The sequence below is a fragment of the Cibotium barometz genome, chromosome 43 (genome assembly GCF_041138505.1).
Source record: "Cibotium barometz isolate CiBa-2024 chromosome 43, ASM4113850v1, whole genome shotgun sequence".
Taxonomy (NCBI): Eukaryota; Viridiplantae; Streptophyta; class Polypodiopsida; order Cyatheales; family Cibotiaceae; genus Cibotium; species Cibotium barometz.
Window position 1 is genome coordinate 6,515,873 of NC_141088.1, and position 144,179 is coordinate 6,660,051.

Below are 144,179 nucleotides of genomic sequence, written 5' to 3' on the forward strand. Positions count from 1 at the left end.
AAGGTATGTATGGGTGGTATCATGGTAGTATGGGACGCTAGTGATCCCTCACATATATTATCTTGTGGGATAATTTGGGCTCAAGATTGTTGCTTTGCTTACATCACTTAGCATGTTGTCCTCAACATTCAAAGACAATCTCATTTTATAAATTCACTAGAAGTTATATTGTGGGCATTCTTCTAGATAAATTTCTCTTATCTATAGCCTGCATGTTGTGATGAGGGTAATCTCATCGGCATTTTCACTTGTTGAAATCTCTTTCTTTAGAGTTCAAACAATCTTATCTTGTTGTATTCGGATAAGGAAATTTGGATTCTTCCTTTGTTGGCATTTCTTTCTCTAGTTCCGTACTTTAGGTGATTTATATAGTCAACTTGATTGTTTACGGATGGACATATGTGACTCATCGAGACGTTGATAACTCTCTATGTTGATATGGGTAACTCGAGACGTCGATTATTCCATATGTAGATATGGGTATGTCGGGGCATCGATGAATCCCTGGTTTTTGCTGTTATAATGCCATGTTTTCCTACTTTATTCCGAATGGTTTACAACGAGGAAGTTACTTTGAATGTGAATTGCTCTGATCATCCGCAAAGTCTGATGGGCAAATAGAGCAAATGAATCTAATTGTAGAGTATATGCTTCATGCATATGTCTCTAGAAAATCATCATATTGTGAAAAATATCTTCCAATGATGGAATTTGCCTATAACAGTTTTAAATATATGGCTATTTGTTTTAGTCCGTGCATACTTATGTATGGGTATCAACCCAGGGCACCTATTGATGTCGGTCTTAAGGACATCGAGCTTGATGCATCGAGGGATTTCTTGCATGATATGTAGGAAATGCTGACCGAAGCTCGAGATTCTAGCAAGAGGAGTGCTCAAGATAGGGTACGGTTTTATGCTGATAGTAGGGGATGCTCATCTTGGTCTTTTGAACCAGGAGCGTTGGTTTATTTTAATGTTCTTAAAGATTTTCAGACTTTGTCAATGGGAAAATGCTCGAATTTATCTCCTAGATATTGTGGTCCATTTTTGAGTTATACATCAGATTGGCACGATTGCGTTTGAACTTAAAACTACCTCCACATGTTAGAGTTCATCTAGTCTTTCATATCAATAGATTGAAAGGGAAACTGGGAGGTGAGGATAACACAGTTACTCCTCAAGAACTTGTTGAAGTTGAAGATTTATCCTATGTTCTACATGAATCTGATAAGGTTCTTGAATTCAGGGAAAGAAAACTTTCTAGTTGACTAATCCCTAAGAATAAAATTAGGTGGAAAGATAGGGAAATTGAGGATTCAACTTGGGAGTCGATTGAGATTGTTTAGCGCAGCAGTTCTCCTTCTTTTCATTTTGCAAGAGTGCAATGTTTTGAGAGAGAGGAAGTATGTTATTTGTACATTATGTGTGCTATGTTATATGCACATTATGTGTGCATATACTAGGAGGCTAACCCACATTAGGCTTGTGAGCATGGGAGCATGGGAACAAGCTCTATTGGAGCATGGGTTAGGACTAACCTAAGGATTAAGGTTAGGGTCAGGCATCCAAGGGTCACACATGGGGAATGGAAAGTCAAGAGTCACTTGAGGGCCCTCCTATATAATAGGGGCATGGGGCACACTCAAGGGAGGCTTGGGGGGCTTGGAGGCTTATGCTATGGTCTCTTGTGTAGAGGTCCATATCTACTCATCTACCATTTCACACTATAGCTACATGCTATTGGATTGGAGTTATACCTCTTGTGATGGTATGGGACATCAAGGTAGAGGTATGATGTATTTCATTTATAATTCATGTGTGCATCCCTTGGGCTCGGTAGTTGGGTGGTTGAGTTTATGCCTGATTTATGTATGTTTATGCATAACAATTATCTAGAGAGATCTTAGGGTTTTAACACTAACCTAGGCTCACAGAACTAGGCAACATCCATAATCACATATCCAACCTTGTGGCATGGAAATCCAATTCCCAATGGCATAGGGGGGAAATCAAAACCAGGCTGCTACTATATCTTCCCATCGACTACACAAGCAAGAGCAGAGTTAGCTAAGTAGGGGAGAAGATGTATCTGCAAATTAACTATGAAACTAGCAAACATATCCCTTGAAACAAGAAAAAACATTCTCTTCTTTTTAATAATTCATTGAGCAATAAGAAAGCGTCAGTGACAATCTTCTTAGCTACAATATTTGTCAATACGAAAAAAGTGCCATAAAGTATTTCGAAGTAAGATTACCCATTCACACTTTTTTATACAAGCCTTACTTAAGGGCATATATACAAGGACGAAAGTGGCAATTCTCCATATTAGATCCTTAATCTTTTAGGCTACTTAACTTAAAAGAGAGGTGCGATGTTTCTACAACGCTAGATGTAATTGTTACAAGTTTATCTAATAGGAATGTAACCTCGCTAAGCCTAAGAATCTTAATCTTAAGACCCAAAAGGAAGAAGTTGCTTATATTTAATAGAATTAAAAGTAAGGCCAACGTGGTTGTCATTTGCATGATGATTCATTATGGAAGGGGCAAAGTCCCTTGCGTGGATGTGTGCTCCCTCATTTTCACCTCGAATGATGCACGGTTCTTCAATTCGATTGCATTTTAGTGCCATAATGATGCCCTAAGAATAGAGAGAGAGAGAGAGAGAGAGAGAGAGAGAGAGAGAGAGAGAGAGAAAGGATGTGAAATGCTAAAGATCACTAGGAGAGAGACAGAAAGAGGATCCTAACGGATCAGATGGATTTGGAAACGGACACCATTTAGGCTTCCAAAAGCGTGTTTGAAATCCTAAAGAGACAAGGCTTAAGCTCACCTTCAACTCTATTCACACGCGTTGGGGGGCTTTGGAGAGGGTGTCCTTGGGTATGTCTAGCCTTGGCTGGGAGAGGCTAAGAGGGTGACTTTAAGTCTATTCACATAGGGGGGAGAAGAGTGTAGGACATGTCTTTAGAGCTAGGGCCTAGCCTCTTTGTGAGTTCTTAACTCCCAGAGGGGGAGAGGAGGGGGTTTATATAGGTGCAGGGAGGGTGTGCTTGTGCAGAAAGGGAGTGCTAGTAGGGGGCAAGTGTGTCCAAGTGGCGGTGCCATCACAGGGCTAGCTACATGGGATGGTAGGTATGTTGAGAAGAGAGCATCACCTATCCAGGAGGGGTCTTGAAGGGGTGTACATAGGGGGAGAGGTGGCAGGGGGAGCAGGTACGTGCACCACCTATCTAGGAAGGGTGTATAGGAGGGGTGGAGGTGGAAAGGGGTACGCGTAGGGAGGTGTGTCCTGGGGGGAGGATGACACACATTCCGGGTGGGTTGGTGGGGGCGATGCGCATGGAGCCAGGGGTACGCGTAGGGAGGTGTGTCCTGGGGGGAGGATGACACACATTCCGGGTGGGTTGGCGGGGGCGATGCGCGTGGAGCCAAGGTGTCGGTGGGTGGTGCTCGTGGATACATGCATGCATAATTTGGAGAGAAATAATCTCTCGGTTGTTTGGGGAAGGTGTTCATAGGCGTTGTATGTCACCTGGGTGTGGGGGTCATGTGGGGCACACCGCGTGCGTGCCCATGGACATTTGTCATCCCATCAGAAATTTTGGGACTACCTTAGGATCCGGTGGGTGCTTTCCGTTCGTTGTTTGAACGTTCAAAATGCTACTAATTTTGGTATGAAGAAGTCAAATTTTGAAACTTTGTGGGTTGATTTATGCCACTTTGGTTACTCATTTCAATGCCAAAAAGAGCCTTATCTGGGATATGGTCATGCTTAAGATTTCAAATTTGAATTTAGTTTTCTCATTTCTTGATTAAAAAGTGCTTGATTTGCAATCACCTCAAAATAACTTCTCAAGGGCAAAAAATAATAACTAAATGTATCCATAATAAACTACCTAAACTATATTTGCAATGGATATGCCATATTGTGCTTAATGTGCTATATTTACAATGGGTATGTTACATAAGTTTTATGGTTTTTTAAAGCTTTTAAGGCTGTATAAGATAAACCTTGTAGGCTGTTGAATAAAAAGGCTAATCTTTTGAGGTAAAGCATTGAAACTTTTATTAAAAAGCTTGTAAGCTTTTAAAGCTTTATATTAGCAAAGGTATAAAGGTTTGTAGAAAAGCGTGCTAGCCGGCTAGGTGTAACAAAGAGGCGATTGGCGAGATGATAGATATATATATATATATAAATTGTAGGCGACAACATGCAAAGTGAGACGAAATCGCAAAAAATATTAGAAAAATCTTTGTGGATACTTCACCAACACCTTCAACCCCGACAACTTCACCTAAAGTTCAACAAGACTAGAGACCTAAGCAACACCAAGCAAGCCACTCGACCATCTCGTGCATACAACACATACATAAGAACTTGTGTGTTTATTCAACCCCAATGGCAACGAATGAGAAACTGTACCTACCACCTCAATAACAATTGAGCCACAAATTCAAGAATCAATTTCCACCTCTACAACATAGACTTATAAGCACCTCAAGGACAAACTAACAATGCTCTTTTCACCCCTCTCAATGAGAAGCTTGAGTGTAGAAGCTACGCAGAAGACATAAGAAGCTAAAAAGAGTAGACACAAGAACATGTTGCTGGCAAGGTGATAACCAAATTTTTTTTTAAAAAAGAAAATAAAAGAAAAACACAAGGGAGTCACACATATGACCTACCTAAACAGGGTAGAATATCACGAGAGACTCCCAACAATCTTCAATAGCCAATACGTTTTGGTTAAGCTTATGGCTTAATATTCTTTTGGATAAGTTAATGTAGAAGCTGCTCCATGAGTACATATCCATACTCATGCACTAGAGGACATTTCCACCAAAGCCTCACCATCAACAACTTTCCAGTTACTTCTCTAGAGATGGGGGGGCATGGCGAGCAAAAGCCTTGTCAATGGTACAACCCATTGCCTGGAATTTTTCTTCAAATTGCAAACCTCTCAAATACAAGTCTTCACAACACATTGACCTCTAATCCTTAGTGAAGATATCTATACTAGCCTCGCAACTCATCAGCATAATTCTTTCATGCCTCACCAAGTAGTGGCTACTTCAACAAAGCAACAATTTAACAAGAGTCTATTTGACTCAGTTCATATACTTAATGTATATCTACTTCATAGTAGAGAACTTAAATATACATAATAGAATAAAAAGCACATGGGAAGAAGCATTTAAGAACAGGTCCTACTCAAGAACATTTGACAAGAATCCTACCATAAACAAGGACAACATCATTGAAGGCCAAATTCTTCAAGGTAATGTCGCTTCACTGAATCAGATGACTGATGATTTTGTTTACATTCCTCCAGATCCTTCCTTCTCTTCTCCCCCATTATTAACATCTTTTAGATTCCACACTAACAATAATATCATGTAACTCTACTTATGATTGCCAAAAACAAACTGAGCAAAAAATATACCCACAAAAAAATGCTCACAAAAATATAAAAATGCAATCAACGCATCACCTCGAATTTTCCTTCAAATTGCAAACCTCTCCAAATACAAGTCTTCACAACACATTGACCTCTAATCCTTAGTGAAGATGTCTATACTAGCCTCGCAACTCGTCTCGTAATTCTTTCATGCCTCACCAAGTAGTGGCTACTTTAACAAAGCAGCAATTCAATAAGAGTCTATTTGACTCAATTCATATACTTCATGTATATCTGCTTCAAAGAGAACTTAAATATACATAATAGCATAAAAAGCACATGGGAAGAAGCATTTAGGAAGAGGTCCTACTCAAGAACATTTGACAAGAATCTTGCCATAAACAAGGACATCATTGAAGGCCAAAATCTTCAAGGGTTGAATGTCGCTTCACTGAATTAGATGAGGAACTGAGAATCATAATCTCGTTCTGATGATTTTGTCTACGTTCCTCCAAATCCTTCCGTCTCTTTTCCCCCATTATTAACATCTTTTAGATTCCACACTAACAACAATATCATGTAACTCTACTTATGATTGCCAAAAACAAAGTGAGCAAAAAATAAACCCGCAAAAAATGCTCACAAAAATATAAAAATGCAATCAACCTATTGCCTGGAATTTTCCTTCAAATTGCAAACCTCTCCAAATACAAGTCTTCACAACACATTGACCTCTAATCCTTAGTGAAGATGTCTATACTAGCCTCGCAACTTGTCGTAATTCTTTCATGCCTCACCAAGTAGTGGCTACTTCAACAAAGTAGCAGTTCAATAAGAGTCTATTTGACTCAGTTCATATACTTCATGTATATCTGCTTCAAAGAGAACTTAAATATACATAATAGCATAAAAATCACATGGGAAGAAGCATTTAGGAATAGGTCCTACTCAAGAACATTTGACAAGAATCCTGCCCCCATAAACAAGGACATCATTGAAGGCCAAATTCTTCAAGGATTGAATGTCGCTTCATTGAATCAGATGAGGAACTGAGAATCATAATCTTGTTCTGTTGATTTTGTCTACGTTCCTCCAGATCCTTCCTTCTCTTATCCCCCATTATTTACATCTTTTAGATTCCACACTAACAACAATATCATGTAACTCTACTTATGATTGCCAAAAACAAACTGAGCAAAAAATGTACCCACAAAAAAATGCTTACAAAAATATAAAAATGCAATCACTCACAAAAGACCCCACCTCCCCCACCCGTTAGGAATTCCAACTAATCTCTAACTTTTTTAGTTACTAATTAGCCCTTTCTTATTCCTTTTGGACATACCATTGAACATCACTCAACATCAAAACCATTGAATGTTACTAGCCTTTCTTATTCCTTCTGGAGGAACAAAGACCATTGAACATCACTCAACATTAAAACCCATCAACACAACTTGTCAATTCTCCCCATACAAAGGTCTTCAACATGATCACAAGGACGTGATCGGCATTAGGAAGGGGAGATTGTTAACAAGAGCTACCTATATCTAAGAGTCAAGGTGGACACACCAAAAGGTCATACATTCAAGATATGAAGCAATGGTGTCCAAATCTACAACTTGGACGACGGGTGCCGGTATTGGCTCGACGAAATATTTATGGTGATTCCCACTTCAAGAGCATGTGGTAGCAAGTTAGGATAAAGTCCCAAGTGATGTACTTCATGGATATAATATGAGAGAAGTCATTGTAAATAGAATTAGGCCTCTTATGATCCTAAAGTGCCCGGTCGGCCACAATTTAAGTGAGTGTGAAAACGTATGGCCATGTATATAAGTGAATATCTCTCATAATACAAAAGACTCTCCCATTGTGGAATAGAGTCTTGCTCTTTCTAATTCTCTTGCTATTATCTCTCTAATCCATGCTAGTGACTGTGTGTGAATAAAGTGAGGTGAGAGGAGGGACGATACATGTAGTGGAACACGGCGGTGTGACAACGCTCGCGGGAGGTAAGGTAGAATTCGTGCAGTATGGTATTCTCAACTTTGTATCATTGACCATCATGATGACCCTATCACTAGCAAAGCAAAGTGGTGCTTGGGTAGCAATAGTCTATTTATGCCCCAAGATCACATCTACTTCCAAAACTTACAAGTAAGAGGATTAGTTTCAATATACATTGTTTGTTCAAAGTACCCCAAACATAGCATTTTCAAGTCTCCTGTGAATGGGATTCTTTCAGGATGAGCCATGAGTGTTGGTTGACCTAACAAATCCCATAACTCGAGTGTCATGAGATTTTTTCTCTCGTCATGTGGATAAAGATGTGCTTGGATTGTGGTGATTTTATTAGAAAGTTCCAACTCCTCCTCTAATGTCTCTTCCTCCCATAAGAGCAATTTCACAATGCCTGCACGAGTGTTCAAGGTGACTATTTGCATGGATTTGTCAATTGAATAAAACGAGTTATGTGACCAAGTTTGACCAAGGATGAGATCATACTCAAGGGGATCTGGGGTAACAAGGAATCTAAATTCCACATTTCCACCGATTGTTTGAGTAACATAGTTAAAGCAACCTTGAACTTTAATGTTTTGTCCATTGTCACCTCTTGAAAGACCGTTGTCTTTAGGGATGATTTTAGGTTTCCCTAATGACACCCAAGTGTCTATTATCATAATGTTCTAACTAGCTCGAGAGCTAATCAATGCGTATTTGTGCTTAACATCATTGCCCACCCATAATGGGAAATCTAACCATGCCATGATAGAAGCCTCAAGTGGAAACATGGATATTCAGTTTTTGTTTTAGCTTCAATTCGCGTTTTAGTTTCATATTCCCATTCACTTTCATCCTCTTCTTGGTTCTTAGCTTTTTCGAGAGTGCCCAATGTGTACAATGATACACTCGGTCTTTTGACAACTTTAAGTGATGTCTGTTTGGAAACTTGTGAATCCTTACAATCATGTTCCATGTAGCTCTTTATGTCTCGGTAATAACTCATGGTTAGCCTTTAAAGGTACGAGGGCTGAAGCTATGCTAGCTTCACCACACAAGAGAAGAGCACCCCTCCAAATGAGGATTTGAGAGATTTCTTAAATTTTGTAAGGGAATTATTGAATTCCTCATGTGCTTTTGTAACCACAACGTTCGTGCAATCTGCCTTTAATAACTCTTCTTGGCTTGATGGGTTCATTTTTGTACCGAGTACGTCTTCCTCTTGAAAGGGGAAGCGATACTCCTCTGGTTTTTGTATTTTGGTGGTTGCTTTTTTAGGTTTGACATTATGAGGTTCAATCAAAATTGGTGATCCTGTATGACAGTCAACAATGCTAGGCATGCTTTCCTGAGCTTGCTTTTTGCATTCTGTAAATGTCAAGTGATCGTGATTTTCAATTGGGGGGTGGTCGAGCGGGTTCTAGTTTCTTGATTGGTCTATGAGGTACACTGAGTGACAAGTTAGAACTTTTTTCATCCTCACTAAGTGACATACTCACATCCCGATTCATATGACATCACATCTCATTCATTCACATCCCGATTCACATCAGATCACATCTATCACATTCATTTACATCACATCCATTTACATCCATCACATCATTTACATCACATCCATTTATATCCCATCACATCACATCCATTTATATCCCATCACATCCATTTATATCCCATCACATCACATCCATTTACATCACATCCATTTATATCCCATCACATCACATTCATTCATTTCCATCACATTCATTCTCATCACCATCCCATTACATAGATTCTATCCACATTATATCACATCACTTCTATCCACATCATATCTCATTCATACACATCTCATCTCATTCATCCACATCCATCCAATCACATACATCATATCTCATTCATACACATCTCATCTCATTCATCCACATCCATCCAATCACATACATTCTATCCACATTATATCACATCACTTCTATCCACATTCATTCTCATCACCATCCCATCACATACATTCTCATCACCATCCCATCACATACATTCTATCCACATTATATCACATCACTTCTATCCACATCATATCTCATTCATACACATCTCATCTCATTCATCCACATCCATCCAATCGTTCACATGTATGACTACCCACATCTCATCTCATTCATCCACATCCATCCAATCGTTCACATGTATGACTACCCACATCTATCCATACATTCATATCTATCACTTCACATCCACATATATTACATCTCTTTACATCACATCACATTCTTTCACATACACATCCACATCCATTCTTTCACATACATCCACATCCATTCTTTCACATACTCATCCACATCCATTCTTTCATACACACCCACATCCATTCTTTCACATACTCATCCACATCCATTCTTCACATACACATTCACATCCATTTTCACATATACATTCACATCCATTCTTTAGATACACATTCACATCCATTTTCACATACACATTCATATCCATTTTCACATACACATTCACATCCATTCTTCACATACACATTCACATCCATTCTTCTCATACTACACATTCACATCCATTTTCACATACACATCCATATCCATTCTTCATGTACACATTCACATCCCATATCAGCCAGATGAGATGCTCGAATGCAAAGGCTAACATATCCTGACTCTGGGAGTCCACGAATGCCAGACAGATTTGGGGTATCTATCTAAAAATCCAATTCAATTTATGAATTTATTTCAAACATAATCTGAGCAAGTGAAAACATTTTTTTCATGAATTTACTTTAGAATTTAGGCAGTTTCTACTGCTGTTTTGTAAATTTACAACAACGCTCTGATACCAACTGTGAGATCCCTCTGCCCCCTCCGCGCACCGGATTCCCGATTGCTAGCAACAGCGGAAGCAGCTCCCTCTTGGCCTTGCCCTCGAATCAAATGTCCAGGCACAAGACTAAGCTGGTGGTCATTCTTAAAACCAAAATCAAAAAATTTTCCATGCCCGAAAAACGGGGACGATTCCACCATTTTTATTTTCTTAACGAATTTTTCTAACGAGGTTAAGATACTGAACTAACCTTCATCTGATTAAACCAGATAGAAGGGAAACTATTATAGACTTAACTTGAAGGAATAAACGCTTTTTTCCTAATTGAATCAGGCATAGCCGTTGATCTATTCATTAGAGAAGTCTTCAAGTTTTTATTTAACCATTCGAGTTCTAAGCATATTCCTATTAATAATCAATTTTATTATTAAAATACTACTGATTCCAACCTATCCGACCCATGGGTTAGCCATCGCCCAACCACTGGAATTGGTATAACCAGACAAGTACTCACCCACCCATAATTGAATGCCTTTCTTAACTTTTACTTTAGAGAATACAGATACGCGCACACTCCTCTTTAAACTTTAACTTATAAAACAATCCATTGACAAACAATTATTGGTTATAGATATCATAACTCAAAATTTCCATCCAGTTCCTTGTTTCTCAAAAACAGGTATCACTCTGGACTCTCCATCGAGACTAGCTGGTCAACAACAAGATCCAGTATAACAGATTACAATAATTTTTCGTCATCATACATATATATATATATATATAAAATTTTTCGTCATATATATCTTCCACGACATACGCATGGGTGTCCTAAGCACCGCGAGCCCGTGCATCGCCTGGTTAGAACCCTCCAGGATCCTCTCCTTAGGTGTCTTGGCACTTCACTCAGGGACCGCTTTGTCGGTCCTCACCCATCATACCGAAAGCACACCATTTTTCACCATACCAAGGCTGGTCAAGTCCTCGGCAAGTTTTTGCCACGTGAACCGTACTTTGAACACTCCCCGCCACCAACTGTTTTGCAAACCGAACTTCCCTTACAAAAACACATATACCAAATGCTCCCTCCAGCATTCTAGCGTAAGACAGTCCTTTAAGAAAACAGGGTTTCTATGCAAGTTTTTAGTTTTGATTTTCTTTTGAATATAATGAGTATATCTTAAATCTGTATCATCCCAAGACTTTGTGATCGTAGGTCTGAATTCCAAACAGAATTCCTCGAATTATGTAACCTTGATCCTCAGATCAAAATCAAAGGGTCTCAACTTAGTTTCAGATTCGGTGGGTGATTTGAGTGTATTTTCCTGAACTGGTCACATTGTCTTTCCTTGAAACTGACGAAGAGGTTGGTCTTGGTCAAAGTCTTATTCTGGATTCGAGTCTGGTAAGGTCCTTCCTGAATTACCTTTCTCAGAAGGGGGTGAGATTTCAATTACTATTATTCTGAATTTCATTCATTGAATATTTGCTTAACTGATTTCTAAACTAATTACAAATTCCTATGAAGAATAAATTAATCATTTATCTAAAATTTTGAACTTCGATAGTTTTCTTTTTCGAGTTTTCTCATTACTATCCAAGTGAATATGAAACGATAGAATTTTTCTCTCACAGAGTAATTGCTTATTCATTTATCAATTATTCATGGAAATTAAACATAGAATTAAAGAGAACTCTAATTTTGATATAAAAATCATTTATGCATAAAATCCAATATTGGTGAAAGTAACACTTTTATAATAAAAAAAGTTCTTTTATGCATCATTTTAAGCATAAAAATCAATATTGGTGAAAGTAACACTTTTATATAAAAAAATCCTTTTATGCATAAAAATCAATATTGGTGAAAGTCACACTTTTATAATAAAAAAATTCTTTTATGCATTACTTTATGCACAAAAACCAATATTGGTGAAAGTAACACTTTTATAATAAAAAAATGTCTTTTATGCATCATTTTATGCATAAAAATCAATATTGGTGAAAGTAACACTTTTATAATAAAAAAAATTCTTTTATGCATCACTTTATGCATAAAAATCTATATTGGTGAAAGTAACACTTTTATAATAATAATATTTCCAAATATGCATATTTCTATGCATAGAATTTAAATCTAATGAAAATCACACTTTTATAATAAAAAATATCCAATATGCATCTTTCTATGCATAGAATTTAAATCTAATGAAAATCACACTTTTATAATTAAAAAAAATTATCCAATATGCATTTTTCTATGCATAGAAATTAATTCTAATGAAAATAACGCTTTTACAATAAAAAGATTTCCAATATGCATCTTTCTATGCATAGAAATTAATTCTAATGAAATTAAGGCTTTTACAATAAAAATATTTTCAATATGCAACTTTCTATGCATAGAAATCAATTCTAATGAAAATAACACTTTTATAATAAAACTCTTTCCAATATGCATCTTTCTATGCATAGAAACTAATTCCAATGAAAATAATGCTTTTACGATAAAATCTTTCCAATATGCATCTTTATATGCATAGAAACTAATTCTAATGAAAATAACGCTTTTACAATAAAAATATTTCCAATATGTATCTTTCTATGCATAGAAATTAATTCTAGTGAAAATAACGCTTTTACAATAAAAATATCTCCAATATGCATCTTTCGATGCATAGAAATTAATTCTAATAAAAATAATGCTTTTACAATAAAAATATCTCCAATATGCATCTTTCTTTGCATAGAAATTAATTCTAATAAAAATAATGCTTTTACAATAAAAATATCTCCAATATGCATCTTTCTATGCATAGAATGAAAATAACACTTTTAGAATACACAAACGAAGGGGATTACTCTTTTTGAATAATATAAAGATAAAACTTATTTCTACAAAATCTAAGAAAATTTTGCCATAACTTCCTTTGTATGGCTGACCATTTTTTAATTTTTGCATTTTAATTCTACTTAGAATTTAACTCAAGATGAAACTAGCACTCTAATCTAATCAATTCTCATTTTTTTAAGAGAGAACAATATGAAAAGTTTAACTCTATTTAATTGATTACACATCTTGGATAAAGAAGGGTTGAATTCAATGAAGAGAAGGTGGAAGCCTTTCTATCAAGGCATAACATCCAATTTTAATTTAAAAGAAGCAAAAAATCATAAAACCATATAATAGAATTAGAAAAAAGTAGAATTTCTAAATTATATGGAGTTTTGTGAGCTATCCTTTGGCTTGATGGATTGAGGGTTCTACTCTTGCTTGGATCAAGAGTGGCCACCAATTCTTTGTAGAGGAAATAGTCAAAAACAAGTGAATTATCAAAGAATTCAATGTTTTTGGCTCTAGGGAGGAGTAGAGTAAGAGTGCATAAAACACTATTAAGCTTCTACAAAGGGGGAGGCTTCTATTCATAGGAAAAAGTGAGCCTCTAACCAAGCAAACTAATTCTAGATTTTTTCAGATCAATTTGGTCAAATTTTGACCATTTTTGGGTCAGTTTAGCTTACTTTTTGGAACTAGACTTGAATTAGGAGAGAGGAGAGATGAAATATCTCATTATTTGAGAATTTAAAACTCCACCACACATGTGAAATAGGCACCTCCTTCATGAGGGGAATCCCCACTCCGAGGTGTCAAAATTTTATTTTTTTAGTATTTCCTTTGGTCCTTAGTCCGCTCTTCATCTTATGTGAGTATTTACTCATTTTTGGGGGGGATTTTCTTTATTTCTTCAATTTATCTCCTCCCTACATTTGGATGAATCTGATTGGCCCCTCAGAACCTTAATCTAAAATTTTTAAAAAATCTGGACCCTTAGGAATAAGGCCTTTTTTGAATAGACTATAATTTATTTGTAATGCACCTTTTGATATTCTTTTTGAACTTCTATTTCAGGGGAGTTTATTTTAATAAGAAGAGATATTTTTCCATCTAAAAATATCTAAAAACTGAATAATCTCTCTCTAGAATATTTTCTCTCTCTAAGCTAAAATAGGTAGAAACAAGATCTTTTATTATTCTGAAGAGGGGATTGATTACAGGGGAAGATATTGGACATCTTGAGGGGCTGGGGAGGAATCTTAAAGTTACACCAAGAAGAGTGTATCTGCAAACCTGTTGGAGGATGAAGTTGAAGAACCTGATAATGTTGTGGATTCTCATGAGGCCAATTTTGCTAACATTGATTGGGCCCTCTAATTGCTCATATGGATCCTAACTCATATGAAAATCATGTATGCCAATTGAATCCAATAATTTTGTAAACCAACATACGAGAATTGGAGTGAGATCCTAGGAGTCTACCACCAATGCACAACTAGAGTGATTTTCAGGTTGGGGTCATAGGTGTTGTCATTGCTGAGAGTGGGCAAGACATGAAGCTTCCCATGGACTACTACCAGGGTTGCAGGTCATCTATTTGAGGGAGGGATTGCTGGATAAAATTGATGAAATACATTGGGATGAGGGATAATATATGAAGCATAACCTTAGGGGAAATATGTGCAAAGGTCAAAGTTATAATCACCAAGCAGTAAACTATCAAAAGGATTCATCCAAGTAAGTGGAAGCAACTCATGAGGAATTTGGTAGGTGAGAGATTATGGGTGAGAGAATATAGCCGGTTGATAGCTTGCTTTACAAGCTAGAATCAAGGAGAGAATGTGGGAGCATCTCATGTTACATAAATAGATGTACTCAAAGTCTATATAACGAGTCTCACATTCATGAATAAACAACGTTGGAATTTTATATCATTATGCTGGTTATTTGCTGATTACTTTGCTTATTGTTAATCACTTAATTATGTTGCATACTTAGGCTTAATCCACCATGATGACGCTTGTCTTTAATACACCATGAACTTCAACACAAACCATATAGGAACTACCTCCTTTTTTTCTTCTTCAGACTAGCCCAATAATAAGACTAAATGAAAGATCTTGTTGGCAAACTAAAGAACCGGTAGCTTGTTTTGGCATAAACCTTGGTATTCATGATTCATCCTCAAGTTACTCCAAATAGTTACACATAAGAAACCATATCTTGGGGTCCATGATAAACTCTTTGCAGATATAGTGTGCCAACCCAAAGGTGGAGTGTGCTTGGGCCCAATGGTTCCCACTTAGGGTGAAAATTGGCCAATAATACCTTATCCATGTTCATCTTTCTCACCGCAACAAATTACCTGTGTGAGACCCATGCCCCCTCTACGCACTGGGAATCCAGGGAGCTAGCAGGCAAAAGTATCAACCTCTTGCGCAGGGTAGGATTTCCCACTCGAGGCCTCGCCCACGAATGTCTGGACAAGAGACTAATCCGGCGGTTCCTCCAAAACCGAGACTGGAAAAACTTCCTTTGCCTAGAAAACCCAGGCAATTCCCCCACGAAAAATCTTCTAATAACAAAAATTTTATCTACGGGTCAAGGCCTTAACTATCCTTTCTATTCTGACCAAACCCATAGGTCACATGGCCAGATCAAGGAAGGGACTTGCACTTGGTTCATAGAAATCATCACTTTTTTCCCCTTAAGAAGCAAGGCACAGTCATTGAGTCTTTCCCATAGAACAAGAATCTTCCTGGGTCTTACTCTAACCAACCGGCCCATGGGTTAGCCAATCGCCCAACCACTAAATTGGTGGGATCCCTTTTTATAAAAATTTGGTTGTGTTTTGTCCCGGGTATGAGGGAAAAGAGTTGCCAGGCCCCCTAGCTGACACTCAAGCAAAATACAAAATAGACACACACCCAAATTGCCTTTTTCATAGATTCAAATGAAACCATAATGTTTCCATCACAATCCTTAAAATTCTAGTCCAATGTTCTAATCAAAATGTCATCTGGACTCTCCGTTGAAGACCAGCTAGTCAACCAACGAGGTCTGATTTTGAGTTCCAGTTCACATAGATAATTCCTTGCCAATCCATCCATATCTTTTGCCGACATACGCATGGGTGTCCTAGCAGCCTCCTGCGAGACGAGCACTCCTACGAGCACGTGCATCGCCTGGTCAGAACCCTCCAGGATCCTCCTTAGGTGTCCTAGCACTTCACTCAGGGATCGCTTCATCGACCCTCACCCATTGTACTGGAAGCGCACCATTTTAACCATACCGAGGTTGGTCAAGACCTTGGCATGCTTTTCTGGTGGGAGATGTTCTTCGATGACTCCCCACCAAACTGTTACAATGTAACTCTCCTTAAATTAAACCATAAGCCAAATGCTTCCTCCAGCATTCTAGCATAAGATAATCCTTTTCAAAAATAGAGTTTCTATGCAAGTAAGAATTTCCAGTTGAGTTTGATTCCACAAGAACCTTTTTCTTAGAATCCAGACTTTCTTAATAAAAATCATAATATTAGTATCTCGATAACCCACCATCAATTACAATGAATTTTTACCTTATTTCTCAATGATTTCGGGTCTAAGGAAAGCTTCTCTAAATCAGTCGTAATCCATTCTTCGTACTGAAGAAATGGGAATGATCATAAGATTTTGCTTAATTTTTGATTCGAGAGTGTAAGATTCCTCCTCAAGCTGAATATTGATTAAGCCTCTACTTCAATCCCTTGTAATCATTCTAAGAAAATATTATTTTTCCTTGCTTTGCCTAGTGAGATTAAAATTTCTAGAGAGTGGTAAATCAATATTGGGATATTTTGGATAAATAAATTCTACAGATATCAAAAAATGGTTTCCCTAAAATAGAAAATCAAAAAAAAATTCCAAGGTGCAATGGGAATTAATAAAAATTGATTTAGAAGATGCCTAAGGGTCAAGATTTTTTATTTTTTTTAATTATGGTCCAATTAAGGTGCAATTGGAATTAATAAAAATTGATTCAGAAGATGCCTAAGGGTCAAGATTTTTAAATTTTTTTTAATTATGGTCCAATTAAGGTTCCTATGGACCAATAAGATTAATCCAAGTGTTGGGACGACAAGATAAATCTAAAGAATATAAGAAAATACCCAAAAATGAGTAAATGTCCACATAAGATGAAGAGTTGACTAAGTACTAGGTTTATTAGTTAAAAATTATGAAGTATTAATAAAAAATGAGATATTTTGGAGTAATCAATCATTTTTGACACATGGGTAAGGAAAAGGGGGCCCTTCAAGGAGGCACCTATTTCACATGTGTGGATGAGTTTTAAACTCAAAAATAATAGGATATTTTTATCTCTCCTCTCTCCTAAATCAAACCAAATCAAAAAGGGAGCCAAACTGGTCCAAAACTTGTCCAAATTCAGCCAAACTGAAGTTGGAAAATTCTAGAACTTAGTTGGACTCAGTTAGTGGCATCCCTTACCTATAAATAGACCCTCATTCCTTTGTATTCTCATCTGTGAACTAAACTATGCCGGTATTACTCTAAGTTAAGCTTATTTTCTATTATCCTCTAAAAACCCTCTACAAATTGAAGAGATTGGAGCTTCTCTCTCTCTCTCTTCAATCTTCCTTGGAGAATCCAACAACATACCAAACCAATTGAATGGTTGGGTGCCTCTACTGTGATCAAAGAATCAAGTAATTTAGGAGGTAAAGTGTGGAGATTATTGTCTTCTTTTTCTTAAATCTCCAAATGTTTCTCTTCTCAACCCCTCTCAAGCTTGAGAAGCATTAATTTGAATGGCTTTTGAATACTATTGAAGTTCTTTAATGTATTGTAATGAAGAAATACATAAATTTTCATTTATGCTTAATTTATAATGGTTTTTAAGCATTTCTCTCTCTCCCCCAAAGAATGGTCATTCCTATGACCTATTCTCAAATTCAAATGAAGCTTCTCATGAAGCATTTCTCTAATCTAAAAGTAATTCCTATGCTTGTCTAATTGGAGGCCAAAATAATAGCTTTTTAATACTTTTATGCTATTTAATTTATGGTAAAATTAAGAATCAATCCATAATTGGATAATGATCCCAATTAGTGGTTATTCAAATCATATGAATAATACTAAACTTTATTCTTTCAAATTTATTAAGAATTATTAGTAATAGCAGACAACAGCAGAGCGAAGCTATGGTAAAATTTTTGAAAAATAAACACATAAATCATTTTCATTTATATTATGAAAAGAGTACTTCCTACCATATTCTAGGATTAATCATCCTAGATTAATTGAATGATTCTCCTTATAATCATGGAAAATTGATTTTTATGTTTATGCATAAAAAGTTAATTACAAAAAAGATGAATTTCTAGTAATCCATTTTTATGTTAAAAGAGTAATCCCCATGACAATGGAAATCCATGTACTCCAATGAAGTAAGATAAAAGTTATGATGCTAAAATAATGCATATTTTATTTAAAAATTAAAGAAGGATTTTAGTTCAATTTATCTTTTTACATAGATAAACTTTAAATGATGAAAGAGGAATTCCCACTATATTGGAATCCAAATATTTAAATGAGGAAAGTGTAATTCCTACTGTAAAGGAATTAATGAAGATTTTTATTTAAAATTAAATTTATCTTTTTGCATAGATAAATTTTAAATGATGAAAGAGGAATTTCCACTATATTGGAATCCAAATATTTAAATGAGGAAAGTGTAATTCCTAGTGTAAAGGAATTAATGTAGATTTTTATTTAAATTTTAAGAGAAAATTCAGTTAAATTTATCTTTTTGTATAGATAAGATTAAATGATGAAAGAGGAATTCCCACCATATTGGAATTCAAATGTTTAAATGAGAAAAGTGGCATTTTTAGCTTTATGGAATTAATGGATATTTTTTATGTAATTTTAAAGAAGAATTTTAAGTAGATTTAATTTATGGTGGTAAAAGAGGAATTCCCATGATAATTAGATTGCACTCATTGAAATGAGAAAAAGAAGGATTTCCAGTTTAATTAAAAAAAAAGGTATTGATATTTTAGTTAAAAGAAGAATTGTCATGATATTTAAGAAAAGATGGATTTGAATTAAATTTTTGTGTCGAAAGATGAATTTCCACCATAATTCTACCTAATGAATTAAGGCTGAGAAATTATGTGGCATAAAGAATATCTTTGGATATTTTAATTGGTAAAATCACTAAATTGATATTTACCCAAAATCTAGATGTTTAGTTGAAGGGAATCCTTGTAGAACTAAACCAAATGAATTTGGTTAGACTACGTGAGGGACGGGTAGTAAACCTAATTGTCCTTCTCTCGATCTGAATCAAACAAATACTTCGTGAGACTAATTCCAGTTAACTGAATCCAAAGAACAGACTACCAAAACTAATCTAGTTTTTCCTTGAACAAACTCACCAAGAATCTAGTTTTTCCTTGAACAAACTCACCAAGAATCTAGTTGGACAAATGGACAAAATGATGGGTAGATTACCGTCATGAGAGATCAAGGATCCTCATTATGAAACTGGGAATTATGGAAAAAGGGTTGTCAGAACCGATCTCAAATTGGAATTTTACTTGCATTGGAACCTCTGTTTTTTCATTCAAAGGACTGTTTTACGCGAGAATGTTGGAGGAAGCATTTGGCTTATGTTTTTCTAAGAGGAGGTTCATTGGAACAGTTGGCGGGGAGTTGTCAAGGGACGTTGCTCGCCGCAAAGCCTGCCAAGGTCTTGACCAACCTCGATACGGTTAAAATGGTGCGCTTTCGATATGATGGGCGAGGACCGACAAAGCGGTCCTTGAGTGAAGTACTAGGACACCTAAGGAGGATCCTAGAGGGTTCTTACTAGGCGATGCACGGGCTCGCGGTTGCTAGGACACCCATGCGTATGTCAACGAAGATTTCAGATGGACAAAAAGGAAAGATTTTTGAGAACCAAATTTTGATACTGGATCTCGTTGGTTGGCTAGCTGGTCTTCAACAGAGAGTTCAAAGGATACATTTTTATAATACAATGGACTCAGAATTTTGGAAAATGATGATAAAAAATATTATGATTTCTATTCAAGGGTTGTTTTTAAAGCTAGTCAAATATGTTAAATGGCAATTTCATATTAGGTGTGTACGTGGTATGCCTACCTTGATTTTTGCATGAATCGCCGGCTAGGGGCCTAGGAACTCTTTTCCTCAGTACCCAGAAAAAAACCCAACCAAATCTTTATAAAGGAATCCCACCAATTCAGTGGTCGGGTGGTTGGCTTAGGTGGATCTCAGAGGATTCCTGAGAAACAAAAACTAGATACGATTAGTTACGCTATTTAGTTTTAAATCCTGAGAAGACCTTGTTCTGTGGGAGGGGATTATCGGCTGTGCCTCGTAAATGAGGAAAAAAGCGGTGATTCCACATGGACCAAGTACAAGTCTCTTCTTGATCTGACCATGTGACTTCAGGTTTGGTCAGATCAGTTTATCTAGTTAAGACTTGATTCGTTAGAGTAATTTCCTCGTTATTAGGAGATTTTTCCCAATTGGCAGAATCGCCCGTGCCTTCCGGGCAAGGGGAGTCTTCCGAGCCCCGGCCGGTCTCGGAGGGGCCACCCGGGCTAGCCTCTCGTCCTCGGACATCCGCGGGTGAGGCCCCGAGTGTGTGGACCCCGTCCCGTGCGGGAGGCCGATGCCACTTTTGCCGCCGCCCCGATAGGAGCCCCAGAGTGGGCGGGGGGACCTCACACACAACTGGTATCAGAGCCTTTTTTGTCGAAAGCTAATAAGGATAAACAAATTCTTATCAGAAATTGATAACAAAAACTGAGAAAAGGTATTTTTCATAATCTATTTTCATTCCGTAAGCTTCTTTAATGAAGAATTTTTAATCAAATTCGCCATCTCATATCTTCCACTGCAACTCGAACAAGCTGAGTTAGACTTGCACGCCATTTCAAGGATTTGTATTTTCCTGACCCAGCGGAGAGACGATAGTATAAGTGGTTTGCAGGGCAGTATGCCCACGCCTCTTGCGATCGGTGGCAACGCTGAGGCAAAACCTCTCATTGGCCATGATTCTGATAAAGCTGAAAGTGGTACACGATGTCATTCTGTATCATTCAACGCCTCAGAATTTCAGACTCTCATGCTAAATCTACAGACTCCTTAGTCACTTTATTCCTAAAAGGAGAAGATAATAGCTCCCTTGGCAGTAAGTGAACGTTCGTATCAGGGCATGGCTACGGCCTAGTACCGCCGTCTTTTGCATCTCCCCAGGAGATTTTGAATTATGGAGCAGAGCTGCTCTATGTTCATATTGAAACTTTTATATAAATAAAGAAATGTTTTCTGGAGAAAAATTCCCTGCTGTATAAGTGATTGTTTATGGACGAACTGATAAAGAAAAATCTGTTTTCGAACATATGTCATAGATCTCCAATAAGATCATTTGTCTTGTTTAAGAAATTGTTTTCCAAACCTCTTAAGTCTTAGGATCTCGTGGACGATATCAAAAATAGAAATATAATAATATATCATTTTTGGCAAAATCATGAGATGAGGAAACCGTGGCCGTCAGTCAAACCATCTCTTAAGTCTTAGGATCTCGTGGACGATATCAAAAATAGAAATATAATAATATATCATTTTTGGCAGAATCATGAGATGAGGAAACCGTGGCTATCAGTCAAACCATCTCTCTAAAGATGATGAGCTTGACCCTGACGTTCGCAAGGCTCTTCATAGAACTCAAGTGCTCTTTCTCTTTCAAAAGAAGAAATATGGAACATTAAGACTCTGTACTGGATTGAATCAATTAACAATTAAGAATAAGTATCCTATTCCTAGGATTGATGAACTTCTGGATTGGTCGGTTAAGTGGGACCCAAATGTTCACAAAGATAGATCTCAAATCCGGTTACTACTAGATCAAAATCAAGGAGCAAGACATCCCAAAGAGATAGCATTCAATCCTCGCTATGGGCATTATGAGTTCATAGTCATGCTATTTGGATTGACTAATGCCCCAGCGACATTCAATCATCTTATGCAAGATATTCTCAGAGAATACTTGGATGATTTTGTTCTTGTCTTCTTTGACGATATCTTAGTATACTCAAAGAATGCTGCAGACCATGAAGATCATGTGCGCAAAGTCTTGGAAATCCTAAGGAAACACCAACTCTTTGCACAAAGAAGAGCAAGTGTTCCTTCTCTATTGACTAGGTTGAATACTTGGGATTCATAGTGTCAAAGGATGGGATTTCTCCTGACCCCGCAAAGATCCAAGCAGTAGTTGAATGGCCAGAACGCAAGTCAGTAAAAGAAGTCAGAGGATTCCTAGGGTTAACCAAATGGTACAGGATCTTTATACCTAGGTATGCTCATATAGCGCCCCCTTTGACTAACCTTCTAAAGAAAAGTACACTTTTTCAGTGGACTGCAATGTGTCAAAGTGCCTTTGACAAACTAAAGACAGCCTTAGTAACCAACCCTATTCTTAAATTACCAGATTTTACCAAACCCTTTGAGGTAGTTTACTGATGCCAATGGATTTGCCTTAGGCGGTTCTCTAATGCAGGAAGGTCATGCAGTGGCCTATGAATCCCGACAACTCTAAACACATGAGAGAAATTATGCCATCCATGACTTGGAGTTACTCTCAGAGTAGTGTATGCTCTGAAGTTGTGTGGAGACATTATCTTTTGGGACAAAGGTTCACCTTGATGGACAGATCATCAAAGTTTGAAGTGGATCTTCACCCAAAGGGATCTCAACATGCGTCCAAGGAGATGGATGCAGACCCTGCAGGAATTTGATTTTGAAATAAAGTATCCGCTGGGGAAAGAAAATGTGGTTGCAGATGCACTCAGCAGAAAAACCTCCTTGCTTGCAATTATAGTGGTGTCAAATCCATTGATCAATGAAGCAAAGGAGAAAATCATGCAGGACAAATTCTTTGCCCCTAATACTACCCTTTTGTTGTGCAAGAAAGCAAGACTCCTCAAGAAATGAGTCGAGTTTTTGGGTACATGATGAAGGATGCATGCATTATAATAATCGGCTACGTATCCCCAATGATGTGGGAATAAAGGGAAGAATTATGAGAGAAGCCCATGATAGCCTAATATCTGGATATCCAAGGTTTATAAAAACCTATATGTCTGTGAAGAAAAGCTTCTTCAAGCCAAGACTCAAAAAGGATGTACTTGATCATGTGCGAAAATGTTTGATGTGCCAAAGAGTCAAGGCAGATAGAGTCAAGATGCCAGGGAAACTGGAGCCTCTAGACATTCCACAAATGAAGTGGGAATGCATCAGTATGGACTTTGTCACTGGATTACCTTCAGTGCAATCAGGTTACAACTCCATTTTTGTGGTGGTTGATAGGCTGACCAAAGTTACCCATCTAATTCTAGTGAAAGAAACATACTCTACAGTGGATGTTGCCAGAGTTTTCCTTAAGATCTTCAGATTGCATGGTTTACCCAGGAGGATAGTGAGTGACCGAGATCCCAAATTCACATTGAAATTCTGGACTGCATTCTTTGAAGTAGTAGTTAGGAACTTTCTTGGATCTCAGCACAGCCTATCACCCTGCAAACCGATGGCCAGACGGAAAGGGTGAATCAAGTAATTGAAGATATCCTTCGTTCATGCTGTAGTAGGGAACCCAAGAAGTGGTTAAGTCATCTGCATTTGGTCAAATTCGCTTACAATGCTTCTTATCATTAGAGCATTGGGATGATTCCTTTCAAAGCTTTGTATGGACAAGATTGCCTCACACCGTTGACCTGGTCTGACCCATTAATCAGAGCCGAAATGTCCAGACAAATGCTTGACGACATGGACCAGCAAATGCAATCAATCCGTAAAGATATAAAAAGGCAGCCCAAGACAGGCAAAAATAGTATGCAGATAAAAAGAGATCTGAGAGAGAGTTCACAGAATCAGATATGGTCTTCATTCGAGTACGACCAAAAAGAAGTTCCTTATCCTTAGGAAAGTACAAGAAGCTCTCTCCCAGATAATGTGGGCCGTATGCTATCATAAAGAAAGTGGGCAATCTAGCCTACAAACTTCTTCTGCCTCCCCATCTCAAGTCCTCGCAGGTCACCTAGCACTTCACTCATAGGCCGCTTCCTTGGTCCCTCATCCACCGTACCGGAAGCTCACCATTTAAATTGAACCGAGGCTGGTCAAGACCTCGACCGACCTTGCTACGCGAGACGTCCTCTGTTGACTCTCCATCAACTGTTGCAACTTTAATAGATAGGTCTCCACGACCTCATTCACAAGATGGTCAAAATGCTTCCCCAACATTCTTGACATAAAATAGTCATTTAAAAACAGGTCAATACAGTTTCTATAAACAAACTCTCGTTTTTCCACATTATTCCACATTACTTAATCCACATCCAATTCATATGTATTCCCATTCTCATCCAATCACATCATTTTCCATCCAATCACATCATTTTTCATCTCATCACATCTTTCCTCATTTATCCTCATCAGATCATCCACTTGCATCTACCGATATCCACATCTCATCACATCTTTCCTCATTTATCCTCATCAGATCATCCACTTGCATCTACCGATATCCACATCTCATCACATCACATTCATTTAAATCACATATCATCCATTCACATCCATCCTAATTTACATCACATCTCATTCACTTTCACATGACATCACATCTCATTTATTCACATCACATCTCATTCATTCACATCCCGATTCACATCACATCACATTTAAGCACGTCTATCACATTCATTTACATCACATCCATTTACATCCATCACATTACATTCATTCTCATCACCATCCCATCACATACATTCTATCCACATTATATCACATCACTTCTATCCATATCATATCTCATTCATACACATCTCATCTCATTCCTCCACATCCATCCAATCGTTCACATGTACGACTACCCACATCTATCCATACATTCATATCTATCACTTCACATCCACATATATTCATGTCACATCACATTCTTTCACATACACAGCTACATCCATTCTTTCACATACATCCACATTCATTCTTTCACATACTCATCCCACATCCATTCTTTCACATACATCCACATCCATTCTTTCACATACTCATCCACATCCATTCTTCACATACACATTCACATCCATATTCACATAAATATTCACATTCATTCTTCAGATACACATTCACATCCATTTTCACATATACATTCATATCCATTTTCACATACACATTCACATCCATTCTTCACATACACATTCACATCCATTCTTCTCATACACATTCACATCCATTTTCACATACACATCCATATCCATTCTTCACATACACATTCACATCCATTCACATCCCATATCATTCATTTACATCCCGATTCCCATGACATCACATCTCATTCATTCACATTCCGTTTTCACATCACATTACATCTCATCCATTCATTCACATCTATCTGATTCACATGTCATCACATCTCATTCATTCACATCCCATTTCACATCACATTACATCTCATCCATTCATTCACATCTATCTGATTCAAATCCCATCTCATCCATTCATTCACATCTATCTGATTCAAATCCCATCTCATCACATCCATTCACATCTATCTGATTCAAATCCCATCTCATCACATCCATTCACATCTATCTGATTCAAATCCCATCTCATCACATCTATTCACATCACATATCATCACATCTATTCACATCACATCTATGCAAGTTTTCAGTTTGATTTTCCTTTGAATACAAGGAGTATTTCTTGAATCAATATTCCCAAAACTTCTTGATCAGAATTTTGAATTTCATACAAGAATTCCTCGAATTCTATAACCTTGATCCACAGATCAATTCGAAGGGTCTTGAACTTAGTTTCAGATTTGGAGGGAGTTTTGAGAGTATTTTTCTACACTGGTCACACCTTCTTTCCTTGAAAGTGACGAAAGAGTTTGGTCTTGCTCATAGTCTGATTCAAGGTTCGAGTCGGATAAGATTTTTCTTGAACTATCTTTCTCGAAAAGGTTTGATAATTCAGTTACTATTTTAGTGAATTTTCTTTGAATATTCACTTAACTAATTTCAAAATTAGTTACGAATTTCAATGAGGAATAAATTAATAATTTATCTGAATATTTTGATCTCGATAGATTTTCTAAATTTTCTTTTTACAATCCATGTGAATATAAAACGATAGAAATTTCTCTCTTAGAGTATTTAATTATTCATTTATCAAATACTCATAGAATTTAAACATAGATTTTTAAGAGAATTCTAATCTTGATATAAAAATTCTTTATGCATCTATTTATGCATAAAAATCAACTTCAATGGGAATAACACTTTTATAAAAAAAAATCCTTTTATGCATAAAATCAAATTTGATAGGAATAACACTTTTAAAATAAAAAGAATTTCTTTATGCATCTATATATGCATAAAAATCAAATTTTATAAGAATAACGCTTTTATAATTAGAAAAATTCCTTTATGCATCTTTCTATGCATAGAAATCAAATTTAATAAGAATAACGCTTTTGTAATTAAAAAAAATTTCTTTATGCATCTTTCTATGCATAGATATCAAATTTAATAAGAATAATGCTTTTGCAATAAAAAAAATTCTTTACGCATCTTTCTATGCATAAAAATCAAATTTAATAAGAATAACACTTTTGCGATAAAAAAATTTCCTTTGCGCATCTTTCTATGCATAAAAATCAAATTTAATAAGAATAACACTTTTGCAATAAAAAAATTCCTTTATGCATCTTTCTATGCATAAAAATCAAATTTAATAAGAATAACACTTTTGCAATTAAAAAAATTCCTTTACGCATATTTCTATGCATAAAAATCAAATTTAGTAAGAATAACACTTTTGCAATTAAAAAAATTCCTTTATGCATCTTTCTATGCATAAAAATCAAATTTAATAAGAATAACACTTTTGCGATAAAAAAATTCCTTTGCGCATCTTTCTATGCATAAAAATCAAATTTAATAAGAATAACACTTTTGCAATAAAAAAATTCCTTTATGCATCTTTCTATGCATAAAAATCAAATTTAATAAGAATAACACTTTTGCAATTAAAAAATTCCTTTACACATATTTCTATGCATAAAAATCAAATTTAGTAAGAATAACACTTTTGCAATAAAAAAATTCCTTTATGCATCTTTCTATGCATAAAATTCAAATTTAATAAGAATAACACTTTGTAATAAAATGTTTTTCTTTATGCATCTTTCTATGCATAAAAAATCAAATTTAATAATTAAAATCAGTGATATCCATGCATATTCATACGTGAATATGTACATGGAGTAATTAGAATATTTCTTTTAGATGCAAAAATGGTGGGAATTACTCTTTTGGAATAACATAAAAACAAACTTTCTTTTTCATAAAATTCTAGAAAATTTTGCCATAACCTCCTTTGTATGGCTGACCATTTCTCATTTTTATCATTATTTATTTAACTTAAATTAACCCAAATTAGATTTATAGAACTATAGTCTACATAATTTTCTAAATTCAAGAGAGTAAACAATAAGAAGAGTTTAATTAATCCCTTAGTTAATCTTTCTCGGATTGAGAAAGGTTGGAATGTAAAGAGGAGAAGGGGGTGGCCTTTTTATCAAAGGCATAGCATTTGAATTTAATTCCACATTTGCAAAACATAAAAAATTAAGAAAACCATAGATTTTTCATTAAACAAGTAAGAAAATTAGCTTACATGGAGCTTGTAAGCTCTCCTTTGGCGGGATTGCGGGTTCTACTCTTGTTTGACGTAAGAGTGGCCACCAATTCACTTTGGAGAGGATTAGGCCAAAAACAATTGAATTATTAAAAAATTTAATGTAGATGGCTCAAGACAGGAGTAGAGTAATAGTGCATAAACACCATTAAGCTTTTACAAAGGGGGAGGCTTCTATTTATAGGAAAAAGTGAGTCTCTAACCAAGCAAACTGATTCTAGGAATTTTCAGATTTTTAATTCTTTTCTTTGGTCCTTAGTCCACTCTTCATCTTATGTTAGCATTTACTCATTTTTGGGAGGGTTTTTCTTTTATTATTCAATTTATCTCCTCTCTACATTTGGATTAATCTTATTGGTCCATAGGAACCTTAATTGGACCATAATCCAAAAATTTCTGAAAATTTGGACCCTTAGGCTAAGGTCCTTTATACCTATTTTCAATTAATTCCAATTGCATATTGGAAAGTTCTTTCTGAATTTCTATTTCAAGGGAAACCATTTTAGACACTAGGGGGATTTTTATATCTAAAAATATCTCAATTTTGAATTACCTCCCTCTAGACATTTTCTCTCTCCAGGCTAAAACAAGGCAAAATAGGATCTTTCTTTTATTTCAGAGAGGGGAATAATTATAAGGTCAAAAGGGGAGGTTCTTACACCTGCACACCTCAAAAGCTGATAGGAGGAATCTTACACATAAAGATTGGATTTTGGATATCCAAGAAGAGAACCTATTGGATGAGGAAGTGGATCCATTGTGGCAAAAATTATAGCAAGGATCCCATGATGATTTGCTACATTTTGAACTTCATAATGGACTCATCTACTATAAAGGCAAAGTCTACCTTGTGCCTACTTCAAGCTACAAGAAGAAGGTGTTAGAAGAAATGCATTCTTCTCCATTGTCAGGACACATGGGGCTGTTTAAGACCTTTGAGAAGGTGCGGAAGAGTTTTTATTGGAAGGGAATGTGGACAGATGTGTATACTTTTGTGACAAGTTACTTGCCTTGTCAACAAAACAAAGATCCCACACATAAGCCCAGAGGTTTGCTTCAGTCTTTGCCTATTCCCAATGGAAAATGGACTCACATTTCCATGGATTTCATCACGGGGCTTCCTCATACAAGGAGGGGATGGGATAGCATATATGTGGTGGTAGACAGTGCGCTTGATAAAAGTGGTGCATTTTATTCCTTCCAAGGTCAAATTTACAGCATCTATGGTTGCAAAACATGTTGTGGATCATGTGTTCAAGTTGCATGGAGTGCCATAACAAGTTGTTAGTGATCGAGATGTGAAGTTTATGAGATCACTTTGGAAGACGTTGTTTGAGAGATCATGGGGACTGTTTTGACACCTAGCACTGCCTATCATCCCAAAACTGATGGAAAAACCAAGAGGATGAATAAGTGGGTGGAAACCTACTTACGACACTATTGTCATGATACGCAAGGTGTTTGGGATGAGTGGTTGCCACTTGCTAAGTTTGAGGCACTTTATGGGTACAAAGTGAATATGTTAATGATGATTCAAAAGCAAGAAGGGGTGAATCCTAATGCAAAACAAGAGATGGAAAAGTTGGATGCACTCTTGCAACAATGAAAAGCTAATATGAAGCAAGATCAAGAAAGGATAAGGCATTATGCTAATACTCTTTGGAGGCCATTGGAAGTCAGGGAGGGTGATTGGGTATTCTTAAGGATTCCCAAGACAAGATATGGTTCTCTAAAGGGCACGACAAATACCATGTTCGCTCATCGCTACTATGGGCCATACAAGGCGGTGAGGTGTGTTGGTGAAGTTGCTTATCAATTGGCACTTCCATCAACCTCAAAGATTCAAGATGTGTTCCATGTATCACACCTCAAAGCTTACCTTGGGCCGGAGGTATTTGTGCAAGATGAATTGCCTCTAGTGGATGAGAAGGGAATGATTATGTGTCGAAAGAAATTTTGGGCACAAGAGAAAGAGTCCTTTGTAACTATACATTAGTGGAGTACTTGATCAAATGGAAAGAGTCCTTTGTAACTATACATTAGTGGAGTACTTGATCAAATGGAAAGGGCTACCTAAGGATGAAGCTTCTTGGAAACTCACCTCTACATTTGAAGGATTTGAAGGGTTGTTGGATGCATTTTGGAAGTCCAACGAGGGTCATAAACAATGAATTAACTTGCTGGAAATTACTGTAAATTCGTTGTGGACAGCCCTATACCATTGGGAATTGGATACATGATGATTAGAGGCTACTCAAGGTTCTTTCACCATTATGGGAAAGAAGTTATGGCATATTTTGAAGGCTTATTGAGCAATTTACAGCCATATACATGTGATTTTGATATCCCATATATGGTGAAAGCATAAGTCTCAATATTTACATGAGTCCATTGACATATACCCCATCCATGGAAATTGTAATTGTACATATCAATGGTTTTGAGGACAAAACTTTTTGGGTGGGGATGGTTTGTAACAAAGTGGAATGGTCTCATATGAATAATGGGCCCAAGGCCAATTGACCAAGCCCATGGATAACATTTATGATAGTGTAAAATGGGGGTCATGTATATAGGTCTCATACACCATACTTTTGATACCTTTTTGATAATCAAGCTACACAAGCCTTTTCTTTCTCTTCATGTTCTAATCCTAGGTTAATCTCTCATGTTTACCTTAATCTTAAGCTAATGAGGATAAATCTAGAGTGCCATTTTCTTTCAAAGAGGATTACCAAGAGCAAGACTCTATTGCACAACGGGATAGTCTTTTATATTATGAGAGATATTCACTTATATACATGGCCATAAGTTTTCACACTCACTTAAAGTGTGGTCGGCCAGGCGCTTTAGGATCATAAGAGGCCTAATGCTATTACAATGACTATTCTCATAATATATCCATGAAGTACATCACTTGGGACTCATCTCCTAACTTGCTCTACCACACTCTCTTGAAGCGCGAATCGCCATAAATATTTTGTCAAACCATTACAAGCACCCGTCCAAGTTGTAGATTTGGACACCATTGCCTCAAATGTTGAATGTATGATCTTTTGGTGTGTCCACCTTGAATCTTCAATATAAGTAGCTCTTGCCATAAATATTTTGTCGGACCATTATAGGCACCGGTCCAAGTTGTAGATTTGGACACCATTGCTTCAAATGTTGAATGTATGATCTTTTGGTCTCTAGCATGTGGAGGCATATATCTATCCTATCTTGCACCTGGTGTGCATAAAACTGGTATGCCAAGTTCCTCATTCAAACTTTCTGAACTTGACGACTCATAACCTGTAATGCCAATTCCTTCAGCAATCTTTTTCCCTTTATCCACAGCACTACTCCCAGTGGGTCACACTCTCATGTCTCAAGCGTCCTGACCATGGACGTATAGTACTACTCTCAAACTCTGTTAGCCAGACATAGAAATAGAACTTGCTTGTGGCAAGTTCACATGCACATCACCACCATCAAAATGAAATGAATGACACCCTCATCCTTTGCCGTGTACCAACTAGCAAGTTCATCAAACACCACATCTCGTGAGATAACCACTTGCCTAGTTTGTGGATTGTAACATTTGTATGTGTCTTGGGATCTTGTGCATACCCAACAAAAACACACTTTTCTGCCTTAGGATCCAACTTCCTCCTTCTCTCATCTGGCACATGCACATAAGCTATGCTACCAAACACTTTGATGTGTCCAATGTCTGGCCTAAAACCTGTAAGATGCATCTCTGGCGTATTTTTATGTATGGCTACTGTGGGTGTCTTATTAAGTACATACACCGCTGTAGCACATGCTTCTGCCCAATAATAGTCTAGCATGCTCTTTTCATTTTGAGCATTGCCCTAGCCACATCATAAATGACTCTATTTTTCCTCTCAGAAGCAACACCATTTTGTTGAGGTGTGTACCTGCAAGTTAACTGCCTCATACATTCACCACACTCAAGAAATTCTCAAAAGCATGTGAGGTGTATTCGCCACCTCCATCTGTCCTCAAACATTTTATCCAAGAGCCATATTGCTTCTTTGCAAAAGCTTTGAAGTCCATAAATTTTCCCAATACTTCACTTTTCTCTCTGAGAAAGTAAATCCAAGACATTCTGCTAAAATCATCAATGAATGTCACATAATACAAGCTGCCTTTAATAGATGGGTTTTGTGCAGGACAATTGAGAGACCAGGCATTCATTATCTTAGCAATGATGTCTACTAACTCCATGTAAAATAATTAGACCAATTGTTTAAGTTGAGAGAGTAATTAGCTGATTAATGACCCTATGTTTCACTAATCACTGTAGACATCCTGTTTAATCAGCACATAATCAGCTCCATAATGCATAATTGTTCCAACCAGCCACATAGAAACCTTCTCAATGTGTGTAACACAAAATTTCTAAGGAGATTTTGGGATTAATCAATCACAAGACTTGAATTTGGCCTCCACCTACTAGCATAGTATTGAAAATTCTGCACTGTTTCTTCCCTACAGTCTGTGCCGCCTGCTCCTGAGGAGAATTGGGTAGTTTGTTGTTGTAATTGAAGGTATATTGAGTCCTCAACACTCCTAGGTATGTACCCAATCCATCAATGTAGTGATTTTTGCAAAAAACAAGCTCCAATTTCATCCATAATGAGCATCTCTTCTCTGTTTTTGTGAGGGCTTCAAAACAGTTAATTTCCACTCAGTTAAATCCATCAAATTTGCTCCAAATTCAATGTAGGGCTTGCACATGAGTTGCCAATACATTCCCATTTGCCAAATACATGATTCTTTGTTAGATTTGCAACCATTTGCCTCATACATTCACCACACTCAAGCTTCAATGGAGAGATTGCAAAACAAAAATTTTTCTTTGCTTTGGGCAACTCAAATTTGGCATTGTTTGTGTTTTTGCACCTGCAATCCACTCAAGGATGTTTAGTAGTCCTTACCCGGTAGGCCAAGCTCTCAGATTTGATGAAAATTGGTGTGCTCCAAGCTTCACAGCTCCAATGGCAAACTTCACAGCTCCAATGGCAAGCTTCACAGCTTCTTCTCCCTCTTCTCTCACTCACTCATAAACCCTAATAGAGAGAACTAGGCTTTGATACCATGATGAAAAACAGGTAGAGGGAGAGAAGATACACACACACAGGAGAAAACCCTAATGTATTAAGCAAACCCTAACCATAGAGGGAAGCCATCTCCCTTCTCACACAATGCATAAAGTCATAATCCATAATCTACAATACACTACATGTGTTGTGTCCACACACTGCTAACCCTAGCTAATGTCCACACACTATGACCAGCTGGACGTGATCATTTATGTCTCACGCATGTTACTACCTAACATGCCAGCACATAGTGCAACTGGCACAAGCTAACATCGAGCTTGAATCTCAATAGTAGGGATCTTTCCAATGGCCGAGCTCGTAACCCTTGAGGTCTCCAAGCTCCACAACTCCTTGAGAAGCAATTTCATCGCGCCTCCTGCAAGTGTTGTCACACTGTCGTGTTGCACTACACGTGTACTCGTCCCTCCTCTCACCTCACTTCACTCACACACTCACTAGCATGGATTAGAGAGAGATTAGCAAAAGTAAGACTCTATTGCACAATGAGAGAGTCCTTTGTATTATGAGAGATATTCACTTATATACATGGCCATACGTATTCATAATCATTTAAACTGTGGGCCGGGTAGGCGCTTTAGGCTCATAAGAGGCCTAATGCTATTACAGTGACTACTCTCATAATATATCCATGAAGTACATCACCTGGGAATTCATCCTAGCTTGCTACCACATGCTCTTGAAGTGGGAATTGCCATAAGTATTCTGTCAGACCATTACGGGTGCTCGTCCAAGTTGTAGATTTGGACACCATTACTTCATATCTTCAATGTATGACCTTTTGGTGTGTCCACCTTGACTCTTTGATATAAGTAGCTCTTGTTAACCCTAGAAATGGGTTAACAACATGTGAATCTTGCACTCCCATGTGTACATGCTCTTGATCTTCACTCAAACCTCGATGTGTCCAATCTTGTACTTTCATCTCTCCCATAATCTCCTCAATGTCTTCATCTTAGAAAATAGTATTTGAACAAGGTGCAACTTGTATGACATACCACCAATTCTTGTCATGCATGTTTGGTTGAAAGACAACCTATTAATGAGGGGGGCCGAGTATTAAGCATGCACATATAATGTAAGTAGTATGGAATGAGCCATTTTTAATAATGTTGTACCTGTTCACAATGTTAAGGTAGTACAAAGGTGTCCTTCTCCTATTGCCAAAAATTTCTTAAGTCTATTGCTATGATCCCACTTGGATGCCTTCTCATAGTTTCTTGAGGATTATGACACACCACATCCTTGAACCATTTAACATCTAATATGAAGATATCAAATGTCCTATATCCAACCTTGATGATATTCTCAATCATGCCATAATAATTAAGCATTCTCCCATCCACTTGTTGCTCAAAACTTGCCATAACCCCACAATCTTGTGTATTTCTCTGAGTCAATTCTACTTATGCAAAAATGTTTTCCTTGGAACCACATGGCATTGTAAATGGTACACTAGAAAAAAAACAAATAAGCAATATATGTGATAACTATATAAAGTTAATGTTTTGTCTTAAGAAGAGATGTAGAGACATGATTACTTTGGTAGACATCCTCTTGCATACTCACATTCCTCTTCAATGATCTTCTCTCCATCTCTTTCTACCTTCTCCATTTCCTCATGAAGCCAATCAATGTTAGAATTTTGGGAAGTTGAAGAAGATTAGGTAAACACCACAGGTCTCCCCCTGTTGCCTCTTAAAAGCATGTGTCTCTTCATGTCTTGTCCTTCTTACCTCTTCATACCTTGCGACTATTTTTCGAGTCACTATTGAGAATAAAAAACATATTCACCTTGTTGAGCATTGCTTGATCCATGGTCTGGACTCTTCCCTTTCTATGTGGTACATGGACTACCACCATGCATTCATCTTCCTCATTGATCCATAATCTAGGCATATAGAGATCCACTATAGAGAGATATTCCAAAATGTATACAAGAAACTCTTGCGCCAACCAACTACCCCTCCACCATGCTCCCCTTCAATCCAGCTCTTTGCCTAACAAAGTCCTTCAATGTCTTTATGAACCTTTGAGGAAGAAAATCCAGTGGGCATGCACCACACCACACATGACCATCTCATCCACCAAGTGTAGTACCACTAGATGTAGTTGACTAGTGAGTATGGATCTTGGAAAATTGACCTTGATCAAATAGACCACTTCCACTACCATTATGCAAGCCATATTAATCAAAGATGTATCTATCTCCTTTGAGCCTTTGTACATATGAGGAACATTTGTCACCATTGTTAGCATAAAACACTAAATAAGATAACCATGCATTCATAATCTTTGGCTTACTCTAACTCCCATCTTGTATATTACATCACACACTTTAGGGTATCTACATCCACTAAATGAAAATCAAAAGAATGAACCATATAGCACAAATCCATGTAATCAATGATGTGACATGTGTTGGAAACCTTGGACAATGTTAAAACAATCCTATAACATTTGGTAACAATCATGGATTTTAAGGCTATACAATTGTGTACAGCCCTACTTCTCTATTTTTTTGAATGCACCCTTCAATGAATGCATGCATTTAATTTGAGTACAAAAGGAGGTAATTTTTTCTTTTACTCTATTATCTTCCTTCTTTGTCAAGCTCCATGGTGTCATGGGAAAGATCATATTACCATTCTTCTCTTCTCTTACCCAAGTGTGAGGGAGACAACCAATGGATCTCAAGTCATCCTGCAGCTCTACAAAGCAAGTCTCAAGTGCCAACCCGAATGTCCAATGCCAAATTCTTAAATATGTGCATGGGATTTAGAAAGGTGATTGATCTTTAGTTAAGTCCAATATGGGAGATGGAATAATATTGAGTACTTCATCATCCCCTTTGGCGGTGGGACATCCACACATTGCCAATACACTTCTTTCTAAGATGGAACAAACTTGTATGAGCATGTACTTTCTTGAGATGATTTGGTCTCAAGGTGGTAATAAGTGATTGTCCACATATTGGGAAAGCATATTGGAAGTTTGGAGGGTGTCAGGGCTGAATATCTTCATAATATTCAATGATTTCTTACGTTTATATAGGGTCTATGTGGATTGGTCAGCATGTGCACAAGAAAATAACAAATGTCTAGTCATCGGCCTACATCAATTCTGGTTGGCCAGCCTTATAGGCTCCCTAAAAGTCCACACATGCTGCTTTTAACATTCCTTAGACTATTCTCAGCCCATGTTACTTCTTGTTTATGGTTCCTAAACTCTCCAATGCCTCTTGCATTTCATGCATGCAATTTCTTAGTTTTCCATAAGTGCATGTGTACATCCATATATCTGCATCATAAAAGATGATTGATCCTTGCCTAAGACCTATTAACCTCATAGTAGACATGTCACATGTTTGGCATAAATACTTAATAAGCACTAACAATATCCTTGTACAATTATCATCTACAAGTGGGTTGCATCTAGGTGTAGGAAAACACAAAGACTCTTTAATAGTTACTAGAGTTGACAAGTCCTAGACAAGGCTTGCAATGGGCTCAGTAAATAATCCCTATGAAAAGGTAGCCTTGCACTTGTCTATTAGTTATGTCCACATGGCATACCCAAGTGCTAATGCACATGACATCCCTAGATCCATGCTAAGTGACTATTCTATGCCTCTAGGCCTATGCAATGTCATCCTTAAGAAAACAAATCCCTATTCTTGCTCCTTCTCTCACATCATAGATCTTTAGCAAGGACCTAGTTAAAGCATGAGTTGGTTGATACAAGAGCTTAAGTTTAAGGTGTAAGCTCAATAGACTTAGCGAGCCAACAAGAACCATCAAGATAAGTGGAACATAATCGATTCCTAATGGCACTTGATTTCTTCGAGTCATTTTCTTGAGAAGGTAAACTCCATTAAGTACAACGGTAAGATTGATCTCATAAATCTTTAGTCTTAGATACATCAATTTGAGGGGTACTTTGTTGTGGTGAGAAAGATGGACATGGAGATTCAGGTATTATTGGTGGCAAACTTTCACCTTTGAAGACAAGGTAGTGGGAACTATTGGGCCCAAGAAGCGGCTATATTTGCAAAGAGTTTATCATGGACCTCAAGAGATGGCTTCTTCCGTGTCACTATTTGGAGTAACTTGAGGATGAATAATGAATACCAAGGTTTGGACCAAAACATGCTACTAGTTCTTTAGTTTGCCAACAAGGTCTTTCATTTAGTCTTATTATCGGGCTAGTCTTAAGAAGACAAAAAGGGGATAGTTCCTATACGTCTTGTATTGAAGTTCATGGTGGATCAAAGAATGTGAACGTTGTTTATTCATGAATGTGAACCTCATTATATAGTCTTTGAGTACATCTGATTAGGTAATCCCAATCTTGCTTAATTCAGAGATGCTCCCACATTCTTTCCCTGATTCTAGCTCATAAAGTGAGCTGTCAACCAAGATGAATTTTCATTGTACTTTAATTAGGAAAATGCCTAAAGTAATTTTGGTGTTAAAAGAGAAGGTTTCACCATAATTCTACATAGAAATCTAGGGCATGTTGATGCCAAGTTTCAATTGGAGAAAAGACTAATTTAGAATAATTCTATGAGAATAATTCAATAAAATGATGTATACATATTCACAAGTGGATTATTTATAATTCTATTATGCCCAAGAAAGAAAGAATTCTCATAATTTTGGATTTTCCCTTATGAATGGAAATCACAGTTAATTTATTAGAAAAAAACAAAGAATTATCTTTAGAAAATATCTTTAGGACTAAACTCGAGTAATTTAGGGTTAGACTATGACCGCATGAGAAAGGTGGGCTAGTAAGATGCTTACCCATCTCTCTGTGAGGTTCCCCGCCTGCTCCAGGGGGGGCTCCTGTTCGGCGGCGGAAGCGGCGTCGGGGCCTCATGCATGGGGCGGGGTCCACACACTCGGGGACTCGCCCGCAAATCTCCAGGACGAGAGGCTAGCCCGGCCGGCCCCTCCGAGATCGAGCCCGAAAGGCACGGGCGATTTCGTTAATTGGGAAAAATCTTCTAACGAGGAAATTACTCTAACGAGTCAAGTCTTAACTAGATAAACTGTTCTGACCAAACCTGAAGTCACATGGTCAGATCAAGAAGAGACTTGCACTTGGTCCATGGAATCATCGCTTTTTTCCTCATTTACGAGGCACAACCGATGATCCCCTCCCACAGAACAAGGTCTTCTCAAGATTTAAAACTAAATAATGTAACTAATCGTATCTAGTTGTTTCTCAGGAATCCTTCGAGATCTAACCTAACCCCATCGGCCCATGGGTTAGCCAACCACCCGACGACCCCACTGAATTGGTGGGATTTCTTTATAAAGATTTGGTTGGGTTTTTGCCCGCGTACTGAGGAAAAGAGTTCCTAGGCCCCCTAGCCGCTGATTCATGCAAAATCAAGGTAGGCATACCACGTACACACCCAATATGAAATTGCCATTTATAACATATTTGACTAGCTTTAAAAACAATCCTTCAATAGAAATCAAGGTAGGCATACCACGTACACACCCAATATGAAATTGCCATTTATAACATATTTGACTAGCTTTAAAAACAATCCTTCAATAGAAATCATAATATTTCTGATCATCATTTTCCAAAATTTTGAGTCCATTGTATTACAAAAACGTATCCTCTAAACTCTTCGTTGTTGAGGACCATAGCTGGCCAACCAAACGAGATCCAATATCAAAATTTGGCTCTCAAAAATCTTTCCTTTTTGTCCATCTGAAATCTTCCTCAACGTACACATGGGTGTCCTAGCAACCGCGAGCCTGTGCATCGCCTAGTCAGAACCCTCTAGGATCCTCCTTAGGTGTCCTAGTACTTCACTCAGGGACCGCTTCATTGATCCTCGCCCATCGATTGTGGATGTTTTGTAGGATTATGATCATTGATACTATAATTTCATTAAATGATTGTTTTAAAGATCGCTGAATCTATGAAAAAGGCAATTTCATATTGGGTGTGTAAGTGGTGTGACTAGTTTTAAGTTTGCATGAATATCTGGCTAGGGGACTTGGGAACTCTTTTCCCTGGTACACCCATGACAAAACCTAACCAAATTCTTAAATGGATCCCAGCACTACTACAGTGGTTGGGCGGTTAGCTAACCCAGGGGACTGTAGGCTAGATTGATGGATCCCTAAAATGAGACTCAATTCTGTTATAGTACAATAGATGAAGTAAATCTCGGATAAAAATTATTCTATGGAAAAGAATCAACGGCTGTGTCTCTCAATGAGGAAAAAAGCATTGGTCTCTATGATCCAAGTGCAATCTTTTCCTTGATCTAACTATGGGACTTACGAGCTCGATCATATCAATTCAAGTTAGTTAAGGCTCTTGACTATGTTAGAGTAAAAATATCTTGGAGGAATCGCTTGAGCTTTCCGGGTGAGGGAAGTTTTTCTGGGTTCGGTTTTGGAAGAACCAATGGATTAGTCTCTTGTCCGGATATACGTGGGCGAGGCCTCGAGTGAGGGACCCTGCCCTGCACAAGAAGTGCTACTTTCGCTGCTAGCACCCTAGAATTCGTTGCGCGGTGGAGACAGGGATCTCTTAGTTGGTATCAGAGCAAATTGGCTAAAGTGGATCAACCGAGAAACCAAAAATGTCAAAAATTTATGAAGCAACAGTAAAAGGTTGTAATTGTGTGATGAAATTCATACAAATTGATATTCAGAATGAAGATTCATAAAAAGGTAATTGGGTCTTCAAATGGAAGTACTGCAATTGTATGGAATCCCTGACTTGCTTGAGGCCTAGACATGATGGTATTTACCTTAAAATTCCAAGGACTGTGAATACCCATATATACCGAGGGTATAACTGCAGCTCTTTACTGGTATATACGAGTAAATCTAAGACCTTAAAATTATAAGAAAAAATGCTATCCAGATGAGGATGAATTCGAATGTGGTTGATATGATTTTAAAATTCTGGTTGAGAACTGATGAGTTGATTTGGATTCTGATTGAAAAGTGATGATTCTTGAATTTTGGTTGAAAATCGATAAGCTGAGCAAAACCACAATGAGGATGAATGGGACGAGTCCCTGTGATGATGTTCGTAACTCGAATGATGATAATGACTTCAGCAAATCACTATGAGATTAGTGGATTGCGTTGATAGATTGCTACTGTTAACACTTGACCTAGTGGATCAAATTAAGGGATGACAAATTAAAAACCTGTATAATTGAAATTCCCATGGAGGAATGTTCAGATGGAAATTTTGGTCTAATGGACCATTTATTGTGTTAAGGATATGAATGATATGATATGAATGAATTATTATCTGATAATGAGTTCTATATAAAGGATCTTTATCCCAGGATTTTGTTGGGTTCACCAGACTATAAGGAACCCCAGAGTCAGTTGGATCTTAAGGAAAAGAGTTGTCCTCTAGTTTGCAAGATGAGGACATCTCGCATTTTTTTAAGTGGGGTAGGATGTAAGATTCCTCCCACCAGATTTTGAGGTGTGCAGGTGTAAGAACCTCCCCTTCTGACCTTATAGTTATTCCCTTCTCTGAAATAAAAGAAAGATCATGTTTTGGCCTGGAGAGAGAAAATGTCTAGAGGGAGGTAATTCAAAATTGAGATATTTTTGGATATAAAAATCCTCCTAGTGTCTAAAATGGTTTCCCCTAAAATAGAAATTCAAAAATAACTTTCCAATTTGCAATTGGAATTAACTGAAAATAGGTATAAAGGACCTTAGCCTAAGGGTCCAGATTTTCAGAAATTTTTAGATTATGGTCCAATTAAGGTTCCTATGGACCAATAAGATTAATCCAAATATAGAGAGAAGATAAATTGAAGAATAAAAGAAACCCCCCCTCCAAAAAAATGAGTAAATGCTCACATAAGATGAAGAGTGGACTAAGGACCAAAAAAAAGAATTAAAAAACTGAATTTTGACACCTCAATAGTGTGGGGATCTCCCCTCATGAATTAGGCACCTTTTTCTCATCATTACCCCCAATTTTTAATCAATAAAATGAGATATTTTCATCTCTCCTCTCTCCTAATTCAAAACTAGATCCAAAAAGTAAGCTGAATTGACCCAAAAATAGTCAAAAATTGACCAAACTGATCTGGAAAATTCTAGAATCAGTTTGCTTGGTTAGAGGCTCACTTTTTCCTATAAATAGAAGCCTCCCCCTTTGTAAAAGCTTAATGGTGTTTATGCACTATTACTCTGCTCCTGTCCTGAGCCATCCACATTGAATTTTTTAATAATTCAATTGTTTTTGGCCTAGTTCTCTCCAAAGTGAATTGGTGGCCACTCTTGCTTCAAAACAAGAGTAGAACCCTCATCCCTCAAGCCAAAGGAGAGCTTACAATCTCCATGTAAGCTAAATTTCTTACTTGTTTTAATGAAAAATCTATGGTTTTCTTAATTTTTATGTTTTACAAATGTTGAATTAAATTCAAATGCTGTCTTTCCACCCCCTTCTCCTCTTTACATTCCAACCTTTCTCAATCCTAGAAAGATTAACTAAGGGATTAATTAAACTCTTCTTATTGTTTACTCTCTTGAATTTAGAAAATTATGTAGATTAGAGTTCTATAAATCTAATTTGGGTTAATTTAAGTTAAAAAAAGAATGATAAAAATGAGAAATGGTTAGCCATACAAAGGAGGTTATGGTAAAATTTTCTAGAATTTTGTGAAAAAGAAAGTTTATTTTTATGTTATTCCAAAAGAGTAATTCCCACCATTTTTGCATCTAAAAGAAATATTCTAATTACTCCATGTACATATTCACCTATGAATATGCATGGATATCACTGATATTAATTATTAAATTTGATTTTTATGCATAGAAAGATGCATAAAGGAATTTTTTTTATTGCAAAAGTGTTATTCTTATTGAATTTGATTTTTATGCATAGAAAGATGCATAAAGGAATTTTTTTAATTGCAAAAGTGTTATTCTTATTAAATTTGATTTTTATGCATAGAAAGATGCATAAAGGAATTTGTTTTATTACAAAAGTGTTATTCTTATTAAATTTGATTTTTATGCATAGAAAGATGCATAAACGGTATTTTTCTAATTGCAAAAGTGTTATTCTTATTAAATTTGATTTTTATGCATAGAAAGATGCATAAAGAAAATTTTTTTATTGCAAAAGTGTTATTCTTATTAAATTTGATTTTTATGCATAGAAAGATGCATAAAGGAAATTTTTTTATCACAAAAGTGTTATTCTTATTAAATTTGATTTTTATGCATAGAGAAATGCATAAAGGAGTTTTTTATCCCAAAAGTGTTATTCTTATTAAATTTGATTTTTATGTATATAGAAAGATGTATAAAGGAACTTTTTTATCACAAAAGTGTTATTCTTATTAAATTTGATTTTTATGCATAGAAAGATGCATAAAGGAAATTTTTTATTATAAAAGTGTTATTTTTATAAAAATTGATTTTTATGCATAAATAGATGCATAAAGAAATTCTTGTTATTTTAAAAGTGTTATTCCTATCAAATTTGATTTTAAGGATTTTTTTTATAAAAGTGTTATTCCCATTGAAGTTGATTTTTATGCATAAATAGATGCATAAAGAATTTTGATATCAAGATTAGAATTATCTTAAAATTATGTGTTTAAATTCTATGAGTATTTGATAAATGAATAATTAAATACTCTAAGAGAGAAATTTCTATCGTTTTATATTCACACCGATTCAAAAAAGAAAATTCAAGAAATCTATCGAGACTGAAATATTCAAATAAATCATCAATTTATTCCTCATTGGAATTCGTAACTAATTTTGAAATCAGTTAAGTGAATATTCAAAGAAAGAAATTCAGTAAAATAGTAACTAAATTATCAAACCTTTTCGAGAAAGATAGTCCTGGAAAAATCTTATCCGACTCGAACCTTGAATTAGACTACGACCAAGACCAAACTCTTTTGTTAGTTTCGAGGAAAGAAGGTGTGACCAGTTTAGAAAAATACTCTCAAAACTCCCGCCAAATCTAAAACTAAATTTGAGACCCTTCAAATTGATATGTGGATCAAGGTTATAGAATTCGAGGAATTCTGGTATGAAATTCAGAATTCTGATCAAGAAGTTTTGGGGATACTGATTTAAGAAATACTCCTTGTATTCAAAAGAAAATCAAACTAAAAACTTGCATAGATGTGATGTGAATAGATGTGATGATATGTGATGTGAATAGATGTGATGAGATGCGATGTGAATCAGATAGATGTGAATGAATGGATGAGATGTAATGTGATGTGAAACCGGATGTGAATGGATGAGATGTAATGTGATGTGAAACCGGATGTGAATGAATGAGATGTGATGATATGTGAATCAGATAGATGTGAATGAATGGATGAGATGTAATGTGATGTGAAAACGGGATGTGAATGAATGATATATGATGTCATGGGAATCAGGATAGTGTAAGCAAAGTGAGGCTTGCCCGTCACTTTGAGGATCTATACTTCCCTGATTCTATATAGAGTGATGTCGGTATATGTGGTTCTGTGGGAAGATGTATTAATATCAATACCAATTAGCATCAGAGACTCAGGAAAAATATTTCCTTAGCTATGATCTTGATAAGGCTAGGGGTTGTTCAGTATGTCCAACTCTTTAATCATTCACCTAGGAATTTTAGAATTTCTTGCCGAGTTTTTAGGCTTCTTAGCCGCTTTATCCCTAGAAATAGAATTACAGCACCTCTTTCAGTGATGAATCATGTTTATCATGGCATGTCTCCTTCCCGATGTTTTGCAAAAAAATTCCAAATTGTTTTCATGATTGTGATTATGGTTAATAAAATTATCAGAGTGAATCTTGTTTCAAGAAGTATGATGAAATAAATATCTGTTTAAAGAATAAATCGTAAAAATTAAATAATCATAAATATGTTGTCAAAGTTAAGTTGACAAAAATCTTGTTTTGTGAGAATCATGAGCCACACGGCCCATGCAAGGCAACCGGATCCTCTAACTGATGAGGAAGAGTTATAGTGGAAAAGTGGATTGAGGCAATGGAAGAATACTTTGATGTAACTAGCTATAACGAGAGAAGCAAGATGGCTCTCGCCAGATTAAAGATTGTGGAAACGGCCAGGGTCGCATGAAGGAGACAAACCATCTCGCGAGACAGAAATACCCAAACCTAGTCAGATCTTTGAGGAATGAACGAGCCATTGGACAACACCTTAGTGAAGAATGCCAAACCTGTCTCAATGGCCGAAGCTGTAAGAATGGCAAAGGACTTTGCCAAAGCCTTTGTTGTTAAGGTCCCGCCAAAGTCTGCACCCTCTAACTTTAAAAGATTCCAAACCCCGGGAAGTACTTTAAACTTTCTACCCCCAAAGTGGCAACAAGGCCCAAATCAAAATCAGGACACTAAGAGATTCAGAAGTGAGGAAGACCCTTCCCACAGAACACTTTCTCAGGAGCCCCACCTCTTTCAAGGATTTAGAGGGATGAACTCAGAAGTGAGAACCGATATTTTGGATGTCAGGGTTTTGCTCACCAATTGAAAGATTGCTTGACTCCTGCCATGTCAAGGGGACAGGGAAGTCAAGGACCGAGAGTGCAGAGACCAACCCCTTCCTATCAATCAAATCAGAGTCCATCTCATCAAAATCAGGGCAATCCCAAGAGAACTCCAGCTTAGCCATCTCCCTCTGTTCAGAGTAGTCTCAGAACTCCTTCCCAGAACTGGGGTAACCAAAGAGAAAGAGTTCTGCCCCAATCTGCAGAGCAGCAGCCAGAGCAGTCACAATAGCAGAAGTAGTGGAAGAGGAAAGAGGATAGATTTATGCAGCGAGACGATTGAAAACCAAGGCCAAATCGTCATTCTCCGTCATCCATACTCCAACTCAGTATCAACGTAAGCCTTTTAAGCTTTTGATTGATTCAGGCGCAATACTCATTCATTTATTTCCCCTGGATGCTTGCGTAAGCTAGTCTTAGATCAAAAAATAGGAAAACCTATGCAAGTTAAATTGGCCAATGGCAAGATTCTTTTCACTCTCCTTGAGATAGATCGTATTCAGTTCAATCTAGATGGGAATTTAACTAACTGTCAGTTCAGAGTCCTACCTTTGGGAGTTTTCGACGGGATCCTTGGAATGGATTGGCTCCACAAAAATCAAGCTGACATTCACTGTCATAATGGAACCATTTCCTTCCGTGACCTTCACGAAAGCAAAGTTCAAGGAGCCAGAATTTCAGGATCCCCAAGTCTGCAATTAGTAAAAGCTTCTAAGTTACTAAAAGGACTTAGAAAGAAGCAACTCATTTATGTTGTCAAAATGAATCCGGTAGACATAAAGTTGAAGAACCTGAATGGTTAAGTGAATATGATAATTTATTCCCAGTAGAGTTGACCCCCGGAGCTCAGCCATAGTAGCCCAGTGAAAGTACAAAATGCCAGTTTTTGAAGCCATCAAACTCAAGGTATAGCTTAGACAGCTGTTAGAACAAGGGTTTGTAAGACCCAGTGTTTCACCTTGGGGTGGGCCAGTTCTCTTTCAGAAAAAGAAAGATGGAACGCTAAGACTCTATGTGGACTATAGAGGTCTCAATTCAGCTGACAGTTAAGAATAAGTTTCCTATCCCTAGAATTGATGAGCTTCTAGATAGGCTAAGTGGAGCCCAAATCTTCACAAAGATAGATCTCAAATCAGGGTACTACACCAGATCAGGATTAATGATCAAGATATCGAAGATAGCCATCAATACTCGTTATGGGCATTATGAATTCACTGTCATGCCGTTTGGATTGACCAATGCCCCAGCTACATTCATAATGGAGGACATTCTCAGGGAATACTTGGATGATTTTATTTTTGTTTTCTTTGATGATATTCTGATTTACTTAAAGAATGTAGCTAACCATTGCAAAAAAGAGCAAATGCACTTTCTCTGTTGACCATGTTGAATACTTGGGCTTTTTGGTATCCAAAGATGGAATTTCTCCAGATTTCACAAATGTCCAGGTAGTCATAGATTGGCCTGAACAAAAAATAGTGACAGAAGTCAGGGGATTCTTGGGATTGACTGGTTGTCGGTATAGAATTTTTATACCAAAGTATGCTCTCATAGCTTCCCCCTAACTAATCCTCTCAAGAAGAATACCCTGTTTTAATGGTTTGCCAGGTGCTAGAGTGCTTTTGATAAGCTGAAGACTGCCTTGGTAACCAATCCCGTTTTGAAGTTGCCAGATTTCTCTCTACCCTTTGAGGTAGTAACTGATGCCATTGGTTTTGCCCTGGGAGGTGCACTCATGCAGGAAGGTCATGCAGTGGCCTATGAATCTCGAAAACTCAGAGCACATGAGAGGAGTTATGCTGTCCATGCCCTGAAGTTATGGAGACATTACCTACTGGGTCAAAGATTCACTTTGATGGACAGATCATTAGAGCTTAAAGTGGATCTTCACTTAGAAGGATCTCAACATGCGCCAAAGAAGGTGGATGCAGAACCTGCAGGCATTTGATTTTGAAATCAAGTACCACCCAGGCAAAGAAAATGTGGTAGCAGATGCCCTTAACAGAAAAGCCTCCTTGCTTGCAATTACTGTAGTGTAAAATCCTTTGATTAATGAAGCAAGAGAGAAGATCATGTAGGATAGATTCTTTGGCCCTATTGTTGCTACCCTACTTATGTAGGAAAGCAAAACTCCACAAGAGTTGAACCGAGTTCAAGGGTACAGCCTAGATGATGGAATTATGTATTATAATCGTAGGCTATGCATTCCCAATGATGAAGGGACTAAGGGTCAAATTCTGAATGAAGCCCATGACAGCCTTATTACAAGACATCCAGGTTTCATAAAGACCTACATGTCTGTAAAGAAAAGCTTTTTTTGGCCTGGTCTAAAAAAGGATGTACTTAATCATGTACGTCAATGTGTGACCTGTCAAAAAGTCAAAGCCAAGAGAGTAAAAATGCCTAGGAAGTTACATCCATTAGGCATCCCCCAGATGAAGTGGGAATGTATCAGTATGGATTTTATTATTGGATTACCTTCAGTGCAATCAGGTTACAACTCCATCTTCGTGGTAGTTGATAGACTAACCAAAGTTTCCCATCTGATTCCAGTAAGAAACCTACACTGCAGTGGATGTGGCCAGAGTATTCCTCAAGGAAATCATTTTAGATTGCATGGCCTACCTAGAAGAATAGCAAGTGATCCAGATCCCAAATTCATGTCAAGATTCTGGACTACATTTTTCCAAGCAGTAGGAACTTTCTTGGATCTCAGCACAGCTTACCACCCCGAGACCGACGGTCAAGCTGAAAGGGTGAACCAAGTAATTGAAGATATACTTCGGTCATGCTGTGTTGGCAGGGAACCCAAGAAGTGGCTAAGTTATCTTCACCTAGTCGAGTTTGCCTATAATGTTTCTTATCACCAAAGTATTGGGATGAGCCCTTTCAAAGCTCTGTATGGACAAGATTGCTTAACACCATTGACTTGGTCCGACCCATTGATTAGGGTGGTCGAGATGTCCAAACAGATGCTTGACGACATGGAGTAGCAGATGCAGTCAATTTGCAAAGATATAAAAGCTGCCCAGGATAGATAGAGACAGTATGCATATAAGAAGAGGATAGACAAAAAACTCGAAGAAGCAGATATGGTCTTCATTAGAGTACGCCTTAAAAGAAGTTCTCTATCTCTCGGGAAGTACAAGAAGTTATCCCCCAGGTATTGTGGGCTATATCTGATTACAAAGAAAGTAGGTGACTTAGCCTACGAGCTTCTTCTGCCTCCTCATCTCAAAGTACATAATGTATTTCATGTCAGCCTTCTTAAAAAGTATGTACCAATCTCGAATCACGTGCTTGATGAAATCTTAACTTCTTCAACCCAAGGACAAATGGAACTCCAACTTGAAGAAATTCTTCTGCCTCCTCATCTCAAAGTACATAATGTATTTCATGTCAGCCTTCTTAAAAAGTATGTACCAATCTCGAATCACGTGCTTGATGAAATCTTAACTTCTTCAACCCAAGGACAGATGGAACTCCAACTTGAAGAAATTCTTGATATTCGAGAAAAGTTCCTCTCAGGAACAGTTTTTTGAGAGAATTATTGGTCAAGTGGAAGTTCTATCCTTTTGAAGATGCCACCTGGGAGAAAGAAGCCAAACTGTTGCGGGACTACCCTCAATTTGCGAGAGGAGGACATCTTGCGTTTTTCAAGTGGGAGAGAATATAAGTTTCCTCCCCAGCTCCTCAAGATGTCCAGTATCTTCCCTTGTAATCAATCCCCTCTTCAGATTAATAAAAGATCTTGTTTCTACCTATGTTGGCTTAGAGAGAGAAAATATTTTAGAGAGAGATTATTCAGTTTTTAGATATTTTTGGATGGAAAAATATCTCTTCTTATTAAAATAAATTCCCCTGAAATAGAAGTTCAAAAAGAATTTTAGAGGTGCATTAGAAATAAATTATCATCTGTTCAAAAGGCCTTATCCAAAGGGTCCAGATTTTCTAAAAATTTTAGATTAAGGTTCTGAGGGGCCAATCAGATTCATCCAAATGTAGGGAGGAGATTAATTGAAGAAATAAAGAAAATCCCTCCCAAAAATGAGTAAATACTCACATAAGATGAAGAGTGGACTAAGGACCAAAGGAAATACTAAAAAAATGAATTTTTGACACCTCAGAGTGGGGATTTCCTCATGAAGGAGGTGCCTATTTCATGTGTGTGGTGTGTTATATTCTCAAATAATGAGATATTTTATCTCTCCTCTCTCCTAATTCAAGTCTAGTTCCAAAAAGTAAGCTGAATTGCCCAAAAATGGTCAAAAATTGACCAAACTGATCTAGAAAATCTAGAATCAGTTTGCTTAGTTAGAGGCTCACTTTTTCCTATAAATAGAAGCCTCCCCCTTTGTAGAAGCTTAATAGTGTTTTATGCACTATTACTCTATTCCTCCCCAGAGCCAAAAACATTGAATTCTTTGATAATTCACTTGTTTTTGACTATTTCCTCTACAAAGAATTGGTGGCCACTCTTGATCCAAGCAAGAGTAGAACCCTCAATCCATCAAGCCAAGGATAGCTCACAAAACTCCATGTAAGTTAGAAATTCTAATTTTTTCTAATTCTATTCTATGGTTTTATGATTTCTTGCTTCTTTTAAATTAAAATTGGATGTTATACCTGGAAAAGCTTCCCCCTTCTCTTCATTGAATTTAGCCCTTCTTTATCCAAGATGTGTAATCAATTAAATAGAGTTAAACTTTTCGTATTGTTCTCTCTTAAAAAAATGAGAATTGATTAGATTAGTGTGCTAATTTTATCTCGAGTTAAATTCTAAGTAGAATTAGAATGAAAAAATTGAAAAATGGTCAGCTATACAAAGGAGGTTATGGCAAAATTTTCTTAAATTTTGTAGAAATAAGTTTTATCTTTATGTTATTCAAAAAGAGTAATGCCCTTCGTTTGTGTATTCCAAAAGTGTTATTTTCATTCTATGCATAGAAAGATGCATATTGGAGATATTTTTATTGTAAAAGCGTTATTTTCATTAGAATTAATTTCTATGCATAGAAAGATGCATATTGGAAATATTTTTATTGTAAAAGCGTTATTTTCATGAGAATTAATTTCTGTGCATAGAAAGATGCATATTGGAAATACTTTTATTATAGAAACATTATTTTCATTAGAATTAATTTTTGTGCATAGAAAGATGCATATTGGAAATATTTTTATTGTAGAAACGTTATTTTCATTAGAATTAATTTCTGTGCATAGAAAGATGCATATTGAAAATATTTTTATTGTAGAAGCGTTATTTTCATTAGAATTAATTTCTGTGCATAGAAAGATGCATATTGAAAATATTTTTATTGTAGAAGCGTTATTTTCATTAGAACTAATTTCTATGCATAGAAAGATGCATATTGGAAATATTTTTATTGTAGAAGCGTTATTTTCATTAGAACTAATTTCTATGCATAGAAAGATGCATATTGGAAATATTTTTCATTAGAATTAATTTTTTGTTATTATTATAAAAGTATGATTTTCATTACATTTAAATTCTATGCAAAGAAAGATGCATATTTGGAAATATTTTTATTATAAAAGTGTTACTTTCACCAATATTGATTTTTATGCATAAAGTGATGCATAAAAGATTTTTTTTAAATTTTAAAAGTGTTACTTTCACCAATATTGATTTTTAGGCATAAAGTGATGCATAAAAGAAAATTTTTAATTATAAAAGTGTTCCTTTCACCAATATTGATTTTTATGCATAAAATGATGCATAAAAGAATTTTTTTAAATTATAAAAGTGTTAATTTCACCAATATTGATTTTTATGCTTAGAATGATGCATAAAAGAATTTTTTTAATTATAAAAGTGTTACTTTCACCAATATTGGATTTTATGCATAAATTGATGCATAAATGATTTTTATATCAAAATTAGAGTTCTCTTTAATTCTATGTTTAATTTCCATGAATAATTGATAAATAAATAAGTAATTACTCTGTGAGAGAAAAATTCTATCGTTTTATATTCACTCAGATAGTAATGAGAAAACTCAGAAAAGAAAACTATCGAAGTTTGGAATTTTAGATAAATGATTAATTTATTCTTCATAGGAATTCATGATTAGTTTAGAAATCCGTTCTTCATAGGAATTCATGATTAGTTTAGAAAAATGATTAATTTATTCTTCATAGGAATTCATGATTAGTTTAGAAACCCGTTCAGCAAATATTCAATGAATGAAATTCAGAATATTAGTAATTGAAATCTCACCCCCTTTCGAGAAAGGTAGTTCAGGACCTTACCAGACTCGAACCCAGAATCAGACTTTGACCAAGACCAACCTCTTTGTCAGTTTCAAGGAAAGACGATGTGACCAGTTCAGGAAAATACACTCAGATCACCCACCGAATTTGAAACTAAGTTGAGACCCTTTGATTTTGATCTAAGGATCAAGGTTATAGAATTCGAGGAATTTTGTTTGGAATTCAGACCTGCAATTAGAAATTCTTGGGATAGGGATTTAAGATATACTCATTATATTCAAAAGAAAATCAAAACTAAAAACTTGCATAGAAACCCTGTTTTCTTAAAGGATTATCTTACGCTAGAATGTTGGAGGGAGCATTTGGTATATGTGTTTTTCTAAGGAAAGTTTGGTTGCAACAGCTGGCGGGGAGTGTTCAAAGAACGGCTCATGCGGCAAAAACCTGTCCAAGTCTTGACCAGCTTTGGTATGGTAAAAAATGGTGTGCTTCTGGTACGATGGGCGAGGGTTGACGAAGCAGCCCCTGATGAGTGAAGTGCCAAGACACCTAAGGAGGATCCTGGAGGGTTCTGACTAAGTGATGCACGGGCTCGCGGGGTGCTTAGAACACCCATGCATATGTCGTGAAAGATATATATGTATGATGATAAAAAATTATTGTAATATGTTACTGGATCTTGTTGCTGACCAGCCAGTCTCGACGGAGAGTCCAGAGTGATACCTGTTTTTGAGAAATAAGGAACTGGATGGAAATTTTGAGTTATGATAATTGTTTGTCAAAGGATTGTTTTATAAGTTAAAGTTTAAAGAGGAGTGTGTGCATATCTGTATTCTAAAGCAAAAGTTAAGAAAGGCATACAATTATGGGCGGGTGAGTACTTGTTTGGTTTTACCAAGCAATTCCAGTGCTTGGGCGTGGTGGCTAATCCATGGGCCGGATGGGGTTAGGTTAGAATCAGTAGAGTTTTAATAATAAAATTTATTAATAGGAATACGCTTAGAACTCAAAGAGTTAAATAATAACCTGAAGACTTCTCTAATGAATAGATCAACGGCGGCTGCCTGATTCAATTAGGAAAAAAGCGTTGATTCCTTCAAGTTAAGTCTGTAATAGTTTCCCTTCTATCTGGTTTAATTAGATGAAGGCTAGCTCAATATCTTGACCTCGTTAGAATGCGTGGAGGAGTTTTAAACTAAATAATAATAAGATATTTTTATCTCTCCTCTCTCCTGGATCAAACCAAATTAAAAAGGGAGCCAAACTGGTCCAAATCTTATCCAAATTCAGCCAAACTAAAGCTGGAAAATTCTAGAACTTAGTTGGACTCAGTTTTAGTGGTCTCCCTCACCTATAAATAGACCCTCATTCTTTTGTATTCTCATCTATGAACTAAACTATATGTTGGTATTACTCTAAGATAAGCTTATTTTCTATTATCCTCTACTAAAAATCCTTTAAATTGAAGAGATTGGAGCTTCTCTCTCTCTTCAATCTTCCTTGGAGTCTTCATCAACATACTATACCTTGGGGGCCTCTCCATTGACTAAAGAATCAAGCAAATTAAGAGATAAAGTGTGGTTTATGGTCTTTTTTCTTAATCTCAAAATGTTTCTCACTTCTCAACCCCTCTCAAGCTTGAGAAGCATTCAATTGAATGGCTCTATAATGAATTGGAACTCTCTAATGAATTTTAGTGATAAATCTTATAAAATTTACATTAAAATATTTTTTTTAAAAGCATATCTCTCCCTCCCCCAAAGAATGGTCATTCCTATGACCTATTCTATATTTAAATGATGCTTCTCATGAAGCAATTCTCAAATCTAAAAGTAATTTCTATGCTTGTCAAACTAGAGGCCAAAGAAGTGGCTTTTTGATGCTTTTATGCTATTTAATTTATGAAAAACTTAGGAATCAAGTCCATAATTGGATATTGATCCAAATAATAGTTATTCTATCATATGGTATTACTAAACTTTATGCTTTCAAAATTATTGAAAAATTATCAGTAATAGCAATGGGGCTATGGCAAAATTTTTGATGACAAATTAACACATAAATCATTTTCATACATAATATGAAAAGAGGACTTCCTACCATATTCTAGGATTAATCATCCTAGATTAATTGAATAATTCTCATCATAACCATGGAAAATTTAATTTTTATGTTTATGCATAAATAGTTAATTAGAAAAAAGAGAAATTTCTAGTAATTAATTTTTATGATAAAAGAGAAATCCCCATGACAATGGAAATCCATGTATTCCAAAATGAAGTAAGAGAAAAATTAGAATACTAAAATAAACTATATTTTATTTAAAAATTAAAGAAAGATTTTAATTAAATTTATTTCTTTACATAGATAAATTTAAATGATGAAAGAGAAATTCCCACCATATTTAAATTCAACCAATTAAATGAGAAAAGTGAAATTTCTAGTGTAAAGGAATTAATGGAGATTTTTATTTAATTTTTAAGAAAAAAATTAGTTAAATTTATCTTTTTGCATAGATAAATTTAAATGATGAAAGAGGAATTCCCACCATATTCGAATTCAACCATTTAAATGAGAAAAGTGGAATTTCTAGTGTAAAGAAATTAATGGAGACTTTTATTTAATTTTTAAGAGAAATTTTAGTTAAATTTATCTTTTTGCATAGATAAAGCTAAATGATGAAAGAGAAATTCCCACCATATTTGGAATTCAATCATTTGAATGAGAAAAGTGGATTTTTTTAGCTTAATGGAATTAATGGATATTTTTATGTAATTTTTAAAAGAAGAATTTTAGATAGATTTAATTATGGTAAAAGAGGAATTCCCATGATAATTGGATTGCACTCATTAAATGAGAAAAAGAGGGATTTTAAGTTTATTCAAAAAAATAGGTAATTGGTACTTAGTTAAAAGAAGAATTTTTATGATATTTAAGAAAAGATGGATTTGAATTAATTTTTAGGATCAAAAGATGAATTTCCACCATAATTCTACCTAATGAATTAAGGTCGAGAAATTATGTGGCAGAAAGAATATCTTGGATATTTTAATTGGTAAATTCGCTCAATTGATATTTACCAAAAACTAGATGTTTATCTAAAGGGAAGCCTGATTAGAACTAAACCGAATGAATTGGTTAGACTATGAGAGGGACGGACAATAAACCTACTCGTTCATCTCTCGATCTGAGCAAAAAACTTTGTGACCAATTCTAGTCCCTAAATACAAAGAATAGACTACGGCAACTAAGCTATTTTTTTGCTTTGACCGAACTCACCAAGAATCTAGTTGGACAAACAGACAAAATGATGGGTAGATTACCCTCATGGGAGATCAAGGATCCTCATGAAACTGGGAATTATAGAAAAAGGGGTTTTTGGAACCAATCTCAAATTGGAATTTACTTGCATTAGAATCTTTGTTTTTCATTTAAAGGAGTGTTGTATGCCATAATGCTGGAGGAAGCATTTGGCATGTGTTTTACTAAGAGGAGGATCGTTGGAACAGCTGGCGGGGAGTCGTCAAGGGACGTCGCTCGCGGTAAAGCCTCCCGAGGTCTTGACCAGCCTCGGTACGGTTAAAATGGTACGCTTTCGGTACGATGGGCGAGGACCGACCAAGCGATCCCTGAGTGAAGAGCTAGGACACCTAAGGAGGACCCTAGAGGGTGCTGACGAGGCGATGCACGGGCACACGGTTGCTAGGACACCCATGCATACGTCGAGGAAGATTTTGGATGGACTAAAAGGAAAAAATTTGGGAACCAAATTTTGATACTGGATCTCGTTGGTTGGCCAGCTGGTCTTCAACGGAGAGTCCAGAGGACACATTTTGTAATACAATGGACTCGGAATTTTGGAAGATGATGATCAGAAATATTATGATTTCTATTGAAGGATTGTTTTAAAGCCAGTCAAATCTGTTATAAATGGAAATTTCATATTGGGTGTGTACGTGGTATGCCTACCTCCCGAGAAAAAACACAACCAAATCTTTATAAAGGAGTCCCACCAATACAATGGTCAGCGGTTGGCTAACCCATGGGCCGGATGGTGGATTGGAGGATTCCTGTGAAACAACTAGATACAATTAGTTACGTTAATTAGACTAAACAACTAGATACAATTAGTTAAGTTAATTAGATTAAACAACTAGATACAATTAGTTACATTAATTAGATTAAATCCTGAGAAGACCTTGTTCTGTGGGAGGGGATCAGCGGACTCTGCCTCATAAATGAGGAAAAAAGCGGTGATTCCATGGACCAAGTGCAAGTCTCTTCTTGATTAGACCATGTGACTTTAGGTTTGATCAGATCAGTTTAACTAGTTAAGACTTTGACTCGTTCGAGTAATTCCCCCGTTAGCAGATTTTTCCCATGGCGGAATCGCCCGTGCCTTTCGGCGGGCGAGGGGAGTCTTTCCGGGCCCAGTTTCGGAGGAACCGCCAGGGCTAGCCTCTCGCCCGGTTTCGGAGGAACCACCTGGGCTAGCCTCTCGTCCGGAGGCGAGGCCCCGCGAGTGTGGATCCTCGCCTCGTGCGGGAGGCCGACGCCGCTTCTGCTAGGAATCCATGGAGGGGGCAGGGGTCTCACATTGGCTTTTGGACACAAGATTTCAACATACGTTTGAATTCGGTGATTTTGGACCCTATCTAGCTAGAGATTTGTTCTCAGCAATTTAGATGTGGGTGGTATATTTTAAGATTATAAAAGTATTACTTTTGTATAGATTATTTCATTGTTTTCATTAAAAAAGTCCCTTATGTATGTACGTTTTTTTGTAACCCTAAAAGAAAGTAAAAGCATGTATATTCAATGCACGTGCTATTTTACATATTTGTCACTGACCTCCTTGAGCATCCACTTTATGCTCAAGTAGTTATAACAATCAAAGATCCATCCATAGAAGCCTAAGGGTATGGTATGAAGCTATCATTGTATCTCAATATACCTTTATTCACACTCTATGTATGTCTTCTATTATACTTGAACTATGTTAAAAAGAATATCCTACATTGCGTGACTATTTCGTGTTGATACAACCAATACTAGGTTTTCTTACATATATTTATTTTTATCCTTCCCAAAGATTCATGTAAGAAGAATTATTACTTTTTTTAAGATTATTTCATTGTTTGCATATAAAAAAATTGAACTATGTTAAAAAGAATATCCTACATTGCGTGACTATTTCGTGTTGATACAACCAATACTAGGTTTTCTTACATATATTTATTTTTATCCTTCCCAAAGATTCATGTAAGAAGAATTATTACTTTTTTTAAGATTATTTCATTGTTTTCATTGTTTGCATTAAAAAAAATCCCTGACCTCCTTGAGTATCCACTATATTCTCAAGTGGTTCTAATAACAATCGAAACTCTGTCCACCATAGAAGCCTAAGGGTATGGTATGGTATGAAGCCAACATTGTATCTCAATATTTATTTGTTCACATTCTATGTCTATCTTCTATTATACTCAAACTGTGTTAAAAACAATATCCTACATTATGTGAGTGTTTCGTGATACAACCAATACTAGGTTTTCTTACATGATATATTTATTTTCATCCTTCCCAAAGATTCATGTATGAAGGTTGGACAATGTCTCAAAGTGTGTGTATGCACAATGGGTAGGCAACGGAAATTTTACTTATTAAGGGACTCTACTTTTGATGGTCATCTTGAGGATCCTCTTGAAATACTTAATATAGAGAACCATGGCTAGAAAGCCATAGAGAAATTTGATTTGATGGTGGAAGAAAATATGATTTACTTAGGCAATTGAGAAACGAGCCCAAGTTGGCCTTTTGGAAGCCTAGAATGTTCCTTTGCCTTGGAGAACATAAATTTTTTGAGATGTTCTTCTATTTTTCCAACAAGTGTACGTTTAAACCATTTCCACATCCCCACATTTGACAACCAATCCAACTTATCACTTCCTTAAAAATTTGTACTACTAGGCTTGTGCATAGTTCATGACCATAATTTGCTTCATTGTCATTGTCATTGTTTGCTAAAACTTCCAATATAATTTGTACCACCAGCCATTGAGTTATCCATGATTTAATGGACTCAAAATTTGAGGATCTAGATGAGTTTCCCCAAAGCTTTTTTTTTGGGGACCAATATATATATATATCAAAAAGCATTTACATCTTTAACCCTAACTTAACATCCTTCAAACAAGTTACAGATCAAACTCCATCTCTCATCTTCAAATACAAAAGAGGAATTTCCCATGATATTTGATATCCCAATTGGATATAGGTTTCAATCTCAAGACCTCTGCTGATGTGCATCCTTTACGTGACTTTTGTTCCAAGACATCCCCCTTTCTTGACCACACTTTGACCATTGGTCTGGTATCAACAGGGTTCTCAATAAAGGCCACAAAAGTACGAACCACTTGCTTAACTTTTTTGTACCATCTTTTAGCCCTTGTACCAATTCTAGACCAAATGCTTATGATAGCTGGGCAATCCCAAAAAGCAGGTTTCCCATCTTCAAGAGCAGTTTTGCACCTGGGACCACACCCATTAGTAGAATTTCTCTGCACCAATTTACTCCCTAAGGGAAGAGCATCCATGCGTACTCTCCAGAGAAAGACTTGAAACTTAGTAGGGATTTCCAATTCCCAAACAGTCTTCCATCTTTTCCTCCAAGTATTGAACCCCCAGCTTGTCTTCCAAAGCCTATTGCAATAAATCACATTCTCCTCGGTTCTTCTTAATTCCCTATACATGTCTTTAGTGGTCCCTCCGTCCAACTTGACCCCATTATATATATCAAACCCAATCTTTAACCCAGCAAGATTTATCATACGTAATAGAGAACTAACCTTTTTGCACCTCTTCCAGCACAAACCTGACCAGTTGCCCCTCCCTAAAGTTCAAACTAAACTCCTCATCAAGTTGTTTAGGATCCTTCCACCCCACCAAAGCCCTATCCCAATAGTCAGTTAATTTCTTGAAACCTTTATTGTTTACACTTTTAGCATTTTAGGATCCTAAAAAGCCAAGGGAGGATCAAATTTATGTGACCACCAAATAACTAAGCATAGCAAAGAGTTTCTTGAGGCTCTAGAGCAACCCTCCCATAACATCAGCCCCCCCAAAGACTCTTTCCAATTACAACACAACATAGCATAAGAAAATATCTTATCTTTCCATCCTAGGTCTTTCCATCTGCCCTCAAAGCATGCATAAGAACCTTCAACCAATTCCTTCAACATATTTTTCTAGACCTCCTCCTATTGAAGACACTTAGGAAACAGTAATGCCATCCTAGCCTTTATGTGAGAGGGAAGATGCAAGATACCAATGCCACCCTCTTCCTTGGGGAGAGACAATCTATCCCATGCCAGTCAGCCAGGCTAAGGCCTTCTTGTTAGAGCTGCCATTTCTCCATAAGAATTGTCTTATGGGTTTTACGATTTTCTGCCAATGACCTTTCCCAAATTTTACCATAGGGCATAGAAACATAATGTAAGCATTTAACACTATGTTGCATAAAGACACCCTATCATGGAATGGGACTTTAATGCCTTCCAACTTCTTCAGTTTCAAGTAAAACCTGTCCAAACCCCAGTTAGTGAGTTGTTTATTAGTCACATTAACTCCAAAAGGGACAACTAAGTGTCTGACTATCTTCCCTCTTTTGATGACCTCACAGCCCCATTTCTCCAGATCAAAATCATTGTCCTCAGAAAGACTTATAATTTTTGACTTGTGTATGTTGCATTTAGACCCTTATGCATCAACAAAATCTTGAATAATACCTAAAACCATTCTCACATTGTCATTATCAACTTTCAAGAAAAGGAGAGAGTCATCAACAAAACATTGTATTACCAAGTGCTCCCCATTGCCCAACTTTAATCCAGTTACTTTTCCTTCAATAGCAGCATATTCCAATGCTATCAGGGGATGGGAAGAAATAGCAAATAGTAAAGGAGCAAGGGGACGTCCCTGTCTAACTAACCTCTTCACATCAAATCCCCCACAACAACTCTGCATTCAACAACATTTTAGAATCACCTCCAAATGTGAGGGTATATATGCAGGTAGCCATCCTCATACCAAAACCCATTTTTTCCATTACCCTAGCCACAAAAAGACCAGTGTATTCTATCATAATCTTTCTCCAAATCTAGTTGTATAAGAATACATTTCTGATTAGTCCTGAAGGCCAAATCTCTACCCAACATTGCAACATATATATTATCATATATAGATCTGCCCTTACTAAAGTCATATTGTCTCTTAGAGATAACCTCATGTAGAACAAGAGTAATCTTGATAGCAATGACTTCAGCCAGGACTTTGTAGATGACATGCAGCAATGACTTCAGCCATGACTTTGTAGATGACATGCAGCAATGTAATGGGTCTCTAGTGATTGAACCTCTCACAAGCAGCTTGCTTTTAGGAATAAGCTTCACCAGTCCCTCTTTTAGGTCCTTGTCCAAGTTGCCTATCGTGAAAGCCTCTTTGCATATTTTCCCAACTAAATCCTTCAAAGAAGGCCAAAAGGCTATAAAAAATTCTACAAATAAACCATCCCACCCAGGTGATTTTTCCTTTCCCAATTTGTGAAGAGCATCCCACCATTCATCCACATCTATATCCCTTTCTAACCATTTAGCCTTATCCGAATCTATTCGATTGTTGTTGACTAATTCAAGCAACTTATTCTCAGCTTGATACCTTTTGGTTGACCAATCCTCTTTTAAGCTAAGAGTATCTCCCAAAAATTTCACCCATTTCTCAGCAATCAAGCCTATACCCTCAATCTCTTGCCCATTCTCATCCAATACTCTCTCCATCACCTCTTTACAGCTCTTAACCTCAGTTAGCTTAAATAAGTGTCTATCAGGCTTCCTCTTGTTATTGAACATTTTCCATTTGTATCTGTTATCCCCTCTCTTGGAACAATTATCATCTTCACTCTTTAAACCTTCTTGGCATTTAATATACCAGATAATCTCATCTTCACTCTTTAAACCTTCTTGGCATTAATATAACATATAATCTCATCTTCACTCTTTAAACCTTCTTGGCATTAATATAACATATGATCTCATCTTTAGATAACTTCCCAATTTGTCCTTTTTTTTGAAGATGATTTAGAAGTTCACTCCACCTCCCGCTCTCCTGTCTCGTTTCCTGAGCCCTCAGTTTACCAACCCCCCTAATTATCCCTTGCATCTCATTAGAAAATAGTCTCCAAGACCCCTGGGAATCTCTCCTTTTCAATCTTTCTATTGCCTCTTTAGTTTGCATCTTAAAGAGCTCATCCTTAAGTAGTAGATTATTTTCTCTCAATTTCCTAGTTGGAAATCTATTCACTTCAACCTCCTCCCATCCCATAACATGCCAACCCCATTTGAGAGGCATATGATCAGAGAGAGCTGTACTAGAATCAATTTGAGAACTTAAGAGTATGAGGAACCCAAGCTGCTTTTGATTAAAGAATACTCTATCTAATATAGAAGATGAGCCAAAGTACTGTGAAGACTGAAATAAGTATGTCCAGGATCCATACCCCTGTCCCCCATTTCCCATCCATCTCTCAATTCCATCCTTCCTCTTATGTCTTCCCACCTTCTCTTCTCTTGGCCCATCAACACAATGCTCCCCCTATATCCATCCCTCTGTTTCTCTACCATATTAAAATCCCCCATGAAATACACTGTCTCTGGATATTCAAATTAAAAATCCAATCCCACATCTTAGTTCTGATTTTGTAGTTATGAGCACCATACAGGTCCTCTACCCAAATCCTCTCCTCCTCAATCAAGACTTCTACAACCAAAACTCTCCCATTGGGATGATTAGCAATAATACTAGGCTTTAAAGTATTTTTAATGATAAACATAACCCCGCTAAACCCCCCATTCACCCCACCGTAAAATATAGTCCAATCCTTAAACCTATCCTTTCTTACCAATTTAGGCCCAAAAAGATTATGCTCCTGAGTAGCAAGGATAGATACACCCCACTCCTTGATTAGCCCCCAAAAAGCCAAGTTTTTTTTCCTATCTTTAATACCCTTATCATTCCAAGTACATCCTGAAATACTCAGAGATTTATTCATGTTAACGCAGTTTCAGAGACCATATCCACTTCCTCCTCACTCCCATTATGTTCCCCTTCCTTTTGAGTCGTTTTCCAGGCTTCATCCACCTGCCAATTAAACTTTTGGATTGAAGAAGTTTCACTCCCGTCCTCTACTAATGGACTAAAAGGATTAGAATACATAATCGAGCTGGCTTGCTTCCTGAATTATCCTTAATGGTCTCATTATAGTGACAGATTTTCTTGCTTCCTCTTTAGCCTGTCTCACACTAGTTCTGTCTTTGACTTTTTTCCACCCCATTTCCCCTGAGGGTTTAGCTTTATTCAACACAACTCCTTTTCCTTTATTCTCCTCATCACCCTCCTAACCCATCTCCCTCCTTTAGTCATGCTCTCCTCACCTTTCCCTTCCTTCTCCTTCTCTTCATTATTAGTTTTATCCTGAGCCCCTCCCATGCAGTTCCTTGCAATATGACCAAAGCCTCTGTACTTAATTAAAGTAGGCTCTCGGGAATGGACCAAACCTAAGAATTAATTGTAATTTACCCATCCCCCCAAATCAACTTCTACAGTTTTAGGGATTTCATTCGTGGTGTTCCCGGATATACAAACAATATTGTTGGCTTGACTACCAGAAACATCATCTTTATAGACAAATACAGCACCAGACCGATAGCCCTAGCTATATCCCTCAATGTAGGTCTCAACCAAGGAGGTAGACCCACGATCTCTACCCAAATAGGGCATGCCTCAACCAAGCTCCTATTTACCTCAAAGAAGGGATTGAAAGGCATTGCATGCACTAATTTCTGATTCATAAATAAAGGGGCTCTAGCAAACAGATCATAAACTACTTGACCTTTGATAAAGAGAACATTGAAAAAGCCTTTTCCTAAGTAGAATACTTGCGACACAACTCTATCATGAAAAGCATCTTCTTGCAACCATTTAACTGACATCAACTTTTGACAGAGGCTTACCAGCACATAATAGAATAGCATTGCAGACCGAAAACAAGCCAACTTGATGCTCAACTAATTCAGAAGAGGCCTTCAAGCATACCTTGAGCGTATCCATAGGCCCTCGCAGCAGCAGCTAGCCAATCCGGCACTACCCTCTTCCGCTCCCTCTCCTCCTCCACTTGCTCACACGGCCCCTTCATCTCCGTAGCATTTTCCTCCCCCTATTTCCCCCTGTTCTCGAGAACTCGACACCGAGGTCCCTTCCATGCATGCAACTCGTCACACGTGTAAGGTACCCACGTCGCCGCCTTTGGCTCGTGTCACCTTGCTCTCTCTTCTCCCCAAAGCTATTTTCTGACTTAATCCCCATTAAAGATTGGTTGAACCAATAATTATTTTCTTATTTAATCCCCATTAAAGATTGGTTGAACCAATAATTATTTTGGCCTATTTGGCACACGTGGAAAAAGACCACCATTGGGTGATGACTTCAATGCGAATAGGAAAAAAGATGCGATTCCACAATCAAGCCGTAGCTTTTATTACTAAGAACGCCTGCTTTTACATCTTATTTCTACCGGATTGACCGGGCGGTGTTGTAAAATACAAGCGCGGCCGGCCGGCCGGCCCGCCAGCCAGACGTCTATCTAGGTGGTGCGGCGGCTCTTGAAGACCAGGCTGTCGCAGGTGCCCTCCCAATTGCCACCGAAGACGAGGGAGCCCTTGAGGCCGGGGGCCAGAAAATGGAAGCTGCCCTGCTCGAGGACGATAACGTCGAAGGGCACGGATGCCACCCTGTCTATGGTGGGGAAGATGACGTCGAAGGCGACGTAGTTGTGGAGGCGCGCAACGAAGGGGGCCGCCTGGGGCACCACCACGCAGTTGTACTGCGGGAAGGCGCCTAGCAGGAAGTGAAGCAGGCACTGTGCTGCTTGGCGCAGCTCATGGGAGCTGCCAGCGGGCAAGCGCCCCAGGTACGAGTCCAGGCACTGCCCGACGGCCTTGCCCAGCGTTGAGCGGTTGTGAGGGTCGATGAGCACGGGCACTGGTGCAGGCCCAGCGCACAAAGAGGGGGGTGCAGCTGGCGCTGCCTGGCCCGCTTTCAGGAGCAGCGAAAATGGCTCGGTTGCTTCTGCCATGCGAATGGGAATTGAAGAAGAGGAGAATTAATTATGGCGATGAGAAAAGTGGCGCTGAGATGATTTGCTCAACCTGAGGCCTTAACCTTCGCTGAAATAGGGAACTCGACACACTAGCCCACACCCTCAACGAGAGTCCCGTGGGGATCACGTTTCCAATGTCTAGTCAGTTGTGTACTGTGAGTGATCAGAGCACGAGAGAGACCGTCTGTGTGTGAGAGAGCGAGCACGAGAGTGACCGACCGTCTGTGTACTGTGATGAGAGAGAGACGACAAGCTACACGCAGACGACGTGTCTGTGATAAAGAAAATTTGAGCACACGCGTCACCTTCCTTCACACTTTCTCTTTTTCTGCTTTCGCTTTCATACCATGGCAAGGTCCATGCAAGCTCATGGAATGGTTGCAACTCTTCTTGTCCTCTTCTCATTTCTCTCACTTCAAGAGAGAGCTCCTACTATAATACATCTGACAATAGAATTCTAGCCTTGTTTCATGCTCCTTCTCAAATGCCCTCTCTTTCATGATGAGAGCAAGCAGGAGAGAGACGACAAGCTACACGCAGACGACGTGTCTGTGATAAACAAAATTTGAGCACACGCGTCACCTTCCTTCACACTTTCTCTTTTTCTGCTTTCGCTTTCATACCATGGCCTTGTTTCATGAAACAAGCCTTGTGTGTGAGAGAGCGAGCACGAGAGTGACCGACCGTCTGCTTGCTCTCATCATGTGCATTTTTGTGTGCAAAAAAGATGAAACCTATTCTCTTGGCATCGTCTGTCAACCTCAATCGAAGGACACATTATTTGATTTCTATGGTCTTTTGATCGGTGGAATCATTGCGTTCATGCAAAAACATGGAGGCGATGCCCGTTTGGAAGGAGCCTTTCACATTGCCTCTCAATTTGTTTCGACACTTGAATACGTTGCATCGAGACCAAATGATGCCATGAGCCATCCCTTTGTCTCTTTTACAAGGATTAGTAGGAGGCTAATCCTTGTTGAGAAATAAGCTGCCCCAATGGCTTGTAGGACACATAGGTGAGTGTTTCGGCCTCGATAAGTCTACCATCCCAATTTTACTGTATAAGCAACAAAACCACTTTTGATCAATGTTCATTCTCATGAATATTATATTGATCAAAATTTACTCCTTTATGCTCTATCAATATCTCTAATCATGTTTAGGGGTATTGATAGAGACATAAGCAACAAAAATTACTTATTTATGCTCTATAATTAGAACAAGACATAAGTAACAAAAGTGGCCACTTTTGTGAGTATTTACCCATGGATTGAAAAGGGAGAAAGTTGAAAATTGCACCTATTACCCATGGATTGAAAAGGGAGAAAGCTGAAAATTGCACCTATTTTCAGAGCTTGCGTGGGCACTCATAGAGCAGCATCCAAATCCATGTAGTAATAATTAAGCTAACATATGTAGCACAACCAAACCCATATGATAGGCGCGGTTTTGCATAAAAATAAATTACATGAAGTGTAACCACACTCTGAGTAATGTTAACCATTGTAGTTAACATACCGCCCTCCCTAATTCAGGTCCATCCTCGGAACTAGCAAGAAAGTTTAGTGACGGTAGTAGAGGGAGTAGGTACGGACAAAATTATATTGCGATATTGGTATTGGGAGGAACGGTGGAAAGCTTTGTAGCTTGTCCAGACGGCTATCTCCATCATGTATTCAAAGATCTAAAGGCGGCCAGGCGAGCATCCACTGTATGCATTGGTAGTAGCCAAATAATTGCTTGAGTGTGGGGCCTTTGTTGACGTCCAAGGCGGGGCTAAATAGTTGCTTAAGTGTGGGGCCTTTGTTGATGTCCAAGGCACCCTCATCATAGTGGTACCAAGTAGGCAATTCTGCTAAGAGGGTGATGATCAGGTTGAAGAAGCAGATGGTGGTGATGACGGTGGGGTCCGGCACCTGCTCATACTTTTAGCAGGAGAGGAGTCTTGTGTGGAGGTTTCAAGGGGATGTTTGTGGGAACCAGTTGGGGGTGGGTTGGGTGTGGTGGTCATGGGGAGCGAGGGCCATGAGGAGGGTGCTAAGTGCAAGGTTACAGTGTAGGTGGGTCACCACGTGTGGAAGGATCATTGGCATTATCATCATCTCCCACAGTGGATACAAGAGGTCTTTTGGAGAAGAAGAAGGCTTTGGCCTATCAAGCACTCGTCTTTGAGGGTGAAATCTTGGGGGAAAGCCACATGTGAGTCATCGAATTGGATTATGGTGCGGTGGTGGCTATGATTTTCAATTTTGATGGTAGATCATGATGTACAGTACAAGGAGGCCATGGGGGGAGTATGGTTTGATAGTGCGGCAAAGAAGGGCTTTGTAGGCCATGTAAACATCTATCTATCCTTATCGTTCCACGTAGGCATGGGTAGTAACCTATTTGGAGGAAGCATATGGGTACAGACAGAGGCCAGGGGGTATGGAGATCTCGATGAAGGTGTTGGCATTGGTGGCTTGTCTATACTCTATGAGATCATTTGGAAGGAGCCTTTCACATTGCCTCTCAATTTGTTTTGACACTTGAATACATTGCGCATCGAGCCCAATTGATGGAAGGAGCCATCTCTTTGTCTCTTTCACAAGGATTATTAGGAGGCTAATCCTTGTTGAGAAATAAGCCCTAGTGGCTCGTAGGGCACATAGGTAAGTGTTTTGGCCTCGATAAGTCCACCATACCAATTTTACTGTTCAAGTTTGTTGATGCACAATTCACTTATATATGGATGTAAGACATGGCCATAAGACTTTGACGCAATGGAAGGAGTCAAGAGGGGCTTTTATTGCAAAAAGGACTCTCATATTATTATTGTGGTGTCGTTGATGTCACCCATGTATTGGAACATGGAAAAGTCTTAGCACATGAGACTCGGGGGGTGCACTACTAAGAAACCCTATGTATCACATGTGTTCAAGGGTATTAAAAAAATCCCTTACCTGTGAATTTTTCATGAATAAAATGGTCCCTTTTTCTTTATGGACTTACTAGTTTTTTTAAAAATAAATTTAAAAAATCCCTTATGTGTAAATGTATTTATGTAAATTTATCTTAGAATTTTGAATTTGAAAACCCCTTCATTTGAACTCACGTGCTATACTTACATATTTTTATGTGAACCCCCAAGGCATGAGATAGCCATGGATTGGTGGGATCACAACAAAATTTAGTCCATGTGCATCCAATCAATTGTCATGGCATGGATCTCCGATAAATAGATGTGTTTGTTTGCAAGCTAGCCCGGAATGATAAACAATGTTGTCTTCTTTCATTATTTGGAGAGAGGAACGTACTTGAATGGCCCTCATAGGGCCAAATCTCTCAATTTGAGAGTACATGGTGGGTGATGATAGATACACGAGTCAAAGATTGGTGCTACATTCTTTATGTAATCTTTTAGCAAAGATAGCCATGGATTGGTGGGATTGCAACAAAAACTAGTTCAATGTACTTCCAATCCATTCTCAACATGGATCTTTGCTGCATGGATCTCTTCATAGACTAGTTTGGACTAGCCAATGACAAACAAAATGTGGAGAAACTTTGCCTTCTTCTATTGTATAGAGAGAGGAATGTATCTAGATGGTTCTTCCTTTGTGGATGGCCATTTCTCAAATTGGGAGCACAATGTGGGTGCTGGTGTTGAATACACAATCAAAGATCGGTGTAAGAATATTCCAGGGTTGATTTATACAAACTATGCTTATATACTTGAATCAAGCTTAACATGTGCAAATATCGTAATCATAAATCTATTAATCACTAAGCTTATGAGTAAAATAATAGAGTGATTAGAATCATAGCCCCTTATTAACATGTCTCATTGGCTTGGGTTAACATAAATACAAGCCTAATGCAAGAAATCAATCCAATGTATTGAAGGCTTCATTCTCATGAATATCATGATCAAAAATTTACTTATTTATGCTCAATAATTAGAACAAGACATAAGCAACAAAACCACTTTTGATCAATATTCATTCTCATGAATATTGATTAAACTTTCCTTATTTATACTCTATCAATATTACTAATCATGTTTAGGGGTATTGATAGAGACATAAGCAATAAAAGTTACTTATTTATGCTCTATAATTAGAACAAGACATAAGCAACAAAAGTGGCCACTTTTGTGAGCATTTACCCATGGATTAAAAAGAGGGAAAGCTGAAAACTGCACCTATTTTGAGAGCTTGTGTGGGCATTCATAGGGAAACATCCAAATCCATGTAATAATTAAGCTAACATATGTAGCAACCAAACCCATATGATAGGCAAGAAAATGGCAGTGTTCACCTAATTAAGCAATCTCCTTGCATGAGAGAGGAAGAAGAGAAGAGAAAAGAGAAAATGCAAGGGTCGGTTTGGGAACATGCACTCAGCCAACCCTAAGAGGGTTAACTCCTTGATGTGAAGCTGCTAATAAGGGGCTCACTCCATCACCACTCATGTCACCCAAGTGGAGCTTTCCTTGAGCTAGGTAGGGAGGAGTAATGAGAGACGGAGCTATGGAAATCTCAACTCTTATATCAATGCCTTCACGTGTGCAAGAGGGAGGGAGGGAGAGAGAGAGAGAGAGAGACCAACAAGAAGAAAAAGAAGAAGGAAAGATGGAAGCATCACCTACAAGCATCAAGCAAGCATGCATGCATCAACACACAAGCTCATAACCATAGCCACAAGAGAGCAAAAGGGAAGAAGAAGAAGACTCAATTTTGATAATGGGATTGTATCCTTTTCATATTTCATAAGTCACTTATATATATGAGATCTCTTTTTACAATGGCTGACCACCCAATTGGGGGCCTAAAACTAGTTCTCTAGATCTATGTAAACCTAGGCTTTGTTACTCATGGTTGGTATTACATATGTCGTAAGCTTGGTCATCCCATATCTTTTTACATGAAGCGCTTAGCGCAATTTTGCATAAAAATAAATTACATGAAGTGTAACCACACTTTAAGTAATGTTAACCATTATGGCTAACATGTCCCATATCTTTTTACATGAAGTGATTAGCATGGTTGTATATAAAATAAATTACATGAAGTGTAACCATGCTCTGAGTAATGCTAACTATTGTGGTTAACGTACTCCCTCCCTAATTCAGGTCCATCCTCAGAACTAGCAAGAAAGCTCAGTGATGATAGTAGAGGAAGTAGGTGCGGACAAAATCAGAGTGCAATTTGGGTTATTGGGAGAAACGATAAAAAGCTTTGTAACTTGTCCAGAAGGTTGTCTCCATCGTGTCTTCAAAGATCTAAAGGCACCAGGCGAGCATCCACTATATGCATTAGTAGTAGCCAAATAGTTTCTTGAGTGGGGGGCCTTTGTTGATGTCCAAGGCGAGGCCCTGTGCTCCCTCATCATAGTGGTGGTGCCAAGTAGGGAATTCTGCTAAGAGGGTGATGATCAGGTTGAAGAAGCAGATGGCGGCGATGATGGTGGGGTCTGGCACATGCTCATACTTGGCATTGAATGTGTATATCAGGTGAGAATTCAGTGTATGTATTGATGGAAGTGGGTGGGCTAAACCAAGGGAAGTTAAACTAAAGCTTCGGGTTCTACTATTGTTCATTGTAGAATATGTCCCATGCCTACCAATGGAAGATGGGGGATATGTTGGGTTGATGTGGAGGTGGAATGGGGCATTGAAGTATTCTATTCGGATGTGAAGCTTAAAGAGAAAGGGGCACCACCACAACAGGTTGTTCTCCCATAAGATTGAATGTGAGGGTTTGTGTGTCTGGGTTGGGCCCCGTTTTGTAGCCTCCGCATTGTCAATGTGAGTGATGTCTTTTTCAAGCATCCTACTTGGCATCAACATAAAGGCAAAGGACATGAATGTCCATTGAGTCTGTGACCTTTGTCAACGGTGCTTGTTGGAGTTGGTGGTTAAGTAGGATTAGGATGGCTTGCTTGAATTTTGTGCAATCCAGAGGGTCATGCCACTTGAGGTGATTACGTGGAGGATGCACCTCATCCTTTTCCTATGGGGGATGGGGAGGAATCTCTCCTTCTTCCAGGGGGATGGGGGTAGGAAGAGCAAAGGGTTGGGGTGTCTAGTGAGGAGGACTTTTTGATGTAGAGGGTGCCAAGGGAGGCATCAAGGAGGATGGGTGGGTATGCCAACAATGATGGTTGATCAGGGGGCTAATCCAAGATAGACAGAGGAAGGTGGCAAGGGTGGCAAGGGTGAAGGGGGTGGTGAGGGTACATGAGGCGGGTGGTATGTGGTGAGGGAAATAGGGGAAGGGTGGTCAACGAGGAGCTTTGAGGGGGGAAATTAGTGCCGGAGAGGAGTTTTGTGTGGAGGGTGGAGGATTCAAGGGGATGTTTGTGGGCACTTGGGTGGGTTGGGTGGTGGTTAAGGGGGGGAGACTTTGTGGTCATGGGGTGGGTTGGTGGGTGGTGGTGGTGGGTTAAGAGGGGAAGCCTTTGTGGTCATGGGGTGGGTGGTGGTGGTGGGTTAAGAGGGGAAGCCTTTGTGGTCATGGGGAGCAAGGGCCATGAGGAGGGTGCTAAGGGCAAGGTTATAGTGTAGGTGGGTCACCACGTGTGGGAGGATCATTAGCATCATCATCATCGTCCTCACTAACATCTTCATAATCTCCCATAGTGGATACAATAGGTCTTTTGGAGAAGAAGAAGGCTTTGGCATGTCAAGCCTCTTTGAGGGTGAAATCTTGGAGAAAGCCACATGTGAGTCATCAAATTGGATTATGGCGGTGGTGGCTATGATTTTTAATTTTGATGGTGGTTCCTACTGTTGTATAGTACAAGGAGGTCGTGGGGGTAGTATGGTTTGATAGTGCGGTGAGGAAGGGCTTTGTAGGCCATGTTAACATCTTTCTATCCTTGTCGTTCCATGTAGGCAAGGGTAGTAACATATTTGGAGGAAGCATATAGGTATAGGGGGTACAGTGAGCTTGATGGAGGCATCAACATTGGTGGCTTGTCCATGCTCTATGAGATCAATTGGAGAGGTTGGCGTGAGATGATAGATGGGGAGGGTTAAGAGGATAGTGGGGTTGTCGAACGAGATTTAGCTAGAGGAAGAGGGTGACAAGTAGGTTAATGGAGGGGGGAGGGATTTTGGTGATGAGGTAGGAGAGGGTAGATGCGGCTCATCCAGAAAGATATTATGCTGGAGGAGATTTAGTTGGGGGGCCTATAAGTTGAGCTCGAGGATGTGAGCAGAGTTTTGGGAGAGGGTAGGCATCTCGGTTGTAGTACCCATCAAGGTGTCAATTTTGCATTCTATTTTCGATGGATACTTGCCCCGGAGCTGTTGGCTATGCCTAACTAGCGCATTCCTCAACTGCCCTTAGCTATGCATCCTTTTGTTTTAGGGTCTTCTTCATGATGTTTTAATAGGTTTCAAATGTGGTTCAAATTTGGTTATGGCTATCCTAGGCGACTTAGGTGATGCGATGCATTTGTGCATCCTATTGGGCAAGGGAGTAGTCATCCTGGGCTGAGCTGGCTTCTTTGTGGGTTGTGTGGAGTTGCGCTTATAGAGAGCATGAAGAGCTTCGGTGAGTCTTCGCTCTTGGTCCACAAGTAAGGCTTGCGTTTGGGCATTGGCATGTAGAGTAGCCTTGAGGTCCTCCTGGCTTTGGATAAGATCTGCCTGAGTCAGGAGCATGGCCGACTATGAGACCATTACTTGCTCGTGTTGGTGTTGCATGCAATTTGTCGTGGAAGTAAGAAGTTCCCGAGGGGCTAGGCTGGAGAAGCCTACAGTAAAATCTAGGAGAGTGCCTTGGGAGGTGCAGAAATCCTCATAGAAGGCCTGCTAGGAGTGAAAGCATTTGGCCTGCACCCAACGGAATGTATCTATGGTATGGCATTGAGATGCAGAGGGTGAGGCATAGTGGCCTTCAATGTGGTGATCTAGTGAGGGTGAGGGGAGGGGTTAGGCACTTGGGGTATTGGGTGTGGAGTGGAGTAGGGTCTCCTCTATGAACTAGGAGGTCTTGTGAAGCTCCTCCTCTTTGGTAGCTTTGCGGCATGCCTCTTCCTCTTGAGTGTCAAAGTGTTGGCGCTTGGATGGGGACATGGTGGGGGAAGGCTGGGGCATAGTGGTGTCTCACTGTAAATGGATAGGATTGGGTAACTCCTCCCAACCTACTATAAGGTATAATACTTTGGTGAGTAGGGAGAAGGCTGCCAGCTAATTTTCTTACTTGTTTAATAAAAAATCTATGGTTTTCTTAAATTTTATGTTTTGCAAATGTTTGAATTAAATTCAAATGCTATGCCTTTGATAAAAAGGCCACCCCTTCTCTTCTTTACATTCCAACCTTTCTCAATCCTAGAAAGATTAACTAAGGGATTAATTAAACTCTTCTTATTGTTTACTCTTTTGAATTTAGAAAATTGTGTAGATTAGAGTCTATAAATCTAATTTGGGTTAATTTAAGTTAAATAAAGAATGATAAAAATGAGAAATGGTCAGCCATACAAAGCAGGTTATGGCAAAATTTTCTAGAATTTTGTGGAAAAGAAAGTTTGTTTTTATGTTATTCCAAAAGAGTAATTCCCACCATTTTTGCATCTAAAAGAAATATTCTAATTACTCCATGTACATATTCACCTATGAATATGCATGGATATCACTGATATTCTTATTAAAATTGATTTTTATGCATAGAAAGATGCATAAAGGAAAATTTTTATTATAAAAGTGTTATTCTTATTAAATTTAATTTCTATGCATAGAAAGATGCATAATGGAATTTTGTTTTATTATAAAAGTGTTATTCTTATTAAATTTAATTTCTATGCATAGAAAGATGCATAATGGAAAATTTTTTATTATAAAAGTGTTATTCTCATTAAATTTGATTTTTATGCATAGAAAGATGCATAATTTTTTTTAATTACAAAAGTGTTATTCTTATTAAAATTGATTTTTATGCATAGAGAAATGCATAAAGAAATTTTTTTATTATAAAAGTGTTATTCTTATTAAATTTAATTTCTATGCATAGAAAGATGCATAATGGAATTTTTTTATTACAAAAGTGTTATTCTTATTAAATTTGATTTTTATGCATAGAAAGATGCATAAAGGAATTTTTTTAATTACAAAAGTGTTATTCTTATTAAAATTGATTTTTATGCATAGAAAGATGCATAAAGGGATTTGTTTTATTACAAAAATGTTATTCTTATTAAATTGGATTTTTATGCATAGAAAGATGCATAAAGGAATTTTTTAATTATAAAAGCATTATTCTTATAAAACTTGATTTTTATGCATAAAGAAATTCTTTTTTTTAATATAAAAGTGTTATTCCCATTGAAGTTGATTTTTATGCATAAAGAATTTTTATATCAAAATTAGAATTCTCTTCTATGAGTATTTGATAAATGAATAATTAAATACTCTAAGAGAGAAATTTCTATCATTTTATATTCACACGGATTGTAAAAAGAAAATTCAAAAAATCTATCAAGATTGAAATATTCAGATAAATGATTATTTTATTCCTCATTGGAATTCGTAAAACTAATTTAGAAATTAGTTAAGTGAATATTCACAGAAAGAAATTCAATAAAATAGTAATTAAATTATCAAACCTTTTCGAGAAAGATAGTTCACGAAAAATGTTATCGGACTCGAACCTTGAATCAGACTATGACCAAGACCAAACTCTTTCGTCAGTTTCGAGGAAAGAAGATGTGACCAGTTTAGAAAAATACACTCAAAACTCTCGCCAAATTTGAAACTAAGTTTGAGACCCTTCGAATTAATCTGTGGATCAAGGTTACAGAATTCGAAGAATTCTGGTATGAAATTCAGAATTCCATTCAAGAAGTTTTGGGGATACTCATTCAAGAAATACTCATTGTATTCAAAAGAAAATCAAACTGAAAACTTGCATAGAAACCCTGTTTTCTTAAAGGACTGTCTTACGCCAAAATGCTGGAGGGAGCATTTGGTATATGTTTTTCTAAGGGAAGTTTGGTTGCAACAGCTAGTGGGGAGTATTCAAAGGACAACTCACACGGCAAAGCCTATTTTGACCAGCCTCGGTATGGTTAAAAAATGGTGCGCTTCCGGTATGATAGACGAGGGCCGACGAAGCGATCCTTGAGTGAACTTCCAGGACACCTAAGGAGGATCCTAGAGAGATCTGATCAGGTGATGCACGGGCTTGCGGTGCCTAGGACACCCATGCGTATGTCATGGAAGATATGTATGATGGACAAAATGATTATTGTAATCTGTTCTGGATCTCGTTTTACTGACCTCTCAATAGAGAGTCCAGAGTGATATTGTTTTTGGAGAAACAAGGGACTGGATGGAAATTTTGAGTTGTGATATCTGTAACCAATAACTGTTTGTCAATGGATTATTTTATATGTTAAAGTTTTAAAGAGGAGTGTGTGCGTATCTATATTCGAAAGCAAAAGCTAAGAAAGGCATTCAATTATGGGTGGATGAGCAATTGTTTGGTTCTACCGATTCTAGTGGTTGGGTGGTGGCTAACCCATGGGCCGTGGAGTTTTAATAATTAAATTGAAATAATAAGAATACGCTTAGAATTCGAGTAGTTAAATAAAACCCTGAAGAATTTCTCAAATGAGTAGATCAATGGCTGTGCCTGACTTTGGTTAAGAAAAAAGCGTTGATTTCCTCAAATGATTAGATCAACGGTTATGCTTGATTTCGGTTAGGAAAAAAGCATTGATTTCTTTAAATTAAGTCAGTGATAGTTTTCTTTCTATTTGGTTTAATCAGGTGAAGGATAGTTTAGTCTCTTGACCCCTTGGAAAACTTGTTTAAGAAAATAAAAAAGGTGGAATCATCCCCGTTTTTCGGGCAAGAGAAATTTTTCCGGTTTTGGTTTCGGAATGATCACCAGATTAGTCTAGTGTCCGGACATTCGAGGGCAAGGCCCCGAGTGGGAAACCCTGCCCCACGCAAGAGGAAGCTACTTTTGCTCTGCTCTAGCAACCGGGAATCTAGTGCACGGAGGGGGCAGAGGCATCTCACAGCAGAGCTGGTATCAGAGTATTGTTGTAAACTTACAAAATTGGAGTAGAAATTGCCTAAAATTTTAAAGTAAATCTGGGAAATAATGTTTTCACTTGTTGTTAAGATTATGTTTGAAATGAACTTCATAAATTGAAAACTTATAAATTGAACTGGATTTTTACATGGATACCCCAAATCTGTGTAGCATTCCTAGACTCTCCCAGAGTCAGGATATGATCGCCTTTGCCTTCAAAAATCTCATCAACTCCACTACAACCCGAGAAAGCAGAGTGAGACTCGCTCGTCACTTTGAGGATCTATACTTTCCCGATCCACTAGAGCGACGTCAGCATATGTGGTTATCTGGAGGGTGAAGTATTTGCGTCAATACCAGTCCTCAACGACAGAGACTCAGACAAAATATCTCACTAGCCATGATCTTGATAAGGCTAGGAGTTGTTCATTATGTATAACTCTATAATCGCTCACCCTGAAATTTTAGAATTTCTTGCCGTATTTTTAGACTTCTTAGCCGCTTTATTCCTAGGAGAAGAATTACAACACCATTATCAGTGAGATGAATTGTGTATATCATAGCATGTCTCCATCGCAGTATTACCTTTTTATGCGTACGCGATTGAGGCGGTGACTTTTGGAGCCAAGGCGCTCTTTGTATATATCAAAAACTTTTAATAATAAATGATGTTTTGCAAAAGAATCCAAATTGTTTTCATGGTTGTGAATATTGGTTAATAAATTTATCAGAGTGAATCTTGTTTTTAAGAATTATGATGGAATATTTATTTGTTTAAGAAATAAATCTGAAAAATTAAATAGTCATTAATCTGATGACAAGGTTAAGTTGACAAATATATCGTTTTGTCATAATCATGAGGCGCGCGGCCAGTGGTAGGCAGCCGGATCCTCTTAGAGATGATGAAGAGTTAGATTCGGATGTTCGTAAAGCCCTACACCAATCCCAATCTGGTCCCTTCAAGGGTGAAGGGGAACAGTTAGGAGAAGTAGTGGAAAATGGATCGAGGCAATGGAAGAGTATTTTGATGTAACCCCGATTATAAAGAGAGGAGCAAGATGGCTCTTGCCGGATTGAAAATTGTGGAAATGGCCAGGGTCGCATGGAGGAACTAGTAAAAGCTTCTAGGTTACTGAAAGGACTTAGAAAGAAGTAGCTCATTTATGTTGTCAAAATGAATCCGGTAAACATAAAAGTAAAGGCTAAAGAACCAGAATGGTTAAGTGAGTATGATGAATTATTCCCAGCACAGCTAACTGAGATGCCTCCGATTGGGGAAGTAGATCATGAGATAGAATTGACCCCCAGAGCTCAGCCAATAGCCCAGTGTACATACAAAATGCCAATCCTTGAAGCCATTGAACTCAAGGAATAGCTTAGGTAGCTATTAGAACAAGGGTTTGTAAGACCTAGTGTTTCACCATGGGGAGCACTGGTTCTCTTTCAAAAAAAGAAGGATTGAACGTTAAGACTCTGTGTGGACTACATAGGTCTCAATCAGCTAACAATTAAGAATAAGTATCCTATCCCTAAAATTGATGAGCTTCTAGACAGGCTAAATGGAGCCCAGATCTTCACCAAAGATAGATCTCAAATTAGGGTATTACCAGATTAGGATTAATGATTATTAAGATATCCCGAAGACAGCCATCAATACTCGCTATGGGTACTATGAATTTACTGTCATGCTGTTTGGATTGACAAATGCTCCAGCTACATTCAATCGCCTAATGCAGGACATTCTCAGAGAATACTTGGATGATTTTGTTCTTGTTTTCTTTTATGATATTCTAATTTACTCAAAGAATGCAGCTGACCATGAAGCTCACGTCCGTAAAGTTCTTGAGATTCTAAGGAAGCACCAACTCTTTGAAAAAAAGAGCAAATGCACTTTCTCTGTCGACCATGTTGAATACTTGGGCTTTTTGGTATCCCAAGATGGAATTTCTCTAGATTTCGCAAAAGTCGAAGCAGTCATAGATTGCCCTGAACCAAAGACTATGAAAGAAGTCAGGGGATTCTTGGGATTCACTAGTTGGTATAGAATTTTTATACCTAAGTATGCTCTCATAGTTTCCCCTCTGACTAATCTTCTCAAGAAGAATACCCTGTTTCAATGGTCTCCCAGGTGTCGAAGTGCTTTTGATAAGCTGAAGACCGCCTTGATAACCAATCCCGTTGTGAAGCTGCCAAGTTTCTCTCTACCCTTTGAGGTAGTAACAATGGTTTTGCCCTAGGAAGTGCACTCATTCAGTGGCCTATGAATCCCGAAAACTTAGAACGCATGAGAGAAACTATGCTGTCCGTGACCTGGAGCTACTTTCAGTAGTCTATGCCCTGAAGTTGTAGAGACATTACCTACTAGGTTAAAGATTCACTTTGATGAAAGATCATCAGAGCCTAAAGTGGATCTTCACTCAGAAGGATCTCAACATGCGCCAAAGAAGGTGGATGCAGACCCTGCAGAAATTTGATTTTGAAATCAAGTATCACCCAGGCAAAGAAAATGTGGTAGCAGATGCCCTCACAATGGTGTCGAATCCATTGATTAATGAAGCAAGAGAGAAGATCATGCAGGATAGATTCTTTGGCCCTATTGCTACCCTACTTATGCAGGAAAGAAAAACTCCCCAGGAGTTGACCCGAGTTCAAGGATACAGCCGGGATGAAGGAATTATGTATTATAATAGCAGGCTATGCATTCCCAATGACGAGGGAACTAAAGGTCAAATTCTGAATGAAGCCCATGATAGCCTTATAGGCAGGACATCCAAGTTTCATCAAGACCTACATGTCTGTAAAGAAAAGCTTCTTTTGGCCTGGACTAAAAAAGGATGTACTTAAGCATGTACGTCAATGCCTGATATGTTAGAAAGTCAAAGCCGAGAGAGTAAAAATGCCTAGGATGTTACATCCATTAGATATCCCCCAAATGAAGTGGGAATGTATCAGTATGGATTTTATTACTGGACTACCTTCAATGCAATCAGGTTACAACTCCATCTTTGTGGTAGTTGACACACTAACCAAAGTTGCCCATCTAATTCCAGTAAAAGAAACCTACACTACAGTGGATGCGGCCAGAGTGTTCCTCAAGGAAATCTTCAGATTGCATGGCCTACCTAGGACAATAGTAAGTGATCGAGATTCCAGATTCACGTCAAGATTCTGGACTACATTCTTCGAAGTAGTAGGGAACTCTCTTGGATCTCAGCATAGCTTACCACCCCGAGGGGACCGATGGTCAAACAGAAAGAGTGAACCAAGTAATTGAAGATATACTTCGGTCATGCTGTGGTAGGGAACCCAAGAAGTGGCTAAGTTATCTGCACCTAGTCAAATTCGCCTACAATGCTTCTTATCACTAAAGTATTGGGATGAGCCCTTTCAAATCCCTATATGGACAAGACTGCCTAACACCATTAACTTGGTCCAACCTCCCTACTATTGATTAGGGTCGAGATGTCTAGACAGATGCTTGACGACATGGAGTAGTAGATACAGTCAATCTGCAAGGATATAAAAGCTTCCCATTATAGATAGAAGCAATACGCAGATGAGAAGAGGTTAGGCAAAAATTTCAAAGAAGCAGATATGGTACGCCCCAAAAGAAGTTCTCTATCTCTTGGGAAGTACAAGAAGTTATCGCCTAGATACTATAGGCCATATCTGATTACAAAGAAAGTAGGTAACTTAGCCTATGAACTTCTTCTACCTCCTCATCTCAAAGTACTTAATGTATTTCATGTCAGCATACTTAAGAAGTATGTACCGAGCCCAAATCATGTGCTTAATGATGAACTTTTAACTTCTTCAACCCAAAGGGCGGATGGAACTCCAACCTAAAGAAATACTTGATGTTCGAGAGAGAAGGTTCTCAGGAAAAGAATTATGAGAGAACTATTAGTCAAATGGAAGTTCTATCCTTTTGAAGACGCCACCTGAGAGAAAGAAGCCGAATTGATGTGGGATTACCCCCAGTTTGCGAGATGAGGACATCTCACGTTTCTCAAGTGGGAGAGGATGTACGATTCCTCCCCATCCCCTCAAGATGTCCACTTTCTTCCCCTGTAATCAATCCCCTTTTCAGAATAAAATAAAAGATCTTGTTTTTACTTGTTTTGGCCTAGAGAGAGGTAATTCAATTTTCAGATATCTTTGGATGAAAAAATATCCCTTCTTATTAAAATAAATTTTCCCAACAAAGAAGTTTAAAAAGAAATTCCTAAAGTGCATTAGAAATCAGTTATAATGTGCACAAAAGACCTTAGCCTAAGGGTCAAAATTTTTTGAAAATTTTGGATTAAGGTTCTTATGAACCAATAAGATTAATCCAAATGTAGGGAGAAGATAAATTGAAGAATAAAAGAAAAACACCCTAGCAATGAGTAAATGCTCACATAAGATGAAGAGTGGACTAAGGACCAAAGAAAAGAATTAAAAAACTGAATTTTGACACCTCAGAGTGGGGATCTCCCCTCATGAAGTAGGCACCTTTTTCTCATCATTACCCCCAAATTTTAATCAATAAAATGAGATATTTTCATCTTTCCTCTCTTGTTTCAAAACTAGATCCAAAAAGTAAGCTAAACTGACCCAAAAATAGTCAAAATTGACCAAACTGATCTGGAAAATTCTAGGATTAGTTTGCTTGGGTAGAGGCTCACTTTTTCCTATAAATAAAAGCCTCCCTCTTTGTAAAAGCTTAATGGTGTTTATGCACTATTACTCTACTCGCCACCCTGAGCCATCTACATTGATTTTTTTAATAATTTAATTATTTTTAGTGAATTGGTGGCCACTCTTGCTTCAAACAAGAGTAGAACCCTGAATCCCTCAAGCTAAGGAAGAGCTTACAAGCTCCATGTAAGCTAATTTTCTTACTTATTTAATAAAAAATCTATGGTTTCGTTATATTTTATGTTTTGCAAATGTTTGAATTAAAGTCAATTGCTATGCCTTTGATAAAAAGGCCACCCCCTTCTCTTCTTTACATTCCAACCTTTCTCAATCCTAGAAAGATTAACTAAGGGACTAATTAAACTCTTCTTATTGTTTACTCTCTTGAATTTAGAAAATTGTGTAGATTAGAGTTCTATAAATCTAATTTGGGTTAATTTAAGTTAAATAAAGAATAATAAAAATGAGAAATGGTCAGCCATACAAATTAGAGTTATAGATTAGAGTTCTATAAATCTAATTTGGGTTAATTTAAGTTAAATAAAGAATGATAAAAATGAGAAATGGTCAGCCATACAAAGGAGGCTATGGCAAAATTTTCAAGAATTTTTTGGAAAAAAAAGTTTGTTTTTATGTTATTCCAAAAGAGTAATTCCCACCATTTTTGCATCTAAAAGAAATATTCTAATTACTCCATGTACGTATTAACCTATGAATATGCATGGATATCACTGATATTCTTATTAGAATTGATTTTTATGCATAGAAAGATGCATAAAGAAAATTTTTTATTATAAAAGTGTTATTCTTATTAAATTTAATTTCTATGCATAGAAAGATGCATAATGGAATTTTTTTATTATAAAGTGTTATTCTTATTAATTTTAATTTCTATGCGTAGAAAGATGCATAATGGAATTTTTTTTATTATAAAAGTGTTATTCTCATTAAATTTGATTTTTATGCATAGAAAGATGCATAAAGGAATTCTTTTTAATTACAAAAGTGTTATTCTTATTAAAATTGATTTCTATGCATAGAAAGATGCATCAAGGATTTTTTTTAATTATAAAAGTGTTATTCTTATTAAATGTAATTTCTATGCATACAAAGATGTATAGTGGAAATTTTTTTATTACAAAAGTGTTATTCTTATTAAATTTGATTTTTATGCATAGAAAGATGCATAAAAGAATTTTTTTAATTACAAAAGTGTTATTCTTATCAAAATTGATTTTTATGCATAGAAAGATGCATAAAGGAATTTGTTTATTACGAAAGTGTTATTCTTATTAAATTTGATTTCTATGCATAGAAAGATGCATAAAGGAATTTTTTAATTATAAAAATTATAAAAGCGTTATTCTTTTATAATTTTTTAATTATAAAAGCGTTATTCTTATAAAAATTATTTTTTATGCATAAATAGATGTATAAAGAAATTCTTTTTTAAAAAATATAAAAGTGTTATTCCCATTGAAGTTGATTTTTATGCATACACAAATGCATAAAGAATTTTTATATCAAAATTAGAATTCTCTTAAACTCTATGTTTAAATTCTATGACTATTTGATAAATGAATAATTAAATACTCTAAGAGAGAAATTTCTATCTTTTTATATTCACACGGATTGTAAAAAGAAAATTCAAGAAATATATCGAGATCGAAATATTGAGATAAATGATTACTTTATTCCTCATTGGAATTTGTAACTAATTTAGAAATCAATTAAGTGAATATTCAAAGAAAAAAATTTAGTAAAATAGTAACTGAATTATCAAACCTTTTCGAGAAAGATAGTTCAGGAAAAATCTTATCCGACTCAAACCTTGAATCAGACTATGACCAAGACTAAACTCTTTCATCAATTTCGAGGAAAGAAGATGTGACCAATTTAGAAAAATACACTCAAAACTCCTGCCAAATCTGAAACTAAGTTTGAGACCCTTCAAATTGATCTGTGGATCAAGGTTACAGAATTCGAGGAATTTTGGTATGAAATTCAGAATTCCATTCACAAGAAGTTTTGGGGATACTGATTCAAGAAATACTCATTGTCTTTAAAAGAAAATCAAACTGAAAACTTGCATAGAAACCCTGTTTTCTTAAAGGACTGTCTTACACCAGAATGCTAGAGGGAACATTTGGTATATGTTTTTCTAAGGGAAGTTTGGTTGCAAACATAGCTGGCGGGAGTGTTCAAAGGACAGCTCATACGGCAAAGCCCGGTATGGTTGAAAAATTGTGGGCTTTTGGTGGTACGATGGACGAGGGCCGACGAAGCGGTCCCTGAGTGAAGTTCCAGGACACCTAAGGAGGATCCTAAAGGGTTCTGATGACCACGCGATGCACGGGCTCATGGTGCCTAGGACACCCATGCATATGTCGTGGAAGATATGTATGATGGACGAAATGATTATTGTAATCTGTTATTGGATCTCGTTTGTTGTTGACCAACTGGTCTCTCAAAAACAAAGAGTTCAGAGTGATACTGTTTTTTGAGAAACGAGGGACTGGATGGAAATTTTGAGTTATGATATTTGTAACCAATAACTATTTGTCAATGGATTATTTTATATGTTAAAGTTTGTAAGAGGAGTGTGTGCATATCTGTATTCGAAAGCAAAAGTTAAGAAAGGCATTCAATTATGGGTAGGTGAGTAATTGTCTGGTTCTATTGATTCCAGTGGGGGCTGGGCCTAGCTGGAATCAGTGGAGTTTTAAAAATTAAATTAAAATAATAGGAATACATTTAGAATTTGAGTAGTTAAATAAAACCCTGAAGAATTTCTCAAATGAGTAGATCAATGGCTATGCCTGAATTCAATTAAGAAAAAAGCGTTGATTTCCTCAAATGATTAGATCAATGGTAGGGTTAGTTGGTAGCATTGGCTAGGCTTGGCATCCTGTGGAGTTTGTCATCAATAAGGCTTTACTAGAAAGGGGCTCACGGTAAAATATCGGCCTCTTTTTTGGTGGTAATCTAATCTTTTCCGGTGATCATGGGGGTTGGGAGGATTGTTGGAGGGGATGATGTGCTTTGTTGTGATGGAATCTACAACTTTGGCTCTTTTTCTGTCATGATGACAGTAACTTTCCCCGAGGCAAGTTGTAATGTGGTCGTCCTTACATCCCAATCGATGTGACACCTATTGTGGCCAATCCATCCTCTTCCAAGGAGGATTTCTTCTTGCATTGTCCCTACATGCATGACATAGAACTTTCCTTCCACACGGTTATTCCTAAAGTGAAATAGATTTCTAACAACACCTAGGAATTTAACACAATTGGAAGCAATAGTAGTGACAATGGCCGGGGTGTGGAGTAAAGTTGGTTGACCTTGAGAGTCCCATGTGTCGTAGGACATTAATTTATGATTAGCACCCAGTGTCTACTAGTGCTAACTTTTGGGTAAAACTTGTCATGGTGTGGTCATTCCTAACCATAAACAAGTAGGTTTGACTTCCCAATCCTCTTCTTTGAGGTCCACTACCTAAGCCATGTTCACAAAGATTTGCTTTCCTCTAAGCTTTGCTTTCTTGTCCTTGGCTTCCCTTTGTGCTACCTTCTTCATCTCACTCTTTTTTTTTCTTCCCTTCTTTTAGTTGTTACCTTGTTAACCAGAATGGGGAACTCATTGAGCTCTTTTTGCCAGACTTGGCAGAAGTCAAAATGTGCATTAATAGCCTCTACATACCTCAGCCAATGTTCTTTTGATTCTATTGAGAGCATGTACAGAGATGTAATTTCTTGCCACCGTCAGTCGTCGTTGGCAAATCTTGTACCTATGCCTTTTGAAAAAATGTCCATGGTAGCAAGGATGTGCATCTAGTTCTTCCCTTTCTTCTTCCAATGTTTTGTGGCATGTTTGGCACAAGTGTACCATTGTGGACCTAGCAGTATAGTCTCACTGAATCTTTAACCAAGGGTCCGCCACTCATTTGATGGGTCTTCCAATCATGGATCATCCTAGTTTCTCTTATGAAGGGCCGTCATAGGATGTAATCGTATGTTCACACCTTTAGCATTGAGTATTTTTTCCAAATGTAGATGTAATCAGTGTTCTAATCATGGATCATCCTAGTTTCTCTCATGAAGGGCCATCCTAGGATGTAATCATAGGAAAATGGTTGTTGGCCATAATTCATCACCACAAAGATGTGTTAAAAATTGGTTTTGGGAATCTTAATTTTCAAATCCCATAGAAGACCTGCGGGCTTTGCGATGGCTCCATCAGCTACTAGTTTCACAATCAATGTAGTGTCCTTCTCATAGGAGGTTTTTCCCAGCATTACTTGGTCACAATGCTCACTCTTGTACCACCATCTAGGATGGTGACTTGAAGCTCATCAAAAGCTAGGTGTTCACCCATGCCACCGTAAGTACATCTGTGATTCCATCTGATTCCATGGATTCTTCTTTGTTGAACTCATTAAGACTTTCTGGTTCCACCTACTCCTCCATTCCAACTCCAAGCCTTCTTTCCATCCAATCCTTCAAATCCTTCCATAAACTCAAGCTACCTTAAAGTACGGTGCGGAATGGGAATTTGGACTTGTGAGAAGACAGAAAGGAAGAGATACTGGCAATGTCTCCCGGGATGGGGGTCAACTCCTGAATTTGATGGACCCCATTTATTCTTAGGTTTCTCAAGGTTTAGGGTATAGAGATATGAATTCTGGTGTCTAATTTTTTGGGGCGATCATCCCTCATATTCTTAAGATAAGAAGCAATAGGATCCACTGGTGCGGAACTCTTTAAAGGTTCTAGTTCAACTTCTTGAGGGAGATCCTCAAAGAATACTTGGCAATTGAGGCCTCTGTGAAGATCATGGGTTTCATCAATTGGTTTTATGTTAGGAATAGAGGAATTTCTAGCATCCTAAATTGTCCGAGGTTGACATTCTTTGACTAGCTGTTGAGCAACTTTCAGCCTACCTTTCTCTTCAACTGAGTTTGGATATTCAACCAACATCCTTGGCAAACAGGTGGGATCTATTTGCTCCCTTGTTTGAGGGGAGGATGGTAGTATCTTCTCTTTAGTAGATGAGGACGATGACACATTCGTAGATGTCCCCTCATTAGATCCACTTTTTATGGTAGCATGGCTATCTCCTTTGCCAACATTTGTGGTCTTTTTATATTGGGAGTGCTTAGTTGTTTGTGCTTGCTCCATAACTTCCTTAGAATATAAGATCCTTGCTTGTCCTAGGGTTCCCTCCTTCTGCAAAGTAGATGCTTAAGATAACATCAACATGACCAGCCGCTCTCGTCTTGCTTTGCATTCATGTGACTGCATTGAGAGGCATTGTGTGGATGAAGCCATCCTGCACATTGAACAACTTAATGTCAATACTTAGTTTGGATTCATTTCCCTTTCCAATTACACATGTTCTCAATGGGAAATGCTTGTACATGTAGTCGATCCCACAACCTACGCACAAGGGAGTTAAGGAAGGGGTACTCATAGGAGTACTTGCCCTCCATTTTTTGACCAAAAATTTAGTATTCGATGAGGTCCAACATAGTGATAGCATTGCATAGGCGGTTGTTTAGACATACTATTCAATTCTTGCCCTGTGGTGTTGTGAGGGCTGCCAGGTATATGGGGATACATGTGCTTACCCTCCACCACATAATGGTTTAGGATTTGTGGGGATGGGCTACTTGGCTCAAGGGGCTCAAAGACTGTGTTTTTGATCATCTCTCCCTCCTCGCCTTCTTCAAAAAATTATGTCAAGGTCAACTGGTGAACTAGGGTCACTCGAGGTAACAAAGGTTTTGGTGGGAGGACTAGAGGTGGCAAGGGTACTTCGCTTGCGGATTCCTCGATGGGTCACATCATGGTGGTGGCCAAGTTGAGGTGTTTTGTGCTATACTAGTGCTTGCAAAGCCAACGGTGGTTTCCTTGGATTAGGCAACAAGGCCTATTATAGAGGTCTGGCTTGAGCAACTCTTTGGTGGTAGCAGTTTAATGTTTCCTAATTGCCCCATCTTTGGTATTAAAAGTGTAGTAGAGAGTTGGTCTGGGTCTCAAATGTAGACACTCTGTGTACTAGTGTGACTTGATTTGTAAATTGGGCACCAAACTAGTTCTTTCTTGGGATAAAGATAAGGTTTCCAAACTTGGTCCCAACCTTGATCTATTCTCCATAGTTGGGTCATTTGTTCCATATATCAATGTAGCACAACTAACTGCTCCACCTATTGTCTTGAAGAGGATTCTTTCCCTTTCCCTTCAAATTCTATGCTTGTGGTTTTAACGAAAGCTTTAGAAGTGCCTTCATGTAATTCTCAGAAATGAATTCCCTTGAAATTATCTTCAAAATGCAAGGCGCTTCTGCAACATTGCTCAAAGGAGGTGTGTCCAAGAGCATATAGGTAATTATGCAAGAGGCTACATCTTCAAGTTCCTCTAGGGATTGATTGATCAGCCTTTTTCGGAGAACTTATCCCTATTATTACATCATGAGTAAAGATATCTTACCCGGTTGATATAGTCCCGGATGGATTCTCCCTCCTTCTGCTTCACATTATACAACTGTTCAACTAGACTCCATTGAGTTTCTTGTCTCAAATATCCTACTTTGAAAGCCTCTTTAAAGGTAGCCTTATCTTTTATTTTTAGTAATCGGAACCACTATTCCGCTTTTCCATCGAGGGTGAGGCCAAAGGCACTCACCTTAAGCTGATCTTCCACGTGGCCAAATGCTTCACAAATCTGGTTAAACATCTCTGGATGAATTATGGGATCTCATGACCCATCAAACTTAGTGAGAGTTTGGAGATATGGGCTAGTTTGTTCCTTTTTTGTCTTAGCCTTGCATATATGGGTGCTGTGGTACAATTCCTAAAGCTAACCCCCTCCCTATTTCTGTGGCTATCCTCAACATTTCATGCAACAATCCTACCATAGTCGGAGCTAGTGTAGGTCAAGGTATGATAGGTGGGGGAGCGAAGCCTAGAGGCCATATGTGGACTGTGCGTTGTTGGTGGGCCAATGTGTACTCCATGGGTGCTATGTGCTAGGCTAGGGTTCTCTAGGTGGATTCTTTCCTTGTGGCAGAGGTTTCAGGTCCTTGGTCAACTGGTTCTCGTCAGCTTGGCATTGGTCTACGTTCTTGAAATGAATCTGTCAACACGGTAGTCGGTGTAACTCCCCTGTTTGTTGGATTGGTTTTAACTAATTATCTAGGCCCTGCTCCACTTCCCGTCTCTTGGATCTATCAGGGGTGTGACAATTCTCTTAGGTTGATGATCTATGCTCGTTTCCCTTTGATGTTGTTCTGATTGTGTGTTTACCAGGATAAAGTTTCTTCGTCTTAAGGCAAGACTCATCTGTGAATGTGCAAGGGATTCTGGGACTTTCTCTTGAGATAATGGTTTGTTCATACACTGGATAGCCAATCCTCTTGTCTCCAAGTTAGGGGTGGTTTGTCCCCATGTTTAGGTGTTCTTCTCTTTCACTAGTGCTATCGAAGACCAATACTATTTGACTCCATGCAGTGTTGACCAATACTATTTGACTCCATGCAGTGTTGACCAAAGGGTCAAATTTAGCAAGTGATTATGTGTAGGAGGATTCAGTATCATCACAAAAGGGGTTTTTTCACATCACTTTCCCTAAGCGTAGGTGCATGAATGTGTTGAGTGAAAGTGCAAAATCACACTCTAGAATTGGGAGATTTTTTACCCTTTGGAAGTTAGAAATGACTGCTCGTTCACAAAGGAATTATGTTTGCCTATGAGTACGGGTGTGGCTAAGCTGGAGCAGTAGTTGTTCATCGTCTCCTAGTATGGTTGTGGACTAGAAAAAGGAATGGTCTTTCTCTCATAAAGGAACGTACGTTCATTCATTAGGAAGATGCGACTATGGCTAGATAGAAGAACGGGCGTTCTTTCACAAAGGGACAGAAGTTCAATTTCAAAAAGGTGCAGCCATGGGTAGAGTTAAAAAAAAGACATTCGTTGATGGGAGAATAGTCGTGGGCTTGTAAAGGTACGTCCATGCACTCATGGAGGAACATACATTCATTTGTGAAGGTATGGACCTCCTTCACTCACAAACTAGCACATGCAAGTGCATCAAAAGAGCGTATCTCTAACAACCACCTCTAAATATTCTCTTGAGAGAGTCACATGCAAGTGCATCGAAAGAGCGTATCTCTAACAACCACCTCTAAATATTCTCTTGAGAGAGTCACATGCACAATATTTATGCTCTTTTAATGCCCATTAATCTCATTTATGAAATAGATTTGGATAGATTCTCCAATTAGAAGTGAGCGGGCATGGCTAAAGAAGGTACGATTGTACCTCTATGAAGTGAATGGGCATTCCCTTCTTAGAAATACAACCTAAGAATGAGTTGCGTGCAGTTTTCTCCTTGTTTTTCCCTAATTTCTCCCCCTTGGTGATTATTTTTTGAGGTTTTCTACCCCAAGAGTGAGCAAGATAAAGTGCAATTTGCTTCCCTACACTTGGAAGATTGTGCTTATCAATGGTGGAGACACATGGTAAAACTTGGAAATATACCACACTCATGGGAGGATTTAAAAAGGGAAATGAACATGACTTTTATCTCACCTGGTGCTTGATAGATACCATGAGAAATGGTATGAGCTTTCTCAAAAGGGCATGGTAATAAGGGAGTACAGAAAAATCTTTATGAAGTTATCCATGTATGTGGAAGGGCTTAATGAAAAAATGAAGATGAAGTTTATACATGGGTTCGATTCCTTCATCAAAGTGGATGTATCAGCTTAAAGGCCAAATACTCTCAAGGAGCCTATGAGGAGGTTGGTGGAGCTTTATGAACCCAAGTATAGGAGATCCCAACCTATGGGTACCCTTAAGGAGTCTTCTAAGCCAACCATCACTCTTTCCTACTTTAGCAAAATCTCCCTTCTTTCAGCCCCAATCATCTTTGGCCACTATGATCCTCATGGATAAGGAGGAAGATGCCAAGGACTCTCATGATGGGAAAGAATTTGAGGATTGCAATGACGAAGCACATGATGAGTCAGTGTTGAGGATCACTCCTTCAAACAAGAAGATGGGGAATTTCCTTTTGATCCCAGTGGAGAAGACAAAGGGAATGTGTTGGATGAAGTTGCATCCATAAATGCAAGAATTTCAGCAAGTATATGCTCTATTTCTCAAGAGCTAATGGCAGGTTGCAAGAGCCCAAATACCCTATGTTCTGTTAGATCCATCAATGGGAGAGTTGTGCATATATTGGTGGATTCTGAAAGTACCCATAGTTTCATCAATTCCAAATCCATGAACTCTCTCAAGCTTGCTCCGGTGGAACTACCCATAACCTTTCAAGTTCACATAGCCAATGGACAAAATAAGAGGAATAGTATGGCATGTCCTTCTATTGAGATGGTTTTATCTCCATCGTATACTTGGAAGGGTGATGGAGATGGGTCCTATTGATGTGATATTGGGGTGTGATTGGTTATCATCACTTGGGGATTTCCACATGAACCTTCAACAAGGGATTATGAGTTTCATGCATCATAGACAGCAAGTATTATTGGCTAGAAATCATTCAAAGAAGCTCTATTTGATTGCCCCAAAGCAACATAAGAGGGAACTCAAGACTCTTGGCACTATTTATGTGTTTCATCTTGCTCAAGAAGGGATGGAAAGCAGTGGACATCATGTGGACAAAGATATGGCAGCCCTTCTTAAAAGAGTTTGAGGATATTTTTCAAGTGCCAAAGAGTTTGCCTCCTTAGAGAGATTGATCATGCCGTTGGTCTTGAACCAAATGCAAAGGCTGTCAAGCCTCCCTATCAGTTGTCCAAGATGGAAAAAGAGGAAGTGGCAAAGAAAGTGCAAGATTTTCTTTCCATGGGTCTTATTCAACCCTCACAATCTCCATTTTCTTCTCCTATTCTATTGATGAAGAAGAAGGATGGATCCTTTCGCATGTGCATTGAACCATCAAGAATAGGTACCCTGTTCCATGCATTGATGATCTCTTGGATGAGCTCAAGGGAGAAATATTTTTCACCAAGATTGATTTAAGATTGGGATACCATCAAATAAGGATGAAGGAGGGTGATAAAGAGAAGACTACATTTAGGACCCAAAGAGGGTTGTTTCACTTTATGGTTATGCCCTTTGGTCTTACAAATGCACCGGCCACTTTCCAAGCATTGATGAATAGGGTATCGACTCCTTTCTTGTTCAAGTTTATGCTAGTGTTCTTTGATGATATATAGGAAGATCAAAGAAGAACACCAATCTCATGTGAATCAAGTGTTTAAAGTGATGAGGGAGCACAAGCTATTTGCAAAAGAGAGAAAATGCTCATTCATAGTCAATGAAGTGGAATATAGTGAGCATTTGGCCCACGGGAGAGAATGGCATAAGATCCAATCCAAAGAAGGGCATTTGTAAAAGATTAGCCAAAACCAACAAGTAATTGAACTCAATTGAGAGGATTTTTAGGGTTATATTCTTTCTATAGAATATTCATAGATCATTATGCATCTATAGTGGCACCACTCACACCAATCTTATCAAGAGGAAATATTTCTTTTGGGATGCTAATGTCGACAAAAACTTCAATCAATGAGCTCAAATCCTTGCTTAGTTCGGCCCCCATTCTTGTTTGTCACAAATTTTCCAAGACTTTCTATGTGAGAATGGATGCAAGTGGAAGTGGACTTGGGGTTGTTTTGTATCAATAGCATGGAGTAATTACTTTTGTATCAATAGCATGGAGTAATTACTTTTGAGAGTAGAAAGCTTACCAAAAAGAAGATGGCATTGCATTTTTATGAGCAAGAGATGCATGCTATCAAAGAAGTGGCATCACTACTTGTATGGTTCCCACTTCCAAGTGAGAAGTGATCATAGGGTGCTAAATTTTTTCTTATCCCAACTAACACTCTCTTCCAAAAAAAAGAGGTGGCTGGCCACTCTTCATAGTTATGATTTTGCGATATCATACACTCCGAGCAAGAACAATGTAGTAGTGGATGCATTGTCAAGAATGTGGGTTTGTACTATGTCATCAATTATGGAGGTTTATAGTGATTGGATAAAGGGAATTCAAGAGGAATACCTCATAAATGAGGTTGTTGTCCACATTTACAGGAAGTTATAGCAAGGTAATCATGAATATATTCCTCATTTAAGATTTACAACAACCTCTTATGGTACAAGGTTCGAGTGTATCTTATTTATACCTCATCCTACATACCAAAGGTGCTTCATGAGATCCATTCTTCTCCACTTGGTTGCGGGTCATCTTGATGTATTGAAGACATATGACAAAGTAAGCGAAATTTCTTTTGGAAAGGCATGTGGAGGGATGTCAAGAAGTTCGTGAGGATGGAGTGTCCTTCATGTCAAAGAAACAAGGATAGCCGTCAACTACCCGGTGGTTTACCCATTCCAAATGGGAAATGGACTCGCATATCAATGGATTTCATTACAGGTCTCCCAAGACTAAGCATGGGTGGGATCAAATATTTGTGGTGGTTGATTGGCTTACCAAATTAGCCCATTTCATTTCTTCCAAGGTAACATATGGAGTATATCAAATTGCCAAACAATTCACAGAGCATGTATTCAAGTTGCATGGGTTGCCACTTAACATAGTGTGTGATAGAGACACCAAGTTTATGGGAACTTTTTGGAGATCTTTATATGAGAACTTGGGCACACAAATTACTCTATCTACAGCCTATCATCCTTAAACGGATGGGAAAACAGAGTGTACTAACAAATGGCTTGAGGTATTTTTGATACATATCCTATTTCATGATATACAAGCTTCATGGGATGAATGGTTGCATCTTGCTGAATTTTGTCATAATTCAAGCAAGAATATGAGCATTGGGATGTCTCCTTTTGAGGCTCTTTATGGGTATCAAGTGCATATGCCATACATAGATTTTTAAGAGCACAAGGTGGTTAATCCTTTAGCTAAAGATGAATTGGAAAGGATGAGGCAACTTCTTCAACTTTGCAAGGACAACATGAAGAAGGCTGCTCAAGATGTTATGAAGGCTACTGCGGATGAGCATAGACGTAATGTGAAGTTTCAAGAGGGTGACTATATGTTGTTGAAGCTTCCAAAGAGCCCTCATGACATTCTCAAAGCCTCCACCAACCCAAATTTTGCTCATAGATATTATGGGCCATATTTGGAACTCAAGAAAGTTGGTGATTTGACCTACAAGCTTGATTTGTCCACTTCTACAAGAATCCATAATGCATTTCATGTATCCAATCTTAAGAAAGTTATGGGGCCTATACCTCAAGTGATGGAGGAGCATCCACCCATGGATGAAGAAGTGAATATCATATTTAAACTAGAGAGGATAGTTGGGAGGAGAACAAGAGAATTGAGGAATAGGAGCATTGAAGAATTCCTCATCAAATGGAAGCATTTACCCTTGGATGAGGTTACATTTCTTACATGAAACAATAAAATTTATCTATGGAGGGTGTTTCTTGAAAATGTGGCATGCTTTTCTTTGGATTTACAAGGGTTTCATGAGGAAGTATACATGCTAGAATTTCTTGGATAGATTTTGCAGAAGTTCATTTGAAGGCTTCTTCTCAGGTTTCAATAGTCACCAAGACGATTGTATACATTGAGGAGAATGTTGGATACTTGATCGATGCATTTGTAGCCTATTATGAGCGTATATTGGAGGATGTACTCAAGTATACATAGAATAGATTTTGAGGACAAAATATTTGGGGAAGGGATGGTTTGTAATAAAGTAGGAACTTTAGTTAGGTCATGGGTATGGGCTCAACTATAAAAGGGGCTCATGGATCTCATTTGTATCTTTTGATCATGTGACTTTTTAATGAACTTTGGAGCCTTGAGCTACCATACTTTGGGCTTATGGAAGGCTATTTCCATCCTTCAACATTATGTGTGATTCTTGCTAATTGCATGCTAATCCACATGATGATTTGTCCCAAATCTTAGCTTGTGGTTACTTAATTTCACATCCACGCTGATTGTATTTAGTATTTTTATAGCATTTTCTTTTTACATCAATGACTTTCATGACTCTTTTCAAATATCAATATATCCAAGTAGTAATGCATAAGGTAGAGGTCTATTATCTCAATATCCAAGTAGTAATGCATAAGTTAGAGGTCTATTATCTCAATACCTAAGTAGTGCATAAGGCAAAGGTCTATTATCTAAGTACCTAAGTGTTAATGCATAAGGCAGAGGTCTATTATCTCAAACACTTGCCTAAGTGACTATATGGTCTGAGTAATCTTTCAAGAAAAACAAACTCTACATTTGAGACTAATACCTTCTAACAAAAAATCAATGTGCTATTTCCAAGCTTGTGGGGCATGTTAAATAGGTAGCATAAAGCATTTTGTGACCTACACATATTTCTTTCTAAACCCTAGAAAATGAATCTTTACAAGTTGCTCAATAAATACCTCACCTTTAGGTCTTAAGAAAGGTTGATTTTAGATGAATATTGCAGATAGACCAATTTTCAGTGGCGTCCACCATTACCAAAACCAAAATTTATGAGGGTAAAATAAATTTGAATATCAAAACTTTCTACCTATGTAGAACCTTTAGGCATAAGCCATAACTTCTATTGATTAAAAGTGGAATAAGATTTATATGTCCACTTGGTGCATGTTAACAACTTGGTTAATATGGTTTGCTGACACCATCAAGCAAAGATAGTCACACCAACATCAAAGTACATTAACGAGATAACCCATGGCATCCACAATAACCAATGAATGAGCACCCATTAACATGGTCAATGTGTTACATCATAATGCCCACTTTAAGAGGTGTGGTAATGAGCTTGCATGGATTCCTAGTGAATGTACTTTATAGATGTGTTATGATAATGGATTGTTATTGTTATGAGGCCATCTATAAGCTAAACTATGTCCTGGGCCCTATCAATGGTGGGCACACTTAAGTGAGTGTGAAGATTAATGGTCTTATATATAGAAATGTCTCTAATAATACAAAAGACCACCCTCCCATTAGTAATTGAGGCTTGCTCTCACTAATCTCTTTTCTAACTTTCTCTTAATTCTAGAGAGCATGTGAGTGTGTAAGAGAGGGAACCACCCATGGAGATGGAGCCGCCTACGGTGCGGCAACAGATGCAAGGGAGAGGGAGAAAATTGGGCTCTCACTATAAGCGCGGGTGGAATCCCTTGGACCTCCACTAAAGATTCGCTTACTTTCCTACACCTATGAACAAAGGAGGTTAGGGGAGGGTGGCCCAAAAAAGCGTTCATATGGCACCATTTACTGGTAAGCCTCAATCTTTTTGCTCATTTATTTCATATTTGTGGAGATTTTTGTAGCATGGAGGATTCTTGATTATGTGCTTGCTTTCTTTTTTCTTTTTTCTTTTTTCTTTTTTCTTTTTGTAGAAAAGAGTCTAAAAAGCATGATTTTTCTTCTTCGTTAATACAAAAAGCGCTTATAAATTCATGTTTAAATGTATTTTGGAGTAGCAAATAACACTAGAGAGTAGCTTAAAGCATTAAAAGCAGTTTATTTTTTATGTTTTTAAATTGTTTAGCTTTCTTTGAAGTAGGTTTGACTTAAACATAGAGATCAATATTTCTTTCCCTATTAAGAGAACGAGGGCATAACCATGCCAAATAGAGAGTGACTATAGAGAGAGATTTTTTTTTGCCTTGACATGGCTATATATGTGGATATAGCTAGGGTGGTACCGACTTTAAGAAAATGGATTCTCTCATGCACACCACTACTCGGCCCTCAACCACAGAGGTAAACAAACTCTATTTTTTGCATTATCCTCTTTTCTTCTTCTTTCTCCTCCCTCAAGCAAGGGCTTCTTTCTCCATCAAGCAAGGGCTTCTTTCTCCATCAAGCAAGGTATGTTTGTCCATTGGTTTCCATTGTTGCCTCCTTCCTCTTCTCTACTTTGCTCCCTCTCTTTTGCTTTTCTTGCATTGAGTGTTTTACCTAAAAACTATTTAAAATAACATGTTTATTTTATTTTATCATGTGTATGTGGTTGATTGGGTTGTTTTTTGCATCTCTAGTTACTAGGTTCTTTTATCTTGAGGTAAGCCCTTGCTCTCTATGCCCTTGTGATTTATGTATGAAAATGGTGTGTAGGTATTAAGTCTCTCTATGGATTTATGGAATGCTACATATCATAGCCTACGGATAAGTATATATATTCCTTTTGTGGTTTTCTAGATAGTGGTTTATGCATAGGCTTTATGTAGAAGGCCTTTTTATACATAGTCTTATGCATAAAGCCCTTATGCATAAGCCTTTATACTACATAGGCTATCCATAAAGACTATGTATAAAGGTTTCTTGCTAAAGGACTTATGCATAATTGCTTCATGCATATCCTATGCATGAAGGGTTATGCATAAGGACTTTATGCATAGGCTTATGCATAAAGGCCTTCATGCATAGGCCTTCATGCATAGGCTATCAATTGATAAAGGATTATTCATAAGTCCTTATGCACAAAGGCCTTTATGCATAGGCTTCTACATAAAGATGTTCACAAATAGCCTATGCATGCATAAAAGATTAAATCCCTTATGCATGAAGGCCTTTATGCATAATCCTATGTATAAACCTTTATGCATATAAAGGCCTCCATGCATAAGCATACATATAAGCATTTATTCATAAGCCTATGCATACATAAAGATGCATAAAGAATTTTCCACAAGCCTTGCCTTCTTCCAATGAGCCATTAGACTTATTTGTGAGCATTCCAAACCCACTTGTTGGTGCAAGTAACCTTCCATTTTATGTAGGATGATCCACAAGATCACAAGTGTGGTTTCTCATAATTGACTCATACTCTCATACTATGGCCCCCCTCCAATTTTGATTGACTCATACTCTCATACTATGGCCCCCCTCCAATTTTGATTTTACATTGCTTCCTCCAAATTGGATGTCTCTTGCACTCAACCATCAAGGCCATATTGATAATGTGGTCAAAGGCCCACTTTTTCTCATCTACTCTCTTTTATCTTCAAATAATTGCTGGCTCTTTTGTGATAGTGAAGCTTTCTCATCAAAGAGCTTCTGTATCAATTTAGGATAAAGCCCCTTCCCTGGTGAAACATGCTTCTCTTGTTCATGATCTTATTAATCCACCTCCCATGGATTAGGTGCTCTCATTGGTGGTTGTGCTAGACTACATCTTCATTGAAGGAGCATATGGATGGAGCCTTCTTCTCTATGAATGGGACTGTTCCCACAAACACCACATCGAGTTGTATAGTTGGTAACCCTTTGACTCCATACTCTACCCCACAAAGATACACTTCCTACTTTTAGAATCCCACTTAGTCCTGGGATGAGTCTAGAACATGCACAAAATAGTCACATCCAAATGTTTTGAAATATGCAATTGAAGGTTTCTTACTAGAATAAGCCTATTAAGATATAACCTCCCACTACCTTTATGTAACTCATATTAAAGATATGAATTATAGTGTTAAATGCCTCAATGCAAATTGTAATTGGCAATCCTTTCCCCTTTAGCATAATCCATGTCATCTCCACAATTGTGTAATTCTTGCATTCTACAATAACATTAATTACATAGTATGAGCCAAGGCAAATTCTCTCTTGATTATGGGCTCCTTTTGTAGTATGCATTGAATCACTTGAAGTGAATTCTCCTCATAGAAGTATCTCCAATTTATGCAATATTTTGAATTTTCCAAAAGCATCAGCCTTATCCTCAAGAAAGCATACTGACATCTTCCTACCAAAGTCATTGATAAGTAACAAAAAGTACGAAGAACTACCCAATGTAGTGGTAGGTATTTTCCCATAGAGATCTACATGGACAAGCTCTAGAGGAGCCTTTGATGTGTGGTTGCTCTCGTGTGGAAATGCATCATACAAGCTTCACATACATGTAGCATCTTTGAAAATGTTGGTAGACGGGCCACAATCCTAGTCTTTTGCATCTCTTTCAAGACTACAAATCTCAAGTAATTAAACCTTTCAATGCCATAGCTTACTTATCTCCACATCTTCTTGAGCTTTGAAAGATGATAACTCATACAGTTTATTGCACCTTATTCCTCTCCCCCCCATCAATCATAACATTATCGCTTACACCTAATTCATCTCCCCCACCATAGCATTATCACTTGTATCTAAGATCACTACATCACCCTTATCAAACTAAACCTTTAAGACATGATGAGTTATGGATGCAAATAACAAACTTTGCTTGTTATCTGGTACATAAAGCTTGGCACGTCGAGGATATCTAATAACTTCTTAGTATTTCCATTGCTAGACACAAAAGAGATAGTACATGTGCACACTTTTTTAGGCATTTGGCTCTGTTCCCATGATGGATTCCTCTGTAGGCCTTAAGGAGATATACCAACCCTTCTAGCTAGTCATGTGTCGGGCTCCACTATCAATGATCCATGAAGCAATAGTTGATGTGAGGAATGTTTTTCTTTTGAACAAATTTCTTCAATTATCACAAACAACGTCAATTAGACTTTAGCGCAGTTTATGGACTCTTTTTTTCTTGAAAGGCTTTAATGTATCATTATTTTCATCTACTTCTCTTAGTCTACATGGATTGATCACATGACCATGCTAATTGCACTAGAAACACTTTTCCTTTATATTCTTCTTCTTCTTACAAGAATTGGGGTTATTGGTGTCCTTTCCCTTGCAATTCCTATGTTTCATCTACACACTCTAAATTTATCAAAAGTAAGAGGTGGGGTGTGTACTTTTTGAACCATTTCACCCCAAAAATCATGACAACACCATCTAATGGTGTGACCAAGATATCATGGGGGTAATTTTCACCTAAGGGAATACCATCATGACTTATTTGGGCATACACCTAACCTAAAAGTTTATTTTCATCCTAAATCAAGTGCAAGTTGTTGACAAGTTTATCAAAAACTTGGCTTGGCAAGCAAGCCAATTAGAAATAATGTCCTTGATACTGCCATAGGCAAACAAGATTGTGATAGGGTGTCTTCCTATAGTGCCATGGCACTTCAATAGCTATTCTTCTTGAGTCAAAGTCTCCTCTCAAATGTGGTGCCAAATGATTAACCTCTGACTAATCCAAAAACAATAGAACCTACATCTACATCACAGGTGGGGATAGCTCCAATAATTCATCCATGATATCCATTATCTAGGCTCAAGCTAGTGTGGAAGAACGGGTTTTATAGCACTCTATTTGTTGATAGCATGCCCCATGAATGGAAGAAGAAACGATTCTCCTACTAATAATCTCAGCAGCTCTACTTTGGTCAAATGCCCAACTTTGATACCCTTCATGGCGTTTTCATCCAAGGTGAGTGTAGAATCAAATGAGATGGAGGTTGGGGAGGAGGAAGTGGTAGCTTCCATGGTTTTCCCCATGCTTGCCTCTGTTGTTGTGTGACCCTTATTCCAAATATTCTAGATGGACTTAGACCTCATGTGATTCATTCCGATAGTTTATGTGAGCACAAGCCACCCATTCAACATTTCTTGGGAAATGTGCACATCATCTCTCCAAACTATTGGATAAAACTGATGAATACATGGGGATGAGGGATAATATATAAAGCATAACCTTAGGAAAAATATGTGCAAAGCTGAAAGTTGAAATCTCCTAGAAATTAACTATCAAAAGCATTCATCCAAGTAGGTGGAAACAACCCATTAGGTGAGAGATCCCGGGTGAGAGAATATAGTTGGTTGTTGAAGCTCACTTTACAAGCTAGAAATAGGGAGAGAATGTGGGAGCATCTCATTAGTGAAAAATATCCATGTATATGAATATACCTATTTTGAATTATGACCAAAATTCCTCTTTTAATATTAAAAATGTTTGTACATAATATATCGTGAAAATTCCTCTTCTTGTATCTAATTTTTTATGCATGTACATATGTAAAGATAAATATAACAAAAATTCATCTTTTCTCTATTCAAACAGTTATGCATAAATACTATAAAAGTATTTTTCGCGTCAATGTAACAAAACTTGTTCTTTTAGCATAAAAATGTTTATGCCTAGAATATGATGAGAATTCCTCTTTTTGCATTCACAATTTATGCATAAAATTAAATTCAATTTTTAAAAATTTTGCCATAGCTTTGCTGCATTTTCTGAGAATTCTAAAAAATTCTACTTTTAAATAAATACTCATAATTATGAAATGTGGTGGGAATTCCTCTTTTAAACTAAAAACTTTATTATGTATACATAGCATAATTATAAACATAATTGTAAGCATCATTATAATTAAACCTCTTGATTAATCTTAAAAATATCCATTTATCATTCCTATATGAAAATACTTGCAAAAATGTTAGCATAACTCTTTTTCAATCTTAAAATGAATTAATATGAGTTTTCTTAATCATAAAAAAGTTTAAAAGAATTAATCATCATTTTTATCTAGATTAAAATCATAAAAATACTTAATCTTCTTATCTAGCTTGTCAAGCCTATATTTTTGATTAAGATAATGAGATTAACACTAAGATCCATCCTTCTAACAAGGATCCATCCAAAAAGATGATTAATCGTTCAAAACGAGAGATTTACTAATCAAAAATATTAAATTTAAGCATAAAAGATCCATCCTTCTAACAAGGATCCATCCAAAAAGATGATTAATCTTTAAAAGAGAGATTTACTAATCAAAAACATTAAATTTAAGCATAAAAGATTAGCATTAATCCAATGAAACATTATGAATCACTAAAAAGCTTGATTTCAAGAAAAAAACCATTGATTAAAAAGTTTCCCAAGCAGATAAAATATCACTTTTTTGAATTAAAAATGTGAAGTTATGATGTGAATTAGGTGCCTCCTTCATGAGCCCTCTCCCTCCTTACTGAGGTGTCAAAAAATCATTTTTTTTTCTAATAAACCTCATTTTTTTAACTAATAAGCCTAGTACTTAGTCAACTCTTCATCTTATGTGAGAATTTACTCATTTTTGGGAGATTTTCTTTTATTATTTTCATTTTTCTTATTGAAACACTTGGATTAATCATATTGGCCCTCTAGAACCTTATTTGGACCTTAATCAAAATTTTTGAAAATGTTGACCCTTAGGCTAAGGTCTCCAATACACATATTCAATTAATTTCCAATGCACATTGGAAAATTCTTTTTGAACTTTTATTTCAGGGGAATTCATCTTAAATATAAGGAGAAACTTTGTATCCAAAAATATCTCAAAATTGAATTACCTCTCTCTAGACCAAAAACAAAGGAAAATACTATTTTCTTGCATTCTGAAATAGGGGATGATTACAGGGGACTGACAGGAGAGATTATACATCTTTTAGGAGTTGAGGATGAACCTTACATTACCCCTCAAATTTATGTATCTAAGACTAAAGATTTATGAGATCAAGTTGATCATTATACTTAATAGATTTTATCTTCTCAAGAAAATAACTCAAGGAAGTCTAGTGCCACTAGGAATTGATTATGTTCCACTTATCTTCATGGTTCTTCTTTTCCCAATACATCTCATTGAGCTTACACCTTGAACTTAAGCTCTTGTATTAACCAACTCATGCTTTAACTAGGTCCTTGCTATAGAGCTCTGATGTGAGAGAAGGAGCAGGAGTAGGGATTTGTTTTTTTTAAGGATATTAAGTGGACACTTATTGGAAGCTCATTTTCATGTCTCATGGGGATGACATTGCAAAGGCCTAAAGGCATAGAATAGTCACTTAGCACGGATCTAGAGATGTCATGTGCATGAACTTGGGCTCTAAATTCCTCTTCATCTTCAAGGGTTTCTTCTTCAGCTTGGATCATAGCAACTCTTCCTCTTCCATGACCTTGTCCATGATATCCACCTCTGGAGCTTTGAACTCTATTTCTTACTTGATTGGGTTGTTGAATGGAAGTAGTTCTTCCCCTAGGATTAACTTGAGGGTTCCTGGGAAAGTTTGAGGGAGGAAATTCTGAAAGGTTAAGAGCCTTGGGTGGATGAGGGCATTCAGCACAGTGATGACATGGTTGATGGCAATTCTAAAAGGTTAAGAGCCTTGGGTGGATGAGGGCATTCAGCACAGTGATGACATGGTTGATGGCAATTCTAGCATACTCCACTTCGCCCTGCTAGGTCATTCTGTAGGGTCTCCAGGGGGCGAGGCAAGATTGCTCATGAGTTTTGACCACCACTGATAAAATGATTAAAGGATAAACTAGAAGGTCTCCTTGAATTGGGTGATTCGAGGTAAGGTCTCTTCTTGAAGTTGTTGCTATTTTTATCCTTTAGTTTTTCTTCCAAAGCTTCGGCTTGAAAAACTACATCTTGAAGGCTAGTCGGTCACATGGATTCTAGCCGATGGTGGTTGACAGGAGGGTTTAGGCCTTGCACAAGTCGACTAATGGATTGAGCCAAGGTCATAGTTGGAGCATACTTCTTGAGTTCAACAAACTGGGAGTAGTAGTAGGCATCCACTGATGAATTCTTTTGGATCAAGCTATAGAACTCATTCATCTTTAGGGTTTCAAAGTCTAAGGGCAAGTACCTTTCCTTGATAACTCTCTTGATTTGTTCCCAGGGGGGGATAGTGCTTTATTGGACATCCTTTTCTCTACACCAATCTTTCCACCATAGCTTAGCATCCCCAGTTAGTCGAAAATGGGCCAACATAGATTGGTTAGCTTCATTAGTACCAACAAGAGAGAAATGATCGGTCATGGACTCTATCCATGCCTCTACTTCTTTAGCCACATCTTTTCCTTCTCCTGAGAGAAAGAGGGTTGCATCTACTTAAGCAAGAATTTCCTTTTAGCTTCATCATCTTGTTGGCATGAAAAGAGAGAACACATTTTAATACCAATTTAAGGAATACCAAAGAGGTGAAAAAGATCATATTCACTTTTTATTACATTTTGTGAATAAGGTTACATGTTGATTTACAATACTTTCTTGAAGATTGTTTATCCCTAGGACAAACTTGGGAGGTTGTTTATTAAGATCCAAGGCATAGATTTTTGTGGAATCGGTGATCCTTGAGAATCTTGGGTGAAATCTACCACAACAATAAACTCTACTCTTAGGGATGAATTGAGTGATCAGATCATAGATATGTTGGGATGCGTAACTAGGCTCCCCATTCACAATGACAATTTGATCACGGAAAAGAGTCCCATAGAATACAAAGTATTTTAGTAATCTAAGCTTCTCTAAAATCTGAAGGTTGCATAGATTAGCATCCATAAGTTCGAATCTACTAGTAGCGAATATACATTCACGGATAGAAGGAAACTATAGAAACTTCATCTGTGATGCTTTTGGCCAATAGAAGTCTAAAACGTGACTTGCCCAAGCTCTCCGTTTGTCAATTTTTTTGACTGCTAAGTGGTCGAAAGTCAACTTGAGTATTTCTACTATTTGATCAATTCTCATATGGGGGCGTACCTGTAATTCAATTATCTCAATGAATTACTATTAGTATTATTATTTTCTACTCCTAGCATGGCTCTAATACCACCTATAAGATACCTCCCGCACCCTTCTATCCTTTGTGATAGGGAGGAATCTCACTAGTAATAAGTAACACCCCAAGATTTCTTAAGAAGATCGCCTAAATCGAGAGACAATTCGTGACTATTCGATATACAAATACATACATGGTCTATATTTTTCTTCTTTGGAAAGTACCCAAATAATTGGGTCCACCCTACCACCCACTTTCTAGATTTGGAATACGATCAACTATGAGGTTTATTAATTACTAAGCATATTTATCGGTACTACAGATGTATCACTAACATAGTTCCTTAATTTAATTCCCTTCACGGGTTCTTTTATCCCTTAATGCCAACAAATCATTTTAAAAACAATACATATATAAACATAAACTTGAATTACAACACAATCTGAAAGAAAAACATCCCTCGACGTACCAAGTTACATACAATCTAGGCTTTGTAACAGTCGTTGGCGACGACAAGTTATCCCATATTAGTAAGGTGAAATGTCCCCTCACCACCTACACTAACATTGAACCTATCAAACTCGGTCTACAATCCTAGAAGGAACCCTTGCCCTACTTTGTAATTGGTTAACCATCATCATAAACAGTTACGCCAACTCTGTAATACTAAGGAGTTGGTTGCCCTAGGTGGGGGAATACCCAATTGCCCCCCAGGCCGATCATTTCGAAATGGTTATTCCTAAGAGAACATGTCCCTTGATTTAATTTTATAATAATTTTAGAATATGTTACCAATCTTGTCGAAATCTTGCATGCACATTTGACATAGCAATCATGCAACAAACACACTCACATGAGAGAGATAACCTTTTTCTATTTTCATAAAGAAAAATTCCTCAGACAATTCTTTTTTCTCAATCAAAAACCTTTAGGGTTGGTCCACTTACATGGTGAGGTGGAGATCCAATATTTACGATTTTACGGGAAGGCGAGTTGGTCCTCCACTTCCTTGGGGAACATTTATAGCTACCGCTATTTGAGGTTCAGTGGCATCCTCATCTCACAATCAATTACCCTAGGATGCCCAGGTCCTTTGTGTTCTGCACGTCCTCCATGAGCCATTATTCTTTGTCATGGTTGAACCATTTCTTGTTGCTCACATGGCTTGGGAGTCAAATGAAAATCCTTTCTTAGGTAGAATATATTGAGAATCCTTTTGGAGATAAAACTTCCAACCTCTCAGTTCGGCGACTAGGCTTTATTTTCTTTATCCTAGCCACTAGTGGAAAATGGAAGAAATGGAGAAATACCTTGAATGACTGAGAGAGAGATATGGGAGCGGGAGAGCAAGAGAGGTGGAATCAGTTGGAGAATAGACTGGGAGAGTGAGTGAGTGAGTGAGTGAGAAAGATGAGGAACCAATGTCATCTACTGAGAGGAAAGACAACGCAGCTATTACGAGGGTTTAAAGAAGGCGGATGAGGGAGCGGGTGGTAAGGGAGCAAGATAGGATGGTAGGGGTGGTTGGTTGACAAGGAAACGGGTGTCGAGAGGACAGGGAGAATGAGTGAGAGATAAAGAGGTAAGTGATAGGGGAGTGAGGGTGGGAGTTAGGGAGCGTAACCCGGGGTCACCAAAGGGTAGAGAGGGCTTATGAATGCCGGTACACCAAGAATGGTGAGGGGGTGACTGGGTGTGCTAGTAAAAAGGTGGCGAGGGGGGTTACGAGCAGGTGAGGGGGTATACTAACAAAACATTAATGGTGAGGTGTTTTGGGTGGTGAGAGGAGATGAGAGAACGGGTGAAGTGTCAATTCTACTACTACTAGAGGATAGACGGAAAGGTGAGTGAGAGAGAGAGAGAGAGAGAGAGAGAATGCAAGTAATGCGCCTAAAGAGGCGGGGGGGGGGATTTGCCAGAAGTGATGGGAGAGGCTAGGCGAGCTGAGACGTGAGAGGAGTGGTGATGAGGGGGTATGCTTAAGCACAATAGGAGTATAACCAGAGGCCGCTGCCTGAATGAAGGGAGAGGGGGCATGAGGGCTGAGTGCGTAGGAGGAAACGTCAATGCAAAGTTTGTTATTTGCATCCATAACTCATCATGTCTTAAAGGTTTAGTTTGATAAGGGTGATGTAGTGATCTTAGATACAAGTGATAATGCTATGGTGGGGGAGATGAATAAGGTGTAAGCGATAATGTTATGATTGATGGGGGGGAGAGGAATAAGGTGCAATAAACTGTATGAGTTATCATCTTTCAAAGCTCAAGAAGATGTGGAGATAAGTAAGCTATGGCATTGAAAGGTTTAATTACTTGAGATTTGTAGTCTTGAAAGAGATGCAAAAGACTAGGATTGTGGCCCGGCCGTCTACCAACATTTTCAAAGATGCTACATGTATGTGAAGCTTGTATGATGCATTTCCACACGAGAGCAACCACACATCAAAGGCTCCTCTAGAGCTTGTCCATGTAGATCTCTATGGGAAAATACATACCACTACATTGGTGGGTGGTTCTTCATACTTTTTGTTACTTATCAATGACTTTGGTAGGAAGATGTCGGTATGCTTTCTTGAGGATAAGGCTGATGCTTTTGGAAAATTCAAAATATTGCATAAATTGGTGGAGATACTTCTATGAGGAGAATTCACTTCAAGTGATTCAATGCATACTACAAAAGGAGCCCATAATCAAGAGAGAATTTGCTTGGCTTATACTATGTAATTAATGTTATTGTAGAATGCAAGAATTACACAATCGTGGAGATGACATGGATTATGCTAAAGGGGAAAGGATTGCCAATTACAATTTGCATTGAGGCATTTAACACTATAATTCATATCTTTAATATGAGTTACATAAAAGTAGTGGGAGGTTATAACATCTTAATAGGCTTATTCTAGTAAGAAACCTTCAATTGCATATTTCAAAACATTTGGATGTGACTATTTTGTGCATGTTCTAGACTCATCCAGGACTAAGTGGGATTCCAAAAGTAGGAAGTGTATCTTTCTGGGGTAGAGTATGGAGTCAAAGGGTTACCAACTATACAACTCGATGTGGTGTTTGTGGGAAAAGTCCCATCCGTAGAGAAGAAGGCTCCATCCACATTCTCCTTCAATGAAGATGTAGTCTAGCATAACCAACAATGAGAGCACCTAATCCATGGGAGGTGGATTAATAAGATCATGAACAAGAGAAGCATGTTTCACCAGGGAAGGGGCTTTATCCTAAATTGATACAGAAGCTCTTTGATGAGAAAGCTTCACTATCACAAAAGAGCCAGCAATTATTTGAAGATAAAAGAGAGTAGATGAGAAAAAGTGGGCCTTTGACCACATTATCAATATGGCCTTGATGGTTGAGTGCAAGAGACATCCAATTTGGAGGAAGCAATGTAAAATCGAAATTGGAGGGGGGCCATAGTATGAGAGTATGAGTCAATTATGAGAAACCACACTTGTGATCTTGTGGATCATCCTTTACAAAATGGAAGGTTACTTGCACCAAGTGGGTTTGGAATGCTCACAAATAAGTCTAATGGTTCATTGGAAGAAGGCAAGGCTTGTGGAAAATTCTTTATGCATCTTTATGTATGCATAGGCTTGTGAATAAATGCTTATATGTATGCTTATGCATGGAGGCCTTTATATGCATAAAGGTTTATACATAGGATTATGCATAAAGGCCTTCATGCATAAAGGATTTAATCTTTTATGCATGCATAGGCTATTTGTGAACATCTTTATGTAGAAGCCTGTGCATAAAGGCCTTTGTGCATAAGGACTTATGAATAATCCTTTATCAATTGATAGCCTATGCATGAAGGACTTTATGCATAAGCCTATGCATAAAGTCCTTATGCATAACCCTTCATGCATAGGATATGCATGAAGCAATTATGCATAAGTCCTTTAGCAAGAAACCTTTATACATAGTCTTTATGGATAGCCTATGTAGTATAAAGGCTTATGCATAAGGGCTTTATGCATAAGACTATGTATAAAAAGGCCTTCTACATAAAGCCTATGCATAAACCACTATCTAGAAAACCACAAAAGGAATATATATACTTATCCGTAGGCTATGATATGTAGCATTCCATAAATCCATAGAGAGACTTAATACCTACACACCATTTTCATACATAAATCACAAGGGCATAGAGAGCAAGGGCTTACCTCAAGATAAAAGAACCTAGTAACTAGAGATGCAAAAAACAACCCAATCAACCACATACACATGATAAAATAAAATAAACATGTTATTTTAAATAGTTTTTAGGTAAAACACTCAATGCAAGAAAAGCAGAAGAGAGGGAGCCAGGTAGAGAAGAGGAAGGAGGCAGCAATGGAAACCAATGGACAAACATACCTTGCTTGATGGAGAAGAAGCCCTTGCTTGAGGGAGGAGAAAGAAGAAGAAAAGAGGATAATGCAAAAAATAGAGTTTGTTTACCTCTGTGGCTGAGGGCCGAGTAGTGGTGTGCATGAGAGAATCCATTTTCTTAAAGTCGATACCACCCTAGCTATATCCACATATATAGCCATGTCAAGGCAAAAAAAAATCTCTCTCTATAGTCGCTCTCTATTTGGCATGGTTATGCCCTCGTTCTCTTAATGGGGAAAGAAATATTGATCTCTGTGTTTAAGTCAAACCTACTTCAAAGAAAGCTAAACAATTTAAAAACATAAAAAATAAACTGCTTTTAATGCTTTAAGCTACTCTCTAGTGTTATTTGCTACTCAAAAATACATTTAAGCATGAATTTACAAGCGCTTTTTGTATTAACGAGGAAGAAAAATCATGCTTTTTAGACTCTTTTCTACAAAAAGAAAAAAGAAAAAAGAAAAAAGAAAGCAAGCACATAATCAAGAATGCTCCATGCTACAAAAATCTCCATAAATATGAAATAAATGAGCAAAAAGATTGAGGCTTACCAGTAAATGGTGCCATATGAACACTTTTTTGGGCCACCCTCCCCTAACCTCCTTTGTTCATTAGGTGTAGGAAAGTAAGCCAATCTTTAGTGGAGGTCCAAGGGATTCCACCCGCGCTTATAGTGAGAGCCCAATTTTCTCCCTCTCCCTTGCATCTGTTGTCGCACCGTAGGCGGCTCCATGTCCATGGGTGGTTCCCTCTCTTACACACTCACATGCTCTCTAGAATTAAGAGAAAGTTAGAAAAGAGATTAGTAAGAGAAAGCCTCAATTACTAACTTTTGTATTATTAGAGACATTTCTATATATAAGACCATTAATCTTCACACTCACTTAAGTGTGCCTACCATTGATAGGGCCCAAGACATAGTTTAGCTTATAGATGGCCTCATAACAATAACAATCCATTATCATAACACATCTATGAAGTACATTCACTAGGAATCCATGCAAGCTCATTACCACACCTCTTAAAGTGGGCATTATGATGTAACACATTGACCATGTTAATGGGTGCTCATTCATTGGTTATTGTGGATGCCATGGGTTATCTCGTTAATGTACTTTGATGTTGGTGTGACTATCTTTGCTTGATGGTGTCAGCAAACCATATTAACCAGGTTGTTAACATGCACCAAGTGGACATATAGAACTGATTCCACTTTTAATCAATAGAAGTTATCGCTTATGCCTAAAGGTTCTACATAGGTAGAAAGTTTTGATATTCAAATTTATTTTACCCTCATAAATTTTGGTTTTGGCAATGGTGGACGCCACTGAAAATTGGTCTATCTGCAATATTCATCTAAAATCAACCTTTCTTAAGACCTAAAGGTGAGGTATTTATTGAGCAACTTGTAAAGATTCATTTTCTAGGGTTTCGAAAGAAATATGTGTAGGTCACAAAATACTTTATGCTACCTATTTAACATGCCCCACAAGCTTGGAAATAGCACATTGATTTTTTGTTAGAAGGTATTAGTCTCACTTGAAAAGAGTCACGAAAGTCATTGATGTAAAAAGAAAATGCTATAAAAATACTAAATACAATTAGCATGGATGTGAAATTAAGTAACCATAAGCTAAGATTTGGGACAAATCATCATGTGGATTAGCATGCAATTAGCAAGAATCACACATAATGTTGAAGGATGGAAATAGCCTTCCATAAGCCCAAAGTATGGTAGCTCAAGGCTCCAAAGTTCATTAAAAAGTCACATGATCAAAAGATACAAATGAGATCCATGAGCCCCTTTTATAGTTGAGCCCATACCCATGACCTAACTAAAGTTCCTACTTTATTACAAACCATCCCTTCCCCAAATATTTTGTCCTCAAAATCTGTTCTATGTATACTTGAGTACATCCTCCAATATACGTTAATGGATAGGATGGTAATGAGCTCATAATAGGCTACAAATGCATCGATCAAGCCAACATTCTCCTCAATGTATACAATCATCTTGGTGACTATTGAAACCTGAGAAGAAGCCTTCAAATGAACTTCTGCAAAATCTATCCAAGAAATTCTAGCATGTATACTTCCTCATGAAACCCTTGTAAATCCAAAGAAAAGCATGCCACATTTTCAAAAAACACCCTCCATAGATAAATTTTATTGTTTCATGTAAGAAATGTAACCTCATCCAAGGGTAAATGCTTCCATTTGATGAGGAATTCTTCAATGCTCCTATTCCTCAATTCTCTTGTTCTCCTCCCAACTATCCTCTCTAGTTTAAATATGATATTCACTTCTTCATCCATGGGTGGATGCTCCTCCATCACTTGAGGTATAGGCCCCACAAATTTCTTAAGATTGGATACATGAAATGCATTATGGATTCTTGTAGAAGTGGACAAATCAAGCTTGTAGGTCAAATCACCAACTTTCTTGAGTTCCAAATATGGCACATAATATCTATGAGCAAACTTTGGGTTGGTGGAGCCTTTGAGAATGTTATGAGGGCTCTTTGGAAGCTTCAACAACATATAGTCACCCTCTTGAAACTTCACATTACGTCTATGCTCATCCGCAGTAGCCTTCATAACATCTTGAGCCTTCTTCATGTTGTCCTTGCAAAGTTGAAGAAGTTGCCTCATCCTTTCCAATTCATCTTTAGCTAAAGGATTAACCACCTTGTGCTCTTAAAAATCTATGTATGGCATATGCACTTGATACCCATAAAGAGCCTCAAAAGGAGACATCCCAATGCTCATATTCTTGCTTGAATTATGACAAAATTCAGCAAGATGCAACCATTCATCCCATGAAGCTTGTATATCATGAAATAGGACATGTATCAAAAATACCTCAAGCCATTTGTTAGTACACTCCGTTTTCCCATCCGTTTAAGGATGATAGGCTGTAGATAGAGTAATTTGTGTGCCCAAGTTCTCATATAAAGATCTCCAAAAAGTTCCCATAAACTTGGTGTCTCTATCACACACTATGTTAAGTGGCAACCCGTGCAACTTGAATACATGCTCTGTGAATTGTTTGGCAATTTGATATACTCCATATGTTACCTTGGAAGAAATGAAATGGGCTAATTTGGTAAGCCAATCAACCACCACAAATATTTGATCCCACCCATGCTTAGTCTTGGGAGACCTGTAATAAAATCCATTGATATGCGAGTCCATTTCCCATTTGGAATGGGTAAACCACCAGGTAGTTGATGGCTATCCTTGTTTCTTTGACATGGACACTCCATCCTCACGAATTTCTTGACATCCCTCCACATGCCTTTCCAAAAGAAATTTTGCTTACTTTGTCATATGTCTTCAATACATCAAGATGACCCGCAACCAAGTGGAGAAGAATGGATCTCATGAAGCACCTTTGGTATGTAGGATGAGGTATAAATAAGATACACTTGAACCTTGTACCATAAGAGGTTGTAAATCTTACAATGAGGAATATATTCATGATTACCTTGCTATAACTTCCTGTAAATGTGGACAACAACCTCATTTATGAGGTATTCCTCTTGAATTCCCTTTATCCAATCACTATAAACCTCCATAATTGATGACATAGTACAAACCCACATTCTTAACAATGCATCCACTACTACATTGTTCTTGCTCGGAGTGTATGATATCGCAAAATCATAACTATGAAGAGTGGCTAGCCACCTCTTTTTCTTGGAAGAGAGTGTTAGTTGGGATAAGAAAAAATTTAGCACCCTATGATCACTTCTCACTTGGAAGTGGGAACCATACAAGTAGTGATGCCACTTCTTTGATAGCATGCATCTCTTGCTCATAAAAATGCAATGCCATCTTTTTGGTAAGCATTCTACTCTCAAAAGTAATCACTCCATGCTATTGATACAAAACAACCCCAAGTCCACTTCCACTTGCATCCGTTCCTCACATAGAAAGTCTTGGAAAATTTGGGACAAACAAGAATGGGGGCCGAAATAAGCAAGGATTTGAGCTCATTGATTGAATTTTTTGTCGACATTAGCATCCCAAAAGAAATATTTCCTCTTGATAAGATTGGTGTGAGTGGTGCCACTATAGATGCATAATGATCTATGAATCTTCTATAGAAAGAATATAACCCTAAAAATCCTCTCAATTGAGTTCAATTACTTGGTCTTGGCTAATATTTTACAAATGCCCTTCTTTGGATTGGATCTTATGCCATTCTCTCCCATGGGCCAAATGCTCACTATATTCCACTTCATTGACTATGAATGAGCATTTTCTCTCTTTTGCAAATAGCTTGTGCTCCCTCATCACTTTAAACACTTGATTCACATGAGATTGGTGTTCTTCTTTGATCTTCCTATATATCATCAAAGAACACTAGCACAAACTTGAACAAGAAAGGAGTCGATACCCTATTCATCAATGCTTGGAAAGTGGCCGGTGCATTTGTAAGACCAAAGGGCATAACCATAAAGTGAAACAACCCTCTTTGGGTCCTAAATGTAGTCTTCTCTTTATCACCCTCCTTCATCCTCCTTCATCCTTATTTGATGGTATCCCAATCTTAAATCAATCTTGGTAAAAAATATTTCTCCCTTGAGCTCATCCAAGAGATCATCAATGCATGGAATAGGGTACCTATTCTTGATGGTTCAATGCACATGCAAAAGGATCCATCCTTCTTCTTCATCAATAGAATAGGAGAAGAAAATGGAGATTGTGAGGGTTGAATAAGATCCATGGAAAGAAAATCTTGCACTTTCTTTGCCACTTCCTCTTTTTCCACCTTGGACAACTGATAGGGAGAGGCTTGACAGCCTTTGCATTTGGTTCAAGACCAATGGCATGATCAATCTCTCTTAGGAGGCAAACTCTTTGGCACTTGAAAAATATCCTCAAACTCTTTAAGAAGGGCTGCCATATCTTTGTCCACATGATGTCCACTGCTTTCCATCCCTTCTTGAGCAAGATGAAACACATAAATAGTGCCAAGGGTCTTGAGTTCCCTCTTATGTTGCTTTGGGGCAATCAAATAGAGCTTCTTTGAATGATTTCTAGCTAATAATACTTGCTGTCTATGATGCATGAAACTCATAATCCCTTGTTGAAGGTTCATGTGGAAATCCCCAAGTGATGATAACCAATCACACCCCAATATCACATTAATAGGACCCATCTCCATCACCCTTCCAAGTATACGATGGAGATAAAACCATCTCAATAGAAGGACATGCCAAACTATTCCTCTTATTTTGTCCATTGGCTACTTGAACTTGAAAGGTTATGGGTAGTTCCATCGGAGCAAGCTTGAGAGAGCTCATGGATTTGGAGTTGATGAAACTATGGGTACTTCCAGAATCCACCAATATATGCACAACTCTCCCATTGATGGATCTAACAAAACATAGGGTATATTTGGGCTCTTGCAACCTGCCATTAGCTCTTGAGAAATAGAGCATATACTTGCTGAAATTCTTGCATTTATGGATGCAACTTCATCCAACACATTCCCTTTGTCTTCTCCACTGGGATCAAAAGGAAATTCCCCATCTTCTTGTTTGAAGGAGTGATCCTCAACACTGACTCATCATGTGCTTCGTCATTGCAATCCTCAAATTCTTCCCCATCATGAGAGTCCTTGGCATCTTCCTCCTTATCCATGAGGATCATAGTGGCCAAAGATGATTGGGGCTGAAGGAAGGGAGATTTTGCTAAAGTAGGAAAGAGTGATGGCTGGCTTAGAAGACTCCTTAAGGGTACCCATAGGTTGGGATCTCCTATACTTGGGTTCATAAAGCTCCACCAACCTCATAGGTTCCTTGAGTATTTGGCCTTTAAGCTGATACATCCACTTTGATGAAGGAATCGAACCCATGTATAAACTTCATCTTCATTTTTTCATTAAGCCCTTCCACATACATGGATAACTTCATAAAGATTTTTCTGTACTCCCTTATTACCATGCCCTTTTGAGAAAGCTCATACCATTTCTCATGGTATCTATCAAGCACCAAAGGTGAGATGAAAGTCAAGTTCATTTCCCTTTTTAAATCCTCCCATGAGTGTGGTATATTTCCAAGTTTTACCATGTGTCTCCACCATTGATAAGCACAATCTTCCAAGTGTAGGGAAGCAAATTGCACTTTATCTTGCTCACTCTTGGGGTAGAAAACCTCAAAAAATAATCACCAAGGGGGAGAAATTAGGGAAAAACAAGGAGAAAACTGCACGCAACTCATTCTTAGGTTGTATTTCTAAGAAGGGAATGCCCATTCACTTCATAGAGGTACAATCGTACCTTCTTTAGCCATGCCCGCTCACTTCTAATTGGAGAATCTATCCAAATCTATTTCATAAATGAGATTAATGGGCATTAAAAGAGCATAAATATTGTGCATGTGACTCTCTCAAGAGAATATTTAGAGGTGGTTGTTAGAGATACGCTCTTTCGATGCACTTGCATGTGCTAGTTTGTGAGTGAAGGAGGTCCATACCTTCACAAATGAATGTATGTTCCTCCATGAGTGCATGGACGTACCTTTACAAGCCCATGACTGTTCTCCCATCAACGAATGTCTTTTTTCTAGCTCTACCCATGGCTGCACCTTTTTGAAATCGAACTTCTGTTCCTCTGTGAAAGAACGCCTGTTCTTCTATCTAGCCATAGTCGCATCTTCCTAATGAATGAACGTACGTTCCTTTATGAGAGAAAGACCATTCCTTTTTCTAGTCCACAACCATACTAGGAGATGATGAACAACTACTGCTCCAGCTTAGCCACACTCGTACTCATAGGCAAACATAATTCCTTTGTGAACGAGCAGTCGTTTCTAACTTCCAAAGGGTAAAAAATCTCCCAATTCGAGAGTGTGATTTTGCACTTTCACTCAACACATTCATGCACCTACGCTTAGGGAAATTGATGTGAAAAAACCCCTTTTGTGATGATACTGAATCCTCCTACACATGATCACTTGCTAAATCTGACCCTTTGGTCAACATTGCATGGAGTCAAATAGTATTGGTCTTCGATAGCACTAGTGAAAGAGAGGAACACCCAAACATGGGGACAAACCACCCCTAACTTGGAGACAAGAGGATTGGCTATCCAGTGTATGAACAAACCATTATCTCAAGAGAAAGTCCCAGAATCCCTTGCACATTCACAGATGAGTCTTGCCTTAAGACGAAGAAACTTTATCCTGGTAAACACACAATCAGAACAACCTCATCAAAGGGAAACGAGCATAGATCATCAACCTAAGAGAATTGTCACACCCCCGATAGATCCAAGAGATGGGAAGTGGAGCAGGGCCTAGATAATTAGTTAAAACCAATCCAACAAACAGGGGAGTTACACCGACTACCGTGTTGACAGATTCATTTCAAGAACGTAGACCAATGCCAAGCTGACGAGAACCAGTTGACCAAGGCCGCCCTGAAACCTCTGCCACAAGGAAAGAATCCACCTAGAGAACCCTAGCCTAGCACATAGCACCCATGGAGTACACATTGGCCCACCACCAAGGCACAGTCCACATATGGCCTCTAGGCTTCGCTCCCCCACCTATCATACCTCGACCTACACTAGCTCCGACTATGGTAGGATTGTTGCATGAAATTTTGAGGATAGCCACAGAAATAGGGAGGGGGTTAGCTTTAGGAATTGTACCACAGCACCCATATAGCCGATGCAAGGCTAAGACAAAAAAGGAACAAACTAGCCCATATCTCCAAACTCTCACTAAGTTTGATGGGTCATGAGATCCCATACTTCATCTAGAGATGTTTAACCAGATTTGTGAAGCATTTGGCCACGTGGAAGATCAGCTTAAGGTGAGTGCCTTTGGCCTCGATGGAAAAGTGGTTTCGATTACTAAAAGTAAAAGATAAGGCTACCTTTAATGCCTTGAAAGAGGCTTTCAAAGTAGGATATTTGAGACAAGAAACTCAATGGAGTCTAGTTGAATAGTTGTATAATGTGAAGCAGAAGGAGGGAGAATCCATCCGGGACTATATCAACTGGGTAAGATATCTTTACTCATGATGTAATAATAGGGATAAGTTCTCTGAACAAAAGGCTGATCAATCAATCCCTAGAGGAACTTGAAGATGTAGCCTCTTGCATAATTACCTATATGCTCTTGGACACACCTCCTTTGAGCGATGTTGCAGAAGCGCCTTGCATTTTGAAGACAATTTCAAGGGAATTCATTCCTGAGAATTACATGAAGGCACTTCTAAAGCTTTCGTTAAAACCACAAGCATAGAATTTGAAGGGAAAGGGAAAGAATCCTCTTCAAGACAATAGGTGGAGCAGTTAGTTGTGCTACATTGATATATGGCACAAATGACCCAACTATGGAGAATAGATCAAGGTTGGGACCAAGTTTGGAAACCTTATCTTTATCCCAAGAAAGAACTCGTTTGGTGCCCAATTTGCAAATCAAGTCACACTAGTACACAGAGTGTCTACATTTGAGACCCAGACCAACTCTCTACTACACTTAATATACCAAATATGGGGCAATTAGGAAACATTAAACTGCTACCACCAAAGAGTTGCTCAAGCCAGACCTCTATATTAGGCCTTGTTGCCTAATCCGAGGAAACCACCGTTGGCTTTGCAAGCACTAGTATCGCACAAAACACCTCAACTTGGCCACCACCAGGATGTGACCCATCGAGGAATCCTCAAGCGAAGTACCCTTGTCACCTCTAGTCCTCAATTTAGAAATCAATTAAGTGTATATTCAAAGAAATTCGGTAAAATAGTAACTGAATTATCAAATCTTTTTAAGAAAGATAGTTCTCGAAAAATCTTATCCAACTCGAACCTTGAATCAGACTATGACCAAGACCAAACTCTTTCATCAGTTTCGAGGAAAGAAGATGTGATGAGTTTAAAAAATTACACTCAAAACTCCCGCCAAATCCGAAACTACGTTTGAGACCCTTTGAATTGATATGTAAATCAAGGTTATAGAATTTGAGGAATTTTGGTATGAAATTCGGAATCGATCAATCAAGAAGTTTTGGGATTACTGATTCAAGAAATACTCCTTGTATTCAAAAGAAAATCAAACTGAAAATCTTGCATAGAAACCCTGTTTTCTTAAAGGACTATCTTACGTAAGAATGCTGGAGGGAGAATTTGGTATATGTTTTTCTAAGGGAAGTTAGATTGCAATAGTTGGCGGGAAGTGTTCAAAGGACAGCTCACATGGCCCAGGTCTTGACCAGCCCCCTCGGTATGGCTGAAAAATGGTGTGCTTTTCGGTACGATGGGTGAGGACCAACGAAGCGGTCCCTGAGTGAAGTGCTAGGACACCTAAGCCTTTCCACTTGATCTTGGAGCATGCTTTTTTTGCTGGTGAGGGCTTTGATGTTCCCTTCACTCAGCTCTTTTTGCTGCACTAATGCCTTTTCTGCCATGGGGAGCTTGTTCTACATCTCCACATTATGCTGAGCCATAATTTGTGCTTTGTTCTCCAAGTCCCTAGCTTTGGTTGCAGCATTTTTGAGCAGCCCTTGTTGTTGCTAATTCAAGGCACACATCTGATTGACGGTAGTTGGCCCAAGGTATCCCTCCTACCGTTGGGAAGTTGGAACTCGCCGGTTTGGGCGAGTATTATGAATGCCTCCTAGTTTTGTGGGCCCAGCTAGTGTGGTAAATAAGCCCACCCTAGCACATAGACAGGATTAAGTGACGGAGTCTGAGAAGGCGACAGGCTAGCTTGAGTCCTCGCCGACTACCAACGATGAGGTATATGGTCCTATAGGGATTGCCTAGTCTATGGAGACTGGAAGGCCAAATCTAGATAATCGGCGGAATAAAAGAAGCCTTGATCTAGCTATGGATAGATTTGAACATTCACACAATGAATGTGAGCAAACATAAAAGAATGTTAGTAGCATAAAATCCTCAACATTAGGGCTTAACAATAGAGAAAGATTTACAATAGATTAGAATTTAGAGAAAATGGTTTAGTAGTAAGCATAATGTAAATGAAAAGGAAGAACAAAAAAGAAAAAGACAAGCTTACCACACCACCATAGCCATGGTAAAGAAAACTTGCACTTCTGAAGGCTTCACTATGTTGCTATCACCAAGGAGAAGGGGTAAAAGAAGATGAAGAATCTAGTACTCATGCATATGGGAGCTAGTTAAGGGATGAGAGGAGAGAATTTGAAGACCCAAAAAGTACGTTTTTGAGGAGAAGGTGGCAGTGCCACAAGTTATGAAAATGATTTTATCCCCAACGTCACTATAAGAAATGGTATATGAATCACCACCTAGCTGTGCTTTATTGGTGTTCTTAGATGCACTTATACTGTTGTGTTTGTAAATGTTATTGAGTGGCAGTTATAGTAGCAAACATAAACCACCACTAAAATGTTAAACACTGCTAACTACTGATCTTGCTGTAGTGTCTCTTTTATATCTAAGAAGCCTTAGTGCACCTACTAACCCACTAACAAAACCATTATTATATTACTAGGCATTTAAATTCTCTATAAATGCAAGCTGAGCTAGAAAATCTATCCAACAAAATAAAGAGAGACAAAAGCTCAAAAAATAACAATTTATTAATTTATAAAAAATAGATGAAGAGAAATGAGTAACTGCCAAGGTTGTCATGTCTCATCCTTAGTACTAACTCCTACATGCACACTAACCAATCTCACCTAATAAATATCCCTCCCCTTGCCTTACGTAGAAACAAGGACCATTGATGAAGAGAAATGAGTAACTGCCAAGGTTGTCATGTCTCATCCTTAGTACTAACTCCTACATGCACACTAACCAATCTCACCTAATAAATATCCCTCCCCTTGCCTTACGTAGAAACAAGGACCATTGATGTTTTCAATTGAGAGTGCATCTACAATGGCATCAACAAGCAAGTCTCCTCCTCCAACTTTCCCCCCTCTTGTACTAGAGCTTCCCATCGATCCCACACGGATATGATTGACAACAAGAATGGGGTATGTTCACCACTTAGCTAATATGGTTGCTAACACCAACTAGAAAAAGGGGACACACCAACACCAAAGTGAATCAAGGAGATAACCTATGGTGTCCACATTAGGTTACAATTCCCACATTGAGCATTGGAAATAATCTTGCATGGACTTCCAATGAATGTACTTCATAGATATATTTTAAACTGCATTGTAATTGTGTATGAGGCCATATATGAGCCGTCTTAGGTCCCACAAGTGGTGACACACTGTAACATGCCCATTTTCAATAATAATATATGTCCATTTAATAGATGATTTATGGTCTCTAGATGTTCTACAAGAGTTCTATTTCGGAGTTGCAGTTCCCTGTGAGATGGAGCTAGCCCGCCCGCTACGTAGGATTACTCACTCAAGTGCAAAGATGGAGGGGGGGGGATGGAGGGGGGGTGGTGTAAAATCATCAATTTTAATATTTAGGCTATTTCCACTTGGAAATTTAAAATTATGAGTCCAAATTTGGAATTTGCACGTGATTTTACCCTTATATAATATTTTATGGCATTGAAAACGGACACACCACCAGAATAAGCCTTTACATAAATTTTTAGCTAAAGTATGGTAAACTTACGACCTTAATGAATGCATGTCTGAGTGTCTCACGGGACAATTTCACCAAAAAACATTTTTGTAGTTGCCAGATACGTTGGATGCATATCAAGGTCGCACCCCTAAAAAGAGTCCCCACCCTAAAAAGATGCCATACATATTCCCAAGCGCTCATACAATGGTCACATAAGGACCAAAGGCCAATCGCCCTAGTGTATGGTTTCTACTGGGGCTGCCACATGGACATCCATGCGATCATTGGCCCAAAAGATACATGCGTACCCCACCTTTGGCCCTTGTACATGCACCACTCATTTTCGAGATGCATGCAGCCAGAGACCAATAGTGTACTTTCACTGTACACCGTCCTTTTTGTACCTTGCTTTTCTCTCACTTTCCCTACACTCATTTTCGAGATACATATAGCCAGAGACCAATAGTGTACTTTCACTGTACACCATCCTTTTTGTATCTTGCTTTTCTCTCACTTTCCCTTCACTCATACCCGTACACCAGCCCTACATACACCCTCCAGTACCTCTCCACCATGGATGACACCCGATAGTCTAAGCAAAGATTGTACCCGTTGCAGCCCGTACTACCCGATAGCGATAGCCCTCTACAACCCATCAACCAACAAGCCCCATTCAACCCATCTCGAAGAAGGCTATGCAAAATTTCATCGAGCCCTTCTCTTGTGTCCCTTCTCTTGTGTCTTGTGGAGGGGGTATCCTACACTATTCTACCTGCCCCCCCCCCTCTGGGTGGAACCCATTTGCGGAGACTTAAGTAAGCACACCTTGGCTCTGAAAGGTGGTTCCCCCCACGAGTGAGTTTTATGCTCATAAAGTGAGCAAACAAACTCCGAATTGCAATCTGACTAAGGCATTGAGTTCTTGGTGACGTGAACTACGAGAAGGTGAATAGTATGGCTCCTCCTCAAAGATGCCAAAATGCTAGCTCGAGAAGCGTGCATTACAACACCCTAGAGAGAATTTCCGAGCACATTCTAAGCTCCTCCCTTGGGACTCCCACATGGAGCCAATGGCCAAGTTAGCTTGAAAATTATCTAAAAAGAGGTTTTCTTTATTGATCTTTAATGTTAGCATTAAGAAAGAGGGTGCTACTTTTCCTTGTTTCAAATTTACTAAATTTCTTGCAAAGTTATCATTTTCTCGAGAAGATAATGTGATTTCTTGTATCCCATGATTTTAGTTAAACAATGGTGTTGCTATCTTGATTAAGTTAAAGGTACGTCTTCTCCATGCCTTGATGCTAATCCCGTTCCTATGCTTGTGTAAGTTAAAGTATAGGTACGTCTTCTCCATGATTTTAGTTAAACAATGGTGTTGCTATCTTGATTAAGTTAAAGTATAGGTACGTCTTCTCCATGATTTTAGTTAAACAATGGTGTTGCTATCTTGATTAAGTTAAAGTATAGGTACATCTTCTCCATGCCTTGATGCTAATCCCATTCCTATGCTTGTGTAGCCAAGTGCGATGTTAGCAAGGTCCGGAGGCCCAAAGTATCCCTCCTACCGTTGGGAAGTTGGAACTCACCGGTTTGTGCGAGTATTATGAATGATTCCTACGTTTGTGGGCCCAGGCTAGTGTGGTCAATAAGCCCACCCTAGCACATAGATATCCCTTCAAGGAGCAGGAGGATTAAGTGACAGAGTCTAAGAGGGCAATAGGCTAGCTTGAGTCCTCGCTGACTACCAAACGACAAGGTGTATGGTCCTATAGGGATTGCCTAGTCTATGGAGACTGGAAGGCCGAATCTAGATAATTGGTGGAATAAAAGAAGCCTTGATCTAGATATGGATAGATAACATTCACACAATGAATGTGAGTAAACATAAAAGAATGTTAGTAACATAAAATCCTCAATAGAGAAAGATTTACAATAGGTTAGAATTGACAAAAAATGGTTTAATAGTAAGCATAATGTAAATGAAAAGAAGAACAAAAAAATAAAGACAAGCTTACCACACCATAGCCATGGTAAAGAAAGCTTGCACTTGTAAAGCCTTCACTATGTTGCTATCACCAAGGAGAAGGGGTAAAAGAAGATGAAGGATCTAGTACTCATGCACATGGGAGCTAGTTAAGTGATGAGATTGATGGTGCAAAGGAGTGGAGAGAATCGTAAGACCCAAAAAGTACTTTTGAGGAGAAGGTGACAGTGCCACAAGTTATGAAAATGATTTTATCCCCAACGTCACTCTAAGAAACGGTATATTTGCCACCACATCTAGCGATGCTTTATTGGTGTTCTTAGCGGCACTTATACTGTTGTGTTTGTAAATGTTATTGAGTGGCAGTTATAGTAGCAAACATAAACCACCACTAAAATGTTAAACACTACTAACTACTACTGATCTTGCTGTAGTGTCTCTTTTATATCTAAGAAGCCTTAGTGCACCTGCTAATCCACTAACAAAACCATTATTATAATACTAGGCATGTAATTTCTCTATAAATGCAAGTTGAGCTAGAAAATCTTGTTGGAATATATGATCAATGTCATGGTCTAAGGTTAAGGCAAACAATAAAATGTAAAAGGACCATGTAATATGAAGAGAATCCAGGTGAATGAAAGGGTCAAACCCCACTTGAAGTAGGCGAGTTTATGAAGATTCTCTGGAGGCTATATTCTAGGGAGCCATGTGGGGGGAGATGGCCTTGGATGCTCTTGATGAGATGTAAGCAATGATGTCATTCAACCATGTACACTTTGGCTATAAAATGGTGGCCCTCCTAATGAGAAAAACACGAATTTATATGCTATGTGATGCTCCTTATTGTGCTGTCATTATGTTCTCTTAATCTTTGATTAAGTAGTTAATTACACTTTTGCTCATGTGACCACCATGGCTTATCTTGAACCACCATAGCTCTTTCATCACTCCATGCTCACATTAAGCTTGCATTATCACTCATTATGCTTTTCCCAACATGGTATCAGAGCCATGATTTTCCCTAGGCATAGTAATTAACCACATTGATTAGTTTTTCATTTTTTCAAGCTTCAATGCACCCCTTGCTGGTCTTTTGCTTCATATGAGCTCTATAGTCCATCAAATCTCAAGCTTTTTGATTCAAAAGAGAGCTAACAGCCGGCGCAATCTACTCCTAGATCCATTTGAGCTCCCACGAAGTACACGCGGCGAAATCAGCTCTGCAACAACACGCTTCTGCGTAGTGAAATTCCTCAAATTGGCGCCGTACGATGAATGGTTTGCTAATTCCTCTTGTGAGCATAACATTGATGCTATGAAGCTCCCACGTGTTGATTTTCATGAGCAATGGTCCACTGTAGCTGCTGTTTGAACTAATTTATCAGTGACAGTACATGCTGTGTTGCAGAGCAAATTTACAGAGATTGAAGCAACATCTTGACATGTTTGAGTGCTGAGCTTAGAGCCAATACCTTGGTTTTCACTTGGTTTAAAGCATTTTATGTTTCTCATTTGGGAAGAGCTTCATTCAATTGCTCAAAGCTCACTCTATTTTTGGGAGCAGTTTTTTCCTCTTTGAATTAATCATCTCCACTAATCATCATATAATTAATAGTAATTATCCATTGAGATGACATTCTAATATGCATATTGAGTTGAATATCTCTTTGTAGTCATGCATTCGGATGCTGAATCATCTAATGAAGATTATATCAAGAAATCATTGAAACCCAAAAGCAAAACTAGAAAACCTAGGATGAAAATCAAGCCTAGGCCCAGTTATTATCACTATGCAAAGGCTTATGGGTTTGGGGAATTCTTGAGTAATTTCATGCATCTATATGGTGATGGGGGATTCTAGCTTTTAATATTTTGCATTGTTCAGTTCCAATCATGGAGTCAACTTACATATCATCCTCTTTCATCAAGAAATTCAGCGGTCATGACTTCCATACTTGGCAAGTCAAAATGAGGTTTTTACTAATGAAAGAAGGAGTTTGGGGCATAGTCAATGGTACTATACCTAAACCTGCCACACGAGAAGGAGAAATCTCTTGGCAAACCAAGGATGAGAAAGCATTAGCTCTCATTGCCCCTAGAGTTGAAGATAGTTATATACATTACATTGGTAATGGAACACCTTCACAAATTGCTTGGAATTCACTGGATAAATCTTTTGGTGCTCAAGGCCTCCACAGCAAAATCAGTCTCAAAGTAGACTTTTACAGTCTAGAGTACAAGATTGATGAGACACTTGCATCTCACATCAACACCATGAAGAGCTTGATGGCCCAGCTCGAAGCCATCAATGAACCAGTCAAGGAGAGTGATGCCATAGCCATCCTCCTAAAGTCAATGCCATCCGAGTATGATACACTCATGCCAACCTTAAAGTACATGGAGGATCCCACTTTGGAGGGAATAGAGAGTGTTCTCTTGGAAGAAGAGAAGAAGTTGAAAGGTAGAGCCATTGATCTTGTCTCAAACCAGGCATACCTTGTTCAAAAGCAAACCGGCAAACCACTCCACCAATGTACACATTGTGGAAGGACAGGACATCTTGCCAAGAATTGCTACCACAAAGACAAGCCAAAGCGAATATGCACCAAATATGCACCAAATGTGGAAAGCCAGGTCACCTCGCCGACAAATGTTACACCAACCAGGCAAATATGGCAAGCACTTTGAATGATTCCGAAGAAGCAATTCAAGCATGCAACAATGTTACTACCTCTTTTGATGAAGCGGTAGATGCAGAATGGGCTTTCTAAAAGCCAACAATGTTTATGCCCTCTCTTACCCAAATGTTTATGTATGAACACCTCTAACCACCGATGATGTAGGTTATGTGTTATTATGATGCCCACAATATCTTTTAGTAGGCCATGTAGCCCTCAAGGGGGGATTGATGGGGAGTTGGGTCTCCATGACCAACAAATGATGATGATGCCCATGGATATGATGATGATGATGCTATGATGATGATGGGGTATGGGAGAGGAATGTTTTCATGTTTTCATGTCATGCTATTTTCTTTTTGCAATGTAGAAGCTATGCTCCCTATGAGCAATGCTAATTTCTTTTATGTACTGTAGAGCTATACTCCTTATGAGTTAAGCTTTTTCTTTCATGTAATGTTTGGATCAAGGGAGGGCAATATACCATGCCATGATCAAGGGAGGGTGTTGGAATATATGATCAATGTCATGGTCTAAGGTTAAGGCAAACAATAAAATGTAAAAGGACCATGTAATATGAAGAGAATCCAGGTGAATGAAAGGGTCAAACCCCACTTGAAGTAGGCGAGTTTATGAAGATTCTCTGGAGGCTATATTCTAGGGAGCCATGTGGGGGGAGATGGCCTTGGATGCTCTTGATGAGATGTAAGCAATGATGTCATTCAACCATGTACACTTTGGCTATGAAATGGTGGCCCTCCTAATGAGAAAAACACGAATTTATATGCTATGTGATGCTGCTTATTGTGCTGCCATTATGTTCTCTTAATCTTTGATTAAGTACTAGTTAATTACACTTTTGCTCATGTGACCACCATGGCTTATCTTGAACCACCATAGCTCTTTCATCACTCCATGCTCACATTAAGCTTGCATTATCACTCATTATGCTTTTCCCAACAAATCTATCCAACAAAATAGAGAGAGACAGAAGCTCAAAAAATAACAATTTATTAATTTATAAAAAATTAGATGAAGTGAAATGAGTAATTTCCAAGGTTGTCATGTCTCATATTTAGTACTACCTCCTACATGCACACTAACCAATCTCACCTAATAAATATCCCTCCCCTTTCCTTATGTAGAAACAAGGACCATTGATGTTTTCAATTGAGTGTATCTACAATGGCATCAACAAGCAAGTCTCCTCACCAACTTTCGCCCCTCTTGTACTAGAGCTTCCCATCGATCCCACGGACAGTCCTTGGTTTCTATGATTGCCCGGATGATTAGGGCCAAGGCCTCCGTACCACATGATATTATCCGTGCAGAGATGGCTGCCCCCCCATTGGTAGTAGTAGAGGCACTCACTCGATCAGTCTCCTTTATACATAGCACTTGGGCTCTCCCTAGAGACAGATATGCTCGCTTAGCCCTGGAGTCTTCACGACAGTTGGCATCACAGGGAGACGGATCATGTTGGTATGCACAGATGACAGCTTGGTTCTAACTGCATGGCTTTAGTATGGACAGGCTACCTCCTGAAACTGAAACAACTATGAGGAAAAGTACGGTACCAGGAGCTCCTAATGGATAACATTTGGGAGGAAAACTCCAGCAACAAAGGTAAGCATCATACACATCACTATCCAAAGATGTCTCTCATCGGTCGATGGCGGATATCCTCAATGTCCTCCATGGTGAGTACTCTGACTGGACGTCTCCCATGCCGTGCTAGTATGGTCCTGATCCTCTGTTGTAGTCTCCGCCGGTGTTGAGATGGGCCTCTCATCTTGGGGCGCCTGGACCGCCCCAGCTCTATAGCCCGATCAATCAGTGTACCTCTGTGGTGCGGCTGTACTCTGGGGCTAGCTGCAATGCCTGCTGACCTGACTGCTCAATCGCTGGTCGAAAGAAGTCTGTAATCTGCCTCTGTAGGTGTCTCTCCCTCTCTGATCCCCTCCCTCTCTATGTCTACGCAGCTCCAGCAAGTACAATCCGAGGCATCTCTCATGACTCTAGAAAGTGGTCCAAAGCCCTCTCTGAACAGGCAGTGAAAACGGCCTCGTATCTCATAATATACTGGACAATGGCATATGTAATGTAACTCTGTCTCTGGCTCCATCTGGCACAACTGACAAATCCTGGCCTCAGCTGCTGGTACTCCTCTGAATCTGCCAGTCTCAATCTCTAGCTGGTGTGAGGATGTGCGCATCTGACCAATAGCACACCGTACCCCATGAGAAAGATGAGTATCCATGTAGCTGGGTCTAATCACAAACCCATCCTCCGTGAGCTGGAGAAGATGATCTCTATAGAAAGCCATCTTCGTACCAAGCTCGTGTGTCGGCTGTATCCATGTCCTCCTAGTGTCCAGCTGAGTCAAGTCTTGCCTGATAAGTCTGGTAATCTCTGCCTGTGTGAGAGAGAGGGAGGGTGCAAAATGACCTATGAGACCAAAAAGGTTACAACAATTGGTGGATCTGATACAATGTCTGTGTAAGGAAAGCTAAAAACAACTAAGCATTGGAAATAATCTTGCATGGATTTCCAATGAATGTACTTCATGGATATATTTTAAAGTACATTGTAATTGTGTATGAGGCCATATATGAGCCAAACTAAGTCTTGGGTCCCACAAGTGGTATAAAATCGTCAATTTTATAATTGGACTATTTCCACTTGGAAATTTAAAATTATGAGTCCAAATTTGGATTTTGCACATGATTTTACCCTTATATAAGATTTTATGGCATTGAAAACGGACACCAAAATAAGCCTCTACGTAAATTTTTAGCTAAAGTATGGTAAACTTACGACCTTAATGAATGCATGCTTGGGTGTCTAATTGACAAATGGACTGCACCCTTACGAGGCAGCACCTCTCAAGAGAGAAAGTAACTCCCTTAGAATTCAGAGTACTAAGCGAGTGAAAGAAAAAAAGTGATGGGTGACTGACTTGTTCAGGGCCAGAGTCTGGGCCTCTCTGCAAAGTGTTCTCTACGTCGGCCCAGCTCTATCAGATATAGGCAACCCTAGTCCATGAAAAGTCAACGATTCCGGACAATGTACCATAACCAGCTCCAAAGAGACAATGGACCTTCCTCATATCTCATAATACCCTGGGCATCTAAAAATGTAGTGCTCTTCCATCTCGACCTCTGGAGTGGAGTAGAGTCTACAATTCATGTCCCCTCTTTTGCAATGCCCTTTACTCTTCCAGTCCACTCTTAGGCCATGAGATGAGACCCAGATAATCCAGGATTTTGGATGATGCCATCATTTGTGATGATCGACAAAAAGCGATCCCAACAGAACTGCAGCTTCATGGGAAGCTGTAGTGGATCCAGCCATGTGGAGCAAGTCTAAAGTCAAAAGAGGTTGTCATGCCTAGTGTGAAGGGTTATGTGGCATGTGGTCCAATTGAAGCTTGTGTGAGAGGAACCATCATGTACTCCCGGCATACCACACTCTATCATGTCCCTGGTCTAATAGGATGGCTCCAATGCAAACCTTAGGAGCTAGTCAAAGCCACCGTGAAGATCCCCTCCACTGTCCACAGAGGGTATGAATGATATTGAGTCAGATGCTCTGGATGGACTCCGTTGGTGGCAGGTGAGTTTGCCCTCCATGGCTTCGCTGCATCAAGCTCTCCAAATGTGCCATGCAATAATACTGCTGCAAATCTCCCATCTCTGGCTAGAACCTGGAGTCTAGTGACCAGGAGATGGGGCTAGGACTGGCACTGTAGAAATACGAAGGTGAGAGACCTAAAGGGCAAGTACCCCACCCTCCTCATATGACATGATGGCATCGGCCACAGTGGCCCAAGCAACTATGCCCTATGTAACTATGCGGGAAGGGGCCCAGTCCATAGTGAAGATGCGGAGAATCCACTGCCAAACCTACTGAACCTTCGGGCAATCCCAAAGGTAATGACACTCAGACTTGAGGGATGGCCACACCTCGATCAGACTCCTAACCTACCTCATATGGCCAGCCAAGTGCCAACCACGAGGCTATGATGTGCCAGCTACCCCAAAAAGAGAGTGATCTCTTTTGTGAATTGTAGAAATATGAGAGAAACTGAGGAGGGAGGCCCTGAGAGACTGCTAGTGTCCTGCTGTTGCTAGAGCGCCCTCAAGCTCTGGCATCTAAATCCTATGGCCTAGCCATGCGGTGTCGGAGTCTCCTCGTTGTCATCTGGATCATGCCATTTCCACTCCCCTAGGGTTCCACTAGAGGTGCATGAGAGGAGGACACCAGAGGTGACGACCATCCCAAATCCACAAATGCCAGAATCTCTTGCCACCTTGGCCGCCGGTGGAGGGTCTATGTGCCCACTCATGCACATGGAAACCAATCACCCTTACCCTCTGCAAGGTGCATTCCCTGAAATCCTCCATAGGGGGCTCTACTCTCTTCAGTGTAAGGCCCAATATAGAAGGTGAGTAAAGCAGAGGCTCCTCTAGGGCCTCCTCACAGAAATTGAGCGATTTGTGGATGGTTTAAAACCATCTTTCCACATAGTTGTTCATGCACATGGGGCCCGTGATCTTTCGGATGTGGTTTATCTTGTTACAACCCTCAAGGCATGGGAGAGTTCCAAGTCTAGGACTCAACAACATGGCCAATAGAAAGGTGAAGACAAGGGTAGCTAGTCCAAGGCTAAGGATAATAACGAGACAAGGCAAGTGGGGGAGCCTCAGTGACTCGCCTCACCCTAAAGAGGGTCTCTTCAACGTGGCTGCAAGATAGGACGTCTATTGTGACCGTTCCAGTCCCTAGAAACACATTTCTTTGTTTCAAGATCCCATCCATTTCCATAGCCATTTCTCGTTTCCCAAGCGATATCGCCACAGGAAATGGCGTCCAACCATCCATGAAAAAACACTGCAAACCACTGAGTATCCTCTGGTAGCCCACAAGAAGAACACTCCAAAGAATAGCAGAGCAACCAAACCCTAGCCACTAATGCATCGGCTCAGATGGAGCACAAGAACTGCTTGCATTGGCTCCAATGCACCTTGAAGGAAGAAAGCAGAACCAAGAACAATACTCCTTAGAAACGCTGCTCTCCTCAAAAATGATACACCAAATCTATATGCATCAATACTGCATAACATGTATGTCTAAACCACCCATGTCACGTGGAACATACTCCAAGTAATACATCCACTGATACATCGAATTCAACACTCCAGTTGTTGTCAGTACAATCTCCAAGAAATTTTTGTACAGTGAAGATACACCAACTAGCCTAAAAACGATGACAAATCTAATGACATGTCCTCCTGTGGTGACTTCATGACATCAGACATTGAAGATACTCTACCCAATGTAAATGGTAGGTAAGAAGAGTCCTCTTGAATGACCCCAAACTAAAACGACCACCATTGAAGCCAAAGATTCTGCAACAGTCACACTACAAGAGAATCATTGTTTTTTGACGCTTAGTTTCCATGCCTGGTCACGTCGTCAATATGTGCGTCGAAATATGCATGGAAAAAGTCATCGGAATAAGCGTCGAAATAGTCAAAAAAATTTCTTTTTTTTAAATTAAATTTATATATAATATTTGCTAGTTCCCATCCCGGGGTGTGTTTTAGCCTTCTCTTTCTACCTCTTTGCAAGCATATGTGTCTATAAGAGAGAGAGAGAGAGAGGGGGGGGGGGGAGCCAAGGGAGAGAGGAGGGTATAACTTCCATCACGCTCTTTGAAGGAGAAAAAATGCTAGCTCCTCCTCCTCATCACTAAGGTGCAATTAAGAAAGTGCTCTATTTTACAATGAAATTAAAGTTCATCATCAACTTGCTCGTCCTCATCTCAGCGAGATCCATGGCTCCAAATAAATCTATTTCTAGAAATACTCCATCATTTGTTGTCAATTGGTGGAACCAGTTGTCTTGTAGTAGTAGAAGGTAATTTATCCATGTCATCATCCTCTTCTAGCTCTAGCATGAGAGCTGTCAATGCATCATAATCATACTCAGCTTGAATCTCTTCTTCTTTTGGATTATCTCTAGTGTCTGTTTCTTGTTCAAGATTCAAGATGTATTTGCTCAATGAGTACACCTTCATCCGATCCTAATCCCGTGTGAGCCTCACCTACTTCCTCAACTAGTATGTCTTCTTCTAGTCCTTCTTGTTGTTCAATAGGTGCTAGTGGTGTATGCTCAACCATCACATGATCTGGGGGGGAGTTCCTCAGCATCTGGCAAAACAGTCAACTACTATTTTCACCTCTTCAAATATTTGTTTTCCACATGGATTTATTTGGATCACAAACAACCATTTATGATCTGTCAGGTCTTCCACAAATATGACTTGCTCATAGTGCTCTAGTAGCACAAATGTGTCCCTTTGGTCAGTCCATATCTTTGTGCAGTCTACTTGAAGAAATCCACACTTGTCTTTGCGTACAATTACTTGCGCCCCTTGAGTTACCAACTTGAACCATTTCACATAAAAAATGAACATATCAAATTTTTTGAATCCAACCTTGATAATATCTTGGATTGTTCCACAATAATCTAGCATGCCTACTTCAATATTGCCATCACTTGCACTTAAACGACTTTCTTGCATGAAATTAGCCTTCACACCACAATCAAATGTTGTTCTCTTTTTATCTATTCCTTCTACTACTCGAAAGTGACATCCACGTGACCAAATTACCCTAAACTTACGATACTGCAAGCGCAATAAATAAGTACTTTTATTGTATAAATTCACGAAAGCACAACATAAAAAACAATGCGTAGATATCTCTAACTCACATACATGGAAACCACAACCATATGCAAGCTCCTCCTCCTCTCATCACTTATTGATTCACCATTACGATACTGCAAGCGCAATAAATAAGTACTTTTATTGTATAAATTCACGAAAGCACAACATAAAAAACAATGCGTAGATATCTCTAACTCACATACATGGAAACCACAACCATATGTAAGCTCCTCCTCCTCTCATCACTTATTGATTCACCATTATGTTTAGCTTGTAGTATGGTTTGCTCAAGCCATTTATTAGAAGGAAAGTCTAGAAGAAATGCAAGTTCTGTTGGGTGTACGATAGTGTGCGGGTTGTTTGACTCCTTCTAAAACTCAAACAAGCTTGATCCCATTCAAACTCAAACAAGCTTGATCCCATTCAACCTTCACCAAGTTATATCTCTCGATCCATTTCTCCATAGCATGTGAGTTTAAGATGCAATATTTATTGATCTTCTCACACAATGCTACATCCATTATTCTCATAAGGCCTTTCCCTTGTGGCTCTTCCCCAACTAGTCGATCATCTTCTTCTTGTGTCCATAATCTTGGTATATCGGGATCAAACGTACTGAGAAATTTAGTTATATATACAAGTGATTCTTGAACAAGCCATCCCGCTACCATACTACCTTCAGGACGAGCTCTTTGACGAACAAATCCTTTAAGTGTCTTCATAAATCTCTCCAAGAAAAACATCCATCGGCTATGGACAACCCCAGCCAGCAAGTGCAATTTAAGTTAAAATACTTGTTGGAAAGTATTTCTCAGCCATTGTAACAGCCTCAATGGAGTTTAATCGTGCTGCTTCCAATGTGTCTCCACTAATCTCTTTCCTTGATATCCAACATACCACTGCACCAATTTTATAAATTGTTTCTCTAATGTTATCGCCTCGTTGAGGCAATCCTTGATGGCTATAGGAAGCACGAATTGCAAGAATTTGTGCCAATCATGACTCTTCAAGCCACTAAGCTCATCGTCCTTTGTAAATGCTCCCTTCAAGCAATGCATGCATCCTGTAGGGGTACGAAACTCACTAATGCACTTCTTTACACACCGTTGCTCATCCTTTGTCATGACCCAAGGTGCTTTTGGCAGCTTCACCTTTCCATCTGCTCTATTTTGGGCCCATAAGTGGTGCATGCGTTGAACCTCTTGTAAATCATCTTGTTGTACCTTGCTCTCCTTTGCTCCTGTGATGATTTTCCAAAGCACCTCGGCTATATTCTTGAAAATGTGCATTGGGTCAAGAAGATGGTTCACTAGAAGGTCATTCCAGTATATGGAAGTTGATGGAAAATGGATAGACGCTTCATTCTTAGAGGTGAACAGGTTGGATCCAGCTCCCATAAGGTCCTCTCACTGCTCTTCCATATGCGAGGAGACCTCCCTAGAAATCCCTCACGCAAAGGATGGTCCATTGGGAGATACTTCTTGTGGCCCTCGTATACTATCTTCTTCATAGATTTTGAGTATCGAGCCTCAAGTTGCAGCCCACATAATGGACATCCATTATACCCTGACATTGAAAGCCCTGTAGAACATCAAAAAAGATTGTAGCAGGTAAGTTTGGATGACAATCATGACTTAACATAATATGTTAACAAGCTACAGTATTACCTGAGCACTCTCCATAGCTAGGCCAATCATGCATAGTCCACATAAGTATTTCTCTCAATGTTAGCGCACGTTGTCCAAACCTCTTGGAAATATCATGAACTTCAATGCCCTCCCATAGAACACGAAGCTCCTCAACTAAAGGGGCTAAATACACATCCATGTTCTTCACCTTTGTACTTTCCAGGAACTATCAAAGACAATAAAAGATATCCTTTTTTTATCGCTAGCCATGTTCTTCACCTTGTACTTTCCAGGAACTATCAAAGACAATAAAAGATGTCCTTTTTTTATCGCTAGCCATGGTGGAAGATTATAGTTAACTAGACAAATAGGCCATGTACTCCATGATGAACTTCGTAGACCAAATGGATTCACTCCATCCATTGCTAGTCCAAGTCGAATATGGCGAGCCTCCTCCTGAAAGGCTACCCACTTCTCTTCAATGTGCTTCCATGTAGGGGAATCTACGGGCACACGCATAACACCATCCGTGGACCTAGTGTTACGGTGCCAAGTCATCAATCCTGCAATGGATTTACACTTGAACATTGTTTTAATCCGCCGAGGGATGATGGAAAAGTGTCATAAAACTTTTGTTGTTTGGTACCCTTTCTCCTTGCACATCTTGTCTATCTCGATGTACCACAATGCGGACATTATTGTACTACATTGTTATATTCTTGTCGATAAAGAATACAATCATTTGGACAAGCATGGTGTGTGTTGTAGTCCATGACAACCAATCGAGTGTAACATTGCTTTTGCTCGTCGACTATGGTCCACTGGCATCTCATTATCTTCTGTAGTATTTGATGTTTCAATAAGTTGTTACACAAAATAGTCAAGCTAAGAAAATGCATATAAAGGTACATAACTCACTAATTGCATATAATATCATCACTTACGCAAAAAGTTTTGATCCGCTCGTATCAGACTATCCAAAAATCAATTGCAAGATCAATATGGATAGGCAAGTGCGTAAAATAGACACGTGTTGCATGATATAGTGGAAGACGAGCAAGCTTGCGTAGCTATTCTCTTCTTGGGAAGCGTATTCCACACATCATGTGTTTTCTTCTACCCCTTCGTGTTCCAAACCTCGATCTGTTCCATCGTGTAAGGCATTTATCATGTCATCCATGTCATGTTCTAGTATTTGCTCTGAATCCGCCTCAAGTTCCTCGGGTTGTTGGATCACCTCGTTTGTCGCTACTCTTGTTGGTCTCCATCGTTGAGGCCGGATATCTACTAGTTCGTCATTGTTGAAGCATGCATTGCCACTAATTAGATGTTCCAATCGCTCCACCGAAAATATTCCCCATTTTTTTGTATGATCATTACAAATTCTTCGACATCGAGCCACTTGGTATTTATAGTGAGTACATGGGCAAAGTGTCTTCTCCTCTAAATCAACAAAATTTGAGGGTGTGGCATTGTCCATGGTTTCCATATTGATTTGCAAAATGGGAACGAATGCTTATTTTTGGAGGGGAATCCTGCCTTAAGTATTTGTGGAGGGTGGTAGTCAATGATAGGTAATTTGAAATGTCAAGGATGCGTAAGATCTGGAAAGATTTTGAATTTGAATGTGATCGTCGAAAATAAGCGTCAAAAAGATCGTCGAAATAACCATCGAAAAGAGCGTGAGAATTTTATTTTTTCGACTCTTATTTCCAGGTTCTTTTTGACACATTTTCCCACGCTTATTTCGATGCTTTTTTCCACGCTTATTTCAACGCATATATCGACAGCGCAGGTTTTTACAGTAAAACAGAACCTCTCTTTTTTTTGCGTTTTTTTTCTTGCACATGTGTTTTTCTTCCTCACCAAGTATGCCTCCTTTTCCCCCACTCCCATCTCCTCTTGGTTACATGTACATGTGATGTAAAATGTCTATGTGTGTAATTATGAGCACCTGGTTGTGTGCTCGCACCCAAGAAATATAAAACGTTGACACGCGCACACATGCATCTCCTTCACACTCATTCTCCGGTTCTAAAGAAGCCTCCTTGTCGGACTGTGACTATACTTGTGGCCTGATGCAATGAAGCACATGGATGTGTGATCGCACCCAAGAAATATAAAACGTTGACACACGCACACATACATCTCCTTCACACATACATCTCCTTCACACTCATCCTCCAGTTCTAAAGAAGCCTCATTGTCGAACTCCTCTCGTTTTGAAAAACCCGCTGCCTCGAATTGCTCCTTCAAGGTCTTCAGACAATCCTTCGTGATATGCTCGGTGGAGTCACAATAAACGTCCTATCTTGCAACCACCTTGAAGAGACCTATCTTGCAACCACCTTGAAGAGACCTATCTTGCAACCACCTTGAAGAGACCCTCTTCAAGGTGAGGCGAGTCACTGAGGCTCCCCCACTTGCCTTGTCGTTATTATCCTTGGCCTTGGAATAGCTACCCTTGTCTTCGCCTTTCTATTGGCTATGTTGTTGAGTCCTAGACTTGGAACTCTCCCATGCCTCGAGGGTTGTAACAAGGCAAACCACATCCAAAAGATTGTGAAGGACCACATCCGAAAGATCACAGGGCCCATGTGCACGAACAACTATGTGCAAAGATGGTTTTAAACCATCCACAAATCGCTCAACCTACTCTGATCACTGGTGGACAATCCTTGGGAGCATGAGCAAAAGCTTCCAAAAACGAGTGAGATAGTCCATTATCGATTTATTATGTTTTTGCATAAAACGCTCTCATTATTTGTCAATTCACGTTGGTAATCTACGTGAATAAACTATTGTAACACCGCCTTGCGGCGGCAATCATCCCACCAAGTCACGGAGTGGTGCCTAAGGTGATCTTACCATCCACCATAGGAAAGCGACACCCACCAAAACCGTATGCACCAAATGGAGCTAAAAAATATTTAAACCACATGTTGTTGCCAATGTGGCAGCCATCTAGCGGGTCCAATTGGTGACGATTTCTCGGTCCATCTTCTCTTTGAACTTAGGAGGCTTCAAAAGCTTCAGCAATTGAGCTCGCTCCTCACGAGGCATGGAGGAAGAACTTGGCAGACTGGTAATCCCCCGCCGATGTTGAGCCAATGAAGGCAAGGGGGAACATCCCAAGAATCCGGTGGAGAGGGACTCTGCAAAGGATACTGTCGGTGATGCGAACGGCGTCTCCCCTACCGACTACGCGCAAATGTAAAATGATGACTGTCGGATTGAGAGTGAAGCTCATCCAATACATCCAAAGGAGTGACAAATCCTCATCTAGAAAGTTTTACCACTTTGTCCTCAGAATGGTCCAACACTTGCTACAAAGCATAGGCCCTTGTAGATTCTAGATCCAGAATACTAGGTGCTCGACGTGCCAACTCCATCCTGTTGAGATGGGAAGATATAGCCTCCATTTTAGCCACTTGTGTCCATGGATGCCTTCATGTGCTGAGAAGCGAATGTGTGAGTTGTGAATCCATGACAAATATCAAGTGATCAAGGATCGGATGAGGGATTTCAGCCCTGCAAGATGAGGTAAGCTTAGATTGGTGGGGCAGGGAAGCACAACATACCCCAGTTAACCCAAGTGCAATGTAGAGAACCCAAATATTCACTTTCCCCAAACCTAAACTTGTGCACTTTTGAAATCTAAGTGCTCTACTCTATCCTAGCAATCAATGCACTCGGGTGCCAGAAAATTTTAAAAAAAATTGCAAGTTCGCTAGGCTCTGATACCAAGTGCATAACACTTGTGCCTACGTGCTAGGGTTTTCCAGAGATAGAAAGAAGAGTATGGCAGAATCACACATATAACACACACAACAATCCTAAACTGCTGCTCTATATTATGTATAATAAAGAAGTAATAGAAAAGAAATTCAAGTACAAGATGTGGCTGAGAATGAAGATGTCAAATCACAACCTTGTGACCTACCATATACTCCTAGCTAGCACTTCGCCCGCTCTATGAAGTCCAACCCTGACTAAAGCAAATGAATATGACCATTTGGCTATCCACGTATATATATCCACCAATGCTCCTAGTCAGCCGTAGTATTGCTCTCGGCCACTTATACCTGATGCCATCATCTACTACCATATCATCAATGCCACATGTCACCTGCGATGTCCGACTCCACCTGTCAGCTACTATCTACTGTATGGTTGTGCCCTACATACTCGTAGCTGTGTCACATTTTATTTATTTATAAGCTTTTAGCTACAACTGGCATTTCAAATGGCCAACGCAGAGAAGGAGCTTTATGTTGTGATCCATGCATTTAAAAAAGTGGAGAAATTATTTGTGTAGCTCTGCTTTTGTGGTTTATTTAGATAACTCTTCTATAAAGTACTTTTGCAATGCCTTTGAATTGAGAGAGAGAGAAAGCTCATTGGTTAGAGCTTATGCGAGAGTTTGACTTTGAGATACGTTATTGGAAAAAGTCTACCAATAAGGTGATAGATGCCTTAAGTAGAATTGTACATAGGGCTTACATTTGAGAGAGATTCTTTAGTAGAATCTTGGATATGCCCAAGCTGAAATGACCCCTAATAGGGTTGGTTTGAGAGAGTATTCTAGTTGGAATCAATTTCTTCCAAAAACGGAAGGTCTATGTACTTGATGTGGATGGTGTGAGGAGTGGCATCTTACAATGGCCCACCCTCTGCTTGATGTACTAAGGAATGAGCATTTGGTTAGAAGAGACTTCTTTTGGCCAAAGTTGAAAGATGATGTTGAACCATATCTTCACAACTATCAACAATATCTTCCTTTGACCATATCTTCAAAACTATCAACAACGCAAAGTCAATAATCCATTGAAAGAAATGACACATTATTGCTATGGATTTTGTATTTGGATTACCACGGACTTTGAGAGGCAATAATATCATTTGGGTGATCATTGACTTACTCACCAAGCTGACAAGATTTTACTAAAGAAAATATCAGCTCAGTAACTTGCTCAATTATTCGTCTCGCGAAGTTCTTTAGCGTTTTTTAGCTTGCCCGTTGAAATTGTCAATGATCAAGATTCTAAGTTCACTACACATTTTTGAAGTGAGGCGTTCAAACAATTGGACTATAAGTTGAGTATGAGCTTCTTCAATAATCTTGAGTCTGTAGACAAAGCATATCAGACAATGGAGGATGTGTTGTGTGCATATGTCTCCATGAGACACTCTAATTGGAAAGAGTATGTTTTACATACAATATCGCTAAGCATGCTACTAATAAGATGAGCCCTTTTATGCTGATTTACGATAATCAATCTAAAGCCCCATAAATGATTGGACTAAAGAAATTCCAAGTTGGCGCTGTAGTTGACTTCTTGAAACTTTAGCAAGAGATGCTGCACTTTGCAAAAGAGATCCTACAAAGTGCGTACACCGCACGATAGAGCATAATTCAATGCCAACTAAAAGTGTTTTACTAGATTCCTAGAAGAAGGCCAATGGGTTTACTTGAGAACTCCCAAAGATTCTCAGATAATGAGAACTAGAAAATTCTATAATTTTGGACCTTAAGATTGATGAGATAGCTTACAGATTACCTCTCGGATGGAGTTCATGTGCATCCTATCTTTCATGTCAATAGACTAAAAGAGGTGTAGTGCAAGAGATAGCTAGGTGTGTTACCAAGAGCTTGCTAGACTTGAGAATCTATCTGTTAATGTTTCCCATGAGCTAGTTGCAGTTGTTGATCATAGGCACAACGAACATGTCACTTTCAGAGTGACTGATTAAATCTGGATAATGTTGCTTCCCTATGACGCCAATATCCATATTCTCTCTCCCACTCTTCCTCTCATTAGGAGGGGAAGAATGTTATCTCCCTTGTCTAGACATAACAAGGCTAACATGAGGCTCAACAATTTACTCAATGTGAACTGAATTATGAACTATATAGTTGGGTTGCGGTGGCTCATTATTGAGATTGTTCCTTGGGGACTCAGACCTTGGAAGAGGGGCCTTTAAAGGACCCAACTACTCGTTAACCCACTCGCTAGCTGCACCACCGTTGGGTGGTGAGTGCTACCTAAACCCATCTATATCCTCATGATAATAAATATTGTTTATGCATTGATGACCATGGATTGCATATGCCGGGATATGTTTATGCATGTATAGATCTTGGGCAGCCACACATGTAAGTAGGGTGTTTCACGACCCATCCACCAAAGAGCTCTTGGCATATCTGGATGTCTCCACAAGAAGGTAGTAGACTACTATGTGTTACATGAGGCATAGCGGAAGCACTCAGATATAAATTAAGGTGTGCTGAATTCACTAGAGTAGAGAAAGACGAGATAGAGAGGAATGGTACGCACTAACGAGCTGCAAGCACCCACTCAAGGGCCCCCAGCATTGCTAAGGAGTTTGCTTGTATTTCTGCAAGATGAATGAAATACAAAAGAGGGCAATTCTGCCCTCTGACCTTACGTGGAGTTTTCCCATAGAGAAAACTCATGATTGACGGCTGCCCAGGACTGTGACATGCACCCACTCTTGATCCACTTGATGATAGCATGAGATCCCATTAAAGTGGGCGAGATGCAGATGTTGGTGCATCACCTTCACAGCAGGATGTGTTACATAGGGATTTATTGCATGAGGATGTATTGCAGTGATGTATAGCCCCGAAGGATCACCTAATACACAGGCACAAACAAGGTAAGTACAAACAAAGAAGGCCGTAAGAGCAAGCTCACCACCCAACCGTAGGTTTGGGTCTGCAAATCACCAGTGTGAAGCTGGTTCCTAATGACCTGCTTTCGGTGGCGGGCAAAGACGCCACCAAGGCCCTGCACATTCCATGAGACAACTCTCATGGTAAAGAGGCAGAAAACATGGCGGCAGATATAGTTTGGTGCCTCTCATAAGTCTGCACTGCCAGAGTGTACTGGCAAACGAGTGATGTGACGATGATATCTTATGCTCCTTGATTGCCATCACACCTGATAAATTTCCACCCCTTATAGGCCCGTACGGTTGGTATCAGAGCCAACCTAATCGCCTTGGTGGGGAGAAAAGCAAGGGGGTTTTGCTGGCAGGATAGGGTTCATGTGAATTCTGAGAGAAGGGGGAGAAAGGGCGGATTTGTATGCATGGGTGCGTAGATGATACTTGTCCTGGAAATCCCTGTTTTGCAAAGAAAACCCTAGTTCTCTCTCTGTATGTCAGCGCTGCAGCAGGTTTATGTCTGTTTTTTCCATGGTGTGTGCGTGGTCATCTAGCATGGGCTGTAGCAAGTGAAAACACGTAGAGTTTGGTTGCAGCCCGGTGTGCGTAAGGAGCTGCCATATACAGATTGCCATAAGGGCAGAAAATGCAGCAGGCACGCTGTTGGTATGCAGAAATCTCAGCACAAACTGCAGCTTTTGCGAGGTCGGGCAACGGGCAGCAGGTGCCCATGAGAGACTGCACACAGTAGTTGTGAGGCAGGTGTGCGCACGTGCAGACTGGTGGCCAGCAACTGAGGCAGGCACTGAGGCATGTGTTAGATGTGCACAGAAAAGCAGCCAGGTGGCCAAAACTGGGCAGGCAGTGAGATGGCGGATTTGCAGCTTTAGCCATCTCGTTTTTTCTAAAGAAAAAGCTGGTTATTTTTGTTATTTAAAAAAACGCTTGCGCAGCTTTTTTTTAAAAACGCAAGGGAGGTCACACACACAGCTAATAAAAAGGGGGCTTAGTTTTTAAAAATACGAAAAAGCACTTGGGTGTTTTTTTTTCCGTTTTTTTAAGGCCATAAAAGGGGAGGCCTTAGACCACTTGTCCTCGGTGCGTGACGAAACCGATTGAAGACAGACCATTGTGAGGATTCTCAACCAGCTCTTCATCTTTCGTGCGTGGAGCACAGGTGGATCACCTTGTTTTGAATGCTTTTCTCCAGTTTCTTGCGTCAAGCGTATGTTTTTTCTCATGCTTTTCTGAATTTCAGAATCGGACACACAGGTATCTTGCCGCAGCAGCAAACCTTCCTTTCTTTCTTTACCATAGCGGCACGACTCCAATTCATTGATGAGGTTTCTGACCATGAGGAAGATCATGCCTAGGGGTCAGGGGAACACTCGTACAGGACTTTCATGGCAGCATAGTGCCCCTGATTGGTTGAGATCTTGGTTTGAGATCTCCCTTTGTAACTTATTAGAAGTCTCTTTTTTTGGGGGAGAACAAAAGAAGAGCAACTGAAATTAAATGAAATGCCACAAAATCAAAGAAACAGGCCACAGCAGCATACACCAATGCCTTCTTTTACAGATACCAAGATGTATGGAATGTGGGTTGCCTTGCTTTCTGTGATATAAATCAAGGCTAACGGGAAAGCGATGGCTACTCATAGGTGACACGGCACAGAACAGAGTATAACAAACTGGTTGTATGGGGTGCAAAGGCTTAAGTGATGTGCCAGCTGTACTGGCTGCAGCTGTAAGTGCTGCAGACTGCACAGCCCTCATGTACTGTATGGGCAGCAGAGTGCAAGGCTGGTGCACCTGATGTGACGGTCTGAACTCTTTAAAGCTGCCAAACTGGTGGATTTTCTTTTTTCGAGACAGGTTACTGTCAGAATATGCAGCGGAGATGATGACCAGATCTGGGAACACAAGAGCAAAACGCAGTGCAAAAAATCACAGCACAAGAGTGTGAGAGATAGAGCCGTGTAACTCTGCTCTATATACACAAGAAGATCCCGGAAGTAGTACAACATGGAATAGGGGGTTGGGGGCCTATTTATATGGCCCCATATACCAGTCAGCCTGTGCTACAGGCAGCCGACTGGTCCTGAATCTCCACGACCAGCAAAAACCTCCAGTCGGCCAGCTAAACTGAGTCGGGTACTTGAAGGTTCAGTCGGCCAGCACAAAGGCCCTCCTGTCACCACACGGAAGCCACCCAAGCCATAGAAAAATGGAAAAAAAATAGGGGAATAATACGGAGAGTGGGGAAAAATGAGAACGCCTCATAAGGGCGGGCACACCCACAACAAAGGCCCTGGTGTATAAAAATAGACAGGAGATGACTTCTAACACCCCCTTTGAGCTCCTGGCTGTGAAACCAACCACATGGAGCTGGGGTGCCGCCTGAGCAAATCCTGAGAGAGCGACTTCGTGAAGAGGTCCACCGTACTGTCCTCCGTCGAACAGAACTCTAGCAAGATGTCATCAGCCAACGATCTGTTCACCACGAACAAAGTGCCTCTGGATGACAATGGGTTCCACCAGTGAAAGCCCAAATCTGCAATGCAACCTCTGCATCCTCACCACCTCACAAGCATGAAAACCAAGTGACAGAACATACAACACCTGGGAGGAATGCTTCCCCCCTCTGCCATCGGGAACTATCTTCAACCTACCCTCACTGTGAACTGGGATAGTGGATGTATCCCGAGTAAGAATGTGACCAGAATACTTGCAGAGATCCTGGAAACCAGAGCGGGAAGGAGTCGTGTCTGGAAGCACCACTGTCTAGAATCCACTCCCGAGTATCCGTTTCCGGAGAGTCCTCCAATATCCTCCCTGCCTGAAGAAAATGAAACATCAGTTGCACAAAAGCCGGAGTCTTCATGATTGCTGCTAAGGAATCTTCACCCTTCTCGGTCTTCCGCTTGGGACACTGCCTCCAATAGTGGCCTTTCTGGCCACAATCATTACAAGTCCTCTCTGCCTTTAGTTTCTCGTGGGGTCAGTAACGAAATTCTTCTCAGAAGACTTCTCCGACGAAGCCTTCCCTTTGCCCGTGTTACGGCCTTTCGACCGTTGGCCAATTAAGGCCTCCGAACCTTCACCCTGAGGAGGGTTCATGAATTGCTCCTCCTGGTCCAGGACCATGGACACAAGCTCCTCCCACGTGATGGTGCTGAGCCTGCCACTGGTAATCAAAGACGAGTAAAATGCTGAGTACTGAGAGGGCAAGTGCAACAGCAACGTTATGGCCATATCCTCTGACGATATCTCCTTCCCAGCCTGAAGAACGCCCTGCTGAAGAGCCTGCAGCTTGTTAATATGCTCCCGCATCGTCGACGACTTTGCAGGGCTCATAACCCGCATCTGTACTTCCAAGGAAATCCTCTTCATGGGCGATACCCTATTGTAAAGAGAGGCCAAATGCTGCCATATACCTCTGGCCAGCATCATATGCTTTACATTATTGATTACATGCGGTGTGCAGTTGAGAAAGATAAACGAACGGACCCTGGCGTTGACACGATCCCACATCTGTGTCTGAGCCTCCCGGTTCTTTCGGATCGACGGTAAGTCCCCTTCTCGTACTTCCGGCCATGGAACCCCAACAACGACGAAATCAGCGAGGTCGTAAGACTCCAGAACAGATTCCATCATAACCTTCCATATGCCGTAGTTGCTCCCATCCAACTGATGGTCCACTGGGAACGTGGGGAGTGTCGGGATCTTCACATGCCTCTCGGCCATCTCAAACAGATCTGCCATTGCGGGGATGTACTCTGAAAAGGGTGGGTGCGTGGGAACAAAGAAGAACTAATACCTACAAGTGGCTGTCCAGCAAATCAACCCGCCGTCCTCTTGCTTCTCCTCTTCCCAATCAGTCACATACGGTCCACGAATCAGCAACACAACAGTCCCCCTCTTGCTCACACAAATCCCAAGAACTATCTAGAGCCTAGGCTCTGATACCATGTCAGAATATGCAGCGGAGATGATGACCAGATCTGGGAACACAAGAGCAAAATGCAGTGCAGAAAATCACAGCACAAGAGTGTGAGAGATAGAGGCGTGTAACTCTGCTCTATATACACAAGAAGATCCCAGAAATAGTAGTACATGGAATGGGAGGCTGGGGGCCTATTTATATGGCCCCATATACCAGTCGGCAGGCAGCCGACTGGTCCTGAATCTCCACGACCAGCAAAAACCTCCAGTCGGCCAGCTAAACTGAGTCGGGTACTTGCAGGTTCAGTCGGCCAGCACAAAGGCCCTCCTGTCACCACACGGAAGCCACCCAAGTCATAGAAAAATGGAAAAAAATAGGAGAAAAATACGGAGAGTGGGGAAAAATGAGAAAATACCTCATAAGGGCGGGCACACCCACAACAAAGGCCTTGGTGTATAAAAATAGACAGGAGATGACTTCTAACAGTTACAACATATAGAGAGCTCTAATGAGTACAATGTCCTTGAACATGACATTCTCTTCTTATCACCCCACGTATACATGCCCTCTAGAGAGAGGGGGGCCAAAATGCGCAACATCCTCAGCCAAATCTGTTGCGCCTATGGACAGTCCCATAGGCAGTGTCTCTGTGTCTCCAATGGGTGGCCGCATCGGACAGAGGCCGCTGGAAGACCACTGTCCAACTACAGAGCCCCTGTGGGCCACCAGCCATTGAAAAGTCGAGATCCTGCGTACCTGTCGACTAGCCCAGAGCCTGGCCCAAAAATCCTCCAGGAACTCCTGTGAGAGTCCCTGTAGCCGCCAATGCTCCGATGCGGTCCTCCTCGCAGTCAAAATATGCCTCCCCAACCGAACAGTGTACTGGAAAAAGGTAATCTCTGTGGCCTCGGGGGACGCATAAGGATCATGCCACTCGTACTCGCCAGGGTCCCACTGGAGCCGGGCCAAGGGGCGCGCAGCATATGCCCAAATGCGCCAATCAGAGTCCACATTTGCAGGGTCTGGATCAATATGCCACTTCCGGGAAGTGGGGGCCACTACCCGTATCCTCTGAAAGATGCACTCTGCAACCAAAGGCGACTCCGCCTCCACTCTCTGAAGTTTGCCTCCATCCTGGATCTCATAGTAGAGGCATCTACCATCGTCAGTGCAAGCTCTGACAGCAATCAGGATCTCCATCTGTGTAAAGGCTCCCATCCATCGTGGGGCCGCTGGCTCGAAAGGCGTGAACCACTCCTCAGTGAGTGCCTCCAAAATGTCATCCCTCATAATCAGCCCCCCTCTGAAGTGACTCAGCCTCTCCACTTGGACCTCCTCTGGGAGACTGCAGAAGGCCTGCCAGTCTCCAAACTGCGTGCTGGGCCTGCCGCCAATGGTCCCCAGGCTAGACGAGGCCGAGAACCCAGCATATGACCTTGCTCAGTGCGTACCGCGGGGCTCCAGATGAGCGGCTGTCTTGCCCACTCCTCATCACAAGTAGGAGGTCTCTAAGAAAGCCCCAGTCTCAGCAGCTCCCAAGCTCGCAGGATGCTCAAGGCAAATCTGTCCTCCTATCCTCTACTGAGGCCTGTCCTCCTCATCTCTATGAAGATCCATCGTATCTTTGGTGCCCAAGTGCCCCCTGCTGGAGGAGCCCTAGCCTACAGTCGCTGAAAAAGCAGCTCCTTCCAAGGCTCAGCGCCGCCTGGAAGCAGCCCCCGAACAATAAGCTTCCCCAATAAGGCTCTACTCTAATCAACTGGATCTATAATGCCCAAGCCCCCCTGGGCCAGCGGAAGAGTAATAACTGCCCAAGCAACCTTAGCCCGGGCTAGCTGACCGTCCCGCCCAGACCAAAGAAAGTTCCTGATCAGTCTCTATACCTGGCTGATGCAAGAGCTCGAGGCTGGGGCGAGTGCCGACTATACGGCAGATGGTGGAATGTGCTTGGAGGTGTTCCACCTCTGCGGCGAGGCTCGCTTCCTCTTCTGGCGAAAGAGAAAGCCTGATGGGGGTATCCTCAGGGGCGGGCGAGGGGGCTACGGAAGAGTCCCTCTGAGGTGGGGCGGGAGGAGCCTCCATCAGTGTCTGAAGCTTTGTCGAAGGCAAAGAGTAAACGGAGTGCCCTGCAGGAACCAAGCTGCACAAAAGGCGGAGCAGGGAGGGGCGGAGGGGAAAAGGCGGAAGACGGAAGAGGAGGGGGAGAACAAAGGGGGGCGGAAAGAAAATGAGGGGAGGGGATTAAAACATAGGCGGCGAAAGGGGAGGGGGGGGGGCGGATGAAACACGAAAAACGAAAATGTGGGGGAGAGGGCGAAGGCAGGCGGAGGGGGCGGGTCACGGAGAAAGGGGAGAGAGCAGGGGCGCGAAGGAGACGGAGCGGGGGGGGGGGGGGGTGCTGGCGCAAAAAAGCAGTGGCGGGGGGGGGGGGGGGCTGGCGCGAATGAGCAGAGGGGGGGGGGGGGGCGAATGGGCAGAGGGGGGGGGGAGTAGACGCGAAGGCAGGCGGGTGGAGCAGACGCGAGGGCGGGGAGGGGGGTGTGTGTGCAGGCTGCAGCGCGAGCAGGGGGGGAGCGGAAGCTTCAGCGAGCTAGTTGAACACCCACAAGTAGCGTTTTCTATGGACTCCAGCTTCGGAAAACATGGCCGCACACTCTGAAACACAGCATCAATGATTTCATTGATCTTGTATAGCATGAATGGCTGTGAATCGTTGAGCACATCTTCACATTAAACTACGAATCAAATCAAAACTTGCAAAGACCTCTGTAACATCAAGGAGATACATACACTTAAAAGCTTGCAAGAATGAATATACCAAAAGCAGAGAGTCACCTTCTAGAAGCTCATAACCCAGCAGCCAATACATATATGTAAGCTGCAGCCAAAAGCAACCAAAAAAAAAAAATGTTTGCAAGATTCTGATCTATACCTTCATACATGAGCTAATTAACAAAAAAGACATGCATTTTAACAAGTGAGTTGTATTGTGACCCATGTGCAGGTAGGATGCAGGTAGCAGCACACAGCTGCCAAGGTGCGTCTGGCAGCAGCACACACAGCTGAGGCTTGTCAGGCAATCAGGCCTGTTGGCATGTTGGGCTGCAAGTGTTCTGGGCAGCACCAGATTTGGACCGGCCAATGGCGAAGCGCTCAGAAGTGATCCTAAGGTTGATGGTGCTTAAAACTAATCGTTCAACCATGACCCACCAAGGACCAGGCAACTAGGAATAAACAGCCCGACCAGAATCTAGTGAGCACTATAAATAGCCCCCAAAGACATTTTGCACTCAAAAACTTTCCACCAAGCAAGCAGGAGCACAGGCGTTTGGAGAATAGCCTAGCATGACATGCATTTGAGTGTCTGAGCTGATTCCCTCCATGTTCCTTTCTGTTATTTGATCTGCAATCTGCATCATCCACTCAATGCCAAGTCCACGAGGCTTA